We start from the raw sequence: 130,218 nt of genomic DNA, 5'->3' as shown, positions 1-130,218 counted from the left end.
AGGGTTTAAAAAAAATATTATTTTAGTTTTTACAAGTCAGAAACCATATGGCATTTCCACTCTCACGTACCTCGTAAATGATTTTGCCTGGTTGTCTTGAAACTTGACCCTCCAAAGTCCAAACTCAGCAAAGTCTGAAGATGAGTAAGAGTCTAGAACTGATAGTCTAAAGGCTAGCCTGTTACACAGGAGTTGTTCAGGAAGGAAGGGAGACTTATAGACAGGGAGGAATGAGACATCTTTTTCAGCCATCAAATTTTGACCTGATCTTACCTCTTAAAGCCCTAACAACTTTTCTACTTCTGTACTTAAAAAGTACTCCTCTTGTCATTTGCTTTTGACATTTTCTGAGGAAATGAAGACAATTAGTACATGTCCCTAACAGCATCTGTATGCCAATGATCTATATACAGCATCTGCATGCCAATGATCTACATAAAAAGCAGACAAGGTTGACCGAAAACATAGAGGCTCCTTGGCAACCTAATTATTTGATGCCCTGTGGATTAATTTTTCAAGATATCTGTTCAGCATTTATTTAATGGGGGTGTGGTTGTGACTGAGAGGAGTAACTTTTGTTTTTCACTTACAGATATTTTCTACTTTGGCAGAAGCAGGAGCAATATGCATTTCACCATTTACAAAAGAAAGTTGCAGAAACTAGAAGTAATTGGCACACATTTTCAATATATTTCTATAATTTGGGGGTGAATCTTTATGGATGATTGGGCTATGCTGATCCTCAACCTTGTTCTGAATGCAAGATTTCCCTTGCATCAGCAATTGCTGAGTAACAAATCATCCCAAAATACATGGCTTAAAACAACAATTTACTATTGTTAGTCTGTGGGTCTACAGGGCAGGTCTGCTGAACAGGCTTGACTGATGGTGTCTGGGATTCTTCACATGTTTCCTGTTAGCGGGTGTGTTGATTGGGATCTGGCTAGTTTAGGAAGGTCTCTGTTGGCATGAATTATATCTGCACCAAATGGTCTCAACTTCCAGTTGGCTAGACCAAATTGTTTCTTAATTTGGAGGCATAAATCCAAAGTAGGGAAAACTAAAGCACATGAAATCTCTTATGGTCTGGCTTCAAGTTAGCATGTAATCATTTCTGCTTCATTCTGTTAGCCAGAGCAAGTTACAAGGCCAGCCAGATTTAAGATATGAGGAAATCAAAAAGATACATGCACTTCAGTGTTCATAAGAGCATTATTTACAATAACAAAGACATGGAAGAAACCTAAATGTTCATCAACAGACGAATGAATAAAAAAGATGTGATATATATATATATATAAAATCAAATATTACTCAGCCATAAAAAAGAATGAAATAATGCCATTTACAACAACATGGATAGATCTAGAGATTATCATACTAAGTGAAAGTAAGTCAGACAGAGAAAGACAAATATCATACGGTATCACTTATAAGTGAAATCTTAAAAAAAGATACCAATGAATTTATTTCTGCAACAGAAATAGACTCACAGACATAAAAAACAAATTTATGGTTACCGAAGAGGAAAGTAAGGGGATGGATAAATTGGGAATTTGGGATTAACGGATACACACTACTATATAGTAAAAAAGATAAACAACAAGGACATACTGTATAGCACAAGAAACTATATTTAATATCTTGTCATAACCTGTAAAGGAAAATAATCTGAAGAAGTATTTATATATGTAACTGAATCTCTTTGCTGTACACCTGAAACATTGTAAGTCAATTATACTTCAGGTTTAAAAAAATATATGGGGAAATGGACTCTACCAGCTGATAGAAGGAACTGTAAAGTCACACTGCGGTGAGCAATGGGTAAATAAGGGGGAGTGGAGAACTGGAGCCATATTTACAATCAGTCTACCATGGCCTGTAACAATGCAATCATGAAGTGAATGAAGTTTGTCTGTGCTAACTCAATGCTCTGTTTCTTACAGCATATGTTAGTTGAAAGTTTAGTGGCTTCAAAGTCAAAAGACCATGTTCAAATTCTTGTTCTGCTGTTTCTCTTGGAAAATCATTTTGCTCTCTGATCATTAACTTGTTCATCTTTAAAATGGCCTGCCACCTGCTTTCGGAGGTTTTTTTTGCTACATAAACTGTCATCGGTTTAATACATAAGGTTAAAAGACCCTTTCTCTGAGATGTTCAAGGACTTTATGCTGCTTCTTGGCTACTCAGCCCCGCACCTCCCTCAACTACCACCACCCTGTCCCTGCTCTGTTCAAATGTCTTCTGCTCCACTTGGGTTTGTCTTTCAAAACCCCTCCTCACACCCTGGTCTATACTTTCCCCAATTCTCACTTTGTCCCCTCATCAAAAGTTAACTCTTCTAATTTTTTTTTCTTACCTTGAAATTATTTAGCTAATTTGATAAATGATTTCAACCAAAAGTGATGTTGATTCTAGATAAAATTGGCATTTTTTTACCTTTTAAATTTTAGAGAACTTCCTTCTTTTTTTATTTCTCTTAACGAATGTACTTGGGATTGAACTCAGGACCTCATGCACACCAAGAACACGCTCTACCACTGAGCTATACTCTCCACCCCAAACGGCATTTTAACATCAGCCTTCTGAGGGAGTCAGGATTGTATCTACCTCCTGTTAAGCTCCTCTGGGTTCTCAAAGCGCTTGCATGCACCTCTTCAATAATTACAACCATTCCTTGATCACTGATAAGACCTTGACTAGATGTCAAATTCCCCAGCCCTGCCATGGACCAGCTGTGTGATTCTGGGCACGTCCCTTCACTTTGCACTTCATTTTTCTCATCTCCAAACTGAGGAAATTTGATAAATTGACCTTGAGAGGCCCTTCCAACTCTGAGAACTTCCAGTATTCTAGAATACTTGCAAAGGGAAATGTGGAGAATCCAGGATAGTTTTGAATAGTCCTTCACTTCGTGGAGTAGCAGATCAAGTATTTTATGGCTGACAACAACTTAGAAAAGAAGAAATTGTAATCGTAATGAAAATAGCTGATGTTTGTTGACTAGGCTTAGATTCCTGCTTGACAAAAACGTTGTTTATTATGAAAATCATCTCATCTCTAATTTACTGCTTCACTGTCAATTGAAGAGGTATCACACTGTAGCCAATGGTTATTTCTTATGTAGGAAATATTTTCTGTATAGATCAATAGATGATAGAGAAAGAAAAAAACAATAAAGGAGGGAGAGAGGGAAGAAGGGAAGAAACTAACATTTGCTGAACTCTTACGTTGTGTGTGGTCAGAAATGGTCACAGAAACACGATCCCTTGGCGGAGATGTTTCCCAAGTTCTAGGGTCTTTTCTCCTTGGACCCTCAGCCACGTTACATCCCCCAGCCTCTTGCAGATGGATGCATACATGCCTGAGCTCCAGCAGATAGACTGTGAGTGGAAGTAGGGTGTCCCGCTTCCAGATCTGACTTTAAAAAGCCCCCCCAAACTTGCTTTGTCTGAACCTTTTCCATGTCTGGCTGACCTGTATGGAGCTGATGCCCAGGGTGACCTTGAAAGTCACTTGCTGAAGGTCGATCAACTCCTAGCAGCCTGCCACCTTGAAGGAGAGATGTGCTGCCAAAGGGGCATGCCTACCTGGAGCTACAATGAGAATGAGAAGAAAGCTCGTGTACAGTTTGAGCCGTCATCCATTTGGCTATCCATTTGTTGCTACAGTTGAACATACCCTGACTAACATACAACATTAATTTTCACATCATACCTATGCAATAGATGCTCTTTGTTTTTGTTTCTGTTTTTTGTTTTTTGAGGAGAAACTGAGGCTCAAAGTGAGGAGGTAACTAATGATCTCACTTTATCAGGTTATAAGAGTGGCAAAGCAAGGTTTAAACTCAGGTCAGTCCGTCTGCTTACACAGGGACTGAGAACATTCCATTTGTATATGGAGAAGAGCCTGCCACAGTTTTACTGTAGAAATTCTCATCATACTTTTACCTGTCAGATGCAGCACACCTTTTTATGAATTAATGAACTAAGACAGAAATTCCTGCAACGTTCTGAACCCAGTACGAGCACGAGGCAGTGCGCCATAGTGGTGGGAGAGCCTGACGGAATCTAAATCAGCCATTTGTTGGCTTCTGACTTAGGAAATCATTTAACTTCAGTGGGTCTCGGCTTTCCGATCTGAAAAATTAAAACAAAAATTAAAGTAAAAAAACCAGATTTGCCTAAGGATGACTGGTGAATGGATATCTGTCAAAACTTTCTATTCCCACTTTCCTTTTAGCAATAGTCCTTTCAAAAAAAAAAAAAAACCCAGTGAACCTGCACCCAACCAAATCTTATGAAGTTACTCTGTCCTATGTTGTAAAAACCTTCCAAAACACAGTTGTGTATACAAGAAATTATATTTTGAAGATTAAAAGAAATAATAAACCTCAAACACTTAGCACAGTGCCTAGCATATAATAGGTGCTCAATAATATGATTCTTTAACAAGGCAAACTGAACCATTAGTACAGTGTTTGGGTATTGTGTTCAGAGTTGCTCGAGCACTCTGGGTTTCCTTTTCCGGCGTTTATCTTTTGGGATGTGATTTGCCTTTCTATTAGCATAAGTCATAAGCATCCTGCTCTGTCTTTCAGGAAAAGGAGGTAATTTGGGCTGCAGCCATGTTCTCATTAGAGAAAATGAGGGCAACTAATGGTTAGTGTTCAAAAACAACGAAGCTCTTTTAGTTGCTTAGCAACTGAAGCTGGGGGTGGGGGTGGGCAGAGACTGCGTAAGCAGTGGGGAAGAGAAAAGCAAAGAGGAGTGTAAAAGATGAATTTAATGTCCGGGTCATTCCCAGGTGGGTGAAAAGAGATTTACATAGCCCTGGTATTTATAGGATAGTTTTCCTATTTGTTTGTTTGTTATTTGTTACATGACTGGAAAATTTAATGAAATATTTTGAAATTCAGCAGTGGTAGGTCACAGTGGACATTTTATTGCCCTAATGCAATATGTAAACTGTTTACTTAACATGCTGATTGCAAATGAAATATGGGAATGATTTAGAAGTCATCTAGATTTGGAAATCCATCCTTCTGCATGGACACTACTGCCACCATGTGGACAATGCTGGGAGCCTACTGGAGGCTGAAGGATGGGCGTGAGAGGGTCCATCTTCTGAGAGTATGACAGTGATCTGTGCACGGCTTTGCTCATGACCTCCTAGAACAAATTTAGAGTATATTTTTAAGTTTGTAGGTAAAATTTTTAATTATACGTTTAAAATGATTGTAACGAATATAATTTCCTGTGGTTGTGGAGATCGACATTTTAAAATAAAACTGTGTCATCACTCACTCTTTTAAATGTATACAATGGAATCTAAATGCCAAAGGGATTTAATATACATCACCAGCCATTTTAATATTACATGAGCAAGAAATTTTAAATAAGTAATTTTCACATAGTTCCTTTTCATCCTTAAACTTGTATATATTTAAAATATTTATTTATTTATTTATTTATTTATTACTGTATTCTTTAATTATTTTATTTTGGTGAGGGGTTGGGGAGAGAGGTAATAAGGTTTATTTATTTTTAGAGGAGGTACTGGGGGTTGACCCAGCACCTCATAGGTGCACCTCATGCATGCTAAGCTCTACCACTTGAGCTATACCCTCCCCGACCTTAAACTTATATTTGAATTCCACTTTTCCAAAAGATTTATATTGCAATGTTATGTGCATATGTATCTTATATGAGTCTATGTTATACGTATAATGCTATATATATTACATTTTATACATATATATTTCTCTGTAACAAAAATAATTATGTACATTAGAATTTAAATTACAAAATATTTCTGTGACTATAAGCTTTAGTTATCTGTATTTTTTAGCACACAATTGATTAAAACACAAATATATTATAAATGTTGATTAATAATTATTAAAAATTAAAGAGCAAGTGTTTTATTTGGCAATTTGCCTCTTAGTGAGATATATAGGGATTGCTAAAAATTAGTTCAATTACCTATGGTGAATATTCAGTTTTGCTAGAATGAGAGAAGGGTCAGTATCAATATTCTCTGTAGTTATCATTTTTTTCTAGTTTTAAACTTCAAGAAACTTCATTCATAGCAATAAGCAATGGGACTGGAAGAAATTTTATTAGACGATGTAACTCAATTCTTTGAATGATTTCTAAGTTACTTGCTAAATGTGACCTAGGACTCTTTCAAGATATATTTTTTAATCATTTTAATTTTGATCACTGGGTAGCTGGCTTAGTTTTGCTTCAATGCTATTAAGAGAAAAAGAATTGGAAGCTACCTGACCTGCAAAAGGATTAGAAATCCAGTCATTAGAATCATTTACTTTCTCAGCACAGATACCAGTATTTAAAATTTCCCCTGTGATGGATGTCTCATGGATTTCTATATCCCAAGTAGTGTACCTTTGTAACCTTTGGTTGTGTGGAAAGTAAATTCTTTTTTAATGGGAGAAGGTGGAGATAGGAACAGAGTAACATACAATATAATGTACAATATGATACAACACAACAGAGTATGACATAACATCACAGCTATACCAGCACAACAGTTGGCTAGAGATTACTGGGGCTATGGAGTTTATCATTTTTAGAAATTACTGATTATCAGTTTTAGAAGTGAGTATAAATGGAATTTGAAGATACAAGAAAAGTTGATTCCCTTTAAATTATTTGAATACGTACCTATCCCTTGCAAAGTCTTTCCACATCCCAGATTAAAATAACTGGTTTAGCCCTACAGCCAGTCTATGGCGAAGCTCTCCACAAGTCTGATACCAAGTTGGACTGTGGTGGTAGCGGCTGAGGGGGGGCATGGTTAAGTTTTCAAAGTGTTAAATTTACTGAGTTTAAATAACTTCCTTATTTTGCTATAATGTCTTCTGCATTGGGAAAAACAAACAAAAAAAAGACTGTGCTAGGCGATATCAGTAGTGATTTTGAAAACCCATGCTGTGTTAGTCCCTCATTATTTATAGTGCCTTTTAAACTGTGCAAGTTAGGCTAGCCTAAATCAGGCTAAGGTAGTAAACAACCTCAAATCTCAGTGCTTTGAGAACAGAGTTTTATTTCTGCCCGTACTACATGTTCACTGCAGGTTGGCTATGTCTCTGCTGCTTCCTTAAGACAGTGAGAGAGCAGCCCCTCTCCAGGACACCTGGATTTTTGGCAGATGAAAAAGCAGACATAGAAGACCACAAGCATTCTTTTAAAACTTCTGCTCCCAGGGCCACGCATCACTTCCATCTACATTTCTTTGGAAAAAGTAAGTTCATGGCCTTTGCTGAGTTCAATACAGCGAGGAAGTACAAACTTCCTCCAGGAAAAAGCAGCAGATATTCTGACCGATAATACAGCCTCCCACGCCCATAAAACCCCCAAATCTAGGAACTGTTGGAGTCAACAGATGGTAATCATTTTCTAAAATTATTATATTAAAAATAAGTATTTTAATTTAAAAATTATAAAATATTTCCAACATACAGAAAAGTACAGAGATTAATATAACAAAGACATGAGTTCCTATATCCCAGAAATACCAGCTGTTAATATTTGCCATATTAACCTCAGGGCCCTTTGTTAAAAAAGAAAAAAAACAAAATCACAGCTGCAGTTGAAGCACCTCCACCAATCCCATCTCATTCCCCTTTAAACCCATGCCTTTCTAGACGTAACCCTATTCTGGTGCTAGTGTATATTCCCTGTATCTATTCTTTCATACATTTATTACAACGGACTTTAAACGTATACATATGTATATGTTTACACTATGCATATGTAAAATGTATATTTTTTGACAACTTACTTTTCCCACTCAACATTATGTTTTTCAGTTGTATCCATGTTGATGCATTTAGATCTGGTTATAACATTTAAAGTGTTCAATAGTAGCATGGGATATGATTAGATCACACTTTATCCATGTCGTGGAACTTTAGTCCATTAATAGCTTCTTGTTGTTGCAAACAATGGAACTGTAAACACCTTCATATGTGTCTCTGTGAATAAGACAAAGAGTTTCTCCAAGATTTCTGCCCTCTAAAGGATTGAAACACTGTACCAGAGTGGCCTTGCAGGGTTGTAAAGCTAATTATTTTGCACATCAAGTTGAAGCTTTACAAATGGTGGCTTCAAAGGGGCAGACTCAACAAAAAATGACACCATGACCCAGTCTTAGCTGAAACCGTCTTAGCAGAAACTGTCTTAGCAGAGAGACTCAGAGACAGCCGCACAGGCCCCTCCTGGGCCTCTGAGTTGTGCTCAAAGCAGATGAAAGATCACCATCCTAGAAGACTAGCGGTTTTCCTAGGGGCTGTGAGTGGTGTGGTGAATGAACGTGGGCTTGAGAACCAGCAGACTTGGAGACGCCTTGTGGTGGGATGAGGAAGGCCCAGCAGAGAGAGTGCCAGGGGGGATGGACTTGGTGTCCAAGGAAGTCACAGTGGATGCCACAAGGGTAATAGGGACCAAAGAGTGGAAGGAAAAATGTCCATTTGAGCTGATGTCAGTTTGAACAGATCAGGACTGAGAACCAGTTTGTCCTTCCCCATGCCCTGATGCCATGTGTCCCTGCAGGGAGAAGGGGTGGGGCTGTAGTGAAATTGCTTTTGCTAGCTAGCATCTATTTCCTGCTTTTTTCCATTCTAATAGAACCCAAATTTTGTTCAAGTGTCCCTAAGGAGCCCATGTACTTCAGTTTCAAAGACAGGTCTCAGTGGAATGAAGGTAATCCTATATCCCTTGTCAGTAATTGGCCTAGAAATGGACATGTAACACAATTTGAGCCAATAAGAACTGAGGAGAGATCTTCTGGGAAACTCTGAGAAAGTTCTTTCTTACTCCTCTGGAAGAACTTCTGAAGGGTTTCTTTTTTTCTTCCTTTGTACTTGGCTCGAGTGGAACTGTGATTGCTGCAGCCTGTGCATAGAACAGACACACGTTGCAAGAAGTAACGCAGGACCGAAGGAACGGAAGTAAAAATGAGCTGGAATCATGGTCCTACCTCTGTGCCTTTAGTGCTATAAGCAAACAAGGCCCTTTCTTGTTTAAGCCTGTTTGAATTACATTTTTAAATACTTGTCATTAAAAGTACTGCTTCCAGAGAGTGGCAGGAAGTGTATGTTGAGGGAGCGCTGAATTGACTGATATTATTCTGAATTAACTGAGATTAATTTCTGCCAGAGGTTTGAATGAAGGAGTAAATTAGAAATGAGTTTCAATCACAGAATATATGCAAGTAGTTCCTTGGTTTGTATGGTTCTGTTATGCAGGCGTGTCAGTTACCACAGTTTAGTTAAATAACATTAGCCCCTTGGTAACATGGTTCCAGTTTCCGTTACTGTGATATGATATATTCACTGTGAGCAGTTGCATAAAAGTGCAAATTCCCTGTTTCAGTCCATAAATCAGTACATAAACAACAGATCCCGTTGTGACCAATGCCCAATCATGTCATTTCTTTCAAAGTCTCTTGTTCATGTGCCAAGTTTCCTCTGTGTTTCCCCATGATACAAGCACATGATATTCTAATAAAATTAATTACTTAGAGAAAAGCATTGGCCAAGAAAGATGAAAGTGAAGCCAAGAAGGGAAAAAAGCAACAATCCTAGAGGGGAAATTTGAATTGAATATAAATGTAGTTAGGAAGAAATAGTTGAGTGGGGACATTGACCACCGTCTGAGAGACTCTAGATATGCAGTTAGAGAAACTTAATGAAAGTGAATTTATCAATGTAAGTGAGGAGAGTGACTGGGATGAAAAGGATAAAGATGTCCCCAGAGAGAGTGATGCCTGCAAGAACATCATGTTAAATGAACTCGTGGAGATATTTCATGGAATTGAAAGTACAAAGGATAAAATTTGGAAGCTGATCTAAACTTAGAAAGGAGTGTGATAATCCATCAAGACATAGAACAAATGGTCAGTTCTCCTTGTAATTTAAGGATGAGAAGCTAAATGGTGCTCAAACTATTCTTCATAAGTTTTTTATAAAGAAATAAAACACTTTAATTCTCAATGTTTATAATATTTCAAATCACATAGTCAAAATTAGTTTTATTATTTTATTATTTCTCTAGATATTTATAGTCAACAGTAAAAGTTTGTAATATTTTGATAAAAAATTTTAAAGATCACAGAACAATTGTAATAATGTATCTGTGCCTCTGCACCAGACATTCCTTCTGCCTAAAATGCCCTCCTCCCACCTCCATTTCTCAACCTGGAGATCTCATTTGCATTTCCCAAAACCCATGTCAGATGGTAGGATTGCTTTGCACAATTTCAGCTTGCTTTGCAAAGAGAGGGCTGCCTGGGAAATAAAGTCACAACTTTTTGCAAACCCAAGTTTCTGGGTCTAAAAAAAATCCTGAAAATTGGATAGATTTGTATGGACCACTCCTTAAAAGATTTTGTGTTCACTTGATAAGTGGCATTGTGTAGGACAAGGGTGCTGGACTGCGTTACTCGGAATCTAGTGTTCTGGTCCGGCTTTGTGATTAAGTAGCTGTGTGATCCAGGCCAAGTCACTTATGTCCTTTCTATGTCCCCTCTGTTTAATAGAGTGAATATGATCATTTTCAAGGTTCCTTTTGGCACTATATATCTATAATTCTCTGTTATTATTAGAAAAAGAAAAAGGAAGGGAGAGATAAGAAAACTGCACCCCCTCCCCGAGACTACTGCCATTTGCATAATAACAGTAAATGTTTATGGAGTGAATAAATGATTAGCGTGATTTGGGTGGGGTAGGTGGAGCTATGCATAATTTGATTCTGGTGAGAAAATACTGCTTATTGTACTCACTATTTTCATGTTGCCCTTGCATGTTAAGCAACAGCTGTCCTGATAACTTAGGGTGCATTAATATGTATCGGTCAGCTTGGTTGACCATTTATTCATGTACTCACTGGGCACAGTGCTAGGCACTAGATGAGAAAAACTCAGTTCCTGCTTTGGAGGATCTCCCAGCGTGGTGGGGAAAACAACTCATTCTTCCCAAGGGAGGGACATTTAAATTGGATTTTGGAAGATGCATAGAGTTAGTCTGATAGGGTAAGAGAAATGGGTTGGGAGGAGGGCATTATGGGAAGAGAGGATGGTTGGTGCAAAGGCACAGATGCAGAAAAGAACATGAAGAATGTGAGCCCGGAGAGTGGCGTGCTTGACAGAGTGGGTGGAGGAGAAGGAGGGAGGCATGGTGGGGTGAGATTGCTGGGCTTTGTGTTGAAATTAGAGGCATTTCTCATAGGAAGTTTTTTTTTTAAATATATATAATTTTTTTAATTGAAGTATAGTCAGTTTACAATGTTGTGTCAATTTCTGGTGTACAGCATAATGCTTCAGTCATACATGAATATACATATATTCATTTTCATATTCTTTTTTACCTAGAAGATATTGAATATAGTTCCCTGTGCTATATGGTATGACCTTGTTTATCTATTTTATATATATTAGTTAGTATCTACAAATCTCAAACTCCCAGTTTATCCCTTATTACCCTCTTCCCACCCTGGTAACTTTAAGTTTGTTTTCTATGTCTGTGAGTCTGTTTTTGTTTTATAAATAGGTTCATTTGTCTTTTTTTTTTTTTTTTTTTTAGATTCCACATATAAGTAATATCATGTGGTCTTTTTCTTTCTCTTTCTGGCTTACTTCACTTAGAATGACAATCTCCAGGTCCATCCATGTTGCTGCAGACAGCATTATTTTATTTTTTATGGCTGAGTAGTATTCCATTGTGTAAATATGCCATAGCTTCTTTATCAAGTCATTTGTTGATGGACAATTAGGTTGTTTCCTTGTTTGGGCTATTGTAAATATTGCTGCTATGAACATTGGGGTGCATGTATCTTTTTTGAATTAAGGTTCCCTCAGGATATATGCCCAGGAACGGGACTGTGGTTTTAATAGGGAGAATTAAGTGCTTACAAAATTGCTAGAAGGGACGGAAAGCAGAAATAGGGGTTGTTGTGAAGTGCTTAGGTTATGTCACCACGGCTGCTACAGGTTGGAGGGGGATGCCGTTTCTTCCTGATGGTTGGGACCAGTGTGAAACCCACTGCCAATATCACAACTGATACATAGTCTTGGACTAGACAGTAGAATAAAGAATGGCTGCTACAAAAACTCAGTCTGCTGCGATCTGTTCATGAGTTGCTCCAGGGGAAGAGGAAGAAGAGCTTTAGCTTCCTTTCTCTATACCAAATCTCCAATGAGTGCATTTAACTGACGGAAGCTCATCTAGAACCTGATAGCCAGGGGAATTGGAAAAGTGGTTCCCAGGCTTCCACATCCTGTGATGAAGGACTCAGAAGGGGAATGGAAAAGGCTGCTGTCAGTAGACAATATCTAGCACAGCTGGGGAGGCGAGTTGGGACCAGACTGTGAAAGGAACGGGAAGGGATGCTAAGAGTCAGGGAGATGCTGCCTGGAATTTCACTGGAGGTTTAGAAGCAGGATTGTCACAATTCCATCCATTTTTATATGTGTTGATGGCACAGTGGAGGTCATTCGTCTAAACTAAAAACAAAAAACAAGCTATACCACAATGATTTATTAAATAACTGTTATGTACGTAGAATCATGCAGTGAGAAAGTCCTTTAAGGGTTTTTAAAAATATTATGTATGGTTGACCCTTGAACAACACAGGCTTGAACTGTGTGGATTCACTTAGACACACATTATTTTCTTTTTTTAATAATAGACACTACAGTACTGCTACACAATCTGGGATCAATTGAATATGTGGATGCAGAACCAGGATGTGGAGGAACTTCAAATACGGAGCAACTGAGTGTAAGGGGCGGACCCTAAGTTATATGTGAATTTTCAGCTGTGTCGGGGGTCGGCATGCTTGTTGTCCAGCTGATTCACAGGTCCATGGCAGTTGTGTTAACTCATCCATCCAGTGTGCCTCCCCCCAGTTTTTTACTCTGTGCACATTTTGTAGCAGGCATTGTGGTTACAGATATGAAGTATCTATGGTCTCTAAGAAGCTAATATCCTTTTTCTTTTCAGTGAAGACTAAGAAAGTTTTAGAGGGTTATGTGGTAGATTAATTCATTGCTTCTCAAAGTAACTTCTGCTGAACCTTATTCTTGTAAGGTGCTCTAAGGAAAAAAAAAAAGCATCCCTCTCTCAAACCCATTTTAAAGAATTTGTTTATCTACTGTATTTCCTCTCGCAAATTTAAGGCCCTAACAAATCCTGTAGTTAAAAAAAGTTAACCGTTTAATTTTGTTTTACCATAATTGCCCACCTTTATTTGACTCCTAGTATCTATCAATAGTTTAGTTCTTCGGGGCACAGTTGGGGAGAGATTGGCTGCTGGTATAGAAGAGGGTCCCAAATTGAAGACTACCATGGTGCTATTTACCAACAAAGATTTGGATACAGTGCCTTGGGCAGAACAGACACTTTGACAATTATAATTCTTCCATTTCACCAGAATGTGATCTCTGACCATTTGGTGGTGTCTTCTTCAGTGACTCATCAATACGAGAGAATGAAAAGAAGAAAAATATTTGAGCTTTGAACAGGACTTCCTCATTTCAGAAGCATTTTCATGGCAGAAAGGACATTGAACTAATCAAACTGATCTTAATACAAAAAAACAAATTAACAGCTATCCAGAATTAATTTCTGCAGGGTGAGATATTAAGTGCCATAACAGTCATCTAGGAAAATGCAAATCTTGGACAGTGGAAGTTTATAACTAGTTTAACAGGATGTTAAATGGTGAGCTTGGCTGCAGCAGTGGGTTACAGTAAATATTCCAAAAAATGGACAGAGGAGGTTTTTGCAAGCCAGTTACACACTATGGAACTCCTTCACCCACAAGGCCTTGAAAGAGCCTTGAAAGGGTTGAACAAATGGAAATAGAAATGGATTTGGTGAAATTTTTTTTTTAATTGAAGTATAGTCAGTTTATAATGTGTTAATTTCTGGTGTACGGCATAATGATTCAGTTATATAAATACATATATATACCTTTTTCATTATAGACTATTATAAGGTATTGAATATAGTTCCCTGTGCTATACAGTAGGACCTTGTTGCTTGGTAGAGATTCTTTGGACAGTTTTGCTGTGGTTCCTCATCTTTGTCCCCCTAGAGCCACTAAGAGGAGGTGTGGGGTGTTGCCTGCCTCACCTCTCGCCTGCAGTTGGAGACGTGTTCCCATGAATGACTCTGGCTGGCGGATCTGGGTGGGTAGCAGCTGTGGCAGGGAGGGAGAAGGGAGAAGGGAGAAGCTACAGTGAGTTTGGCTGGGCCTTCTCTCCAAGAATCAAGTCAAAGGGCATTGGATGGAGGCTAATGGCAGATAGAGCCAGCCTGGCACCATTCTAAATCCTGCCCCATCAGCTGGCTATGTGGAGTGGATGGCAGGAAAACCAGAGATGGCGGGGGGAAGAGCAGCTGGAGGAAATGTGTTGCTTACATCCAAGGAAGTTCAGGCAAGTGTCCCCAGGCTGAGGCTTCTGAGGATCTGTCCGCACAAAACAACTCCAACATCTGCCAAGTCCCACTGTATGGAAGCCTGCTTACAACAGTGCCAGTTAAACCATTGATGTCCCGCTGTCTTCACCTCTCCCACCGCCCCTGCTTTGACCTTGCTGGGCACAGAAGTCTAGGCCAGCACACTGCGAGAGGAGAGACGCCCAGCAGAGAAGAGACAAAGGGCCATCAGCAGTGACCAGGCTGTAGAAAGCCCTAGCGGAAGAAGTTTTACATGCTTATTCTGCGTAATGAACCAGGACCGTCCTAGTAATTTAAAACGACTATAGATCTTCTATTATTTACAGTAACAGGGAGGTCACAGCACCTGACCTACTGTTTTACAAGGGTGAGTGGGTTACCCTCGTTGACCAGATTTCAAGGGACACTGGGAGACAAAACCAAGTTGCTTTCACAGTTACTCCATGGGTCCTGTTTCCTGTTTGTTCAATGTGCCGCTTACACCGTTAAAAGACAACAAAGACAGGCATGTGTGAGAAGATAATGGTGGATGCCTGCAATACAGCTGGGCCGTTACAACATGCCACTAAATATTTGCTGGTAAAATCCTAATCCTGGTGTATGTGCAGCAGCAAATTTACCTTGGGTTATTTTATATACATCTTAAGATGAAGGCTGAAGACTGGGACAAGAAGTGATGTGATGGGAGAAAGAGGTCACAGAATGAGGAAGGCTTGTGCATCTTTTAGCTGAAACTGGTACCCACGGAAAGCCCGCTGGAGGCTGGCGAAGGGGTAAGCTCTGTTGGCGGGGGTGGGTGTCCTATGGTGCCTCCATGCATCATTTTGGGTTCATTTACTGAGTCTCAAGCTTCGGGCTTGATACCGGGGTTTCAAAGCTGTTATCTTCCCCAGCACTTCACAATTTAGCAGGGGACACTGACAACTGTGCAATATGACTGACTCTGGAGATAACAGCGAGCTAAGGAAAGTCAGACTAAGTTGGCCTGGAGGTTTATTTAAGTGAGGGTTAACAGCAGAATCTGGCTTTGAACTAAACGTGGGCATTTGCTAGACTGAGAAGCATTTAACGTTGCAGATATGATGGGAAGTCAGGGTGGTGGTCTGCATTCACCTGTGATTCTCATGTTGGAATCGCATCAGGATCATTTGGAAGCACCAAACCTCCAGTGATTCTAACTCCAGTAGAAATCTGAAGCTCAATAGCATAAACTCTCAACCCTCCCAAGCTCTCACGTGATTCTGATACAGTAAGTTTTGGCGTTTGGGAACCACCGGAAGTTCTCAGCAAAAAAATTCTGACTTGGATTTATGAAGGCTTGGCTAGCTGTGTTGCAACTATGAATGGTTTTACTGAAATTGGTCCCCACAGAAAGCCGACCAACAAATGCAACCAACATCACTTGTGAAAAGAATTAACTTTTATTGCTATTTTATAAAGCTTAATACTTTTCTAAAAGAAAAACAATTCTTCTAAAAGAAAAATTATGTAGATAATATAGCCATTAGAAGAAATAGCAGAGCTGAGTAATGTGAAAAAAGCAGTAAGCAGCAATAAAATTAATACCTACATAAAACTAGCAGTGCAATAAGATAAAGCAGAAAGCAGCTTTACATTAGGGGAAAAAATTATTTAAATACAGAAATAGCACCTTACAAAAAGGGATTGAGAAATGTAAACTTGGTAGGTAGGTTCAAGTATAAAAGTTACACCCCCAACTCTTGTACCAGAATGAAAGGGTTTCAAAAACCCTGGACGGTGTGGGGCACCCACGCCTCCCTCAGTGCTAACTCAAAGCTGCATTTCCTTAGCACAATCACCAACAATCTTTTTTTTTTTCTTTTTCTTTTACTAAATTGTACAGCAACGGACTGAAGATTGCCACGGCTTCTTCACTACCCCAATATCCAAATCTAGCTTAACTGCTCCAGTACCGTCAGTTGCTCTGTAACAAACAGACTGACTTTCCTGACGGAAACAGCCACTACATTACGATTTTATTTTCACACATCACAGAGCCACATGAAGAAGTAAGGACTGAATACAAAAGGAATTTGTTCTTGGTTTTCTATTGCTCGCAGAATCATAGTCTCGTTTATGGATTTGCCTCTTAACACCCCTCAAGAACTGTGAATTCTCTGAGGTTTATGTGGTCATATTGCGAACCGAGTTAAAAAAAAAAAAAAAAAAAAAAAAAAAAGACAGCAGAGAAGTTAAATCGGTGGGCTTCCCATGACAGTGAGGAGAAAATCAATCTGTTTTCATCTAAATGTAGACCTCTCAAGTGAAAATATTTTGTGGAAGGGCTTAAGCATGATACATTTAAAATGCACATACCCTGTGTAGATTTACATGCTGCATGTCTTATAATCTACTTGAAAAAGGCATGTCTTTGTTTTGATCGGGAACCCATCATATCATTTCGGGGTAATCTTTATCATGCAGTTAGATTAGATTAGCTGATAATAAGAATCACACTTTTTATCTGTTTAACTCTAGAGAAGACTGTGAAAAAGGGAGAAAAAAATACCATCTTGTAAACTTTAAAAGTTTAGTGTTGATAAACATTGTATATAATAGCAAATTTATTTAATCTGGCTACCTACCTCAAGTCTTCAAAAAAACCTTGTGGGGGTAATAAGGCTAATATTATCCTGTAGTTAATATAAAGCTACTTTACTCAGACTCCCGGAGTCTCTTAAATTAATATTTTCATTCTTTCATAGAACATTTTATTGGGTCCCCAAATAAAAATAAAATAAAATCCTGCACTGAGATTCCACATCTAAGAAGTTTAAAAAAGGAGAAAGGCATAAAGAAAGGAAAGCGTGAAGGAAAGAAGGAAACCAGGAAGGGAGAGAGGGAGGGAGGAAGCCATTTGCTCTGAAGAGACAATGAAGAACACAGCAGTACATCTAGGGACACAAAGATCTAATCTGGCAACTTCATGAAACCCTAAAGTCACACAGTTTAACAGAGGGGTATTGCGTAAGTCTGCAGAACTGTATTCATGCTAGAACAATGAACCCCTGCACTCCTGGTTCTTATTTTGTAGAAGTACTCTGAAAAATAACTCTAGTTTGAATACCACTCTTGGATACTGAACATAACATGTCCATCTTCCCTCTTACCCTTCCGAACAGGAAGAAAAAAAGTAAAAGAAAAAAAATTAAAATGTCACCTATCACCCTATAGCATTTTCTACATCGTCACTCTTGACAATCCTACCCAGAAGTCTCGACCAGGTTCCAATTTTCCAGATAATTCCTTTCTACCATCCTGATTAATTCAATAAACAACTGTTAGAAGGCACCCCATACCCGATACTCTACAGTTAACATTTAAATAAAAAACCCACAGGGGCACGTAGTGAAGGAAACTGATCATCGTCGGAGTTTTACAAATGAACAGTAAGACTTCACCACTCACATAGTTAATGAGAAGCAGCTATCTGGCTGCTAGAGTTCGTCGTGGTCTCATGCCCAGAGAGGGTGAGCACAGTTCATTATATTAGAGCAAAGTGTATCCTTCACAGGTATTTTGGTCTTGACATTGGTCATGTGTAGACATTTATCCACATTATTACTAGGTTGTAAAATAAGTGCAGGTCAAATTACAGGAAAAAAGTATCAACATTCATGTCGTCACACCCTGAAACACATGTGTTTTTTTGCTGTAGTTGTAAACTTTTTTGCACTCGATCCCATTTCAGGAACAAAATAAATAATACCATAGGATTCACAACTGAAGTTGGCTTCCTGATGAAGCCAAAGGAAGCAGTAGCTTTCTTAAACTGCAGAGAGGAAGCTCCTCTCACCACACATCTACTCGGTGAGGGGAAATATGTGCCCAGAACGCTCACCCTAGTTAAGTGCTAGACGCACCCTGCCCCTGCCACCTTTACAAAACCCACAAGGGTTCAGGAGGTTGTTCTGATCGACTTCCAGCAATAAGGTGAATCTTGAATCAAAACCACAAAAGTCAGTTGGTGCTTTCACGGTGACACCATGCACAGAGTCTGGACTCGCACTGGTATTAAATGCATGATTAATAACAATGATTTTCAGGAAAACAGATGCTTCATGATGACAGGGAGATAACATTGGAAGCGGTGATGTGGGAGAGAGGAAGGATGCGTGCTGAAGTCCGGGTGGTTTGCATCCTGGTTTCTGTTCTGCATTAGGACGTGACCTGCAACACAGAGGACATTCAGGGGGCTCTGTCCCACCCCCGCCGGGCAAAGCGTCAGGTCAGTCGGCCCCACCGCTGGGTATCTCGAGTCTCCTCTGCGCTGAGCTGGTGTTTCGTGACTGATTCCTTTCTCTTCTCCTAAGGACGGGGTCCCCGAGGCTGCCAGGTGTCTTGAAAAACGTCTCTCGATGTGTGCGTCGCGTGCTCTTGGGGGTCACTGGAACTGGTGACTGAAATTAGAGGGAAAAAAAAAGTAAATAAAAACAGAAGTGAAGTCAAATTGTTCCCAATCTCTGAACTGGAAGCCCCTTCTTAACCTATGTCCTTGTGACCCCTCTGCAGGTGTTCCATCCTCTTTGCTTTTCTGTCACACTCATCTGATTTATCTCCTTCAAAACATTTAGCACAGTTGGAAACTGACTTATTTTGTGTACAGAAAGGCAGCCTCGTGAAGAGGGTACACGTGTGGCACTGGCGCCTGGAGCCAGGGTCTGGGCTTTGCCAAACTAGCTGTGTGACCTCGGGCAAATTACTTAACCAGTCTGTCCCTCAGTTTCTGCATCGTACAATGGGATGATAAAACTTCACAGGGCTGTAAGAATTAAATGAGATATCTATTAAGTGCTTTAGATTATGCTGGGCAAAGTGTAAGTATATGTGTCTTTGCTCTTTTTGTTTACTTGCTAATATTTATCCTCTCATGTTATTACTTTTTTTAATTTTAATTTTTTTCGGGGGAGAGGTAATTAGGTTTATTTATTTATTCTTAATGGAGGAACTGGGGATTAAAGCCAGGACCTCATGCATGCTAGACATGTGCACTACCATTGAGCACCTGCCCCCCTCTTATGTTATATGTTTATTCCCTTAATGTGCCCTAAAAGGGCAGGTATCTTCCTGTTTACTGTTATATTTTTACTGCCTAGATCAGTGCCTGGCTCTTAAGTGGTGATCAAAAAGCTTATGTTATAATTGCCTTGTTTAAAAACTAACATGTTTATTTAAATGTCTAGCAAATCTTTGAGACTTTGAATTATTTGTCAAAAGTAGTTTTGGCTATAACATAACTTTTTCTGGGAGTGAAAGTAATTACTCCTGAACAATGTCTAATACATAATCAGAATTCAACAAAAGCTTATTGACTGAACTACAGATGGAGTTTAGGGAACAAATATAGTGCTGATTAATTTATATTGATTCTATACACTTATATATGTCCATTTGTAAATATTTCATGTGAGTGTGTACACACACACACATACATACACATCAAGGTAAACTGGATATATATCCACGGCCTTTTAAACACTACATTTTAAGAAATGATAGATGCTAAAAATACTTTGAGCTAGTATCAAGACTTTTGTTTCCCATGATTGTTTCTATAGCTGCACAATTAAAATTCAGGGTGGTTTCCTTTACTGACCTAATCAAATGAAAGCCTGAAGAAATCATCTGAATATTCAGCATTCATCCAAAATCCCCCTGAACTGTGCTGTAAGTCCCTTCTGATTGTAAGAAACAGACTGACAACTAAAACTATCTTTGCCTTTAAAGCATACGCTTTCCCGCCTGAGGTCTCAGTGCTTTTAAAACAAGCAGATAACTCTGGGTCTACAATGGAAGCCTGGCAGAATCTGACCTAGAGCCCTTGTCCTATGTTGTTTGACTGAAATCTGATTAAATGCAGGCAAATCTCATCCGGGAGTGATGTGCCTTCTTGTGCTGAACTGAAATGAAACTTCAGGGCTCACCTGTTGTAATTTTACCACAGAGACCGAATGTCCTCCATAAACGGGGGATTCAGGCTGGATGACGCTGTGTGATCTAGACATCACTGGACTCAGGTTAAGTGAGCACGGACCGTGAAGCTGAGGATCTGCGGAGGGGAGTGCCGACGATTTGGGGTTAACCATGGTGGGAGGGCCGATGAGAAGATGAGCTGTTGATCCAAGGCCAGGCAAGCCAAAATTCACAGGTCCCGTGCTTGGGAGAGCGCTGGGAGCGGAGGAAACTGGCCCGGGCATCGTGGGAGAATAGAGAACAGGGAAAGGGCCCAGTGTCGGCGATGGTAAGACCATGCATGGGACACCGAGCGGGGGCAGCTGGCCTGAAGGTGGTCCCACAGCATGGGGGGTCTGAGTGCCAGGTAAGAGCACATTGAAGCCATTTAATCCTGAAACAGAAGCAGAACAAGGTGAAAGTCAACGAGCTTCCATCCTTCAGGGTCCTTTCAACGGGAACCCACAATAAACCAAATCCCCGCCCCGCCCAGGGCAGGCCAGCCCTCTCCGCGCCCTCCCAGCCTTACACCACTCTCTGCAGCACTGGCCATGACTGAAATCCCACATCCACCTGTGTGACAGCTGGGTGGATGCGCGTGTCTCCTGAGGGAGTTTATTAATATGAGCTCCACTGAATCCAAGTTGAGGAAAGTGAATTTGGATGGGGAAAATAATGTTTCTTTTTACAAACTTCTAACTGAAATTTCTATTTCCCTCAGTTAACATCACCAGCCACAAATCACAACAGCATAACAGGACCTTGACTTTATCACAAGTAAAAGGCCTGGGTGTATTCATGTAACATTACAGTGACGGCAGGTTTCTTAAGAGAGTGTTAAGCTCACCACAACTTTGAAGTTATGAGAGGACTGGACATGCTGTCAGATCCTTTTATTACTATAATTTAAAAAATTCATTTTCTAACTGTATTTCAATATAAATGGCTTCCTGTATAATCCTATGTATTTAATTCTGTGCATTTGTAAACATTCTGAGGAGGATTCCACAGGCTTCATCATGGTCCAAGGGTCCATGGCCTGTGCTGGGCTGTCATTTTCATTCTGAAGAAGCCAAGTCTGTTTTTTGTTAATCAATGTATCCGCAACACTGAGTATCATTCTTAGATTGAGCCCTCCCAAAATATTTGCTGAAGGAATAAAGGATGTTTTCTAGATAAATGATGACAAATACCTACCTAACCTATGAAGCAAACAAGGAATTGAAGAAAATCTCCTTGTCTCTTTGCATGGAGAGCCACTCCGTGTACATAGTGCATATTTTAAAAATTAGGTATCTGTTATATTTCAGTTTTATTTCCAACAAGTTTAGCATTTACTGAGTCTTACCAGGTGTCAGGCACTATTATCCTAAGTGCTTCAGATGTATTATCTTATTAAATTTAATGCAATTTTCACAGCACCCCTATGAAGCAGGCGCTATTATTATTCGTTTTACCAATGAGGAGGGCTGAATACTTAAGTTCACGCAGATCATGAGTGGTTTGAAGGTCCAGCCCTCTCACTCCAGACCTGGCACTTGACCACAACGACATGTCACACTTGCGGGTGTTTATGAGATCAGCACGCTACCCGCACATGGCCAGTAGGTTCCTGTCGTTAAATGGCACCAACGCCAGATTCAGCTGAACGATAAAAACAGAATCGCCTTTGGAGTGTGTAGTGCTTTTCCACCAAGTAAAGTTGAACGCATTAAAAATAAATTCCCCGCCCTAGTTACTTTCTCATTGTCCTTGAGATGGGGGAAAGTGAAAACAGCCCCTAACTACATTTCATCAACGGAGAAAGCAACGGGGCCGGGGTGAAATGGCTCAGAAGCAGCTCCTAAGTGCACCAGCTGGGTCAGGTGACGTGAACAAAAATTTAAAAACCCGCTTTATGACCCGACCGCCCCCAGGGACTGGAAGATGTGATGACATCCCTTACCGGCTGGCGACTGCACATAAAGATACTGCAGCAAAGACGGCTCTTTGGCGCTTTCGTTTTCTTTCACAGGCTTTTCGATCTCTGTATTTCTTGAAGTATTTCCCCACTCAGAAGAAATGAGGCAGGGTGCGGTAGCCTTTCCCGAAACCTCCTTTGCAGCAGGAAGTTGGCCATCCACGTGAATGTCTTCGTGGGGTGCGGATCCCCTGTTACCCACAGCCTTGGGAGCGGCCACGTCTGTGGAATCGGAGGGTTTCTATGCACAACCCAACCAGGGGCCAGAAGAAAGGCAAGTCAAAATCCTGGCAGGAAATTGCAGTAACAGCTCTCTCAAAATAGCTCACACACACACAAAAAGGTCAGACACAGCTGTGCGCCACCCTGACTTGTATATGTCACTTGTTCCTGTCACATTATAGGGATGGTCTGAAGGTCAGTGTCATGTCATATGCTTCTGCAGGCTTATGATTCTCAGGCATAGAAATTTTATGGAGATTTTGATGATGGAAAACTGGCCATGGTGTTAAGACTGGGAAATAAATTTCTGAGCTAGACCATATAAAGGGCTTTGATGCTACAGGCTTTTAGGAGTTTTGGTTATCTGAGACACATATATATATATATATATAGGTATACCAGTCAGTCGTTCCCTTCTGTTCTGTGACCCCAGGCTATATACAAAATTAGAAAAATTCATTCTGGCAAGAGAAAAGAACAGAGGAGGAAGGGTCCTAATTAATGGACTGAGTTCCATGTGCCTTGCTGACCCTCTCCAAATGGCTGTAACGACAGTGCTTCTGCTTTCTGAGACTTTTACTGGTCATGTCTCATTAACCTCCGAATGGCTACTAAGCGGAGACACAGAAAAGCCAGATTTTTGTTCTTTTTATTTCGTAGTTGGGGAAATGGGCCCTCTGAGCAGACCCGAGAGCTGTCAAATGGCACCAGCATGCCTGACTCTGGAACCGAGGTGCTCCCTGGATTAGCATGACTATGTCATCAACATGTTAAAAAAAAAAAACAGTATAGCAATAAAGACGGGGGAAGAACATACAAACATGTTAACTGTGATTGCCTCTCTGCTGGGATTATGTTTGTCTGTTTTGTTTGTCTTTATATTTTTTAGCACTTCATGCAAAGTGTGACTTTTATAAAAATCACTTTTATGACAGTACTACTTTATGGTGGGATTTTTGGAGCAAGCAAGTCCTGGACTATAGTCTTTCCCTGCTGTTCTGTGACCCCAGGCTATATACAGAATTAGAAACATTCATTCCGGCAAGAGAAAGGAACAGAGGAGGGAGGGTCCTAATTCATGGACTGGGTTCCATGAAGTGTGCCTTGCCGACCTCTCCAAACGGCTGTAACGACAGTGCTTCTGCTTTCTGAGACGTACTGGTCGACCTGTGTGTGTTTCTTAGGGAGGAAGTCTGGGCTCATGGACATCCGTGAGCACATCCGCCCAAGCTCCCCTACCTTGGACATGACGAGGGAGAAGGGGCCGTCCTCGCAGTCCCTACTTTGTCTCTTCGTGGCCGGTTCCTCCTCCTCCTGGGGCTTCCTCTCCTCGCCGAGGCGCTTCTGAACCGAGGGTGGGGTGGACTGCTCCGCCACTGTGACTTCCGGGCCTCTGCTGTCTCTCTCTGCCCCCGGTCCCGGGGACGGTCCCTCCTGCAGGCTCCCGCACAGCATGAACAGCGAGGGGGAGGGCACGTACACCAAGGGCTGGCCGGACAGCAGGGCCGGCTTCAAGCTGTCCGCATCTGAGGCCGCAGAAGCCAGGGGGAGCCCTCCTTGTCCACTGACACCATTCTGTGCGGAGAAGGCCTGCATGTCCATTGGAGCCACAGAAACTACTTGGTGGCCGAGAGGGTTAACACGGTATGCGGAGTCAACAGAGAGGCCGGGGAAAGGAGCGGAGGTGTCCAGGCAGCTTGATGGAGGCATCACTCTCTGACTGGCAAGAGCTTCTCCCCTGTAATAAAAGATACCACCTTCTACCAACTCTTCTCTGCTTTCCTAGAGATGTACCAAGGCAGGGGTGAGAGCAGACAGCTCAGGCCGACAGTAAAGCACACTCCTGAGCATCTGTTAGCCAATCCCAGAGGGAGGCGACCATGCCATCTGAATGGGTGGTTAGGGATGGGGTAGGGGTATCTCAGATGCGGGCTAATACTGGCTCCTCCTCGGTCCCTTCCACAGCCAACCATTGTCATGTCACCCAGCAGGCACCCCTTCCCAGGCACAGAGATGCTATAATGACTGGCATAATATTGCAGTGATTTTACGTAATTATTATGATAACGCTTGCTCCCCCCAGCTGGGAGGAAAACTGAAGCTCCGAGGCTACTCAACCTACAGAAGGTCACCCAGCCGCCGTGAGAGGCCCTGGCTCATAACAGACTGGACCAAACTTCAGTTTAAAGGACACATATAGTTTGTCTCAACTCCACTGTGAGATAAATGAAGTGGGCAGTGTGTGAGGAAATCAATTTATCCACAAAATTATTTTCTGTCATTCTGTCCCATTCTGCTCCGTATTACTACAGAATTTGTATGTAGCACATGTTCAAAATTAAGTCCCATCAATATACAAGATAAACAATGTCTGGGCCTTTTATATAGAAACATTTCCAAATACTAGAGAACATGTTTCTATTTTTAGTATATTTCTGGAATTGATGAGGAAAATCCTTTAAGAGTCCTTTGAGAATCAGTAAAGAGGTCAGGGATCTCTCTCAACCTTTGTGATGGAATCACTGAGAGCAATTTTACCCACAGTTTCGTCCCCTCACTGTGGGGAGTAAATGGAGTGCACGGGGCTGCAGAGATGAGTAAATCTCTCCAACCACAGGCTCCCTGGATGAGTAGGCGCCGTCACTCAGCTCTGTGAAACCACGTGCCCGCACTGACTGTAGCGCCCACCCCCTGCCCTCTGGCCCCTCACCTTCAACCTCCCCGTCTCCACCAATAAGATCACCATCACCTGAGACCCAGGGGCTCTTGGTGATGCCTCTTTCTACTTCGGTGAGTCTTACGCTGATCCTCATCTCTTTCCATCTTCAGTGGACATGGCTTAGACTGTGAATGTTCTGTGATCTCCTGATCTGGGAGCCCTTCTCGACTTCCAATTCCACCTGCTTAAAGTAGCCACAGTCTCCTCCAGTGAACCTATGATAGCTCTCTACCGTGCGTCTGAAAAATCCAAACTCTTCTTCCTGGCTTTCATGTTTTGCTTTGTTTGTTCATTTGTTTCTTTGTTTTATGAGGGGGAGGTAATTAGGTTTACTTATTTATTTTTATTCAGAGGAAGTACTGGGGATCGAACCCAGGACCTCGTGCATGCTAAGCATGCGCTCTACCACTTGAGCTATACCCTACCCCCTTCCCTGGCTTTCAAAGCCTTTTGCCAGCTTGACCTACTTACCCCCAACACCCCAAGCTCTTCTTATAACTATTTCCTTGCACTATCCTATTTGGACAAATCTTTATGGCTAAACTTGCCAGCCAATTTCCCACATACTCCCTGACCCAACAACCTGCTTCTTCCCACATCTGTCATTATAAACCTCTCCTGTTCTCTTTAGCACTTCCTCTGATAATTTGATTTCCTTCAAAATCAAACCCCAAATGTGACTCAGACAGCCTAGGTTTAAATCTCAGTCTGTCACTGATGAGCATTGTGACCTTGGGCCAGTTACTTAACCTCTCTGGGTTTCAGTTTCCTCTCTGTAAAATGAGGACAAGAGGGCCAACCTCAAAAGGCTGTTATGATTAGATGAGATACATGTAGAACTTTCGGAACAGTGCCTGGTAGTTCATAAACAAAGTTAGCTACGAGGATGACAAAGCGCTTCGTGGGACTATGATGCACCATTTCTCAGCGTCACATCAGTGAACTGCCTTTCCTCAGTGTATTTGTCTTTTTATTTTTTCTTTGTAAGCTTTCATTGCCTAGGGGATACATTTTTCATACTTTTGTGTCCCTGATGCCAAATTCTGCACAGTGTGGAGCATAAGGGGGGAACTTACAAAATTCTTTATAAACAAACGGCCGACTTGGGCAAGACCACTACATTTTACTTTTTGATGGGTGGCATTTCAGTTTAGTCAAAGTTAAGACTAGGAAATAGAAAAAAGCACACTTGGTGTTTTAAAAAGACTACTTACTGTGACTTATCTCCTATTTTCTGCCTGTAGACAGCTGCCAGACTTCCAATCTCTAAGGAGTAGCCCCCTGGTCCTAAAAAGGCAAATGAAAGTCTGACAAATACAGCAAGGGACTTAACCACACCAGTTATACACAGCGGGGTTCATTATTCACAGCTGAGGGATTATAAGACTACCTCAGCTCCATTCTGGTTTTGATTCAAAGAGAGACACGCCCAGAAGTTAGCTCTTCATGGTGAATTCAGGTCTCATCAAGAATGAGTAAGAAAACAAAACAAAACAAGTATTGCTTTGTATGTCTGATGAATTTCTGAGATGCATCAGACAGGCCAACGATGGCAAACCAATTGATCTTCAACCCTCAAGGCCGACTATGATCAATTTCAGGCATGGGGCCATGTTTACACCCCGTGAAGTCACCAACTCTTTTACCCGTCCCAAATCATTTCACTTTAGGTAAGTGAAAAAAAAACCCAAAAAACAATAACAAAACAGGCAGAGTCTAGAGTCAGCTCATTTCAAAATGCCAGTGCATGGAGAGGGCTGCAGTTACATAGTGACTGATGGGTTCCATGGATTGAGTAGAGGCAGGTACCTTGTTTTTCTCTGTAAGGGCTGCTGGGCTCTGAGTTCACTTTCCTCTGGATCTTCTCAGAAGCCTGAACTGAGTTAAAAGAACCATGCCGAGCGAGCTTCTGTTTTGCACAGAACTGAATGTGGCCATATGTTTCTCTTTTCAATTCTGGTAGGACGGACGCAGAAACATCCACTAGTTCTTCATCTAAATAAATAAGAGAACTGGTAGTGTTGTTATATACCTATAATTCAGGGTAATTTTAGCCTTTTTCAGATATGGCTTTGAGAACCTATAATTGTAGGGGATCTACCGTATACATTAAAAACTAAGACAAATCAAAGGAATTTTATAAGCCTTGTCTCAAACCCCAATTTCTTTTGAGGTACTAATTTTTTTTTTAAAGTGGAATGGGTGACTTTAAAGTAAATTGCATCCGTACATATTCTAAAATTATCTAAACTTCGACAGAAGTAGAACAAGATGTTCTTCAACCCAAATTAGAATGGACCTGACATTTCAGATGCTTTCATTGGGCAGAGATATCAAAGGAAAAACCCAGCCATACTCAGCCCAACGTGCATATGTAGAGATTTTCACATTAATTGAGATCAGCCTCTTACACTGCAGCTCTAGGGCGATGAGAGTAAGAATCTCTATTTTCTATTATTATGGTTTAATATTTCTTTGTTATGCAGTAGGAGGCTGAGCTAAGTGACCAAAGGAATAAAGTCAGCAGAAACCTCATGTGAAACAATGAGGATAATAGGAGGCTGGGCCTTGGAGGCCCATTTTATGCCTAAACGAGCCTGTGTGAAATCAGGACAGAAATTCGTATATAGAACCAGGTCTATATTTCTAATAGAGAAATAGTCCCCATTGCTCAGATAGTTATTCCTACCCTGCTCATCTGTGCTATTTTTTTCCCTAAGTTCAAAGCATGAAAGGCCTAGCTAGCTAGACTTACACTTTCTAAAATACAGAAAAATTGAAAAAGAAAATCATCTTTATGGTTTTCTTTTCCTTATAACAAAAAAACCTAACAACTGCTCTGTTTGGAAAATTGGAACGTATAGAATCAAAAAGAAGAAGATGGGTCAAGACAGTGATAGGGATCGTATTTAGCCTCTTTCCTGAAACAAATAAAATACTGGACAAAATATATAAAGCAATGGCTCTCAGGACACTGGACACCAAGACCTGAAGGACAGGGATCCCTCAGAGACAGGAATCAAACGAGGAGAGCTCTGTGATTGCCCCGGCTTCCTGCCTAGAAAATGTTTTCAGGTTAGGGGACAGAGAGGGAGACCTAGGCAGAGCCTAGAAGTCTTCATAAGTTGAGGCAGGAGCTGGGAGTCCAGGAAAGCCAAGGCAGCTAGAGTTTGAAGGGCGCAATACCAAAGAGCAGTCACACAGAAAGCACGCTGGACGTCTGCAGAGGGTCTCCCCCCTTGAGTACAGTTGTCCCTTGATACACAGCAGATTGGTTTCAGGTCCCCCCATGGGTACCAAAATCTGCAGATGCTCAAGATCCTTATATAAAATGGCACAGTATTTTCATGTAATCTATGTACATCCTCTAAAACATCTCTAGATTATTTACAATAACTAATACAATGTAAATGTTATGTAAATAGTTGCTGGTGTGCAGCAAATTTAACTTATGCTTTTTGGAACTATCTGAAATTTTCTGAACTGAATATTTTTGATCCATGGTGGGCTGAGTCCCCATATGTGGAACCCACAGATGTGGAGGGCTGACTGTATTCAGTGGAGTACTCATGCATGTGAGGACACTGCCCAAGGCCAGGGAAGGAGCCCTCACAAGGAGGAGGAGGAAAGTGTCTGCAGCTCAGACAGGGCTGAGAATAGTGCCTACTGCCGACAGTCAGAGTGGAAAAATGTCATAACTCACGGGTCACTGGTTAGAAGGCTGAAAAGGGTGTTGCCTCAGTAGGGGAGACAATGTACTCAAGGCTAAGTATGATAGCATCCTGCCTGCAAAAGCTTAAAAGCAAGACCTGTTTCCAAGGAACTTTGTTGCATCCCAGAACAAAGCTCAAGAACATTTTTAGGAAAAGAGAATTATCTAGCACCTAACAATTTATAATTCGCAGTGTCCGGCATACAATTAAAGATTACCTTACACACAAAGAAGCAGGGAAATATAACCATGACGAGGAGTAAAAAAATCAACTGAAGTGGACCCAAAAGTAACACACAGATGACAGAATTAGTAGACAAGCACACATTCAAATAGATGTTATAAGTACCTTCTATAAATTCAACAAACTGAACATGTTAGGTCAAGACATCATAACTAAAGACTCAAGTCAAACTTCTAGCAATAAAAACTACAATGTTGGAGATGGAAAAACACAGTGGATGAAATTCATGGCAGATTAGGGAAAAAATTCATGGCTGCAAAAAAAAAAATTGTGAACTTGAAGAAAGAGCAATAAACCCTATCCAGAAGGATACATTAAGAGAAAAAGAGACAAATGAACAAAACGTCAGTGAGCTGTGCGACCACGTCAAGCAGCCAAGCAACCAGGGTCTCCAAAGGACAGGAGGGGACAGAAGAAATAATGACTGAAGATTTGCCAAATCTGATGAAAATTTTAAATCCATAGATCCAAGAAGCTCAACAAAACCAAGTAAATGAGATTAAGAAAACTGTAACAAGGCTAACATAATCAAATTGCTTTTTAAAAATCAGTCTTAAAGAAAATATTGAAAGTAACCAGAGAAAAAAGACACATTACATATAGAAGAACAGGATAACAACAGATTCTTTGTCAGAAAGAATGCAAGATTTAAGACAGTGGAACAACGTCTTCTTCCAAAGACTGGTTATGGCTCCTCAACGCCAGCTCATTCCTCTGATTATCTTATTCTCCTTGACGATACCACCACCTTTGAATTCCTCCTCTTTTTCAGTCTTTTTATCTAAAGACCCCTCGTCGCTTGTGCCTGTTACATCTGCTACAAATTCCTGGGCTTAATTTTTGAGGACTTCCAAAATGTGGTCCCAAGTGATCACATTTTATTTCTCATTATTCCTATCCTATGCCCTCCACTTAAATCAGGGTGGCTGTTTTCTCCAACACAAACCAGATATGTTCTCAGGTATCTGTTCCTTCCACCAAAAACCTCCCCATTCCTCCAAAACGTAATAGTCCATCAGCACTTAACCCATTTCTTCTCTGAACTTCTACAGAGTCAGTACTACCATGTGCAGTGTTCAGTAGTTCTCTGATTTTCAAATGTGTGCCATCTTTGAATCTCTCACGGCATGAGAATAGGCAGACCTCAGAGAGATTGCAGGTTTGGTTCCAGACCACTGCAATGAAGCGAGTTGCACGAATTTTTTGGTTTCCCAGTACATATAAACGTTATGTTTACACTGTATTGTAGTGTGCAATAGCATTGTATCTAAACAAACAATGCACATACCTTAAAAACACTTTATTGCTTAAAAAAAAACGCTAAGCGTAATCTGACAACACAGGGTTGCCAAAATGTTCAGTTTGTAAAAAACTCATTATCTGCAAAGTGCAATAAAACCAAGTATGTCTGCATAGTAATCACACATAGTCCATGCAGTAAGTACCTGCTGGGTTGAATTAATTACACTTGGTTATTAGTGGTTTCATCTAGATCCTAAGTGAATAATGTGTTACAAGCGAGGTGGAGAACTGTATCTTTTATAAGCCTGGGTTAAGTGGCAGGAATTTATACTACTAAGACTAAAATTGGAAGGGTAATTTAAAAATCACTTTAATGGCTTTTTTTCCAGGCAGCATAGCTATATGTAAAGCAGTCGGCAGCAGAAGGATTCAGTCCCAACTGCTCACATATTACCTGTGAAAGAAGCAGGAGATAATACCCTGTTTGCTCTGGCTTTGTGAAATTATGACATTTGCAACCTTTTAAATAAATCGCAAAAAGGTGCTCTTTACGGCCACACTATATTTAGACGCCCTCTTACCACATGTTAGTTTTGTGATGCTAACTGGTATAATTTTTACATTACCTGGAATTTCAAGGAAAAACAATGTTTTATTCTGCTAATGCAGAAACAACCAGAGTTCATCCGAAGTGTCATGTTTAATCCTCAGTCCCAAACTTCCAGGAACTTTGGAATAAAATAAAAAATGCGAAAGAGCTATGATTTAGTAGTTACAGAAACTGCCAGGTTCTAAGCTCTCAGGATTTCCCTTCCTACTGTATGTGACTGGACCAGCGTAAGCATTTGCAGACTAAGTCTCGTTGTTCCAAGAGTGATGTCATGAGTCTAATGTTGGATGTGACGTGGGTGATGGGAAGTGAAGGGGAAGATCAGACTCACTGTGTAGTATAGATGTGTGACGTGGAAAAGGACCTGGGGATTATAAACAAAATGGTCCCAAGCAAAGCCATGCCTTACCGCTGGAGCTGAAGTCCACAGGTCCGATCCACTTGAAGGCGGGTTTACGGCCTCGCTCTTCTGTTACGTGCACTTTCTTTATCAGAGCCAAGCTGGTCAGAACGTTGGCTATGTCATAGAGGCGTCGTACCTTTGCTTGAAGACACAAAAACAATTGTGGTCACACTATACATCGATTGGTCCGCGACACCATTACGTTTTAGTTTCTGTGACGGGTCACTTTTCTCAGCCACCACATAAACCTCCAGCAGGAAGCAGGGGTGTCGGATGAGGAAACCAATGGATCTGGCGTGAAATCACCAGGGATTTATGTGTCTGATGACACTACTCAGGGAAGGTCAGTGTGTCCTTCCATTTCCACAACTTCACACTTCTTGCAAGAGGCACCTGGTGACACGCAGGGAAGGCTGTGATTGCAAAAACACCGAGGGAGGGAAATGGGCTGTAATTAAAGGCTTAGGAAATATCTTTCTGATCTGTGGCACGTCAGAAGCTGCTCTGAGTTTCTCCCAGCAGGAGGAGATGGCACCAGCTTCTCCAGGCAGCTGGGCTGTGAAAATGACAGGGATTCCCCAGAGCTTCCTGCAAGGCTGCACTGCTGGGCACACAGTCTGTCTAGGGCTCAAGGTTACAAGGTAGGACTGTGCTAAAGACAGACAGCGCCTTCCCCTTAATCCTGGTGTTCGGACCATCCAGTGGGGAAGGGATGGGATGGGCACTCCCTGAGCCTGAAATGTTTGGGGAGAGACATTTGAACATGCATGTATTGGAGGAGAAATCCAGAGGTTTGGTCACACATTAAATGGGCATGATGGTACCCACAGAGTAATTTCTATTCAAGAAATCAATTTACAGGTAGGATACCAACTTGAACTCAGGGCTAAGATCAAGCAAAAGGCTTTGAGTCTCATCCAGAAACATGAAGCATTCACCCCACATGCAATATTTTTTCCAATCCTGATACAGCTGGATTTTACCCAGTCATTTCTCCCACAGAGCAGCTACACTGCTAGCTGGAAACTAACAAAAAAAAGGCTAGAGAATGTTGAGCTGATGGTTTCCCAGGGCTTGAAAGAGCTACCAGCAGCCAAGGGCCCCTGGCTCAGGACCCAGGCTTGATGGAAAAGGAAGATGCACTGGGTGTGAATGAAACTTGCAGTCTCCTTGTCCGGCAACCGCGACCCACCACCCCTACCCTACCCTGCGCATTCCTCTGGTTCTTACCTGTAGACAACTTTCATGTCCACCCATCAGAAGAGTATGCAGGGGGCAGGGAAAAAAGGGAAAGAAAACTCAGACATTCCGTCTTGGATGCAGTGACACTAACGAGAAATGCAAAGCCTCGCACACCCTCCCTGACCTGCGTGCGTGGGACGCTGTTCTGCATCCACCATCCACTCTGCCAAGGAAATGGCGTCGCACAAAACTTTCACAGGAATCCTAGTATGTGACTGCCTTACCTGTCACAGCTCCAGGAACCCTTGTGAAGGTAGGAAGGAGTGCACTTCTCAAAAAAAAGTGATTTTTTCAATCTCAGAGGCAGAAAATAGCGAACTGGGAAATTCCACCCTTGCTGTGCGGATAAATGGATTTAGGTGAAGATGCTTACTTTTAAATTTACTGTGGTCCGGCGTATCTTGGCTTTCCTCTATCAGTATTTTGGCAGCCACATCAAGAGTAACAATCTTCGTTTTGGAGACTAGGAAGAGCATGACAAACTTCTGGCTCATGATTCTAAGAGATTTGTCCTTTCTACTGTTTGCAGATGCTACAAAGGGAATGAAATCAAAGCATCAAACATGTAATTTACCCCAAGAAAGACTGTTCTTAACATTTGCCAGAACCACCTAACTCTACCAGCAGGCAGAAAGGTGACTCTTGTTTCAGGGATCAGCAGAAGCCTACTGGACAAACATCCCAAAAGGATGGTTCAGAAAGAAAGAAGACGGATTTTCTTGTGGGTCATAAAATTACTCGATAGTAGGTATATGTCCTGAAATGCCTTATACTCATACTTCTTAGACTTGAATCGATGAGATAGTTTTCCTGAAGCAACTTTTGGAAAAGATTAAAGTTGAAGGATAAAAGGGTAGGGTAGGGATCAGGAACTTTTTCCAGAACATCAACTGTTCCCTCCAAGGCAAGGACCCCAATTTGGTTTCTCTGAGCCCACAAAAGCTAGAATGCACCCGAGTCTATCTACCTAGTAGTGCCCACCTCTTCCACTGCTTTTCAGAAATAAGCGAAGAAATAAACAATAAGGAAATAGGAGACACGGACGAGATGTGTGTTGCCACAGATGGCAAACCATCCCTGGTAGATGACTGTCTCCTCTGGTTATTAGGAGAGCTGGTTCACGGGGTGGAATTAAAAGGCCGTCAATGGAGTGGAAACCAAGCCAGTTATTCCACTCCTGTTTCTTAACATTTGCACGTGAAATGTGGGGGATACTTGCTCTTTATCATCTTAGCAATGAGGAGCAGGGGGAGAATGAAGATCAGAGGTTGAAGGAGAAACAGCATGACTGAGCTGAGAGGGGAAGAGCAATGTGATATAAACGAAAAACAAAAATCTGCTCCAGTGAAAGCAGGTTGGCTATCTTTCTAATCAGCATTTTGTGCTAATGGGGTTCTTCTCTAAGTCATCTACTCCAATATGTAATTTAAAAAATAGAACCCTTGGAAAAGACACACTCTTTCCAAGTAAATTTTCCCGAAAGGCCCACAAGTAGGCATCAGCACGGGGCTGTCAATCTGACCTGGGAACTCTGTTGGTGACTGACAGTCCACACACACCCAGTACCAAGTGAACTGCCACTAGACGGGCTTTGAGTGAGGTCGTGTGGGCAGCCCAGGCGTGAAGCCGTCTGCCTCCCTGTCCTCAGCAGACAGAATGAGAGGACCCCTCCCTCCGGGGTTGTCGGTCTGGCCCTTCCCCCCTCACCAGGGAATCTCTCGGAAGAGACCATCACCCCCTCTGCCGTTACTCTGGTGGCTACAGTGGACTTACAGGAGGGATAGTCCGGTTCAGAGAAGTCCAGTAACTGATGGTCTTGGGAGTCTGGACAGCCGTCTTTCTTCTGTTCTCCAAATTTATAATCCATCAGGTCTAGCTCTTTCTGCTGGAGGTGGGCCATCTGCTCTTCATACTTCTGCTCCTCTCCTAGTCTTTGGAGGTCCCGCAGGGTGCGTGGCAGGCTGTGCCGGCCGTGCCAGCCATACTGGTTCTTGGCCACCCGGCTGACCAGACGCAGAGACTCCAGCACGTTGACAATGTCATAAATGCGCCTCCTTTCAACGCCTGTTTGAGAAACAGAAGCCAGCCATCATCATGCCAATGAACATGTCTGAGTCCACGTTTCTCGAGGGCCTAAGCCTTGTCTGTGAACGATTTTGTAGGATCCTTTGCCCAGCACATCTGAATGCTCAACAAATTCACCCTGTAAGAATGCAAGCCAACAAAAATTGTGTTTCTTTTTCCTTCTTGGGATTCAACTCTCGATAGGATTGGGATAAACATCCACCCTGAGATGAGTGATAGGTCCATCTCTATTACATAAATAGTAGGGCAACTCTTCTTTGGATCCGTTGGGCAAACCACATAAACATTTCAGCGTGCTAAAGCTGACTGGACTGAGCAACACACATCACAGGAATGAGTGCCTCATGAATGCTGGACGGTTGATTCTGACGTGTATTCCTAATTACACAGGAATTATATCTAAAACTGTGCCCAGTAACTGTTATCTTGTTATTGGACAATCCTAGCCTTTCCTGGAGTTTGAATGATGTGAAAAAAATTACCTTGTTAATTCTCTTAATGGCAGTGAGGAAAACAGATAGTAAATACTGTTTCTGATTTTGCCCTGGAAACTCAGGAGTCAAGAGCTTGGGCACCCGCTTCTCAAGTTGCTGGAGGAAGCTATTTCCAGGGCTGGAGCCACAGACGAGTCTCCCCCTGCTCATCACAGCTACTGACAAGTCACCTTGGGCTCCTGTCCACCACATCCCACCAAACAGCCCACCGGTAAAGCGCGGAGAAACTAGCACAGGCCGACCGTCAAGTTCATCAATTCCCTATCCACTTTCCCAACGTTCCCCAAATAGCTAGGATTGTGAGCAGTCCATTTAATTTACTAAAAATATTTACAGTGGTTAAGTGTAGGGGCTTCAGGGTCAGACTGCCTGGATTTGAATTCCTGCATTATCCCTGAGCAGTTGGGTGAGCCTGCGAAGTTCTTTAATCATTTGGTGCCTTAGTATTTATCTCATAAAGTGATGAGGATTACATGTGACCGTACACTTATAAGGGTTCACGATAGGTGTTAATTTATCTACTGTTTGTGTATTATTTTTAGATACTTCCTGCGTGGTATTGGACACCTAAAATCCCTACTAACAGAAGAGGTGACGGTAGAAGCAGATTTTTAAGGTCTCCCATCTGTGTCTCATCCTGTTATGCAACAGGCTGGCCTGTAGGCTTTTGGAACCCACTGGCTCCTTTTGCTCTTGTCTAAGTATCTGTAACAGAAGCCTCCAGGCATCTCCCAGAAAACTGGCCCAGCTACAAAAATGCCTCCTTTCTCTTCATTTGCCAGGAGCTGTTATATAATCAGGGCAGCTCTTGGCCCTTCAAAGATTTAACATGAGAAATAGACCAAATTACAGTGAAAACTGTGGAGCTGAGAGGAGGTTCTGTCACATGCATGAAGGGGCATTTTGCAGTCCATCAGGACATTTCGGCTCATGACCGTGAAAGGCTCTTCACCCTCAAAAGCTCAGGCTTTTGCGGTGCCAGATGCCGGCTGGAAGGTGCTGGCAGGAGCAGTCAGCGGCCCCTTGTCCAGATCCGCCTGGTTCCTTATTCCAGTCTGTTTTCATATATTAACACGTCTTGTTTAGAGCGTAACATTCTATAAAACTTCCCATTAGAAATGTCATGTGAATGCAACTGAGACACCCCAGGGCCAGCCATCTGCCTGGCTGTTGTGCTATTTTGTATTTGATACAAGCTGTTGAGTCTCCATCTAGTGGCTGGACACCCCAAGAAAGGAAGAAATAACAGATAAGCAATAAAGGAAGATTCAGACCACTTGGAGAGTAAGATGATGCCTGATATGCACAATGGGTGTTTAGTAGGCGGCGCTGGCAGCAGCCACTGTGTAGCTATTGGCCTGAATAGTCACTCACTCACCTTTGCAACCCGGACTGAGTATAACCATCCACCTGCTGGGTGCACTAAAAAGTTCCATTTCACAGGTCTCGTGACCTGTAGGTTACTCTGGGGCTTGCCTGCTCAGGAAGGTTTTCCCTGGCATTCAGCCTTCTTTTTCTTTTGTATTCAGCACAATCCTGTTAGTCCTAGTTATGGCGTTAGTTATACCTACGAGCCTTTGTTACCATGCTTCCCTTGTGCCCCGACTGAACTTACCAAGAACATCTCAGCCCAATAAGTTTCCTAGGTTGTGTAATTTTCCACTTACTAAAGTCACTCCCAGTTCTTTGAACTTCTTACCTACAATATCAGTATCAAATCTACATGAGACCAGAAGCTGGAAAACGTGCAATTTGAATGCTCTGCACAGCCATGGTTAAAATGTGGCTTATAGCTTGTGACCTGAAATGTAGCAGGGAGTTCAGACTTAATCCTGAGATAGTCACCCCTGAAATAGCTTGTTTTTTGATCTTACATGAAGAGAGATGGCAGGTTCACCTGGCATTTCTGGGTAATCATGAGATAGGAAGCTGCTGCAAAAATCCTTGGAGTTCTGCCCTGGGCGGTTATAATGCGGGGATCTACAGCCCATATGAGAATAGGCTCCTGCCCTCCCAGGGACCTGTAATGTAGCCTTCCCGCATCTCATCTTCTGTCTTCTGCACTGACATCAGTGCAAGGCCTCTTGATGAAGGCTGCGTATATGCAGGAAGTTGGCTTCATAAACCCCAATGAGAAAGATTATATGATCTGACGTTTCACCTTCATCCTCTTAAGGCTAGTTTCCAGGACGCTGTGCCTCCACTGTGTCTATACCAAGCCTCTGTCCAGCTGGCTCGCTTCCCCTTCTTGTTTCATTGCCACCGATGACAAAATGCTGTATTCTACTTCTGGGTTCCAAAACGGCTCCCCCGTCCAATTCCTCTGCTCCCTCTTCCTAGCTGTAGAGGTTGACAGGATGGGGATGGGGGAGGGTGCCTCTAATAAAAGCTGAGCAGAAACCATGCCACATAGCAGAAGAGTTACCCATGACAGGCCTTGAGTCGGGCACGTTACGGACATTGTCCCCAGTTTTGCTAAGTTTCTGTACGGTAGGTGCTATAGTCCCTATGCTCTGGATGAGAAAAGATTAATAACTTTTTAAAGCTTATAAGTTAGATAGCTGGGCTTCAAATCCAGCTCTCTCTGACCCGAAGTCCAGCCTGTGGTCTTCCTATCATAATACATTAGATCCTCATTATTTCAATTTCCAGCAAATAAAATCTTTTTAGCCATCAGTTTGAATAATTCAGGTTGACAGTCATCTACTGAGTCACATTCTCTGGGCTATGGGAAGATACAGAACTAATAAACAAACTAAAAACGTAATCTATCACAAAGCCTATTGGGCTGATTTCTTCGAGACTTTTTTTCCCCTTTATGTAAACCCTCCTTGTTTCTTAAGGGGACACTGTCACCTTGAAATCATCATGATTTCTCCTTATTTACTGATTGTCAACAGTATGTTCATCCTGAAACCAATTGCAGTCCGTGTCCACCAGGGGTCTCTGTTCTGAATCAGCTGTCTACATATTTATAGCCTGGACACCCTTGCTCATTCCACCCACCCACGCCATGTGAATCCATGTGAATCCACGTATTCCTCTTTGTTAAAAGGCTTAGTTGTCTGAGTTATATCCAGATGTGCTCTTTCTAGTTTGGCAGACTTGCTGTGAATATCACAGTGGAGGGCTTCAAATATAATGCCCTTGCTTTATAACAGAAATAACACCAGTTCTGAACTCTATCTTGCTTTTAAAAAATGCAGGATATTTCTAAATGTCCTTTTAGTCTATTTAAATAGGGTGGAATTAAGATACTAGATATTCAATTGTAATGTGAGTCTTTTGTAAAAAAAAATTTCAAGGTTAGGAAAACCAAACTTTTGTCTGACCTCCAGGTGTAGAAGGCTCCCTGGAATTCTGTGCATAATGATGAGAAACATTATGATAACAGAAGAAAGCTCTACCTGCTCCTCTGTCCTGACTCTTTTAGGGGGGCCCCTCTTTACTTAATAGAGGAGGCGATCTGGAGACTTTGGCCTGCCAGAGGAAATCGGTTTCCCGCTGTAACTGGAGACAGGCCTCCAGGGGATCTGGTGATACATACCGAGACTGACAGCAACTTCATCTAAGGAGATGGTAGTTTTCTCAGTTGACAGTGGATAACTTGGATAGCGAGCTAGAAACTTCTGGCACAGGAGTCCTAAGCTTTTCTGTTTCCTGCTTGGCCTTTGCTTTTCAAATTCGTCCACAGCACTGTCCCCAAGGACATCAAGCTACAGAAAGCAGACAGAAGGGAGGGGGGAGATGTCACTGTTAACATCCCAGTGGAGAAACTGCGGTGGGTGGTACTGGCGAGTTGAGGGCAGTATCCCCATCTGTACTGTCCTAGATCCCGGTAAAAATACATTTCCTAATCCAATTTTCTTAACATTTTACCTACTGCTTTCTCTGAACTGAACCTTTCCTCTTTGGCAATCTGAGGCCGAGTCTAGGGGTTAAATGAAAAAATGAATGAACAATGCGGTCATTTGTAGGCTGTTACACCTGTGCTCCTAGTGTGTTCATTACACTGGAGATCAGCACCACTGGGAGCACGTTAAGAGATGTAAAACCTCAGGCTTCATCTCAGACCAGGTGTATCAGAGCCTATCTTTTCCTAAGATCCTGCGTTAAGTCCTCTTAACATGGAAGTCTGAGATGTACCAGCCTGCAGTGTCACCAAAATCTTATTTTTCACAATGGACCAAGGGTGGATGGAACTGAACAAGGGCGGCTAAATCTTATTATTCCTTTTTCTTTCTTATTCTAAGTACATTAAACTAGTACCCTTGTCTTACTAGCCCACTTTTAAAAAAAGCTCAATTCAAGCCCCAGGAAAGTAAAAGATTTTTCCATGAACATATTCAAGGAGAAAAGCAACATGATTATCTCAACAGCTTCAACACAACTGTAGTTCTTCTTAGCCCAAACTGGAAACAACCCAAATGGCTACAAACTGGAAAATGGATAAAAAAGTCGTGGTATATTCATGTAATAGAATATCATACAGCAATGAAAATGAGAAAACTATAGCTACATGCAAGAACACAGATGCATCTTAAAGGTGTGTGTTGATTGAAAAGGCAAGTCCCAGAAGAGTACATACTATGGTCATCCCTTAGTATCCACAAGAAATTGGTTCCAGGACCACCCCTGCCATTGACATCACAATCTGTGGATGCTTAAGTCTCTTATACAAAATGGAAATTGTAGTAGGCAATGAAATAATAAATACACATTGTGGAGAGGTTACCTTGTGGGAGAAGTAAATATAAATTGAGTATTACTCTGGTTTTTGGGTTGGGGGGCAAATTCAAGAGTATTAAAGATATTACATACATAAGTAGATTTTATATGACCAGTCTAGCAAAAGGTAATGAAGAATTCATTTAAAAAAGATATTAAAACATTGTTTTAAAGCCACTCAAATTTTAGGCATTTACTTCCCAGTCCCAGGGAACAATTCTAATGACTGATCAGTTAAAAATCTCCCAATAAATCTAGGGTAGAAAAACAACAATTTACTTGTTTTAGGGGCAAATAAACAACTAGTTCTATTAAAGTAAGATACCAACAGTGTTCTCTCGTGAAAGAAGTCACTAACAATTCCTATTGCGTGATATTCACTTTGTTATTTTGTCAAGAAAGTGAAAAAAACAACTAATATTTATATACCTTTGATGCAAAAAGCATACTTAATGTTATGTAATTCTTATTGCCCTCATGGAACTAGGGCAGGTACCACGACCCCTTTTTCCAGATAAGTAAACTGAGGTGCAGAGACCTTCAGTGATTCCCCCCACTCACCTGGGTAGTGATTTAAACCCAGGGCCTCTGAAACAAAGCCCCCTTATGCATTCCACATCAAATATAAAATGGACAAAAAGCCAAAGAACAGTCCAGACTTAAAAGACAAACTGAAATATTTTTGGCTTTAAGCACATAGGAACTACTCTTAAAACTATGATTTGTATTTAGTTACATGAAAGAGTCTGTTGGTTCTATCACCACAATGAAGTGTGTAGAAGATTCAGTTCATTTTGTTCTATTGATTTCAAGTTGTAATTTGGGACTTTTTAAATCTTCCTTCCCAATTCCTTCATTTTGGTCATTTTTATAGCTTAAAAAATCTGCCAAGAGGAGAAAAAAATGGGAGACAACACTCTGATCTGTGAGTGACTTTCGTTAGCAAGTCTGGGAAAGAGTTCGATGGGGGAGTGAAAATTATTGACCACTGATTTTTTAAACAAAAAAGTATAGATATGCTACTTATTCAGTAGGCCTGGTTCCCTACAGGACAGCTAATTTAAAGATGACTTAACCATAAAGCCCCAAACCAATGAACTGAACATACTTGAGAATCACAAAATTTCCCAACTCAAAAATCTGTAGGTTACTATTACCCTTAAAATTGGAGCAAGAATTATAATTCATGGCAGAGTTAAAAAAATCCAAATTTTTCGTTACATCAAAATTATTAAATATCATTGCTTAAAAAAATGTATCATTTAAAAATGTATGCTGGTCAAGAGAGTATCAACATGGAAGAAAAGAGAGCATTCATTATGAAAAATGAAACAGAGGATGAGAATTCCATTTCACTTGTAAATAAATAAAAAGATTAAGTCGAGTACTGCTTTTGACTCAATAGTAACCAAAAAGTTGAGAATTGTATGAGTTTTTAATAGTCAACTAAAAATGTTAAAATTCTATGAACAGCCTTAGGAGCACAGCCTCTTTACCTGCAGGGAGTCTGTAAACACATCGTCCTTGTTCTCAATGGGCCTGAACAGCCCCTTTTTCTTCTCTCGGTCTCTGATGTCCGGGCTGGCAGCACTGATGAGTATCTTCAGGTTAGCTGTGGGCGTCCACGGTTCCGCCTGCTGTCGGTCCACGAGCTTAACTGGGGTAATGGGATTTCTTTCTGGAGTGAAGATCTTTTGCTTCGATAAGTCAATTGGTTCATTTTTTATTGGCGTCTTGGGGGCCATCCTTGAGCGATCCACAAATATGTTTTCCTATTTAAATAAAAAGACCTTTTAGCAAAAACGAGGAAGGGCAGGTATCAGCTAAGAGTACACTTTGTTCCCATCATTCACTAAGACGTGAAAATACAAACAGACCATATGTTCAGGGCTGAAAAAATATCAGGATAGGACTCATGTAAATAGAAGGATTCGTGGGAATCAAAGCGTGGCTCCAATGAGAAAACAATTATGATGTGCTACTCCTTTGAAACATATTTTTCATGGCATCTCTGTGAAAGAAGTCACGAGGATATCTGTCCCTGGTGCATGCTTGTACTAGTCGGGGATGACAATAAGGGCAAATGTGGATTGAGTCCATATTGCTTCTGAGTGACGTATTTTTTAAAGCGCTATTTACAGGTTTGCACTAACTAGTGAAGAGCAATTAAGCTTTTGTTCAAGGTTCACCAGTGCTAATATAGGAATTAGCAGGACCAATGAATGGAAGAGTATCCAACAAAAAGCCAGATTTCAAACCAACTAGCTGTTGGATGTCACTCCCCCAGAGCAGTGCTGCTCAAACTATCCATGGTGAAGGACCAGGGTTTTTTATTTCTAAACTCCCACAGACTGATACATGATCTTACTTCCTAGGGCTCATGCAACTCCAATCACATGTGACTTTCAACTTGAGTTTGCCATTCACCCTGACCTACAGCTTGTTCGACAAGAAGAGACCACTGATCGCAGGCTTAGATGTCACAGGGGGAAGGTCAAATTTCTGTAGAGGTTTCTAAGTGCTAAACTCTCAAATTCTGTTCTTAATTTTTTGCTGCTTGGTAATAGTTCGTGGACTAGCACCTGCCCCTGACCACCCTTTGAGTAGACTGTCTCAGATAATTGTAAGGAAAAGTTAACGATGGGTCCATTAATCCATTAAGCCAAAAGGACTGAGTATACAGACCTTACATTTGGAATGACTAAATTACTAAAACAAATTTCTTTCCCCTTAAATGAGTTTTTGCCATTTAAAACCAGAAAGCTTCTGCTCTTCCCAAAGTTAAGTTCACCTCCAGGCAATAGTGCCTTACATAATTATGAAGGTGGATGAGTTAAATATTTGTCACTCCCTTTCCTGCACACATAGTATCACTCTACAGCTTATGCATGCTTGGATTTTGGCTGAGCAGTGGTTTAAAACAAGTACTTTCCTACAAATGAGCAAGATGTGAAGAGGGAAAAAGAACTGTTTGGGAGAAACTGGAGTTTGTGTTAGCAGGCTGACTCTTGTTTTGTGGATCCAAAGCTGCCAGCCAGCCACGGTGAGGTTCTGTCCTGGCGTAATAGGGAGGGAGTGGAGATTTGGGGGGTGACAATTTCTCATGCCACTGCAGCTGTAGGCATCTCGCCTGGGGCAGTGCAGCTGCTCACGTCTCTTAAGTCCCTGCGAGTGTGCAACTCTGATGAAGTCTTCTACAAGAGGAAGTACTGAGTGTTGACCATGTGCTACACATAGTACCTGTTCTGTGTATTTTACACCTATTAACTCTTCATCCAATTATTTTTCTAGCCTACAGATGAAGAAACTGAGGTACAGGAGGATTAGCTCAAGTGATAGAGCGCATGCTTAGCATGCATGAGGTCCTAGGTTCAATCCCCAGTACTTCCTCTAAAAATAAATAAATGAATAAACCTAATTACCTCCTCCCACCAAAAAAAAAAAAAAAAAAAAAAAAGAAACTGAGGCCCAAGGAGGGTGCCTTGCCTCAGGTCACATGCAACCTCATTAAGTATAAAAGTCATTGGTAGAAAAATACTATATGATATCACTCATATGTGGAATCTAAAAAAAAAAAAATTAAAAAAAGACACAGATGAACTAATTTACAAAACAGAAACAGACTCACAGGCATAGAAAAGAAACTCATAGTCACCAAGGGGGAAAGAGGGTGGGAAGGGATAAATCAGGAGTTCGAGATTTGCAGATGCTAACTAACACATATAATACATAAACAACAAGTTCATACTGTATAGCACAGGGAACTATATTCGGTATCTTGTAATAACCTATAATGAAAAAGAATATGAAAAGGAATATATGTTTGTATATGTATGCCTGAAACATTATGTTGTACACCAGAAATTGACACAACATTGTAAACGGACTCTATGCGTCAGTAAGAAATGACATTGAAACTTAAAAAAAAAATAGCAATTGGTATGCAAGAAACAGCTGATAGCAGAAGTTTCTGAAATTCTGCATCTAGCAAGAAGCTTGTCCTGGGTGTGAATTGGCAAGTTAGCTTTCTCGCAGTTCCAACAAAAGGTACCCAGCGGGCCGAGGCGGCTCTGCACGAAGGCCATGAGGGCCAGCTCACCTGCCTCCGCTTCTTAGCCGCAGGGCGAGCGCGGGCAATTTCTTCCTCCGCACTGTGCTTTAATTCTCTCCACTGAAAATGAAATTCATAAAAACACCAGCCTCAAGAGTTATGAGAAGAGTTCCTGGCATACAGTGCGCACTCAATAAAACTGAGCTGTTCTCTTCCCCTTCCCCTTCTTTATTACCATCCATCCTGGCACTCGGAGCTAACATAACACAGCACATCATATCACTATTTCACTTCCTGGGCGTGTGTCTTGTCTTGTTAAGAGACTGTGCACTTCTGGAGGTCAGGGAGTGAGTTCCACAGCTCTCATCCCTCACAAATTTTGGCACAATGCCTTGTCCCTCACAGGGTCTTAAGGAATACTGTGCCTTGATTATCTATTCCAAACGATATTCCCATGGTAGAGTGTGTGGCCCAGGTTTGAGAAGATGCAGAGATTCACCCTTCTCTACTGCCTCCGTGGTACCTGTCCTCCCAGGAACAATGAGCTCCCACTTTTTCCCCCTAGAGGAGCAATTCAGATGGATTATTTCCTCTAGCACTTTGATAAATAAATAAATATACATATTTAAAATTTTTAATGGAAGTACTGGGGATTGATCCTAGGACCTCATGCATGCTAGGCATGTGCTCTACCACTGAGCTATACCCTCCCCCACCACTTTGATATATTTTCACTACAATCTAAGTAACACTTAAAGTAGGAGGGGAATTAGGTCATGTGGTAGGTTTATGACTGTATCACACCTCTACATCAAAAGAAAAAAAGTGCCAAGCAAATTGTTTTCTGAGATCTCAGGTGGGCAGAAAGTCAGCTGTAATCTAATCACACCCTGCTCCATCTATCTGTCTATCCTGCTATCCTGACACTGTAGAAGGCAGTGGAAAGGGGATTCAAATGAGCATTCGGAAACCTGGTTTTGGTCTCAGCTCTGTATCTTTTTGGTACTGGGCAAATTGTTCATTCTGTCTGGGCTGACGTTTCTGGATCTATAAACTAAGGGGTTCAGGTTGGAAGTATCTATAAGGCTTTCCCGCAAGGCTGCCCAGCCGTGTGGTGGACACTGGAATGCACCTGGCTCTCTTCAGGAATGATTGACTCATTCCCCCAGCTGCCAGAAGGAAGGCCAACAGTACACGTCTTCATGCTTTGGCCGAAGAGGGCTGACTCAGCCGGATGATGCCCCTTCCCGAGAGGCTGATACTGTCCCCAACTGCTAGGGGAAGCAGCACAGACGTGTAAAAAGCCCAGCCCCCTCGCCCAGACTCAGACTCAGGACTATTCCGAGGGGTCATCCCAGATCTCCCCACAAGGTAAATGCAGACTTCCACTGAGACTTCTGCAGCTCTGACTCTCCCTCCAATTCTGCTGCCTTCCCTTCCCTTCAACGGGCAGGGATCCCCAGGGTACTCCTAACTAAACCTCCCACATGCCAAACTCCCCATCAGATCTGCCTGCGAGGAAATCCAGTGCAACACCCTGGAAATCACCCCTTCAGTTAGAGAGGGCCTGGAGAGGTGCCCAGGAAACAGTTTCTCTGGTTCCTGTATACAAATGGAAGTAACACACCGTGGCAGGTAACCTGTGCATCAGCTCAGATAATGAGAGAGGAAGCGGTTTGTAATCTGTGAGTGCTATACAAATGACCATTATTATTACTATTAATTATATCAGCATTAGGACTATGCTGTAAGCTGCCAGCAGCCACAGAAAGGGCTTCGTGGTTAAAAGCTCTTGGTTCTAGTCTTGCTTCTGTCTTAGATACAGCTTTGATCTTGTCACCTCAGATACTACATAGCCGTCAGTCTATTCAAGGCCCTTGGTGATACTGTGCTGACCTCTTTTCCAGTTCCGTCTCCTGCAGGTCCCACATTTTGCCCAAACAGTCCACTCGCTTTTCTTCAGCCTTGCCCCGCAGTGGATCACACCTGAACAGGCAGGTCAGGAAGCGTCTCCTTCTAGCTACTGACTAACCACTCTCCTTCTCCCCAGAGCACACTTTCTAGAAATGAGTAGTCCACCCTGAGGGCTTTCCCCTGCCCGTCCTCCAGGGGTCCCTCACACCACCACAGCCTGCTCTGACACAAGTCACCTCTCGGTTGACAAATCAATGGCAGAATGTCCCACTTGACCTCACTGCAGGGGTTAAGACTGTTGACTGCTCTTTGCTCCATAAAACTCTCAGTCCTTCTGAGCTCACTCTCTTTCTCTCTCGGTTCTCTTCCTACTTCTGACTGTTCCTCCTCAGCCTCCTTCACTGGTTCCTCTTTTCCAATCTTACAGACCTCAGCCCTCCATGCCTCTCTGTTGCTCTCTGGGGCAGCTCACCCACTCATATACAAGGCTTTAGAGCCACCCTGTATGTTGATAATTCCCAAGTCTGTTGCTAGCCAGGATCTTCCATGAATCCCCAAATCTGGCCACCACCAACGGCCTCTTTCACATATTTATTTACCTCTGATCACACAGGTACAACTATATGCTTCAAGTCTGAACTTAACCATCTTTCTTCACCACTCCACAAAGATGAATGGCCTTTAAAGAAAACCCATGCCCACCATGTCTAGACGTTGTCCCAACCTCATTTCTACTTCTTTACTAGTTCCCTTCCTCTCCACTTGCCCAAGTCCCAGCAGTCATTCCTTTAAGCCCTAGCTCAGGCGTTATCTCCTTCACAAGCCCTTCCCGACAGCTCAGGCTTATTGTTCACCTCTTCATCCCCAACCACCCTTTTCCTACTTATATCATTCTTAAATGCGCTATAGACATCTTAAGAGGAGAGTCTTGCTTATAATCTGACAACTGGGTGCGGTAAGATTGGGTAATGAAGTTGAAAACTCCTTTGTTTTAAAGAGAAGTTTCTCTGCAAGTGGCAGGAAGCTGCATGCTTAATATAGTACCTACAGAACTTGACCAATGTGTAGACAGTCCAGAAAGATAAGTTCTCTAAACACCAGCTAACTCACAGGACATGGTTCCAGGCACCCCCCACCCCCCCAGAGGGTTTCCAGAAGCACCACAGACTTCTGGCCACTCTGGAAACTTTGAACATGTCTTGAACGTCCACACTTCATGTTGATTCCTCTGCCTCCAATGTCCATTTTGCTCTCTCCTGTTTCCTTGTAGGTTGAACATCTTGAGTCCAGATATTACCATCTCTGTGAAGCTTGCCAACTCTCTCTAGACTCCCCATGCATTTCCTCCTTACTTCTCTGTTCTGCCGGGACACTGTTCTATTCCTACTGCAGTACTTACTAAATCATAGTCTAGTTGGTAAGCTTTACATGTGACTCCCCGAAAGTCTATCAGGTAACCAAGGGCCAGGCCTGCATCATATTCATCTTTGGGCTGTCAGTTCAACTGAGTAAGCTGTGAGCAGTATGTGTTGCTGGGTGCTTTGCAGACACCCAAGCAGGAGGAGCTATTTATGACTTCCAATTTATGGAAGGAAAAAAATAGGCTTAGAGAGGCTAGGAGACTTATTAGACCAGTGTACACTCCCAGCACCTGGAACATAAATATTTGTTGAAAGACTGAATAAATATTATTTATTCGAGGTTACATAGCTAATAAATGGTAGAATAGGAGATTAAACCTAGATCTCTCTGACTCCAAATTCCACACTCTCACCATCCCTAGATAGCCCCCTTCCTTTACTTCACAACAACGTGGAAAGAGAGGCAAAAGCCCCTCCTAGTGAGGAACACTGTTCTCTTCCCTGGCTACCTCTGAAATAATCCCTGCTTAAGTATTCTATTTCAGGCATTTTAACCATTTTCCCAGTCTCTATGAGAGCCGTTTTCTCTGTACCCACTAAAATACAAAAACTCAACTGCGCACAGCACTCACTGGGCTAACCTGAGCAGGAGAAGTACCCTTGTTGAAGGCACCTGCTAAAAAGTCATTGACCTGGAAAAAAAGAGGTGGACACCAACTTGCCCTATATATAAAAGTATACCCATTCTTTCAAGGCTGTCCCACCCAAATTATAAAGGAAAACAAAAAGTTCTGCTCTGAAATTCCCAAAGACAAAATACTCTGAATATATAAAGTCTGGACATTGCCACCCTCATGTGGCATAGGGAAGTCTTTAAAAGTCCTCTTTAAAATGATAATGTTTTGGTATACTTCTTTTCCTAAAAAAATAAAAAATTGAATGCTAGGGGGAAAAAAAACCCTACATGAAAAAGCATACAATTTCACACCTATCCAAAATTAATGGTTGCCAAGTAATCTTCAAAGGCCCATATAACAGGTGCCTCGCAACCAGGCAGTTGGATGGTAAGCCCAGAATTAAGCCCAGGAACCTAGAGAAATTCAGTGCCTAAGGAAGCTGCTATGCTCAGACAGACAGTCAGTTTCTCAATCCAGGTTTGTCATATCTACTTGCCTCTGCCTAGAAATGCTTAGATGTTCTCTACTAACAAGCTCTTGGACCTTTTCAGCAGGGCGCTGGCTGGCGCGAGCATTGTGCCCATGTGGGTATGGTGGTGACGCTTACGTATCACTATGGCTGGTTGACTCTGTAATGTTTCTTCAAGACACCACCACTGTCTTACTAATCACAAGGCGTGTAAAACCTCAAGGGAGCGCTCAGTGCAAAACCAGCAGTAGCACTGTACAATATTCAAAGTGTCTGTTGGTGGGCTCAGCCGCTTTCTCTCCCTATATGGAAGGCAGTGGTCATGCTCTTGGGAGAATGGAGCAGCCTCTAAGAGCTGGTTCATTGGTACAAAGAACATTTCACTGCACTTTAATAATCCCGCTTTTATAGTAAAAGAGTCTGTTTTCTTGGGAACTGAGGCTTAACATTTCTGCCCAGCATTAGCTAGCTCTACTCCTGACAACTATGAGTGGCTGTATTACAAACTACAAACACTACGAGTATTACAAACTTTTGATTGCAGTGTCCAGCATATTTTTGATTCATATAAATTGGTTTCAACATTACATCCAATGTAGCCTCTTTCCACTGCACAATGACTGAGAAATTCAACAACAGTTGGATGCCTCTTCCTTTAGAAAAAAAAGTATAGTTTCATAAGGTTCACCAAAATTAATTATTAATACAAATACAAGTGGCACATTGGAAAACTTAATTGAAATAGATATCACCATCCTGAATATGACAGGACTTAAGGTATTTAAGTCCACTTACCTTTTGTGCATTTTCCCCATCTTCAATTGCAAAATCTAGTCTGGACTGCCTGGGGTTGATCAGATCGTGTAGTGTTAAACAATTCACCTCCATCTGTAATGCATAATTATATGGGAAAATGATTTTACAATTGGATATTTTCTCTTTCAACAGAAATATCTACTACTCGCTCATGAACATGAACTTCCCCTCCCTAACTCATCCTGGGAATTTCCAGGCTTGTATCTGCCCTAGCTCTCTAAAACGCACATGAACAAACACAAACACTTAAAGTGTGCTTATTAATTACTGAAAACTTGGGAAGAAAAAAAGCTTCGACAAAAATAGTAATTTTTTAATGAAAAGCAGTAGGACAAAATTAAGTTCCAAGTCAAGAAGGTGTGGGACAAATCTGCCAGAAAGTACAGGGTCTCCTAGGTCAGTTAATTTTGGCGCAAAGAACTAGGAGGAATTCGGCTTTGAGGGGGTTTTGAATCAGGGGGAAAGGAAATCTGATCGCTAGACCAAACCCACCCAGCGCTTAGCGCAGCCCCTTCCCAGGCCTCCCAGCAGACCCCAAGGATAAACTCTTGCAGTGAAACCCCCAAATCCCGAAGAACGGCAAGTTCTCTCTACTGCCCGGCTGGAGGGAGAGCTGGAGCCAAGACACCCCACGCGCGCCGGGTCTCGAGGCAGAAAAGCCTCGATTCCCCGCCAGTCGGGGAGGGGACGGGTGGCAGGCTGGCAGCCGGGGCGGGAGGGTGCCCTTTCCCCCCAATTCCCGCCTCCTCGCCGGTGCTGGGGCCGCACGCTACTTACTCCCGCTTTGCGAAGGAGGCTTCCTGCCTCCACCGGGACCTCCACGATCCCACACCGGCGCGGGATCAGCTGGGAGAGGTGATCAGCAGCCGGGCGGAGACATCTGGCGGGGAAAGCGAGGCGCTCAGTTCCCCGCTCCGAGTGCCCTGCGCTGGCGGGGACCCCGCGGCGTCCGGGAAGCGCCAGCGCTCCGACCCGCCGAGCGCGACTGCAGTCCCGGATCGCAGTCCCCGCTAAAACACCTCCTCTGGCGCCTTGAGACCGAATTTGAGAATCCACCAATCAGCGGCGGCCGGTGGTGCGGCCCCGGCCAATCGCGCGGCGGCACGGCCCGGGCTCACCGCCCCTCGGAGTCTTGGCGCTCCTGGGCGCGCGTTTCGCCCTCACCCGCCCAATTGTTGCCGCCTCGGCCCCCTCCCCCTTCCGGGTACCTGGAAACCTCGGGCCCGGGAGCCTATTCCTGCCGGGGACGCGGGCCCGGGCGGCCGCGGGAAGCCAAGGTGGGGGCGGTGCGGGGCGGCGTGGGGCGGCGGGAGGAGGAGGAGGAGGAGGAGGACGAGAAGGAGGGCCCTTTTGTTATGCGAAAAAGACCCGCTCCCGTCCCCTCGGCTTGCCGCGCGGGGAGACCGCGGGCACAGTCAGGGGAGGGCAAAGCAGATGGAGTTTGGAAAAACGATATACACAGCCTGGATGCTGCTGCCGCCACCCCCTCCGCCCAGCAACCTGCGCGGAAGCGGAGTTGTCCGGGCTTGTTGGGGCAGACTTCCTCACACGAACGCTGGTGTGACACGTGAACCATGGTTACCACTCCATGCCGCGAGCAGATGGCACGCCAGTTAGCCCTGGTAACTAGTTTGCAGGCAGGACCAGCTGTTTTTTCTTTCTTTGCAAGTCCAGGAAAGTTTATTTGTGGTGTCCCCTTTTCAGAACGTCGTCGGTAATTAGTCTTATTAAGTAACTGCAATGTGGACTAGCGTTCTGGGAAACAGTCGAGAAAATTTCCTCAACATTGCTGATTTGTATTAAATGTTTCACTTCCTTCAACCTTAGTTTTTTACTTAGAATATGAAATGTTGATAGAGACAGCCCTGTGTGTGTGTGTTTAACAAATGTTAAGAATAGTTTTAAAGTTACAGAAAAATTGAAGAGAGAGGACAGAATCCATGTATCTGGCACGCAGTTTCCACCTGTTCATTAACATCTTTATATTTGCACAGTACGTTGGTTAAAGTTAGTGAACTAATATCGATATATTATTCTGAATTAAAGTCATTACTTGATTCAGATTTCCGAGATTATTGTACACTGTCCTTTTTTCTGTTCCAGGATAACAGCATTACATTGAGTCCTTGTGTCTCCTTAGGCTCCTCTTGGCTGTGACAATTTCTCAGACTTTCCTCATTTTTGATGACCTCGACAGTGTGGAGGAGTCCTGGTAAGTTATTTTGTAGGATGTCTCGTTATTGGAATTTGCCAACTTTCTTTAAAGCACGTCTACAGACATTCCCCTACAAACAGTATACTTGATTCCAAGGCTATCATTCTTCTTCTTCTTATTTCTGTACCATGTGCTCCATGCTCACCTCCCAAATATATTTAACATTTAATATTTAAACAAACTGCAAAAATGAGAACACTTAGTCAAGTGCTTCATCTGTGCTCTATTAAGATTGATGATAGATACAGCCTAAAAATCACTGCTAGGTCATACATTAAAAAGACAAAAAAAAAAAAAAAGCGCGGGAAACATTAAACATAAAGAAAAATAGTAATAAAAATTTGACACGTTAATAATCCAGATATTTTGAACTGAAATCTCTCTTGTAGGTAGAAGCATAAGGAGATAAGTATAAAAAGTAAAATTGTGATTTGTTAAATTTTACACTTATGTGAAAGTAGAAAATTAGATGAAGAAAAAATTTTCTTCAACTCTATTAATTTCCTGTGACTATTGTAACTGTTTAACACGAACTGGTGGGTAAAGCAGAGGTTTATTCTCTCACAATTCTGGAGGCTGAAAGTCTAAAAGCTGGCTGTTGGCAGGGCCTCACTCCCTCTGGTGCTCTGGGGAGTCTTTTCCTTGCCTCTTCCAGCTTCTGAGGTTGGTGGTCGTAAGCAATCCTTGACGTATCTGTGGGTTCCTCACTCACATCTCTGCCTGGCTGGTCACATTGCCTCTTCTTCTTCTGTCTATTTAATCTCCCCTGTTTGCTATACTTCTGCTATACTTTCCAAAATGAAGCAGTCAAAGATCCACTCATATTCAAGAGGTGAGGACATACACCCTACTTCTCAGTGGGAGACGTGTTAAAGAACTTGGGGCCATATTTAAAAATTGCCACACCAGGTTTCATGCTACTTGAAGTATTTTACATTTCAATCTGAAAGGTCATGGATTTTGGAATGGTATAATATTACCTAGGGGGCAACAGCCCTCAGGGTTCTGTATTTTGCTAAGCCCGTGGTCCTCAACTCTGTCTATGCTTTAAAGTCACCTGGAGAGAATTTTTTTTTTTTTTAGATACCAATACCTGAACTGCACACTCAGAGATTTCTGGCTTGCTTGATCTGGAATTGAACTTGGATATTAAGTATTTTTTCGATGCCTAGTGTCTTGTTCCTTAGCATCAGGCTAATGGTATGGTTTTTCATTGATTCCTTTGAATGCTTCTTACTCAGTGGTTTCAGAAACAGACCCACAGTTCCCATCAATGAGGATAGGAAGAGTTGGGGGGGTATGTTACCCTCTGGAATATGTGCAGAGGTTTCAAAGGACTGGCTCTTGCTGGCTTGTGGCTATGTCATTGGTTTTTGGAAGGAGCTGAGGTTGTAAATGAGAAATCTGATGGGCAGGGTGGAGGTATATCAGAGGAACATGCAGCAAGGGTTGTGATATGATAATGTACACAGATGATGTCTGACGTTGCTCTGTACACACAAGACTTATTACTCTCCAGCTTGTCAAATTTGCAAATAGTCTTTTGCCCTTTCGGGGTTCCACATCTCAAGATTTGTCACCCTTTACAGAAAGAATATACTGTAGTGAAATACAATTCATGTCTTTGGTATGAGTTGTCCACTTCATGTATCAGCTTCCTCTGATATTTTCCTTTTCTTCCACTGCTGCAAGCACAGTCATCTCAGTATAGCATCTGTTTGCAAAAGTACAGTCACAGAAGGGAATTAGAAACTGATTTTTCACCACCTGGATAACAGAGGGACCTTGGCTTCACATCCTAGCGATTCTCAGATCTCTTTGAGTGGATCAGTTTAACGGTTCTTCTTAAACTGAGGGTCTGCCATGTAAAATGGCCCTTGTCTTCAGCTGTTCCAGACCTGGGAATGTGATACATTTGCTTCTCTAACTGCTTGCAAGTTCAGAGGAGGCAGAACATTTATTCTTGGCTGACCACAAACAATGTCAGAAGGAGAATAAGTCCGTGATTGGTTCCTATGCATGGCCTTAGCCACAACAACAAAAAAGATCATATTAATACCAAAGGGCAGCTACAGCTGCCATCTCAAATGACACCCAGATGTCTAGCTATTCAAAGGGAGGTGCCTAAGCTGTGACTGAGTGTCCCATAGTGAGCAGAGGGAGTTCATTTTTTATCTTCACAGACTCCTTGTCATTCTTGGCACTGTGGGGCAAGGTCGGTTCCCTGAAGGGTTGTGTAATTGGCATTCTCACTCAATGAAAAGACAGCGTATGTTTTGTGCATGTGTGTATGTGTGTGTGCGTGCACTTGTGTGGGCATGCTTTAGGCAAGGATGCAGGGAGTGTTTGTAACAAACATTTAAGACCATAGCAGATAGGATGGATTTTGAGCGGGGTTAGGTGTTTCTGGGAATAATATGATAATGGAGAATATATAATGGGACACCCCTTTACATGATGCCACATTTATGCTGCAGGTTTGGGCATGGTTGTTTGGAGGGACCACAATATATAAAGAGTAAAAATGGAGATTGACTGCTGCCCTGTAACTGAGATTCTGGAGAAAATGGGGAACAAGCTTCCACTTAATCTCCAGACCCTTACCCAGAAGGGAAGGCATTCACTTTGAGTGGTGGAGAGACACAGGTTCTAGATCAGGCTTGGCCAGGAACTTGCTGGGTGGCCTGGAAGAAAAGGTATTGCTTACCTTGCCCTCAGTTTTCTCTTTAAAATGGTAGGTCTGATTTGGACGACCTCTGAAGAACCTTCCAATTAAGTATTTATTGGACACTTAGGTTTGCCTCTTAAAACTGTTTGCTACTGAGGCCTAGTCACTTAGTGTGGATATGTAAGGATGTCACGGAAATCACTTTTTTATTTCCATGTTTGGTGAAACTGAACAGATCTCTGCTCATCATATTATATTACGTAGGTACGTACATTAATAATGAGAATGTTACAAAAATATCAGGCCGAAGAGTGACCTTTCATTTTTCTGAGCTTAGAATTAAATGGCTGAATGTCACTTTTTATACCTCCCTAATAGCATTATTTTAATAGCATTTATTTATTATAGTACTTTGTAAGACCAAATGAAAATGTTTTCATAGTGAAGTGGAAAGATGAGTTTGGGATTAGGGGCTCAGGGACTGGAAACTTAACTTTAAATACTTCAGATATTACCTTCTAATCCAGAGCCACCTCATCACATGCAGTGGCCTCCTGCCTTGGGAGAACTGGACAAGCAGAGTATTGAGCTCAGGTGGAGGTACATTAGCCCATGACTTCACTAAACAGTCAGGGGAAGTGTTGATTTACAAAGGGTAGGGTATTGTCTACAAAAAGCCCCTTTTAAAATGCAAACATTTCCTGGAAAGAGTAATCACTTAACCAACATCACCCGTGGAGCACTTTGAGACAGCTGTCCTCAGACCACACCTGGCGGTGAAAATGGGTTAACCTTAAAGTACAAAACATTGTTTCTGTGTAATACCTTCTGTAAAACACTGGATCTTCTGGCCTCATTCAACGACTCACTTCTGCCTCCCCAGTGAATTCTGGGTGTCCCCAGTCACACATACTCTCAAACAAGTCCTTTCAGCTTTCTCTGACACCCCTCCAAGGCCTCCGCTGCCATATGATGGTTTCTTTCTGCCCCACTGGGGATGCAAGACATCAGGTATCTCCACGCAGCCTGGCTGCCTCCTGCCGATGAAGCTGTCGGCACTCAGGAGATCAGGGATGCTCTGTGATGCTGTCATGTCCTCCATCAAGGGCACCATCTCATGAAGCGAGATCTGGATTTTGCTGGTGTTGCTGCCAGAAGTATGGGAGATGGACTTGGCCCCCATCTTGCGCCCTTCTCCCAACCTTCCAGTGATGTCATATCAGGCCAGTGCCTTTCTGTGCTGAAATAGTCAGAGAAAAATCTCTGGTTCTCTGTTGGTGGTTAATTTTTACTTCTTATCCTTACTGCTAAGCATTCAGTCATGAGGCCTGGGCTGGGGGCCAAGTCTGGGCAGTAGACAGTGTGCTATACTCATGATTCGTCCCCGCCTCCAGTGGCTGAGCCATTGTAAATGGACCACATTTTGGTCTCTTTGGATGAATTATTTTCCAAAATGCTCCTCTCCCCTCTGGTTGCAAAGTGAGACGCCACTTCTTGGGCATGTACTGAGGGCCTCACTACCCTTGGAGAAGTTTATCATTGTGGCCGTAGATAACTGGGCCTGGAAGGTACCAGGCCCCGAGGAGAGAGAGCTCAGGGCAGGTGTAGTTGAATGGGGCAGACTTGAGTGGAACCAGGTAAGACTGAGGGCAGGAGTTGTTCCAGTAGGAAAGCTTGAATGGAGATGACTCCACATTCCTAGGTGGGTAGGAAGAGAAAGAATCTCCTGATAAAGGGAGACAGATTCAGAAAGGAGTGTGAGAAAATGGAGGCTTGCAAGACCAACTTGATAGAATTATTTGGGATCCCTGAATTATTTAAAAGATATGAATAAAATCTGCAGTGGATAAAATGTCTAGGCTTTATCCAACTGCCATTTCCATGATGGTAGAGCAGACTTGTTTTGTTCTTGTATTTGGCTGCACCCGTGGTAAAGAACGGTACCGTCTAGCAGACGGACCCACAAGGCCCTCCAAATGAGGATGTGTTCTTTGGTCTGCATTTTTTTTTAACATTTTTTATTGATTTATAATCATTTTACAATGTTGTGTCAAATTCCAGTGTTCAGCACAATTTTCCAGTTATTCATGGACATATATACACTCATTGTCACATTTTTTTCTCTGTGAGTTATCATAACATTTTGTGTATATTTCCCTGTGCTATACAGTGTAGTCTATTCTACAGTTTTGAAATCCCAGTCTATCCCTTCCCACCCTCCACCACCCTGGTAACCACAAGTCTGTATTCTCTGTCTGTGAGTCTATTTCTGTCCTTTATTTATGCTTTGTTTTTGTTTGTTTGTTTGTTTTTGTTTTTGTTTTTTAGATTCCACATATGAGCGATCTCATATGGTATTTTTCTTTCTCTTTCTGGCTTACTTCACTTAGAATGACATTCTCCAGGAGCATCCATGTTGCTGCAAATGGCATTATGTTGTCGGTTTTTATGGCTGAGTAGTATTCCATTGTATAAATATACCACCTCTTCTTTACCCAGTCACCTGTTGATGGACATTTAGGCTGTTTCCATGTTTTGGCTATGGTAAATAGTGCGGCTATGAACATTGGGGTGCAGGTGTCATCCTGAAGTAGATTTCCTTCTGGATACAAGCCCAGGAGTGGGATTCCTGGGTCATATGGTAAGTCTATTCCTAGTCTTTTGAGGAATCTCCACACTGTTTTCCATAGTGGCTGCACCAAACTGCATTCCCACCAGCAGTGTAGGAGGGTTCCCCTTTCTCCACAGCCTCTCCAGCATTTGTCATTTGTGCATTTTTGAATGACGGCCATTCTGACTGGTGTGAGGTGATAACCTCATTGTAGTTTTGATTTGCATTTCTCTGATAATTAGTGATATTGAGCATTTTTTCATGTGCTTTTTGATCATTTGTATGTCTTCCTTGGAGAATTGCTTGTTTAGGTCTTCTGCCCATTTTTGGATTGGGTTGTTTATTTTCTTCTTATTGAGTCATATGAGCTGCTTATATATTCTGGAGATCAAGCCTTTGTCGGTTTCACTTGCAAAAATTTTCTCCCATTCCGTAGGTTTTCTTCTTGTTTTATTTCTGGTTTCCTTTGCTGTGCAGAAGCTTGTAAGTTTCATTAGGTCCCATTTGTTTATTCTTGCTTTTATTTCTTCTAGGAGAAAATTTTTGAGATGTATGTCAGATAATGTTTTGCCTATGTTTTCCTCTAGGAGGTTTATTGTATCTTGTCTTATGTTTAAGTCTTTAATCCATTTTGAGTTGATTTTTGTATATGGTGTAAGGGAGTGTTCTAGCTTCATTGTTTTACATGCTGCTGTCCAGTTTTCCCAACACCATTTGCTGAAGAGACTGTCTTTATTCCAATGTATATTCTTGCCTCCTTTGTCAAAGATGAGTTGACCAAAAGTTTGTGGGTTCATTTCTGGGCTCTCTATTCTGTTCCATTGGTCTATATGTCTGTTTTGGTACCAATACCATGCTGTCTTGATGACTGTAGCTCTATAGTATTGTCTGAAGTCTGGGAGAGTTATTCCTCCAGCCTCTTTCTTTCTCTTCAGTAACGCTTTGGCAATTCTAGGTCTTTGATGGTTCCATATGAATTTTATTATGATTTTTTCTAGTTCTGTGAAATATGTCCTGGGTAATTGGATAGGGATTGCATTAAATCTGTAGATTGCCTTGGGCAGTGTGACCATTTTAACAATATTGATTCTTCCAATCCAAGAGCATGGAATATCTTTCCATTTTTTAAAGTCTTCTTTAATTTCCTTCATCAATGGTTTATGGTTTTCTGTGTATAATTCTTTCACCTCCTTGGTTAGATTTATTCCCAGATATTTTATTACTTTGGGTGCTATTTTAAAGGGGATTGTTTCTTTACTTTCTTCTTCTGTTGATTTATCATTAGTGTAAAGAAATGCAACTGATTTTTGAACGTTAATTTTGTAACCTGCTACCTTGCTGAATTCTTCACTCAGCTCTAGTAGCTTTTGTGTGGACCTTTTAGGGTTTTCTATATATAGTAATATGTCATCAGCATATAATAACACTTTTACCTCTTCTTTTCCAATTTGGATCCCTTTTATTTCTTTCTCTTGCCTGACTGCTGTGGCTAGGACTTCCAGGACTATGTTGAATAGGAGTGGTGATAGTGGGCATCCTTGTCTTGTCCCAGATTTTAGTGGGAAGCTTTTGAGTTTTTCACCGTCGAGTACTATGCTGGCTGTAGGTTTGTCATATATAGCTTTTATTATGTTGAGATATGTTCCCTCTATACCCACTTTGGCGAGAGTTTTTATCATAAATGGGTGTTGAATTTTATCACATGCTTTTTCTGCATCGATTGAGGTGATCATGTGGTTTTTGTCCTTTCTCTTGTTGATGTGATGTATTACACTGATTTATTTTCATATGTTGAACCAGCCTTGTGTCCCTGGGATGAACCCCACTTGGTCATGATGTATAATCTTTTTTATGTGTTGTTGGATTCTATTTGCTAAAATTTTGGTGAGGATTTTGGCGTCTATGTTCATCAGTGATATTGGCCTATAATTCTCTTTTTTTGTAGTGTCTTTGCCTGGTTTTGGTATCAGGGTGATGGTGGCTTCATAGAATGAGTTTGGGAGTATTCCCTCCTTTTCAATCGTCTGGAAGAGTTTGAGAAGGACTGGTATGAGTTCTTCTTTGTATGTTTGGTAGAATTCCCCGGTGAAGCCTTCCGGTCCTGGACTTTTATTTGTAGGGAGGTTTTTAATTGCTATTTCTATTTCCTTTCTAGTGATCGGATTGTTCAAGCGTTCAGATTCTTCTTGATTCAGTTTTGGTGGACAGTATGTTTCCAGAAACTTGTCCATCTCCTCTAGGTTATCCAGTTTGGTTCCGTATTGTTTTTCATAATATTCTCGTATGATATTCTGTATTTCTATTTTGTTTGTTGTAATTTCTCCATTTTCCTTTCTTATTTTGCTAATTTGTGCTCTCTCTTTTTTCTTCTTTGTGACTTTGGCCAGAGGTTTGTCGATTTTATTTACTTTTTCAAAAAACCAGCTTTTGGTTTGGTTGATTTTTTCTATGGTCTTGTTAATCTCCATTGTATTTAATTCCTCTCTGATCTTTATTATTTCCTTCCTTCTGCTGTTTTTTGGGGCTTTTTTGTTCTTCTTTTTCTAATTCATTCAGGTGGTGGGTTAAATTGTTTCTTTGAGATTGTTCTTCTTTTTTGAGGAAGGCCTGTATCACTATAAACTTCCCTCTTAGCACTGCCTTTGCTGTGTCCCATAGGTTTTGAGTGGTTGTGCTTTCATTATCATTTGTCTCAAGGTATTTTTTAATTTCAGCTTTGATTTCCTCATTGATCCATTGTTTTTTCAATAACATATTGTTTAATCTCCATGCTTTCCTTTTTTTCTCCTTTGTTTCTCCGTTGTTGATTTCCAGTTTCATGGCATTGTGGTCAGTAAAGATGCTTGAGATAATTTCTATCTTCTTAAAATTGTTGAGGTTTCTTTTGTGCCCAAGTACATGATCGATCCTGGAAAATGTTCCATGTGCACTTGAAAAGAATGTATATCCTATTTTTGGGGGGTGTAATGCTCTGAAAATATCCACCAAATCTAGTTTTTCTATTGTAGTATTTAATTTCTCTGTTGCCTTGTTTATTTTCTGTCTGGAAGATCTGTCTAGTGATGTTAATGCAGTGTTAAAATCTCCAACTATGATTGTATTCCCATCAATATCCCCCTTTATCTCTGTTAGTAATTCTTGTATGTACTTAGGTGCTCCTATATTGGGTGCATATATATTAACGAGTGTAATATCCTCATCTTGTATCACTCCTTTAATCATTATAAAATGTCCTTCTTTATCTTTCTTTATGGCCTTTGTTTTAAAGTCTATTTTGTCTGAAATCAGTACTGCAACACCTGCTTTTTTGGCTTTTCCATTTGCATGGAATATCCTTTTCCATCCTTTCACTCTCAATCTATATGTGTCCTTCTCCCTAAAGTGGGTCTCTTGTATGCAGCATATTGAAGGCTCTTGCTTTATTATCCAGTCTGCCACTCTGTGTCTTTTGACTGGAGCATTTAGTCCATTAACATTTACAGTAATTAATGATAGATGTGTGTTTATTGCCATTTTGAACTTATCTTTGCAGTTGAATTGGTATATCCTCTTTGTTCCTTTCTTCTTCCTTTTGTGGTTTGGTAATTTTCCTTTGTATTACCATGGATTTTATTTAATTTTTGTGACTCCTTTGTAAATTTTTGGCTTGTGGTTACCCTTTTTTTGTAAATCTATCAACCCATTACTATAACTGTTTTTATTAAACTGATAGTAACATGATCTCAAACCCATCCTACTGTTAAAAAAATTTAAAAAAGAAAGAAAAAAATATTCTATATTTCCCTGCCTCCCTCTCCCACTCTCAGTGATTTGAATGTCTTCTTTTATAATTTCATGTTTACTTTATTTGTAATTCATGAGTTATCACCTTTCCAGTTGTGTGTTTCTCATTTCTGTAGCATCCTGCTGCTTTTCTATTTAGAATAGCCCTTTCAATATTTCTTTTAGCTTGGGTTTAGTGTTGCTAAACTCCTGCAGCTTTTTTTGTCTGTGAAACTCTTAATTTCTCCTTCTATCCTCAAGGATAGCCTTGCTGGATAAAGGATCCTAGGCTGCATCTTTTTTTCATTCAGGGCTTTGAATATATCTTGCCACTCCCTTCTGGCCTGTAGTGTTTGTGTAGAGAAATCAGCTGAGAGCCTTATGGGGGTTCCTTTGTAACTTACTCTTTGCTTTTCTCTTGCTGCCTTTAGAATCATTTCTTTATCCTTGACTCTGGCCATCTTGATTATGATATGTCTTGGTGTGGGTCTATTTGGGTTCTTCCTGTTTGGGACCCTCTGAGCTTCCTGTACTTGGATATCTGATTCCTTCTTTAAGTTTGGGAAGTTTTCAGTCATGATTTCTTCAAAAACCTTTTTAATCCCCTTTGATCTTTCTTCTCCTTCTGGGACCCCTATTATGCGAAGATTGGGACGCTTTATATGATCCCATAGGTCCCTTATGCTATTTTCATTATTTTTTATTTGCTTCTCTTGTAGTTCTTCTGAATGGGTGCTTTCTATTGCCTTGTCTTCTAGATCACTAATTCGTTCCTCTGCATTATCTAGTCGGCTTTGCACAGCTATTAGATCATTCCTCATGTCTGTCAATGAGTTTACCCATTCTACTTGGCTCTTCTTTATAGCTTCAATTTCATTTTTGACATATTTTATATCTCTAAACACTATCTCTTTTAATTCCTTCAGCAATTCGATCACTCCTTTTTTGAAATCTTGATCTAGTAGGCTATCGATGTCTATTTCGTTGATCTTTCTTTCAGGGGATTTCTCTTGTTCTTTTAATTGGGAAAGGTTTTTCTGCTTCTTCATCTTGCTCATACCTCTTTGGCACTGTGGTTTATGGAGTATCAGTTGTTTATTTTGGTCCTTAAGGATTTTATCTACCTGATGCCTATTTAGGAATAGAACTTAGGAAAAAAAGAAAGAAAAATAAGAGAGAGAGAGAAAGAATTTTAAAAGAAGGGAGAAAGAGGGTTTGAAAACAGTGTATAACGAATAATAGAAGAGTGAGTTGAAGCAGAGTATTAATCGGGTTGAGACGTCCTTTTGAAACCTTTACAAAAAAAGGGGTGGGGGGGAGATGAATAGATGTATTTGAAACCTGTGTCTAATCAATAGGAGGATATCAAAACCCAAGAGAAATAGAAATGAATTAAGAAGTAAAGATTAAGAGAGTAATAGAAAATAGAACAGGTAAAAACAGATTAAAAAAAAAGGGGGGGGGTTGTCGGTGTTCTCCTGGAGTCTGTGTGCTTTTAATGTGAAGTCTTTCTGTCTTCCTCCTGTTTTGGAAGCTCAGCTTGCTGTTTTCAGAGGCCCTCCGTCGGCGCCCTCTTCTGTGATGCTCTCAGCACCTGTCGGCAAGCAGATCGCGCCTCCTAACACTGGGTCAGGTGCAGCTCTCTGCTGTGGGCGGGCGGGTCGCTGCCCCTCCGGATGCCGCAGTCAGATGTTGCAGACTGGCCGGGTAGGAGGGCAGGTCGTGCCCCCTCCCAGCACCTCGGTCAGGGGCTGTGTTCCTGCCCGAAAGGCGGGGGGCCGCTCTCCCTCTACCTGCGCTGCCGCGGGTAGCTCCGCTGCTCTGTGCGGCTGCGCGCTCCGCCCTGGTCGGCGCTCCGCGGGTGGGCTCGGGGAAGACCGAGGGACAGCCCTGTCCCTGCTCCGAGCCAAAACCCAGCTCCTTGTTTGTCTTTGTGGAGCAAGTCCTCTGAGGGACCAGGATGGAAGGATCCTATCTGCCCCGGGCTGCAGGGCCAGTCTCAGTCTGGCCTTTGAGGCTGCTAAGCCCTTCGGTGCGGATGCAGGTTTCGCCCTCGCCCCCGCCTGGGTGCTCAGCGAGGAGGATATGGCGGCTGTGCCTGAGCCCCGCCTCTCTTCCCCCAAAAACTTTCCGCGGGTTTTCAGAGATGGGGGTGTGCACCCTTCCCCCGAGAGCACATCAACCTTGCTGTTTTATGGAGGGCCCAGGTTGTTCTGCCCTGTGCACCCACAGCCACGGCGCAGCCCCTTGCGTTCCCCCGGGGCTGCCTCCGTGCAGCCACTTCCGTCCTCCGCCCGGCTTGTGCAGCCTGGCCCTGCCCGCCGCTGCCTGCCCGCGTCTCAGGCTGGGTGTCGGGGGGACGCTCTGTGCCGGTTTAACTTAGTTCTGTTAGTCAAGGGCTGCTCTATACAGATCCGAGCCTCGGAGGCTCCCCCTCCGTCCCGCTGGCCTCTCAGTTGGAGAGGGGAGACCCAGCCAGCGAGCGCCAGTCCTCCTTTGCCGCTCCCTCCCCGCAGGACCCGTCCTGCGCTGCTTTGCCTTTTGTTCTTTCTTTTTACTTTTCTCCTACCAGATTTTTGGCAGTCTTTATCTTTTGAAGAGGGCGATGTTCTGTCGGAGTTCCACAGGTGCTCTGGTTGGCTGAGTGGGTCTGTAGATGTGGGTCTTGGTGTATTTGTGGGAGAGGGTGACCTGCGAGCGTCCTTCTACTCCGCCATCTTCTCCGTCTGCCTGGTCTGCATTTTTAATGACATACTTTAGTTACATTTTCTTTCTCTCCTCTCCAGATGTTGTCTGTTATAAAAGTCCCATCAAGAGTGATTGTGTTTTGGGCAAAGGTGTGCCCCCCAAAATGGTTTCTTTTGTTTCATGTTGTTTTTAAAAGTTGCAGGTCCTTATTCGTAAGAGAGCATAGTTTTCTTTATTTTATCTTGTACTTTATGTAGTTTAAGTGAGAATATTTTCTTATTCCTCTTTTTGTTTTTGCAAATAATGTCTAATATTTTGTTGCATTTATTTCTCCCCTCTTGGGCCTTATATGTATTTAGTAAACTTGATATCCTTTGTGTGTGTGTTTCTGTCTCTAATTCCTCTTTGGTTCACTCAGTCAACATTTTTTTAGCTGATGAAGTTAAATTCTGCTTATCTTTTTGACTCAGGGAGAATTTCTTCCTGTGTCCAACACCACAGTTTTACTGGACTTCTTATTGTTTGATTATATTCCCATGTGGTCACTTCTACTATTTTCTTATGTTTGCTGAAATTTAATCGAATTTGTATTCCCATTTTACAGATTTCTTTACTTGCTTCATGGTTAAATACTATATTGATGTTTGCAATTACAGTGACATGATCCTGAGTACCCACTTAGGGTGGTTTGTATTTGCTTTCTTCCTGAACTTTTTGGAACCTTGTGATTTCTTTTAATGACTAAAAATTTAAAAAAAAAGATTGCACCTCAGTCAGTGTCACCCTAAACCAGGCAAAGTTGCTAGTTGAAGAGCAATACAATTTAAATGGATTATCTTTTCTCCAGTGACTCTTCTAAAGGAGTAAAAATGTACAAACTCAACTGACGCATAACTGAGAATCTCTTATAACAAGAGGGAAGCAGACAATATTGCCAGTGAGAAGCGTCACATGTTGTAACTATAGGACTAAACTTCAAAAAGGAAAAGCAAGAGTTGAATTAAAATTTGCACCATAGTAAGAAATTAATTTTACTCTCACCATTATCTAATGATTCCCTTGTTAAATCTGCAGTTAGAAGTAAGAGAGGGTAACCCTCCACGCAGTCACTCAATTTCATGGCTATGAAACTGACATCTTGATAGTTTTCCTATTGAAAGTGGTAGCCTGCCATTTTTGTTTGTTTTGGAACCATGACAGTTGGCTGTTTGAAAGAACCCGAAGCAATCTTGTCTCTCAGGCCAATGGCAGTCTCATGGTTAATATTAATGAATGCATTGAGGGTGAATGTATTTTAATAGCATTAAATCTCAATGAAAAGTATTTAGCTGCTGAGTAGCTCAGAAAGCATTCATAAGCCCTTCAGTTAGTTTTGTTTACTTTTTACACATCAATTATTAATACATATAAGGAAACAATAATGCCGTTATGCATTGGCAGCACCCTTTCCGCTGCAGAAGACACCGAGTACTTTATGAGCAGCTGGGAGCCAACTTCTGTTCTCAATGCACATAGAGTTCTCTGACATGAGCCAGCCAGAGCATAAATATCAGTTATGCCTGAATTTCAGACAAGGAGCCTTTGGCACTGCCTTAAAGATCTATCCAGAATCCAAACACTGCTTCCCACCTCCACCACCACCTGACTCCAAGCCACCTTGTGTCTCCCCTGGATTGTTTTCATAAGCCTCTCTATATGTTGTCCCTCTGTAATTTGCTCCTAAGCACCAGGAACAGTGACCCAAACTAAAATGTCAGGTCACTGTCTTCCCTGTTCTCCAAACACTCTAGTGGCTCCCCAGCTCATTCAAAGTACACGCCAAGGTCGTTACAATGGCCAACAAGGTCTTACAGATCTGGCCTCCTTTTACAGCTCTGATCTTATCACCTTCAACTTTTCCCTCTGTTTGCTGGGCTTCAGCCACACTCTACTCTTTGTTAATCCCTGGAAACACTTGTTATTCTACTGCCTGAGGGCTGTGCCTTTACTGTTCCCTCTGCTTGTGAATAGCTCAAACTAAGCTTACAAATCGCATGTTTAAAAGCAAAAATAAAGTTATTTGTGTCTGTTTATATTGCTTCCTTTTAAAATAATTCAGAGGGGACACAAGGTGACTTGGAATCAGGTGGTGGTGGTGGAGGTGGGAAGCAGTGTTTGGATTCTGGATAGATCTTTAAGGTAGTGCCAAAGGCTCCTTGTCTTTTTACCTAGAGAGCTGGGTACCTCTCTCTCCTTCACTTCTTTCAGGAGCATGCTAATTAGGGTGCTGCTAGCTTCCATAGCAAAGAAACTTTAAATTTACAGTGCCTTTAACAAAGCGGAAGTTTACCTCTTGCTCCTGTAATGGCTGATAATGGTGGTCCAGGACGGCAGGTGGCTTTCCTGTAAGTGGCATCTCTGGGATGCAAGCTCCTTCCCTTTGTGGCTTTGCAGTCTCTTTAGCCGAGCTCCCGAGGCCTCTGTTTCTAGATAGTGGAAGGGAAATCAGACTGTGGACAGGGCATACATTACTTGTACTCACATTCTCTTGAAAGAATAGCTAGTCATACGGCCACACTGGACTCAAAGGCAGCTGTGATCATAATCGCTGGTTCTGTAGCATGTCCTGGTGAGAAGCTAACACTGTGGACAGGGAGGAAGGACTCCTGGGACAGCTAGCCGTTTCTGCCACTGACTGCCTTCTGGCCACCAAATATCTGCGTGACCTCCTGCCTAAAGGAAACAACCCAAAGTTCCACCTAGGCGCCTCATCTGTGATAAAGTCCAAGCACTGTAAATAATGTGTTCCTTTGGTCCAGAGACCTATGAATTAAAAAACAAATTGTCCGCCCACCACCTCCTTCCCCTTGACAAACCTCAGATAAAAAATATCAACCAGGTATAGGATAACTACAGTAGAAACTTGTATTTGGAAAAGGGCAGACCGGGAGATCCGTCGCAGTCATTGGTTCATAGCAATGAGAAATCCAGCTGGGCAGCCGCTGTGCAGGCTCCCTGCTCTGGAGGTGGTGGAGATTCCTTCCCACGCTATGTATATACAATCTCACTCCTAGATATATACCCAAATTAGTTGAAAGCAGGGACTTGAGCAGATATTTGCACACCCATTTTCATTACACAGTTCTTTAGAGTAGCCAAAAGGTGCAAACAACCCAAATATTCATCAACAGATGACTGGATAAGCAAATTGTGGTATATACATACAATGGAATATTATTCAACCACAAAAAGGTTGAGGTTCTGATACATGCTACAACATGGATGAATCTTGACAATTTTATGCTACCTAAAATAAGCTAAAGACAAAAGGACAAAAATTATATGAGTGTACTTATGTGAAATATCAAGAATAGGTAAATTCATAGTGACAGAAATAGATTAAGGTTACCGGGGCTGGGGGAAGGGAGGAATGAGGGAATTATTGCTTGATTGTTATAGAGTTTCTGTTTGAGATGATGAAAAACTTTTGGAAATAGATAATGGTGATGGTTGTACAACATTGTAAATGTAACTGATGCAACTGAATTGTACACTTAAAAATGGTTAAAATCTAGTACAACATTCATAAATCAGCTATGTCTCAATAAGAAGAAAAGGTTAAAATGTCAAACTTATGTTTTATATATATGTTTTACTATAAAATTTTTTTTAAAGATGACAGCAAACCAATAGTTTGCTCAAAGAAAGGGTAAAGAAACATTAAAAATGTACAATAAAGGGAAGAAGCACAAGCAAGATGGTAGGAACAAGTCCAGGTATCAATATCTGTAAATCAGCTGAACTTACCAGCTAAAAGACAGAGATGGTTAGATATGAAAATGCAAAATCCATTTGCATGTTTATAAGATACACACCTGAAACACAAGGACTAAGAAAGGTGAAGGAAAAGAATTTTAAAAGATATACTAGGAAAAAACTAGCCAAAAAAAGTTCAGCTTTCTGTAGTAATATTCGTTAAAGTAGACTTTAAGACAAAAATTTGTTAGGGATAAGGGAGTCATAACATAATAATAAAAGGTTTATTTCACCAAGAAGTTATACAGATTCTAAATTTATAGAACTCAATAAAATGTATAAAATACAATATATACTTTGTAAAGCCTCAAAATATATAGAACAAAATTATTAAAAGTATATGAGAAGTGAATCATTTGGTAAGTCCATTTTTAGTTTTTTGAAGAATCTCCATTGACATATGACTGGATAAGGAAGATGTGGTACACACACACACACAATGGAATACTACTCAGCCATAAGAAAGAATGAAATGATGCCATTTGCAGGCAACATGGATGGACCTAGAGATTATAATACTAAGTGAGATAAATCAGACAGAGGAAGACAAATACATGATATCACTTATATGTGGAATCTAAAAGTATGACACAAATGAACTTATTTACAAAAGCAGAAAGAGACTCACAGACATAGAAAACAGACTTATGGTTACCAAAGGGGAAAGGTGGGGAGGGATAAATTAGGAATTTGGGATTAGCAGATACAAGCTACAATATATAAAATAGATAAACAACAAGGTCCTACTGTATAGCACAAGGAACTATATTCAATAACCTATAATAACCTGTGATGGAAAAGAATATATATATGTCTGTAAATGAATCAATATACTGTACACCAGAAACTAATACATTGTAAATCAACTATAGTTCAATAAAAACAAGGTTAAAAAAAAGTGTATGAGAAGTGGACAAATGGAATATTTCCACAGGACTCTCAATTATTGATGGTCATATAGATCAAATATTTAATGAATATATGGAAGGCAAATCATATATTTAACAACCTTGAGTTAATAGATATGTATTGAACTCTGTTTCTAGAACCAATGATTAAAGGATGTATATTCTACTGGAGAATATAAGGAACATTAAAACAAACAAACAAATAAACAAACAAACCTGACTATGTGCTGGACCATGAAACAAGCCTCAACAGATTTTGAAGTTTAAATATCATATAGCTCAACTTTCCTGTCAAGAGTGCAATATGGTATACAATCAAAATAACAAAAATATAAAAAAAAAATGCAAAACCTCATACTTTTGAACATTTAAAAGTATGTTTCTAAATAAGTCAAAGGAATATTAATGAACACTAAAATATATTTAGAACTCAATGATAATGTAAAATACTAAAAGTTCAGCGATGGGCAGGAAAGGTATTTAGAAGGAAATTTATAGTAATAAATGCTTTTTTTAAAGAAAAGGAATGTAGATTGAAAATCAAGAAGCAAAGTGTACAGTTAGGGAGAAAAATGGAATAAGCCAAAAGAAAAAGAAAACAAAATATAAAAATAAGAACAGAGATTAGCGTAACAGAAAATTAAGATACAACGGAGAGGATAAATAAAGCCCCAAATTTCACATTTAAGTATATGTGCTACAGAAAGTTTTACATGTTTACATTGGGATAAAATAGACATAACTGACAGAAATACATTACTAAAATTGAGATAAATGAAAATGGACATAAATAAAAGTCATAAGTAATCAAATGGATGCAAAAATACATAAAATCTGAATAGCATTATATCTTTTGAATAATTTGAATTTATAATTAACAGTCTTTCCACAAAGAAAACTCTAGTCTCAGATGGACTTACTAGTGACTTCTACCAAAAATTTAAGAAAGAATAATATGAATCATACATAAAAGCTTGCAGAAAATAAAAGAGAGAGGAACCCTTCCCAAGTCATTTTATGAGGCCAGAATTTCCCTGATAACAAAGGTATTAAAAGATAAGACCATTATTCCTTAGGATTACAGACAGAAAAATTCTTAACAAAGTATTTGCAAATCAAATTCAGCAATATATAAATAGGATAACACCTCATGACCAAATTAAATTTATCCCAGACATGCAAGTTTGGCTTAGCATTCAACAATCAATCGATGTAATTCAAATTAATTAAATGAATAAAAGGGAAAAAAAAACTCCAGATTATTATCTCCATAAGTACAATAAAAGTACTTTTAAAAACTCAACATTAATTAATGATTTAAAAAATCTTTGGAAAATTAGAAATAGAACATTTCTTCAACCTAATAAAGGGAGTCTGAAGAGCCCGCAACTAATAATCGTATTTAATAGTGGAAAACTGCATGCCTTCCCTCTAAGACTGAGAACAGACAAGAGTATGTGCTTTCACTACTTTTATTCAACATATTCCCGGAGATCATAGGTGTTGCAACAGGCAAGAAAAACAATGAACAAGCATATGGGGAAAGAAAGAAGTAAAACTTTCTATTTGTAGAAGATAAGACAGTATATGTAAAAAAAACTCAATGAATCAGCAAAAAAACTACTAAAACTAAGTGAATTTTGCCAAATGACAATGTACAAGTTCAACATACAACTCTAGTGAATTTTTTATGCTAGCAACAAACAACTGGAGAATCAAAGTAAAAGAATCATACACTATTCACATAGCATAAAAATAAAATACCTAAAAATAAGTTTAAAAATATTTTCAGTATCTGCACATAGAACATTACCATATATTGCTGAGGGAAATTGAAGAAGATCTGCGCAAAGAGGGGTATATATTAGGTTCATGGATTAGAAGAATCAGCGCTATTAAAATTTCACAACTCCCCCAGCTGTTCTATTGATTCAACATAATCCCAATCAAAATTCCTATAGCCTTCCCGTTGTAGTATTGGCAAATTTATACAGAAATGCAAAAGATCTAGAATATACAACACAATTTGAAAAGTAAGAATCAAGTTGGAAAATTTACACTATATAAATTTAAGATGTCATAAAATTGTAGGAGTTAAGATTATGAATCAGAATAGACATACAGGTAAATGGAATGGAGTCCAGTCCAGAAAAAAATACAAATTCACTGAGTTTTGACAAGATTTCACGGTAAGTCAGTGGCTCTAGTGGTAATATTTTCAGTGAAGGGTGTCGGGGTAAGTTGATGTCTACATGGAGTAAAATGAATCTCAGCATGTATTTCACCCTCTACACAAAGATTATCTTGAAATGAATCATAGACCTAAATGTAAGAGCCAAAACTACAGAACTTTAGAAGAAACTATAAGGGACAATCTATGTAACTTTGGAGTAGGCAATAATTTTTTAGATAGCACAAACTGTAAAATTTTTAAAAAGGAAAAATTAGACTTCATCAAACTTAAAACCTTTTGTTCTTTGAAAGAAACCATTAAGGAAATGAAAGGCATGAAGGCATACCACAGACTTGGAGAAATTATACTCAATACTTACATATGAAAAAGTTACTTGTATCCTTTTTCTGTTTTGTTTTGGTTTTTTTGGCATCCAGAATACATAAAGAACTCTCACAACTGAAAAATCAGGAAACAAACAACCCAGTAGTAAGTGAGCAAACGATTTGAACAGATACTTGGCAAAAAATGATATGCATATGGCCAACAAACACATAAAAAGATGCTCAGAATTATTAGTCATCAGAATAATGCAAAGTAAAACTGCAGTGATATACCACTACTCACTCCCTATAATGCCCTAAAAAATGAAAAAAAGTAACAACATCAAGTGTTGGCAAAGATATGGAGCATCTGTAACTCATAAATTGCTGGAAGGAATATAAAATGATACACACACTTAGGAAAACAGTTTTGTAATTTATGTTAAACAAGCAGTTATATTATCTAGCATTCTCATGCGTGAGTATTTACCTAAGATAAATGAAAATGTATGTAAGCACAAAGCCTTATTCATGAACTTCATCACAGTTTTATTCATAGTAGCACCAAACTGGACACAGTGCAAAAGTCCATCAAGAAGTGAGGGAATAAACAAATTGTGGTATAGGGAAACAGAGGAATATTGCTCAGTGGTAAAGAGAAAGGAACCCAACAACATGGAAGAATATCAAAACTATTACACACAGCAAAGAAGTCAAAGAAGAGTACATTCTGTGTGATTCTGTTTACAGTGAAATTCTACAAAATGCAAAATGTAACCCATTGGGACAGAAGGCAGATAAGTGGTTCCCTAGGGCTGGGAGTGAGATGGGGTGACCACAAAGAGCCACAGTGAACATTTTTGGGTGAGGAAATATTCTGTATCTGGATTATGGCAGGTGGTTACAAATTGTGGTAGTTATAAATTGTCAAAACTCTTCGAACAGCATACTTAAAATAAATGCAGTTTGTCATTTGTAAGTTGTACTTCAATAAAGTGAATTAAAGAGATGGGTGGCAGAGAAATCAATGTCAGGTCTCCTCAGCTTAGTTTAACAGGGCTGTTCTGCTCTTCCAGAGTGCGTTCCTGGAAACGTGGCTTCTGATTTGTGTGCGACAGTCAGGAAGGCTATGAAATTACTGGTGGAGCTACTCCATTCCAGAAATGTCTCTGATTGCTCTTTTTATTGACATCTGTTCTTGTTTCAGTGAATGTAATAGCTCCCAAATTATCTGCCGATACTAATTGGAATTTTATAATAGTTTTCTCCAGTCTCTGATTTATCTCTATTCCCTCTGTGGTCATAAAGATAAGTGAAAGGTAGCATTTTTGTTTTCCCTTTTCTCCATTCTCTGGCTATTTAAGACCTTGCCCTGAGGTTAATGATATAGAAGGATCCCCATGTAGTCTTAGATAATATACTGACTTGGAATATAGTAATTGTTTCTAAGGTCAAATTATAAACCAGATATAAAGTTCTAGAAATAACAGAGGATACTAAAAAGCTGAAAAAGCAACTGAGCTATCACTGCATTATTAATTATTTTTTAGAATTCATCACAATTGTTACATGTTTATTTGAGCTGTTCTGGTTCTGATTTTTTCTTTTATTCACCACTATTTCAAAATCATGTCTTTCTAAAAAGGTCTTGCCAAAACGAATCATGAGAATATTTTCTTCCATTTAGGTTTTTTCACAATTTGTTTAACAGATCACATTTTTAGTTTTGACATTTAATTTCAGTTCTGCCAAGAATTACCAAGTGTCTGCTATTTGCTGCACGCTGATACTGGACCTGGAAGAGTCAAGGTGATAACTGGACCTGTCCTCACAGTGAGAGACACATACAGGAGGATTTTAATAAAATGCAGTTATAGAAGTACATTTAAAAGGCTGTGAAGGAACAATTGATTCTGCCTTTTGAGAGAGTATTAGAGAGAGCAAGTGACTATCAAAGGCTGACTTACTAAAAGTGAAAGAGAAGGAAGGGCCGCTTACTAGAGGCGAATTGTGTAAACCAAGAATCAGGGTATTTTTTTCTCCCATTGTTGGGGAAAGTTGAATCAAGGTATAAGTTATTCCAACAAACTTCCCATGGTATTTTCAAATTGCTTTTTAGATTTCCACCAATATTTCATGAATGTTTCACAAAATCAACACCTTCGAACTGGCTGCACTAAGGGAGATTTGCAGCAGCCAGGATGGACCTGGAGATTGTCATACTAAGTGAAGTAAGTCAGACAGAGAAAGACAAATATCATATGACAGCACTTGTATGTATAATCCAAAAAAATGAGACAAATGAACTTATTTACAAAACAGAAAAAGAACCACAGACATAGAAAACAAATTTGTGGTTATCAGGGGGAAAGGGAAGGTGGAGGAATATACTGGGAGTTCAGGATTTGCAGATATTAACTACTATCTATGAAATCGATAAACAGCAAGGCCCTACTGTATAGCTGAGGGAACTGTACTCAATACCTTGTAATAGCCTATAATGAAAAAGAATATGAAAAGGAATCCATTTTTTATATATGTATAACTGAATCACCATGTTGTACACCAGAAATTAATACAACATTGTAAACTGACTATACTTCAATAAAAAAAAGAAGTAGAAAAAAGCTAAAGAACGGAGGCAAGAGGATTATACAGCTAGTGAGGTGGCCTTTCAGAGCCCCTGAAATTACCCCTCGTGAATGTGTCATTCATGCAAGTGTCAGTCATCTTGTACATCTTAATGGGAAAAATGTAGAGCCTTGGATTTAGAACATCTAGACAGTAATGCAAAGCACTGTTGAAATCATAATAAAAGGAAGCATTGTATCGTGTGGGACAAAAGAAAGCACACACAAGGTGAATGTTAATAGGCACAGTATAAGTAACAACACTGGTGTTGGATTGACTTTTTCCTTCAATTCCCACGGACCTCTGGACTTCTGCTTCTCAGAGAAGAATAAATTCATGGCCCTTTGTAAAGGATGGTTTAGATTCAGAATGCTGACCGCTCCACTGCTCACATTAAGGACAGCACAAGACCGGGCAAGCAGTTCCAGACCTGACCTAATAGGACCAGCCATGCCCTAATGTAATGGCTTCAAACCACAACAGTTTATTATTTCTCAGTGTTGGTTTGAATTCAGGCTGGGCTCAGATGTACTTTTCCTCTGCTTCCTGTGATTTTGTCTAGGGTCACTTGTGGCTGAATTCCACTGGGACATGTAAGGCCCTCTGTCTCTCAGGGCCTCTTTCCACATCGTCCAGTGTTTGGCTTGGACCTCCTTACATCACAGTTTCTGGACAATAGTTTGGTTCATCTCTTCAACCAACCTTTGTTCTATCCCTTCATCCATTTCCTGAACGGTAAAGCAGTGTGTTTCACGTGACATGCTTATTCATGAGGTTCTCTCTTGCCCCTCTGCTTACCTTCTGCCCTTTGAAGCCCCTCCCATCCTACAGTGCCCACCCCGACTCCCACCCCCACGATGAAATCCATCTGATGTTTTCCATTTCACCTGCTGTACCCACACCCGCTGCCAGCAGCACACTGGCTTTTCCTGAGCTTTCACAGAATGCTTCTGTCGTCCTGTCTTATGTTTTGTTCAGCTGCTCAGTTGCTCTGAGAAAAGCCTGGCCCTTTTCCACAAGCACTTATTCCGTGGACCTACCTTTATGTGGTCCTGAAGAGTCTTCTCTTCAGACGTGTGTTCTGTTTAGATGTCTCAACTTTCTCAGGAGAGTGTCAACTCTATTCATTTTTACTGACCAATGGAACATGCAATTGAACGTTGTAAAATAATTTGTACTCCCAGGTCTTGTCAGAGGTTATAACCTAGAAATCTGTGCTGCCCAGTACCTAGCAAAAGCTCCATTGTGAAAGGTAATGTATTTGGAGAATTCTCTGAAGGATATGCAGTCCATCCATTCTCTAGACACACTCAATTTTGTCTTTGGATTAACCAAACAAAGAGAGAGCTGCAGCCTGAAATACTTTTGATTTAGTTCCCCAGAGGATTGCTTTTATGACATTGCCTTTGGCATTGTGCCATTGGCTTTCCTTCTGATGGACATTACGTGGAAAAACCTGTTCAATTTTTGCCAACACATTTGAAAATCTGATGAAATAAGTAATTTTTCTAATAAAAATATAAATTATCAAAATTTACTCAAGTGGAGTTAGGAAAACCCAAATGGACCAATGACCATGGAGGGAATTGAAAAAGGTCGCCAAAGATTAATTCCTCTCTAGATCTGAGCCCATTTTGGAGGGGAGTGAATACCTACTGTGTTTTGTTTGTTTGTTTGTTTGTTTGCTTTGCCTAATAATTATGTTTGTCCCTCTATCTTTCTCTCTCATTTTTCTTTTATCAGTCAGTACCACTCCCTCCTTTGGAGGTGGCTCCTCCCCCACATCAGTTATATGATAATTATGATAGTGGGATATTACAGTACACTGATTCCTGGTCACAGGTAAACCAATCCTGTTAAACCATATGTAATATATTCTTGTATATAATGATCCAGGATGGGGCATGTGACCCAAGTAGAGTTCATCAGAGTGCTCTCCTGTAATTTTGTATTCACATCTGTGGGAAAAGTTCTGTTCTTCTTGGTTGCTAAATGGGGGTGATGTAAGCCTATAACTGGGGGTGGTCACAACTATTCCCTCCTATATGAATTACATCTCATCTGTAATGAAAAAGAAGAAAGAGAAATTAAGGAAAAATCCCATTTACTATCGCATCAAAAAGAATAAAATACTTAGGAATAAACCTACCTAAGGAGGCAAAAGACCTGTACTTCAAAAACTCTAAGACGCTGATGAAAGAAATGAAAGATGATACAAACATATGGAACAATATACTATGTTCTTGGATTGGAAGAATAAATATTGTTAAAATGACCATACTACCAAAGGCAATCAACAGATCAGTGTAATCTCTATCCAATTACCAGTGGTATTTTTCACAGAACTGGAACAAAATGTTTTAAAATTTGTATGGAAACAAAAAAGACCCTGAAAAGCCAAAACAATCTTGAGAAAGAAGAACAGAGCTGAATGAGTCATGATCCCTAACTTCAGGCTATACTACAAAGCTACAGTACTCAAAACAGTATGGTACTGGCACAGAAACAGACAAATAGATCAATGGAACAGGATAGAAAGCCCAGAAATAAACCCACACACTTATGGTCAAGTAATCTATGACAAAGGAGGTAAGAATGTACAATGGAGAAAAGACAGTCTCTTCAATAAGTGTTGCTGGGAAAACTGGATAGATACATGTAAAAGAATGAAATTAGAACATTCTCTAACACCAGTATACAAAAATAAACTCAAAATAGATTAAAGACCTAAATGTAAGACCACATACTGCAAAACTCCTAGAGGAAAACATAGGCAGAACACTCTTTGGCATAAATTGCAGCGATGTTTTTTTTGGATTTGACTCCTAGAGTAACATAAATAAAAACAAAAATAGACAAATGAGACCTAATTAAACTTAAAAGCTTTTGCATGGCAAAGGAAACCATAAATAAAATGAAAAGACAACCTACAGAATGGGAGAAAATATTTGCAAATGATAGACTGACAAGGGATTGATTAATTTCCAAAATATACAAACAACTCATACAGTTCAATATCAAAAACCAGAGAACCCATTAAAAAAAGGGGCAGAAGAGTTAAAGAGACATTTCTCCATAGAAAATACACAGATGGCTAACAAGCACATGAAAAGATGCTCAATATCGCTCATTATTAGAGAAACGCAAATCAACACTACAACGAGGTATCAACTCATCCTGGTCAGAATGGCCATCATCAAAAAATATACAAATAGTAAATGCTGGAGAGGGTGTGGAGGAAAGGAATGTTGTTGGGAATGTTAAATTGGTGCAGCCACTACGGAGGACAGTATAGAGATTCCTTAAAAAAACTAAAAGTAGGCTTACCATATAATGGAGCAATCCATTCCTGGGCACATATCTAGAGGAAACTAAAATTTGAAAAGAGACATGCTCTCCGGTGTTCATAGCAGCTCTATTTATGTAGCCAAGACATGGAGGCAACCTAAGTGTTCATAGACAGATGAATGGATAAAGAAGATGAGGTATATATGTATATTACTGCCACTCACATTTATTGGTCAGTGCAAACCACAGCCAATTTTAGGAGGTTAAGAAAATTAAATCCCACCACACATCTGGAAGGACAAAGAAACAGAATATCTGTGAACACATCCAATAAATATAACACTCCCCCAACACCAACAACGTTAGTGATCTTTGTAGACGTCGCTGAAAATTTGAGGGGACCAAAGGAAGAATTGTATCACGTGATATTTAGAATTTTGCAGAAAAATCTCTGAAATTTCTCTTCTTCCCAGTTCCTTTTTCTATGGTATCCCTTACGTCATACGTCTCTCCTTCTCTTGCAGATGCAGTGCTCAGACTCACAGGCTCCACTCTGTCCCTGTCAGTTTTCCTGTGTAGGACATAAAATTCTGTACTCCTTCATTACGGAGGGCAAATTCCACTACCCTTATTATTTGCACATTTCCTCTACGTCTTATATACCACCCCAAGAGATTTGTGAAGCATTTCTTCTGAGCAAACATAGTGCTTTCTCTAAGGATCCGGTGAAAGCAATTTTCTCCATCTTACTACATTAATAATATATTAGCAAGTCAAATTTAGTGTTATGAAGTGGATCTTGTTTCAGCAATGAAAGATGGTTCAACATTACTGTGTCTGTTATTTCAATGTCTTATATTATTAGATTAAAAGAGAATGTCTATATGATCATCTGGATCTCCTCTGCCCAACATGGCAGACCTTAGCCACATGCAGCTATTCTAATGGGAATTTGAATAATTGAAGTTAAATTATTAATATTTTTGGTTCCTTATTCCCACTAGCCATATTTCAAGTGCTCAGTACCCACATGTGGCTTGTGGCTATGGAGTTAGCACAGATATGAACATTTCCATCGTTGTGGGAAGTTCTATTGGACAGTGCTGATCCAAAGAATCGTTTGATAAAATTAACAGTCATTTCTGATTTAAAATTTCTTATAAATTAGAGTTAGAAGGGAGCTCCTAAGTTGAGAAACAGTATATATAAGAAGCCAATGACCAGTATCATACCAAGTGGTATTCCCATTATGTTCAGGAAAAAGGGTGATTTTCACTATCCTGAAACTGTCTCTGTTAGGATTAGGTTTGATTTTTATTTCTCTCTCTTCTTTTAAGAAAACTGGAGAAAGGCAATTAAGGGTGGTAAAGAGGGCCTATTCCATGGCCTCTTCAGGTACCAAGACTCATTCTGTTACTCCTGGTGTGGTCTTTGTTCTCATTTTAAGGTGACAACTCCCGTTCCAGATATCATATCTGTATTTAAGGCAGAAGGATGGAGAAAAGGACAACGGGTAAAGAAGAAAGGAGACTACTGTGGTGTCTGCTATTTTTAAAAAATGCTCATGGATGTTGCCACGTTATACTCTGCTAACATTGTCCAGTAATCGGCCACATGGCCTCACCTTGTTGCAAGGGATGCTGGAAACTGTAGCCTTTATTCTGAATAGCTGTGTGCTCATCTGAAAACTGGAGTTTCCCATGGGTGAAGAAAAGAATAGATACTGGGGGATAACCAATACTTTCTGTCTTAACACCTTATTTAATATTGTTCTAGAGGTTTTCATCAAAGAAATAAAATGGGAAAACAAAGGACTACAAATATTGGAAAGAATTGGATGCAATTATTTTTCTTTTCAGAAGATATAATTAAATGTCTCAAAATCCACTTGAATCCACTGAAAATCTTTCTAGAAAGGAATAAGAGAATTCAGTAAATGTGGGAAATATGCAAAAAAATCCAGAGCTTTCTGATTGATATCTTAACCTGTGAGAGACTGGAAATGTAATGAAAAAAATAGGAAAAAATATAATGCCTGTGGATAAATTTAGCAAGAAATGTGTGAAATTTATGTGAAGAAAACCATAACGTTGGCTGAGAAGCACAAAAGGAAGATCCAGGTAAATGAGGAATCTTGGCATGTTCCTGGATGGGATAACTCAGTGTTATAAAGGTAGACATTCTCTCCAAATCTGTCAGTTTCATACAATTCTGTTGAAAATATGTGTATTTTTAATGTGTCAAGTGAATGATGAAATTTACATTAAAGATTGAAAATAGCAAGAAAACAAAGGGGCGTGTTCACCAGGAGATGTCAAAATGTGCTGTAAAGCTATGGTGATTAGAAGTATGATCCCAGCTGAGGGATTGTTAATGGGACAGAGTAGAGTTTAGGATAAAAATATATGCGCAGATGAGAGCATGGTAATGTGTGACCTTGGACAAAGTTGTAAACCTTCTGTATTTCAAATAGCTCATCTGTAAAATTAAGATAAAGTGGTTCATACTGCATAGGATTTCTGTAACGGCAATGTATGTATAATATTAAAGCAAAGCCTGGTTTGCTGTAAGCACTGTGAAAGCATGAACTACTATGAATGCAAGAATTTAATATATGATAAAGGTGCCATTAGGATAAATGGGGAAAGAATCTATTATTTAATACATGGTGTAGGAGTAATTGACTTACATTTGGAAAGAGAGAAAGAAGAAAGGAAAAATGAAGAAAAGGAAGGAAGGAAGGAAACTCATGAAGTCTAGTTCACATTCATTGTAAATTAAATAGTATAGATGAAATATTTAATTATAAAAATCCCCATAAAAGTAGTAGAAAAATCAGGAAGAATTTCAAAAGTATTCTTGGAGTATGGATTTTTTTTTTAATGCATTACTCTTATTTTTAGCATGATACCAATGCAATCAGCCAAACGAGAAAACACTGTCAGATTTTACTGCCAATCTAAAAGGAAATTGAGATAAAGCAGTGGGCGGGATGGTGGTGGTGGTATGAGAAACAGCGGTTGAGCAGGCAAGAGATGGTGGATCAGAAAAAGTTTATTTAAATACAATCAAAACTTTTATGTCTCATTTCTTTTGTAAACTGTGCTACATTGATGGTTCAGATTTCTCTTTTGAGGTGCTGCACTTTGATGGCAGAAAATGTCAATGAGCATTTACTTTTTAATTTCCAGGAATATTTACTTTAAGCAAGTCTGTTTTAAGTTATTGCTTTTACTTTGAACCATGTATTTGATAGGTGCTTATAGTTTTTAAAATTAGATGATAATGATGGGGAAAACATATCGATTGTTAATCAAATGTATAAGATAGCAATATTCGAGCAGCTTGGCTGTTCCAATTAGAAGTGGGTTGTTTTGGTGAAAAGGAAGCCAGCAACTTTTTTTTATATCATAATTGTTTTTATAATGCACATTTAATCTGATGGAAATAACCATTGCAACAGTCCTTTTTTTAGCTTTATAGAAAATTATACACTTAGAAAGTTACATAAATGTAAAAAAGCAAAAAGGGCAGAGCGTGATATTGCACTAAATACACATTATTTATTATGAGGAAGTGAGTTATAAAATGTAGAATTCTAGAAGGTATAGTTTCCATGCAAAAACTGATGTAGCAGATTGAAAATTTAGCAGGCAAATAGCTACTGACTTTTTAATTTAGAGACATTAGGACTTATTGTATCAATCTGGCTGCTACCCAGACTGTGCAATATTCAGAGCTCAGAGTTAAAACTCTTTAAGATGTGTGATAATATACAATACAAAATAATCTTTACAGAAAAATCCAATTACTTGGATCCCCCACCCCCTGCCCAAATGCCCAAGAGTTTGAATCCTATGTGATACATTAATGGGCTTCTATATTTCACTTAAAAATGCTCTCTGAGAATTATTAGAACATCAAAGTGACTGTAGCTACTAATAGGTATTTTCTTTTGCTGCACAACATGAAAGAAACTAAGTTTTAAAAAGTTATAAGCAAGACAGTCATGTAAATTTGATATCCTTTGATTTATGAAAGGACACCGACAAGCCCAGGTTTTCTCCCTCCAGGATGTTAATAGAGCTCTTTACCTAATCCACTCCCCATGAGTTCTAAAGGGAAAGCACTGGGTGCCCCGCATCCCGTATTAGAACTGTTTATTTATTGATGCCTTAAAAGCATTGTGTCCTCCACCCCCGCCATGACAGATTAGACACTCACTGGCGCTGTGGTCATCTTACTCCCCCTTCTGTCTCCCTCCTCTTCCAAATAAATAGAAGTTTCATAGCATGGGTTGCATCATGGTAAACACTGTGGCGGCTGCTACTGCCTATGTGTTGGGAGAAGTTTCTATTTCTTTGGCATTTCAGATTTGCTTTTCAGGTGCAACATCCTTAAACTGACATCTACATATTTGGAGGCTTGTGTGTGTTATGGTCATCTCTTTTTCAAGGAAATAGGAGACGGATGGATATGAACTTTTCTCCTCGAGCCCCCATCTCTAACCTTTCTCCAAACAAACAGCACCTTCTTGCCCCAACTGAAGTTCAGCTTTCCTCCAGCTGGGTCCCTCCTCCTTGCCTCCCTGCAGAAGTCTCACACAGAGATTCCTTAAAATGTTGCCTCTGAGCAGAGACATATCCCGTAGGCTCTGAGGCAGCACTGAACTGTCCCCAAATTGCCATTATTCCCGGCAAACCATCTCCTTTCCACCTTTAAGCAAAATCTCCTTCCATTTTGGACTTTGCCTTGTGACCATACCACAGTCTAACCTTGTTCTGGCTGTCATCCAGTTGAAGGTCACTCCTCCTCATTTGTTGAGGGTTTTGGTATCTGGATCGTGGTCATCATGCCACAGGTCCAGGGTGACTTTGCCATCTACATGGATGATAAATTCAATACTTTAGTCTTGAAGCTTCTTGACTTTCTCATATTGCAGCTACCTGCCTGGCTACCTGCTGGACCCAATCAGCACTGCCTCTGAAATCCTTAATTCAATCTTTGCCCTGAGCCTTCAATCACCAAAACCTGACCCACTGCTTCCTATTGCTCTTCCTGTGCTTTTATTCTGCTTTCTCAAATCTGAAGTTTTAACATGCCCAGATCTCTTCAGTATGAAATGCAGCTTCCTCCCTGATCACAAGTCAGCCTCTAGCTATCTCTGATATCTCCTATTTCCCTCAAATGCTTTACAAGAATTATCTTTATTTTCTGCTTTGACTCATTTCTTGGAAATCAGGCAATGGATTCCATGGGGTTAATGCAATTGCTGTTTCTGGTCATCATCGCCCAATTATCCAATCCAGTGGGCTATTTGCAGACTTTATTGTAGTTAATCTCTCTGCAACATTTGATCTACAGTCAATGTCCCTTTCTTGACTTCCATGACGCAGGTCTGTCAGAAAGAGAACTGTCTCATGAGTTCTTTCCAGTCTCCTTTGCCAGTTCCTCCTATAATGTTTCCACCCTAAAATGTGAGTGATCCATTTTTCTCATCTTTCTGTGTGTGCTCTCTGAACATCTGTAGGTTGAGGGTTCATGAACTGTAAAGGGACGTAAATGAATGAATGAACAGTTACTTTCTAAACAATATACCTTGTCTCAGGAATGATTTAAAACTAGTAAGAGTGCAAGAAAATCCAACTCAGTAATGTAAAATAAGTATGAGGCAAAGGAAATGAAGAAAAATAAGGGAGAAAACAAAATATCACCAGGGATGGGTGAGGCTAAGTACGCTCTAAGTCTCAAATTTGGTCCTATGCTTTTGAGAAACCAATGAGAACAGTGTGAAATCTCATCATGGTTACATAATCTAAAAAATGCCTATAAGATACACAAACCAATTGTTTAGAATACACCCAGTGATGCTACTGAAAGAAACAAGAATGTCTCTCAGAGTTGGGTGAGGAAGCCTCCAGAGGATAAGGATCAAATCCTCATAGAGAGTCCAGAAATAAACCCATACACTTAAGGTCAATTAATGTATAACAAAGGAGGCAAGAACATACAATGGAGAAAAGACAGTCTCTTCAATAAGTGGTGCTGGGAAAACCGGTCAGCTACATGTAAAAGAATGAAATGAGAACATTCTCTAACACCATATCCAAAAATAAACTCAACATGGATTAAAAGCCTAAATGTAAAACTGGATACTGTAAAACTCCTAGAGGAAAACATAGGCAGAACACTCTTTGACACAAATTGCAGCAATATTTTTTTGGAACTCGTTCCTAGAGTAATGGAAATAAAAGGAAAAATAAAAATAAAATAAAAAATTAACAAATGGGGCCTAATTAAGCTTAAGAAAAGCTTTTCCACAGCAAAGGAGACCATAAACAAAATGAAAAGACAACCAAGAATGGGAGAAAATATTTGCAAGCAATGAGACTGATGAGGGATTAATTTCCAAAATATACAAACAGCTCATACAGCCTAATATTTAAAAAAAAAAAAAAAAAAAGAACCCAACCAAAAAAATAGGCAGAAGACTTAAAGAGACATTTCTCCAAAGAAGATATACAGATGGCCAACAGGCACATGAAAAGATGCTCAACATCATTAATTATTAGAGAAATGCAAGTCATAACTGCAATGAGGTATCACCTCACACCAGTCAGAATGGTCATCATCCAAAAGTATGCAAATAATAAATGCTGGAGAGGGTGTGGAGAAAAGGGGACCCTCCTATACTGTGGGTGGGAATGTAAATTGGAAAACAGTGTAGAGTTTCCCTAAAAATGAAAAACAGGGTTATTATATGATTGAGCAATCCCACTCCTGGGCATATATCTGGAGAAAACTCTAATTTGAAAAGAGACATGCACCCTAGTTTTCATAGCAACACTATTCACAATAGCCAAGACATAGAAGCAACCTAAGTGGCCATGGACAGATGACTGGATAAAGATGATATGGTTTATACATGCAATGGAATATTACTTGGCCATAAAAAAGAAACGAAATAATGCCATTTGCAGCAACATGGATGGACCTACAGATTATCATATTAAGTGAATTAGGTCAGACAGAGAAAGACAAATATGGTATGATATCATTTATTTGCAGAATCTTAAAAATGATATAAGTGAACTTTTTTACAAACCAGAAATAGGCTCACAGACATAGAAAACAAACTATGGTTACCAAAGGGGAAAGGGGTGGTAGGGAGGGATAAATTAGGAGCTTGGGATTAACAGTTACACACAACTATATATAAAATAGATAAACAAGAATCTACTGTATAGCATGGGACTATATTCAATATCTTGTAATAACCTATAGTGGAAAAGAATCTGAAAAAGCATATATATGTGTATATATATACATATATTTATGTATACATATATATATGTATATGTATATATATAACTGAATCACTTTGCTGTACACCTGAAACTAACACACTGTAAATCAACTATACTTCAATGAAAAAAAAAAGAATCAAATCCTCAAAGTTATTCCAGAAGATGCACCCATGAATTTTAGGTCTGTATTTTGTAAATACTTTCCATTTAGACACTGGCATCAGAACAAGAGTCAATTTCGTTAAAGCAATTCTGTGACAATATGAAGCCAGTACAATATGGTTCGTGTTCCTAAGGAAATGTTTTAGAATATGTTGAAGTGAAGTTAATTTTTGTCTTGCAAGCAATTCTCCCTAAATATTCTTTCAAAACAGTGTTTGATTTCTGTTGAGGGCATCGAGCATGAGATTCTATTTTGTGGGAAGTATTCAGTCTCACAAATTTGTATTTCCAGCTTTAGTCTAAATACTTAGTAGTTATCTGTACCTTGATAGCCCACAGGTATCTCAGTTTCCCAAACTAGACTCATTGTTTCCCTCCAAACCTATTTCTCCTAGCCCTCCAACAGGGAATGATAGCATCATTAACCCCGACTCATCAAGAAATCTTGGAGTCATCCTGGACTTTCATCTCTTTTCCCCTCATTCCTCACACACAATAAATACCCACATTATTCTGATATACCCTCCTTATATCTCGTGTCTCTGTCCCGGCTTTCTAGCCCCACTGTCACTCTATGGGTTCATTCAAGACCTTATCACTTCTTGCCTGACCTACTGTCATATTGTCTTAACTGACTTCCTGGGTCCTAGTCTGGCCCTTCCTCCTCCAATCCAGTTTCCACCTGATTAATCTTTGTATCGCTGGCATTTACCAAAGTGATGAGAACATGGCAGGCACATAAGGTATTTTTTATTGGATGGATTCATCTGTAGATGAATGAATGTCCACACGTGGGTTGTATTAGGGCATGACTGTGATGTTGCTTTGTCATAGCAGGAGAATTACACCTATACTCACTCATGTGCTGTCAGGACTCAGGCAAACAGTTGTGCAGGGTGGTAAGTCACAAAATACTGGTTCCCAGATCTTGAGCCTTCTTGTTATCTTTCCTGTGGGCACACACTTGAGGAGGAGACCAAAGGACTCCCTTCCCACATTATTGTTAGAAGAAACTCCGAGAGAGTTCTAGAGAGTGGGAGATGAGAGCCCTTCCAGCAACTGTGCATCCGCCAAATGCCTGGAGGTGGGAGATAAGGATTGACTTAGAAAAGCAGTCAAGATTGAACTAGAGACCCAGTCACGTGAGGAGAAAAAAAGGAAAGAAAACGCACCTGTAACTGGGTGGTTATTTGTTGGGAAATAATGAAGGGAAGGAATTTATATGACGATTAAGAATATGTGAGAATGTGCGAGGGAGCCCAGAGGGAAAACTGTATGGTAACTGCATTAAACAGTGATTGGTTGAGGGCATAAAGCAGCGTTTTGAGAGGCTGTTGATGGGAATAACTGCATTAAAGCAGGTGTTAGCTACAGTCTGTCATCTACTCAAAGTAGGATGGCTGTTGTGCTCACATCCAAGTAAGACAGTGCCAGGACTTGCTAAACAGAATGTTAGGAATCCATGCAAACCCCACTTTGGGCACATCACTACTCAGCCCGTATCTGAGACGAGGGAATGAGCAAGAATAAATCGTTTCAACAAGCATTATTTTATTGATGATACTGGTCCTGAAACTCGCAGGAAGCAGTATGAGTCCTTTGGTACTGGTCTTACTGAAGGACAAAGTTAGATGGGAAAATAGGTTTCAGACTGGGTGCCAACTCGTTAAATATCCAGGTTGTGACTTGGAGAACAGAACAGTCTGTCCTATAGGAACTGTGCGCTGGTCAGCAGAGAAGATCTGGAGAGAGGGCATTTACTTATAAAATGTCTTACATCATGGAGCCACCCCTTTCTACTTGCAGGCATATTGTATCTCTTACTTCCTTTTGGCCATGAAAGAAGAGAAAATGAAAAGAAGAGGAAGGTAAGGTCACTAGCTTTTTACATATCTAATGACTGTAGTAACCACGTTAAGAGCTAATATGTATAAAATATTCACTATATTTAGGGCACTGGCCTCAGTGGTATTCTTCTCTTTTCTTTTTTTTTTTTTCTTTATTTAATCCTTGCAACAACTTAGGGGTAGTTATAACTTTCTGTTACTAGGACACACCTCCTTATAAGGCAGTGGAAAGATCATGATTATGAGAAGATGGGGTTCCAGCTGGTCACACTGCTTCTGTTGCTCCTCCAGTGATCTAGGGAAGACTGTGTTGTTTAAACCTCTGGGGTGCTCTCCTGTAAATTGCAGATATAATAGGGATCTTGAAGAGGTATACTGAGGACTAGAGATCCCATTATACAAAGGGTCTAACATGGTGGCTAGCACAAAGAAAGTGCACAATAAAAAGGAATTAATTTCAGATCCTTGCTGATGAAACTCTTATGCTGTCATATTTTAAAGTCAGAATAAAATTATCACTCTTTTCCTCCTCCAAGCCCTGATTTTTTTCTTTTAAGTCTCAGAAATGGGAGTGTTGAAGTAGGAGAAAAACAAACCAGCTCATAATGAGAGTGAGATATTCTTGGCTCTGGCTAATGCTTTTTTGACACTTCTGTTCTATAGTAGACACATTTGGAGCCCAAAGAGTTAACCAGGTATTCTGAATTTTTCACTAGTCCATGCCTGAATGTCCACTAGAAAAGGCCAAATCAGCAGGAAAGTTCCAGGCATCCAGGATTGATCCAGGCTGGATTATTTTAAGTTAATTATTTGGTCCTCCAAAGAGCAAGGCAAAGCACAAAGAGAGAGATCAGGCCACAGGCAGCCCTGATTACATATTTCCCCAAAGTAGGCTCAGCCAATCTTAGTAAAATGAAGTGGTGTGGATTGGTTTTTGATAACTTCAGGTGGTCAAGGGGGATTTAAAGTGTTTTCAGGAAAACAGAAAGCAGAAGAGGTAAATAGTGCCATGTTGAGAATGGTTCCTGAAGAAACTAATGATGCTGCCAATGTGTATTATTAGCATCCTGGGGAAGCTGCAGAATTATTCAGGGGCTTGGTCTTAATTATCTTCTAATGAAGATTTGATTTCATTTGCTCTTGGTAATCTCAATCTTATTTTTCTTTCCATACAGTTCCTTTGTTTTTAATTTCATGGTGTTAAAATGTCCCACGCTTAATATTCTCAGTACAGCCGCCGAGCTCTTTGGAGGAAAGACTTTGTCAGTCTCACAAGTAACATAACCAGTTATGAGGGGACTTGGCTTTAACTGCTGCTAATCATATTTTCATGTTACCTCTACTTAACGAGAGGAGGGAGGGAGGGGTTCAGGGAGAAGCAACGTCTTATCCACTCCTTTAAATCTGTTCAATCACAGCTCTCCCAATTTGTTTTAGCTATCTTTTAAGCTTTTTCATATTTTTAAAATTAAAATATTCTTTGTATCCAAATACTACGTTCACATTGCTTAGGGAATCAGTTCTATAAGGCTCTTTATGAAAAATACCAGCCCCTCCAACTCAGCTCTCCCACCGTCCACATTTCCATTGCTGAGAGGCAAACACTTTCATCTGGTGTTAGGTATTTTGTGGTAGATGTTTTACAAATGGACACATGGTCCACTCCAATCACATACACTCTCCCCATCCAGCCAGTCTCCCATCCTCTCCATAAAGTTTTATAGTATTCAAAAATTTAGTTGGATTCATATTCAATATTTAAATAACTGTAACCATACAAATTGAGTAATGTAGGATGCTATAATTATTGTTATTTACTTGTACATTTTGTTTTTCCTGGAATTAACAAGTATCTTCTTTGTTAATGATAATTCTTTTAATGTATTTATCACAGATTTAACCCCAAATTCTCCCCCAGTTGTCTAAATCTCGTATTAACACTTCAGCTATTCTATCAACTTCATCTTTCAGAGATAACTTTCTTTCCTAGGGACTCCTAACCTGCTAAAATTTAGACAGTGGCTTTCAAGACCTGCCACCCAGCTGTCCTTCTGGGATCTCTTCTTGGTGTTTCCTTCATCTCTGTCTTGTGTTGGAGCCTCTGTTTCTTCAGTTCTGACTGTCTTCATCTCCTCCCCTGTGTTAGTGAATCACATCTTTCAGTAGCTTTCTGAGAAAGAAAGGGTGGGCGCTAAGTGTTTTGAGACTTGCATATTCTGAAATGTATTTATTCCACCTTCACCCTTAATTGACAGTTTGGATTGATAGTTTGCTGGATACAAAATTCTAGATGGCAAATCAGTTTCCCTTACAGTTTAAAGGCATTGTTCTGTTGTCTCAGCTCTGACTTTGGCCCTTAGGAAAGACCTCCCTCCCTGACCCTTAGTGAACCACCCATTCTTCCCTGGTTCTGGATTGCAAGTGGGGGAACTGGATGTTCTACAAGCATGAAGGACTTTGGAGATTGTTGGGCTCACTAGTTCTCAACCTTTATTTCTATCAACAGTTACAAAGGATTTAACTTTCACAGAAACAACATACTCCCGTGAGTGCAGCTGGATTTTGGACAATTCCTACCATACTAGTAATATCCTTACTCTTTTCTCTCTCCCTCAAGAATGCAACTAGAAATGTTAGTGAGAATTACATTATTAATGAGATACCTTTAAATCCACTGTAACTTATGGAAAATTTATAAATGCGTTATGTTATGAGGCACAACAAATTACTTAAGTTTCACTTCATAATTGATCAAGACGCTTCAGTGAATTTTAAAGCTTTTTCTTCTTTTTAAAAAAATTTCTCAAGAGTGGTATTCTTTTTAGTGGAGACCTAAATCAGAGAAGCCCCACATGTGACACAAATTAAGAGGGAATTTCACTGACTGGATTAGGTTAAGGGCCCAGAACTCAATCCCTTCAGTAGTCTTTGAATCCTAAGCCCCTCTATAAAATTCTTAGGGCTTTGCATAGTAGACCCAATGCCCTTGAGTACATTTTAAGGTACAGACAATGATTCCGTGAAGTTGAACCACAATGAGAAATCGTTCAGGATGAGGCATCTACGAAAATATGTTTTTAGAAGGACACTGTTGACTTGGGACAGCAATGTACCATATGGAGGCTTGGACCTCAACTCTTAATGCATCGTTCCACTCCATCGCTCCCCATGTCCCTCCAGGAAATTTGGTAATTTTCTGACTGTTCTCCTTATGACTCATGAGTATCACCCAGAAAGCAAGGATGCCTGGCCTGTTGTCCTCTCCCAAACTCTCACTGCTGTTTGTCTCTGTCCATCTCAACCTCAGCCCACCTGGCTCTTGTGTCTCTGATGATGATCTGCCCACTTCACTGTGCCCTCTGGATCCCCTCCTCTGTTGTCAGTACACTCCCCTGGGCTCCCCACACCAAGCTCTGCTGTTTCTCCTGTGCTCCTTCATCTTGGTTAATGACTCTGCTGGCCTCTTCTTGCTGAGTTATCCTCTGATTTCTCCCTCTCACATACCCTCTGCTTCATATTAGTCACCGATCCTACTGAATCTAAGTTGAAAAATATCTTTTGAATCTGAAATCATCATAGCCTCTAGGCTATTAAAATAACTTCTTGCACAGAGCTTTGAATGTAGTCTATGCTCAAAAGTGTTTGCAGAGTGCAGTATGTTAGTTTTAATCTTTTCCAAATGTCTCTACATCTAATCTTTCCTGCTTTCCTCCTGTTTGTTTATATGCTTCCTGGCTTCAATCTCATATTTGGATGAAGATGTTTAAGGTTTTTTTTTTTCTATTCAGGATTTATGGTGGGCTGTCTTTTGAAAGACTAGTAGTTGTAACCTTAAGGTAGGGTATTTATAGGGTATATAGCAAACTTCGGCAATTTTAGTATATAAAGCAGCAGTTTCCAACCTTGACTGTCTTGATAAGGTATTCCAGAGATCACCGGGAGAAAAAGAAGTAAGATAACAGGATGCCCAGAATTGCACATGACTCAAAGCCATTTTTACATTGCAGTCAGACAAAAATCTGTATGTGCCCATGGGAGTGTGACGCGTTTGATGTTGCTATCTGATGTGTGCAACTTAAACTCCAAGTGCCTCAGTTTCTTTGTCTGAGAAGTGGGTGTCTATGTTACTCAGATCAATAATGCTCAGATCATAGGAATCCACATATACTCATGTAATTAACACAAAATTCTTAGCACAGGGTTTGCTCAAAGTAAGCCCTTAATAACTAGGAAGAATAACAATCAATCCAGAGGGGAGAATTTAAAAAAACTGACAATTTATAGGCCTCATTTGACCCACAAATGTGTTTAGTCTGGCCTGTACAATGTTTTTGACTCTTTTTAAATGAGTTGGTTTCCAACATTTAAAAGCTTGAGAGATACGGTGTACAAATACACGTTTGGTGCTTCTTTTGAAAAATTGGAAGATTTGGCAGCAATGGTTGACAGTGGCCAAAAACTCTATCAAGTTTCTCCTAGTTACTATTATTCTCTATTATTTTACACCAAGGGGTGTCATTCTTTCATTACCTGCCAACTTCTAACTCCTGAACTAGGGAGTTTGGGTGGCTCCATCTTATTTTAATGATTTAAAAATTAGATTTAGATAGTGCAAACTTTTGTGAATGACAGTGTTTTCTCTTCAAAGTATAATCTTGAGTCCCGCTTCTGATGGCCTTTCTGATGTAGTTTAAAAAGTTACAAAACTGCTAATACTCACTGAACACCTGCTATGTGAGAAACTGTGGTAGGCACAAGCCCCTCCTTGGAAAAATCCCATTCTTACCTTTAAGGAGCTGACTGTCTTGCAGGAAGGAAAAGACAAGTACACACATAACCACACATCAGGGAATAATGTGGTCGGGTTCGTCCAATCAGAGAGGTACAGTGGGCTGTGGGGCTGCAGGGGGAAAAAAGATTTATTTGAATAGGATCTGGGGGAGAACGGTGCAGGCTACACGGAGGGGTTTAATCTTTCAGCAAATACATTTACAGACACTAAGTGGAAGAACTGGTGGTATGTTCTGGGCATACAGTGCCTTCCCTTGAGGGACCCGGAGTCTGATGGGGGAGATGTGATAAGTGAGACAGAGACAGACTACCGTGGGAATACATAGCAGATCATGTGGTGCAGTGATCGGTTCTCCCTGAGGTTAGGGAGGTAGGGGTTCAGTTTTAGGGGGCTCCAAGGAGGGTGTAGCATTTGGAATTTAAATGGTGAGTAGGTGTTCAGGTGATAAAGGTGAGGTAAGAGGGAGTTTCAGGTACGTTAAGCAAAGAAAGTAAGAAAAGTTAATTGTATTTTACAGAAAGGGTAAGTTTAATAGTTATAAATGGAAAGTGGGCATATCAGGTGGAGACAACAGCGGTCATCATGGCGTGTAGTTTAGGGTGTGTTCAAAACTGATGGATAACTCTCTCTGACCTCGTGACAGGGTGTGCAGAGAGAAGAGAGGAGAAGGCGGAGGGTTTCAGGCTGTGGCAGGTCGTGGCAGGTCGTGGCAGTCGAGGTAAGGTGTTTAGGGAGTGGGGAGTGCCAGAAAGTTCTCGAGTGCAAGATGAGACTTACGGTGCTGTGTGTGAGGACTGGGCTGAAGTGAGGAGAGACTGACTGCTGGGGGGCCTTTGACCAGACCCACGAGTCTCTGAATGATTATTGAAGATTTTGGTGGACAGTCCCCAGATGTTGCCATAACCGTACTTTCTGTTTTAGAATGAAAGGATGATGAGAAGAGAGAGGTAAACTACACAAATGCATGTGTAGGACACCCCATAGTTTGATTTTTTGAGGAGACTGCAATTGCTGATGAACTTTGCTTATAGTGAGGAGGTGGAACAGGAACAGGGGAGAAATTGGTGTGGGGAATGTTGCTACCTAATACAGTCACTACCTGATCAACGGAAAGATGTATATAACTTCTTCCCCTCACCAAGTCCCCTTCCAGCAACCGATACCTGTAACCAAAAGGAAGCGATTATGGAAGAAAATTTAATGAAAATATTAGCTAAGCATCAGTTCACACTAGCAGTACTTGACATTTTACAGATTTTAACTCCCCATAACAATGCTATGTGGTAGATTAAAAAAATTTTTTTTAGTTGAATTTGGGTACAAATGAACAAAGGGACACGGAGTCATCAGAACGAATATTCGTGGTATTTGAGGTCAAAGTTGCTCATATTAACTCCTCTTTAGAACATTCATTATTTTGGGTTTAACAGTAAAGTAAGGCATCATATTGATGTTATGCATCAGTGAAAAATACATTGAAGTGGCAACTATTCTCTGGATCTTTTGCTGTTTGAAAATAGCTGTGAATAATTACTGATTAAGAGTTAATAGTCATATTCAGAATAATTGAGTTTATAGTAGTGAAGGTATGTGGTTCACAGTAGTCATGGAATGCAGCAGCTTTGGAATTAGGGTTTGGATTCTGAAAGTCTTTAGTTTTTATAGTTCTGTGTATTACAAGAAAAACAAGGCTTTATACTCCTTTAGGAAAAGTGTGATACAACAGTGGTTCAAGTGCTAGATGAAAACAGAAGGAATTATGGTCCTCCTTCTGGCTTAGAAAATTATTTAACTCCTACCTTGAACAGATATTGTATATTTTGAGCCTTGATTTCTTCATTTGTTCTTTCATTTGTTTAACAGTTTTTTTTACGAGGGCCTACATAGTGTGACAGGCATAGTTATAAAGAGATCAAATCTGAGACACTCTCTGCCTTATTAGAATTTATATAATGAGAGAGAAAGAGGCAGACAAAAAGAAAAATGTAATTTTAGATTGTGAAGGATTTTTGGAGGAAAATAACAGGATGCTATGATGGAGAACCAGGGGCCTGGTGGCAAACCAATTTTAGGTTTGCTGGTTAGAAAAGTCACTCTGGGGAAGTGACATTTGAGCAGAGACTTGAAGGTTGAATAGGAGATGGCCAGTTTTAAGAGACGAAAGGGGGACCACTATGGCAGGACAAGGAACAGTCACCTGTAAAGGCTCTGGTGAGAAAGGATGCGGCAAGTTTGAGGAACCTGGAGGAAACTGATGTGGCTGTAGCTTAAGGAACAAGAGGAGAGTGGTTATAGGCTGGGCTGAGGTTTGAGAAGCGTAGCTCAGTTCAGGGCCTTTCAAACCTCAGGCATGTTCAGGGGATTGGGTTTTATTGTCAGTGATATGGGAAGCCACTGAGTTTTAGATGAGGAGGGACCCGAGCCTTCCAGCTGCCATGTGGAGAATGGATTGAAGGGAGACAAGAGGAAACAGGGAGACTAGGTAAGCTACTTCAGACCTTGTCCAGTTGACAGTGATGGTGGTGGACTTTCCTTTCCAACTGACAATGTAAATGGAGAGAAGGGGAGAGACCCAGGATGCATTATAAAGGCAGAATGGACAAAATTCATTAATAAGTTGAATGTGGGGATGAAGGGAAAAGAAATGTGAAGAATGAGTCCCAGGTTCTGTTTTAAGTGACTGGTTGACTGAAGTGCCATTACTGGGATGGGGAAGGCTGGGAGGGACGACAGCATTTCCTCCCCTGTGTTGTTTGAGCCTGCCTCTGGAAGGTCTGTATATTTCCTGGGGTTGGCTGGTTTAGAAATGAGAGCTAGTTATGGAAATTGTATTCTGGTTTAGCATAATATATATCCAGGGCATTGCTACTAATACTTATAAAGGTAATGGGAATCTTCTTTAAAAATTCAGATGATAAGTTCACTTTTTTTTTTCGCTAGGAAGTGACATCTTGGAAAAATTTAAATATTAAATAATACATACTACTAAATTGTGAGGGAAACAGTACATTTAAAGAAAAACCTTTAATTTGTATGCTGCAGACACTGAAAGAATGTGATACATAAATTGAAATTTCATACAAACAAATTCCTTTGGAAATAGGGCATCAGTATAGGTTATTAGAGAGAATTTGGGGAAGAGTAAACAGCTGATTATTCTGAGACAGCAAGGACTTGGTCATACACTAAATGCTAAGAACATCAGTTTATCTTAAAATTCATGTGGTGTCTCAGAGGGCCCTGAATAGCCAAAACAATCTTGAAAAAGAGGAACAAAGTTGGAGGTCTCACACTTCCTGTTTCTAAAACTTACTGCATAACTAAGATAATCAAAATAGTATGGTACTTAGCATAGTGTGGACATATAGACCAATGTAATAGAATAGAGAACCAGAAGTAAGCCCTTGCTTGATATGGTCAAATAATTTTGGACAAGTGTACCAAGACCATTGAGTGAAGAAAGGACAGTCTTTTCAGCAAATGGTACTGAGAAAAGTGGACATCTACGTGCAAAAGAATAAAGTTGGACCTTATGCCATTATACCATCAACATTAACACAAAATGGATCAAAGACTTAACATAAGACCACAATCTCTAAAACTTTTAGAAGAAGGCATAGAAGAAAAGCGTTGTGACATTGGGTTTGGTAATAATTTCTTGGATATGACACAGAAAAGCACAGGCAACAAAAGAAAAAATAGATAAGATAGACTTCATAAAAATGAAAGGCTTTTACACATCGAAGGACTGTATCAACAGAGAGAAAATATTTGCAAATCAATCTAAGGCATTATTATCCGGAATGTGTGAAAAACTACTACAACTCAACAGTAGAAGCCAAACAGCCCAATTAAGAAATAAACAAATGACTTGAGTAGGTATTTCTCCAAATAAGGTATTCAAATAACCTATACACACACACACACACACACACACACACACACGGAAGATGCTTGACATCACTAATAATTAGAGACATGCAAATCAAAATCACAGTCAGATTCCACTTCACACCCATTAGGATGGTCATTAGCGAAAACCCTGAAAATAACGAGTGCTGGTGGGGACGTGGTGAAATCAGAACCATTGTGTATTGCTGGTGGGAATGTGGAATGCTGCAGCCACTGTGGAAAACAGTGTGGCAGTCCCTCAAAATATTAAAAATAGAATTACCATATGATCCAGCAATACCACTTCTTGGTATTTACTGGAGAGAACTGAAAGCAGAGACTTGAACAGCTATTCGTATATGCATGTAGCTCTACTATGTAGTTCATAGTAGCTTTATTCATAGTAGCCAAAAAAGGTGGAAGCAATCCAAGTATCCATTGACAGGTGAATACATTAACACATGTGGCATGTACATAAAACTGTGGAATGTTGTTCAGCCTTACAAAGGGAAAAAATTCTGACACATGCTATAACACGAATGAATCTTGAAGACATACGCTGAGTGAAATAAGCAGGTCACAAAAGGACAACCATTGTATGATCTCACTTCTGTGAACTACCACAGGTAGTCAAATTCATAGGGATAGAAAAGAAAATGTTGGTTGCCTGGGCCTGGGAGGATAGGAGAATGGGGAGTTATTGTTTCATGGGTGTGAAATTTCAGGTTGGGAAGTATCTGGAGACGGATAGTGGTGATGGTGGCCAACAACGTGAATGTACCTAATGCCACTGAGCTGTATACTTAAAAATGGTTAAAATGGTCAGTTTTATGTTATATACATTTTACCACAATTTAAAAAAAAACAGGCAGTGGGTGAGATTGGCCTACAGGTCATGATTTGTAGACTCCTGATCTATGTGAGTTTTGAGTTCACTAACAGTATGTCTGTGTACAGATTAGTTAACCTCAGTTATGGTTTTCCTTTAGGAATATTACCTGCCTTATAGAGTTATGGTAAGATTAAGTAAGCTAATGCAGTTATTTACCAAGTTCCCTGATGATAAGAATCCTAAGAGGGCTTGTTGAAGATGTAACATTTCCAGCTCCAGCCCAGGTCCAGTGATTCAGAATCTTCAAGGGTAAGAGTCACTGAGAAGCTAAACAAACACTAGGAAAAACTGGGAAGTACTGAAAAAAATGCACATTAAAACACTTAGTATGCCCCCTTTCCATATTAAGTGGTCAGTAAATAAACGTAGCTTGTTTTTCTCCTTAAATTCCTTAAATTTCCTTAATTCCTTTGACCCAATTTCCATATTAGAGCCTTTTTTTTTAAATTCCTAAAGCCTAGGGTATACTTTAAATTTTCACAAAGGATAAGAAAGTGAATTCTGCTAACTGTTAGACAGCAAGCCTGATGCCCCAGGAAAGATTCCCTAAGACGCGTTATTGAAGGTGTCATTTGTAAAGAATAAGGACGCTTTCCTCTCTGAGTCAAAGGTTGTGAACTGGAATGCCCGCTGGGCCAGGCAGCAGCTTGCACAGGTGAAGCAGGCCCTGCTGGAATTGTGGAGAGCTGTAGCGTGCCTGGCTTTCTGAAAGGGAGCGTCATATGTCCGTCGTATTCCCTTGTATGGGATACACTGTATGTATCCCACTCAGCGCCTGCCCTCTGTATAGCTTTCCAAGAGAAGACAGAAATCTGAACTTTTAAAGTATTATTAGCACATTTTGATTATTTTTCTTAGCCTACTGGCCTCTGGATTCCTACCACGGGCCAATTCATTCAATGATGGTTAAACTCCCATTTCTCTGTCTGAGCCTGAAGGGTAAATGATCAATAAAAGAGAAGTCCTTGCTTCCAGGAACTGAAAAGGAGAGAAGGACCAGGGAAGATCAGGGCCAGCTCTGGTGGACAGGAATTCGAGCTGGGATGGTGATGGTGGTGGGTGAGGGCAGTGGCAACATTACGGAAAGACTGCTCCTCGGTTAGATGGCAAGGCTGCTCTATTTGGCACAGTCTTCTTGGTGGAGAGACTGCCCTAATACCTAATGCAGCCCCACGGGCTTTCCCTGGACAGGGCTTGGCAGGAATTCAATGCTAGCACATCATAGTCTGGGGGAGCTCAGTCACTTTTCATCCCCTGGTGGGGGGAATGCCTCCATTGTGAGGCCACCTGGGGGCCAGCTGGAGGTGCGGGTCTGGAATGAAGAGGTGGGTAATATAACTTTCTTCATTGTTCACGGTACTAAAAATTAGGTTTCCTAAACATCCCAGTGTTGGTTAATCAATTTACCCATACCTGTGGCTGAGTTAAAGAATTTTAAATAGCCTGTGTTTAATTCTTCTGGCCAGTTTAGAAGGCATTTTTCAACAACTGAAAGTCAGTATATTTCACAAATCAATTAATGGAGGTATCTTGTTTCCTTGTTTCCTTGTTTCCTTCCTTCCTTCCTTCCTTTTTTTCTCTTTTCTTTCTCTCCTCTTTCTTTCCCTTTCTTTTCTTTCTTTCTTTTCTTTCTTACCTTCCTTCCTTCCTTCATTCCTTCCTTCCAATATCTTTGTTGAATGTATGAAATGATCTATAACTTGGCAAAAAAATAAAACAAAGAAAGAGACAGACACCCAATTGCATAATTATAGGAAAAAGAGAATATGGCTTAGAAGTAGTATAAATTGTCATTTTATAAGTAGTGACTGGATGTCAGGGAGATGCATGTAAACTTGTCTGCATTAGTAAGAAGCACTGTGTTTAGAATGAGGGAAGAGAATAAGCTTGCCTTGTTCTAGGCAGAGCCCACCTAAAAAGTCACTTTATAGTCATCGCTGGCCACTGGGCCTTAAAAGAGATGTGGACCAACTGGGGTGTGTTCAGAAGCTTGGAGAAAAAGATGACTTGGGCAACTTGATAGCAGATTTCAAATTTTTGAGTAATATTGTGAGAAAAGGGAGTAGACTTACACTCTACAATCAAGGGAAAGGCTGGGACCAGCTGGTATATATTTCAGGGAAGTAGACTGTGGCTCCCAAGATTGGCAGTCGTGACTTCACTGTGGTACCACTCTCCCGATTATCCAGTCTGAGTATCCAGATTACTCAGTGGCTGGCTGGGGTGAACAAAGAGGATTTAATGATGCATTCATGATTAATACATTTAGTTGTAAATCATACTACTTTTAAAGATTACGATTTTTGCATTTTTAAGTGGATATTTTATACAACATCTTTTGAAAGTGGAAAGGAACTGGGATGGCTTTTGGAGGTGTTGGTGAGAGTGATCAGGTTTTGCTTGAGGTTTCAAGGGACAAAAGAAAAGTAAAACAAGATTTAGGGTTTGTAGCAACAAAAAATTGGTTACCCCCTTGTTGTGATAGGAAGTGAAACACAAACTCCACCATTTAAGTTCTTAAATTCGTTGTAAATAACTGCTGTTTTGTACCGTGAAGGAGATTTCTCTGTGACCAAGGCTGCTCTGATTTAGTGCTGGGGAAGGCTCTGGCTGGAGGAACGTGGCCGACCTGCTGTACATTGAATGTGGGGCTTGGGCAAGTTCCTCGACATCATTCAATCTGTCTTCATTTGTAAAATAGGGACCTTACTACCTACCATAGGCATATCTTTAAAGGTCATATAATATTTTCTTTGCTGAAATGCCTAGTGTTATGCCTAGAGCTCAGTAAATATTTTTGAATCAGAGTCATGGGATTGCTGCTTTAAGAATAGCAGATACTGTAAGTCTACAGACAATGAAATCATTACTTTTAGATTTAGATTTTACATTAAGTTGACATGTTATACAACATCTTATGAAAGTTCTTAGGTGTGCTTTCGTTTTATAAATTTTTTATTCTGAAATAATTTAAAAAATTTGTTTTGGTAATTTTTTTTATGGTGGGAGGTAATTAGGTTTATCTGTTTATTTGTTACTTCTGGTGGAGGTACTGGGGATTGAAACCAGGGCCTTCTGCATGCTAGGCATGCACTCTACCACTGAGCTATACCCTCCCCTGAAATAATTTTTGATTCACATATAGTTGTAAAAAATAGTTCAGAGAGATCCTCTATACATTTGACCCAGTTTCTCCTAATGGTAATAACTTATATAACTGTAATGCAATGTCATAGCTGGGAGACTGGCGTTAATAAAATGAATTAGTCTTATCTATGTTTTGCTGCCAGCTTTACATACACTCATTTGTATGTGTGTGTCTTTTTAGTTCTGTTGCATTTTTGTCACATGCATAGATTCGTGTGAAACCACCACAGCCAAGGTACAGAGCAGTTCCATTTCAAGGATTCCTTGGGCTACTGCCCTGTTACAGCTACTTGCATTTACTTCTTACCACAGCCTCTGGCCACCACTCATCAGTTCTCCATCTCTATCATTTTGTCATTTCAAGAATGTTACATAAATGGAATCACATATTATGTACTCTTTTGATATTGACTGTTTTTCACTTAGCACCATTCTCTTGAGAGTTATCCAAGTTGTTGCATGTATCAATAATTCTATTTTATTGCTGAGTAGTATTTAATAATTGGATATACCACAGTTTGTTTACCTTTTCACTCATTGAAAGATGTTTTGGTTGTTGCTAGTTTTTGGCTATTGAGGATAAAGCTTCTCTGAATATTTGTGTACAGATTGTGTGTGTGTGTGTGTGTGTGTATGAATCTAAGTTTTCATTTGTATTTTATTTTTATTTTGTTAATTAGTTGAGGTACTTAGTATTTTGGGCTAATGAATAGGGAAAATACACAAGTTAGCAGTGACTAGAGATTCTGTCTTATTTGGAGGTATTTCTCTTGCTCAAAATAGGAATATTTTTCACATATATATCAGTGGAATAATTAATAATATAGCCTGCCACACAGGAACGTGTATATATAGCTAATGTATTAACATCATATAACTATGCCAGCTGCTGGTCAGAGTGCATGGCTGGATTTTCATAGGAAGGATGTCTACATGCCAATAAACCACATTTGCTTGTAGACTATCTCCCAAGCAACATCCTCTTCCTACTGTGACATGTACTAGAACTTAATGCCTTATTACAAATAAGTACAAACATTTGAACAGTTTCCTCTCTGCATCCCCTTCCCCAATTCAGAATGCATAGAAGTGTTAGTTAAATAAAATCCTTGGCACATGTCCGGACCACATCAGTTCTTACTCATCTAGTATCACTAAATGAGAAGCTCTTTGCACGGGTGATGGCTGGTAAGGTTCTAACAGCTAAGCAATTGTTAAATACTGCTATCAAATCACATATAGTACTTTCTGTATGGCTTACTTTATACCAATGACCATTCTCTGCCAATGTGGCTTGCTCATGTGACCTAATCTCCACTGACGCTCTATGATGTGTGCATCAGTAGTCTCACCTTATAGCTAGGAACGCTGAGGCACAGATGGTGATTTAGAAACTTTTCTAAGGTCTTACCGCTGGTAATTGGTGGACCAGAGATGAACTTAAGTCTTGTTGCAAAGTTCATCCCTTAAATACTATCCTCTGCAAGATTAGAATCAATAAATCCAAATAAGCTAACACATCAAAATAAGATGTTTTAATTAAAATTGGGCTTCTGGATTCTTCATGTGTCAGAACGAAATAAGAACTTCCATCTTTCCTTCAACTAAACTAGATTTTTACAGAGCTGTAGTGTAGTGGGCATTCTTAGCTAAAGCTTAAGCGCTGCCCGCCTTAGAATTGGACACATCAGGGCAGGCTCTCTCGGGGTCTGTTCGAAAGAAGGTTGAGAAAATTCTTTTTCTTTCCTTCTCTCTTCAGTCACCTTTATTTTAAAACATTTTTAGAATTTGCAACTCTCTTACATTTTTGAGGTATATGAAACAACTAAAATTGTCTAGTATCTGTCTAATATCTGTGTGTGTGTTTGGCATTAAAAGGATACGTTTTTATTTTGACTGCATATATTTAGAAATGTTAAATGACAAACACTATCTTAAACAAAACAAGGAAGATGAAGAAGAAATTACAAATCAGGAAATAGTGGTTGCAAAATCTCAAAATTATCTAACCTATGCATTTGGTACTGAACTACTCTTATGAATTTAGGACAAACTATAGATTAAGACTAAGCTAATATAAATAAGATGTAGTTTGAATGGGGTTGTCTTGCTTAAGTTTTTCTTTTTGTTCAGTTTCTTTTCCCCCCCCTTTTTTTTGGTTTTTGTTTTGTTTTGCTTAGGTTTTCAAACCAACCAAAACTTTATGAGGTCAATATCCAGCAGTTACTTCTACATTGTAAATAGTAGCCTAATGTACAGAGAATTCTCATTGTCTCAAACATGTCTACGAGGACAAACTTAGAGGATGCTTTGTATCATAGTGGGCACTTAATTTCAACCAAAATACAACACCATACACTATATTCCTAAGGGTTTCAATGGGGAAGTTAGGTAATTACGAGAATACATTAACGAATCCACATTTAAATACTGCTACCGTCGAGTTACAATGCTGTACTAACAGGAGTCACTGTGGCATCAATGGGGAACCAGGACAAACCAGGTAGAGGTGGATGGACGTGTCCTCCCCAGACACACGTGCCTGTGGATGTGGTGCAGTGGTTTTGTGGGGGTCAGACCTGGGCACTGCGAGCTGAGTCATCCCTACAGGTGACCCCGGAACCCTGAGCCCTTATGGGGAGACCCTCCTCCTTGCTAGGGTCCCAGTGTCTAGGGTCTTCTACCTCTGGGCTCCTGGGAGTGGCAGGTGGGGCAGTGGGAGCATCAGGACCCGGCGGGTAGGGCCGGGGGTCGCCCTGAACCTGCAGTGCCTGCCTGTGGTGCTGTTTGTCATCCCTGAGCTCCTTGAGTTTTCTCCACATCCCCACAGCTGCCGTCCAGCTCCCCTGGGCTCTGTACTCAACGAAGAGGATCTTCTTCCAATGGTAGGGAGGATTCTCCTCCAGGTGCTGGCGCAGGGCCTTGGCCATCTGCTTGTAGACGCTGCGGATCTGCTGCGTGGAGGTCACCTGTCCACTTGAAGTGGCCAGCTTCCTCTCCAGCTCTGAGCAGCACGCTTCCTTCTCACGCCACTTCTCCTGAAGCTGCGTCAAGTAATCCACACAGACTCCGGGCAGCATCCGGAGCCTCTGGCGCAGCTGCCAGATCTCGCTGTCAAGCTCGGCGTTCTCCTGCCACAGACCTGCCTCCTCTGCCTGCAGACTCGCTATTTGTCCCGCCAGCTCTTTAATCATCTGCTTTTCTTCTCCCACTTGTCTGGCTCTTCCTTGAGGGCCCCACCCAGGACCTGGATGGGGCACTCTGATGTCACCCTGGACCCACTTCAGGTCACCTTCTGGCCAAGGGACAGCTGGGGGGCCCTGTGCTGCCCCTGCACCCTACTGACCTCTGGCATTGCCATTCCCTCCACCGTCTCCCAGGGGCCTGGGCCAGTGGGTGGCCCTCAGTAGGCACTCAGCCAGGGACTCCAGCTGGCCAACCTTGTCCTGCAGGGCCCTCTCCCTTTGGGCGTTCGCCTCCACCAGCCCGTCTTTCTCCTCCTCCTTCTCCTGGGCTTGCTGCTTCCATCTTGTGATTTCCTGGGCTAGCAGCTCTGGATTTCCTGGAGAAAGAGGGGTTTCCTTCAGGTCGTCCCTTCCTCTCTGCCAAAGCTGCCCCCCAGTGCTCTCTGGTGCTTGGAGGCTGGGTATCTCATCCGTCACTTTGGAGAGTTGAGGAGGTGGGCTCCTCCGAGCCTTTTCTAGAAAGTCCAAGATGCCCTGAAAGGATGACCTGCTCAGACTTGTGTTCAGAGCCGACAAACACAAAGTTTCTAAGAGTGGAGGACTGGCCTCCCCGCCAGGCTGCCTGCTGGCTCCATCGGCCTGGGTTGTGGGTCCAGCTATCTCAGTCTCTTGTCTACAGACTTCGTTGGGGAAAGAACATCCCTCACCTGGAATCTTCCCACTTCAGGAAATGTGCCATCTTTTTACCGTCAAGATCAGCCCTACCTCACACACCAGGGTGCCCCAGGGAAACAGAAGGGTCAGGCTTTCCGAAACCAGCAGCAGAATGCCCCACAGGCTCTGCAGCATCAGGGGGAATGCAGGCCTAGGGGCAGGAGGCAGACCCTCTGTGGCTGCCAGGGCCCCACAGCTCTGCCTCTGAGGCCAGGGTCCTCTGGGCCACAACTGACCAACTGACGGCCCAGAACCCTGTGGGGTGTTCTGCCTCCAGGTGAACAGGTCCCTGATGACCGGGGCTGACCATCAGTTGGGCCGGGGGAGGGGAGGCCAGCCAGGTTCCAGGAAATGGTTCCCCCAGCTTTGCTCTGGAGTTAGAGCGATACCACTTCTCTAGGCACCGGGGGAGGTGGGAAGGGCTGATCCCGGCCTGGAGCTGGGCCACTCTGGCGAGAAAATTCTTGAGAATGAACTTACTCCAAGAGAAGAGAGAGTTAACGAGCAAGCTTGGTAATTAGAAGTGAGGACCAATTTTGTGTACAGCATGCTGTTAGCTATTGAGATTTGCTTTTCAGTGAGATGCTCATGAACTCATTTCTAGGAGACTAAGGACTGAAGATAAAAACAGAAAAATCTGTTTTCTAAAGTGTAGTCATACATTAAGAGCAATAAGCAGCATTGCATTGGTGTCCATTAAAAAAGAGCATGGTTCAAAAAAATGGAGAGCTGAATAAAGTGGGTACAGGGAATATGGAACTTCGATATATTTAGAGCACTGACATTAATACCACTTGTAGCTTCAGCCAAACCCTGTCCCCAACACCATGGATACACTTAAGACCTTTTTATAGCAAGCGGTACCTGGCAAAATCCAACGTCTGAGTCTCTGGCTCTGATGTCTGGGGTCAATGGATTCATCAGTGACACGAGGCAGTGCTGTGTGTCATTAGGGTACAGTGCCCTTGGCAAGAAAGTTAGCACCATGGACAGCAGATGCTGGCGGTGTACTGAGGCACCACTTTCATGGGCTTCACTCAGTAGTTCAATTCTAGATACTCGAAAGGTGCTGAAGAAGTGTGGGGAACAATTGGTGGGCACCTGGTCAAGCAGAGAGATTGTGTTTATTCTCAGAAGAATTGGGAGATGAGGAAGGGGAACTTTTAGAGAATGGAGGATCTCTTAAAGCAGGTAGGGCTACAGGTAGAGAGACACGTTTGTTGCTATTAATTATTATTATTATTATTATTATTAATGTGACTCTGGCACATTGATATTATCAGGGTAAAATCCAGGTTACAAATGTGGTTGCTTCCTCTAAGAATAAGTTAGGAAGCTTTTTGTCGTGTTTATTTTTAACATAGTCTTAACTAAAGATAAAGAAATGTGCCTTTTGGATTTCAAGCTCAGTGATATAAAGAATGAAAATGTGTTTGGATTCAGGAACAGTATTCTACTTTTCTTCTAATTTTGCATGAAGCATGAGAAGGATGCAAAGTACATACTCACAATCAGTGTTTTCCCCTAATTTAGAGGATTCTTTACGAGGCAGCTAAGTAATAGGAAATGTTCTGGTTACCTATTGCTGTATACCAGAAATTCAATCTAATAGTATAAAAAAGGAACCATTTTATTATGCTTTGGGTTCAGTGGGTAAGAAGTCAGACAGGGCATGGCCAGACGATTTGTGTAACAGTCAGGGTTCCACAAGAGAAACAGAAGCAGTAGGATATATGTGTATTTAGGAGACTTTTTGCAAGGAATTGACTTACCTGATTGTGGGGGCTGGCTAAACAAGCTGAAATCTGCAGGACAGGCTGTCAGGAAGGGCAGGCTGGAAACTCTTGGGCAGGAGCTGATGCTGCAGCCCACAGATGGAATTTCTTCTTCCTCAGGGAAACTTCAGTTCCATTCTAAAGCTTTTTATACTGATTGGATTAGGCTAATCTGGATTATCCAAGATAATCTTTTTTACATAAAGTCAACTGTAGATGTTAATCCTGTCTTACCTTCATAGCCACATCTAGATGAGTGCTTGATTGAAGAACTGGGTACTGTAACCTAGCCAAGTTCAGCATTTGAAACTGACCATCACACCACCTGTTCACCAACTCATCTCAGACATTAAAAAATGGCAGAATTTAATAGCATTAGAAATTGATCTCTGTAAACATATTGTTCTTTCCTCACATTGAAAAGCCTATCAAGTTAGAGGCTTGTTATTAAAACTGTACCACACTACCTGTGTGTGAGGGAGCATAGTGGTCAGATACGGGACTTGAACTCTGTAACTACAGGTAGAGGCAACAGATGGAGCCAGAGGGTGGATGCCTAACCCTTTATCTTCTTAACTCATGTCCCTTCCTCTATTCCTGTTGGTCCACGAGCTGAACCTGGCTCATCTGGACACCATTTTTACCATCTAAATGCACTAATCTAATGTTGATAGTTAATTTGGCCCTAATTTTTAAAGACAGAGGTCTTTCAATATAAATGTTTTTCCTGACCCCCCAAGACTAGAAAAACACCTGGAAGCTGTCGAAATATTTTCTGGCGCTTTGATAGACACAGAACTGTCTATGCAGGCCCACTCTGTGTTGGGACACAAAGACCTATCTAGAAGGTCTTCTAGATACTCATATACAGCGAAAAGTAGTTACCTGTTTCAGAGTCCAGGAAAAGCCTTCTAGCAGCCTCTGTCCAAAACATTCACCAGATTCTAAAACAAATGAAGCTGAATAGCGACTCCCAGGAGATGTCAGCTGGAAAAAAATGACTGAGAACCATTTTTGATTTCAGCTTTCTTTGAAAAGTAAAGCATATTTTATGGACAGAGAAGCTTTCTGATTGTGTCTAAATAAAATTTCTGCATGAGTTCTCTGTGACGGTAAATAATATGTGTGTACTGGACATTTACCTGTGGTTGGTAGGTCTCCAGTAATTTAGTGGTAATAGCTTTTAAAGCATGTATGTGCTGAGATACCCAGTTCCAAACCTGTTTATTTCATAGCTTTATATTTATATCACTTTTCAATTGTACATAATACTATCTTCTATTTAGATATAAATGTCCTGTTTTCCTTTTTAAAACGAATTTAATTTTATTGAAGTATAGCATATATACCAAAATTTGCACAAGCTCTAAATGTACAGCTGGACAAATCATAAAGTGAATACCTCCAGGTAAACATTATGTAGGACAAGAATTAGAATATTATCAGCATCCAATGGTTTTATTCTCCTTTCTCTACAAAGAAAACTACTCTCTGGACTTTTAACATCATGCGTTTGTTTTGTGTTTTTGTACTTTATGTAAATTGAGTCTTAGGGACTCCTTTTTTTATCTGGCATTTTTCATACTGTTTGTTTAGAAAATTAATCTGTGTTGCTGTGTATAGCAGTAGTTCACTCATTTTCACCTCTGTAGAGTATTTCATTGTATAAGCATAATATGAATTATGCATCTGATCATCATTTGATGGAAATACCAGTTGTCTCCAGTTTGGGGCTATTGTGACTTACGCTGCTATGCACATTCTTCTACGTGGCTTTTGATAACACATTTCTGTGGGGTGTATGCCTAGGAGTAGAATTGCCCATTACAGGGCACAGGTAGTTCTCCTTTAGTAGATACTCCCAAACCGTTTTCTAAAGGGGTTGTACTAACTTATGCTCCCACCAGAAAATTCTCTGAGGGGAAAATGGGGCTCACCTCTCCATACTTTCCTTCTCTCACGGGTTTTTGTTACCTCAGTCCTCACTGCTTTGGGACCTCTCATGTGTCTTCAATCAAATCTTTTAAAAATATTTTGTCTAGCTTTTTTGGATCTCCCCTGCCCCAGCGGGAGGTTGTTCTGCAGCTGTCTGACCCACTGTTACTAAAAACAGAAATCCTTTGTGGATGTCCTTTGAACCTAGAAACAGTAAAAGCTAACTTTTATTCTCCTTAAAAGAGAAACGAATGAGTGAAAATTAGACAAGCGAATGAGTATGAACGAAGAGAAAGATAAGAGGGGATAGCATACGTCAAGAAAAGAGCATAAGGCTTGCAAGGAGTCATAAGTAGTTTAGTGTTGTTGGATCGTAAATTATGAGATGGTTGTAGAAAATTATAGAAGCCATTGTTATGAAAGACCTTAATGTCATGCTAAAGAGCTTGGATTTTTGTCTGAAAGCTGTGGGGAATCACTGATTATCTAAGTGCAGGAAATAATGGGATCAGATTTTAACTTTCCAAAATTTATGTTGGAAAGAGTGTGGGGTTGTATTTGAGAGGCTGAGACTCTAGAAAATTAGTCTCATAAAAGGTACAAAGGAAAGGTTAGGGCCTAAATTGCAAAAAGGGAACAGATTCAAGATATGTTTGGATGGTTAAGTCTGTACAGAAAATGAAGAAAAGGCAAAAGTAAAAAAAAATGACTGCTCAGTTTCTTGCTTGGGTGATGAAGTGGGTGATGTCGTCAATAGCTGGCCCATGGAATACGGCAGAAGGAGATCTCTGGGCTTGGGAAAAGGGGGAGGCAGTGATGATTTCACTCTGGCCAGTATTGATTTCAAGGTGCCTTTGGGAAATACAGGTACACGAATGAGTACGGAGCCTGAAGATACTGTTAAAGGCTGGAGATGAGTAAGATTCGGGAGTTAGCTGTAATGAGTGGTTATAAAAACCTTGAGATCAATTAGATAACTCAGGTGAGACAACTCATGTAGAGTGAGAAAGAAAATGGACCAAGGACAAAACAGCAATATAAGAAGGACGAGCAGAGGAAGAGAGAACAATAAAGGAGATTAAGAAAGCATTCTCAGAGAAGTGGGAAGAGAATCAGGACAGAGAAATGTAATCAAAGCAGTAGGATATGTATTTTAAAGAGGGAGAGATCAGCAGAGTGGGTTTCTGAGACTACAAATGTGCTCATTATGTTTGGACATTAGAACTTCATGGCTTCAGTTGAATAGAAGGGAAAGAAATGAAATCACAGTGATCCGAGGAATGAGTGAAACTCACTCTTGAGATGTTTAGATGTGAAGGAAAAGAGAAAAATTGTAAAGCTGCGAGACTGGAGGGTCAGAGGGCATTTTTTTAAATTACAGGGGATGTTTAACACTACATGGACTGGAAAGGTAGAGCTGTAACATGGAAGAAACAACTGGGCTGATCTCGGCACGTCAGAAGCGGGTTAATAGATTGAGAAAATTTGAAGCCGTAGTTACTGATTTTTAGGAGTAGCAATTCTGGGTAATTGCAGGATTCTGTGCTTTCTATGTAATGCTTTTCTGAAATACTTGAATTTTTATGGTAGCGTGCATTATTATTCTTATAATCAGAAAAAGCAGTAGAGATGAAAATAAAATGTGATGAAGCATTGGATTTTATGTAAAGATGAAAGAAAGTCAGAGTGAGAAAAGCCCTCAAATTGTGAAATTAGATCATTGACTATTATTCTCCCCGTACATTTGTTATTTAAATGAAAACACTCTTTGAAAACCAAGAATTTGTACTATTTGTGTGACCATCATTCTACTTTTTTTTCCCCTAAGTCAATAAAGGAGCATTCCTCTGAGGGGAAAATAGTGTCCTTAATTTCTACATCATATAATTCATTAGAAAACACTATCCAGGAAAACTGCAATGAGACATTTAATCATCCATTGTTTTCTTTGTCTGAATAGTGTTTGAGATGCTATTTGTAGCATAATTTGTGTGATTCAGTACTATGTTTTATTATTCCAAAAATAACCGATTGATTCTGGCAAAAATTTGACAAGGGAAAGCATTTGGCAGAGACAAGTGTTACACTTCATGAATTAGTGCCTTGTACCACTCAGTCATTTTTTTCCCCTTTGCTAGATTGTCCCTTTTGGTCTAGCTGAGAAGCTAGAAAATGAAAAATGACAAACTATCCATTGTAACTGAGTGATGGAAAAAGCAAGATGCTTAAGTAAAATCACAGAATATTATAAATTCATGCAAAATTCTGAGGACTCCTTTGCTTTTCTCTTCTTTTTCCTCCTTCTTGCACTGGGTGGTATTGGGGCAGAATGCCCAGTGTCTTGTGGAGAAGTGTGCTAAGAAAACTGTAGTAAGTCAGTGGTCATCAGGTACCGTGAAATCTGACTCAGTCTTTGCTTTCTGAGATGGACAATGTAATTCCTCCATGTTTCCTGTCTCCAGGGAGGCAGTTAGTCTTCATTTTGACTGCAGCTCTGATCAGTTGGTCCTCACTGGTTGGGGCATTTCGGTGAATGGGCTGGAGGCAGAAAGAGTGCTGTGACTGTGGTAATGTCTGCCACAGACAGGTTGGGTAATGGTGACCTGGAAACTGAAAAGTGAAAATGACAGAGCCTCTGCCCTTGGGGGTGGCACACAGTGGAGATCCTGCTCATTGGACCAGTGCAAACTCATCACAGCACAGCCTGAGAGTTTGGGGGTCAGGGGTTCAGATAGGAAGGGTAAGAAGAGCTAGGAGGTGGTAGAGCATTTGGTGGATAATTCCCTGGATCTGGGTTCAAGCCTTGGTACTGCTACATAAGGTAATTAAAAAAATTGATTGTTAATGCTGTACTTATGACATGTTCACAATAGCATTTATTGCATTTTGCATGAAATTACAGCATTGTGAAATATCAGAAAGAAAAATTAAAGAAGCAGTCCCACTTACTATCACAGTAACATACTTAGGAATAAACCTACCTAAGGAAGCAAAAGTCCTGTACTCTGAAGACTATAAGATGCTGATGAAGGAAATTGAAGACAACACAAACAGATGGAAAGATACATACAATGTTCTCGGATTGGAAAAATCAATATTGTTAAAATGACCGTGCTACCAAAGGCAATCTATAGATTCAGTGCAATCCCTATCAAATTACCAATGGCATTTTTCACAGAACTGGAACAAAAAATTTTTAAACTTTGCATGGAAACACAAAAGACCCCGAATAGCCAAAACAATCTTGAGAAGGAAGAACAGAGAATAGATTCTGCACATAAGTGATGTCATATGATTTTTGTCTTTCTCTGTCTGACTTACTAAGTATGATAATCTACAGATCTGTGTTGCTGCAAATGGCATTTTATTCATTTTTATGGCTGAGTAGTATTCCATTGTGTGTGTGTGTATAATACATGTTTATATACATAAATATATATATATTTACCACAACTTCTCTATCCAGGCATCTGTCGATGGACATTTGGGTTGCTTCCATGTCGTGGAGGTTGTAAATAGTGCTACTGTGAACACTGGGGTCCATGTATCTTTTAAATTCTTGCTCCATGACTGCATTTACCTTACCTTTGTCTTCATTTCCTATATTGGCATTTGTGCTTGCTTCTTGTGACAAATTTAACTTCTCATATTTTTTCTTTATTTCTTTTCCTTGCACACGTTTTAGCACATGTTCCTGTCCATCTTGACTTGCTGCTATATCTGACTTTCAGCCCTCTGACCCTAAGCTGGCATGGGCCAATATGGCTGGCCTGCGTCCTCCAGCTTTTCTTAGGAGAAAGAGTCAGAAATGGCTAGATTATAAATTGCTGAAGGCAGGCACTATGTCAGCCTTGTATTCCACAGAATAAGTACAACGTCTTAGACATAGGAACTCAGTAATATTTTCTTGAATAAAAGGATAAGCAAATCAAAGGTGCTACATCAGCTTAGTTGTCCTTGACGGCCCATTGTGCCTTCTCTGATGACTTTTACTCTTAACCTGCTTCTCACACTAGCCTTCAGGTTGAATCAGGTTCAGCCTCAGCTCTCCAAATCTTTTGGCTCCCGCTGTGACACAGTTGAGTTAAAACAGCAGGTGCTTATTGAGGGCCATTATAGGCAGGGCATCGTGGGGATACAATGTAAAATGCAGATACTGATTTAAAATAATTTTGTTATTATTGTCTAATTAAGACTCTAATCTATAAAAGGTTGTTACATTAAAAATGCTCGGTCAGTAGTTTCAGACAAAAGTAGTTGTTACAAGGAAGCACAAGATTAAGCAACAAGTAAAAAGGCAGTAACTTTGGGGAAGAGGGCAAGGTCATTTTAGACAAGGATGGCTAAACAAAACATTTCAGAAGAATATAGAACTTTTTAACATTTGTTTTTTAATCGTAAAAAAATGACAAAATTTATCATCTTAATTATTTTTAGGTGTACAGCCAGTAGCGTTAAGTGTATTCACATTGTTTTGCACCAGATCTCTAGGGCTTTTTTGTCTTGCTAAACAGGAACTCTACCTTCTGGACAACAGCTCGCCATCTCCCCCTCCTCCCAGCCCCTGGTAACCACCATTCTGCTTTCTGTTCCTGTGAATTTGACTATTTTAGATCCCTCAGATAAGTGGGACCATACAGTATCTGTCTTTTAAAGAATATGTTGATTTTGAGCTATGTCTTCAAAGATGGTAGTGCTACATAGGCAGAAATAAAAGGGGCTACCTAAGGCAGGTGGGTCAATACGGTGTGAAAGCATGTGTTTTCCTAACATGTACTGAGATCGTTAGAAGCCGAGACATCATGTTCCTTATTAATTTTCCTTGGGGCAGTTCCCTCGTAGGTTATGGATATTCTGGTTGCTGTTCACTGTGATTGTCTATATGTGATTATATCTGCAGCTCCCAACTCACGAGGATCTTTGGGCATCAGCTGTATATGACTCATCACTGTAAACTGTGGCCCAGAAGACAAAGAACCACCTACCTAGGGTCCAAGAGCATGGACACTGGGTTCATTTGTTTTTACTTTAACTGTGATGGAATAGAGTGTTCTGATTTGGCTTTGAAACAAAGGTTTTTGTTTTTTGTTTTTTTTCTTTGATGCTCCAAAGCCTTACAATGGGAAATTTACACATAGGTTTATGTAATAATGAACGCAGGCAGGTATATAACAAGTTTCAGCAAGTGTTTTATTGTTGTGTTACTCTTTTAATTAACAATTCCATGTCATTAGGAATTGGTAAATATTTTTCATCTATGGTTTGCAAGAGACAAGGCTCTGACACAGTTCTGGTTCTTTTAGGTGCAGTGTCTGCTTGGGTTTTGTGCTTAGTCTTAACTGGACAGGGTATGTGACCTTCATTCACATTTGGGCAGGAACAGACCTCTTATGAGGGAGCATGAAAAGTCCATATGGCACCTTAGAGTGAATTAGGAAGAGCGGCTTCTTTCTTAAGACACATAACTTCTGTCTGACATGATATTTTCTTGGTAGAGCAAAGCGCTTTGCTGCCATGTGCTAGAACATTGTAAGAACTTGGTCAGCTAGCTGAGCAATGGCCTGTAGGGTTGTGCAGTACACAGCCTGTGCAACTGTATGCAGAGGTCCTTCAAAAGCACGATGGCAGTGAACAGAAATGGAGCAGCCTGCCTGTGTCACTCTCTGTAAAGGCATAAATGTTAGCAGGAGTAGATGTGTGTCCTGTAGATGTGTCACAGGACAAAAACAAGATAGAAACTAGGAACTTGGGTCTCAATATTATGAGACAGGCAGAAAATGAGAGCTAAGTTGGATACCAAAATGGGTAACTGGGAGGTGAGGTTGCCAAGAATCTGGACTTAAGTAGACAAATAAAGTGCATGTATGCCAGAATTTCAGATAGGGAATGCTGGTATTTGAAGCAGCTTTTTTTTTTTTTTTTTAATAACAGAATCACAATGCTGGTTTGCATAGGCGTGTGTAGTTATTTTAAAGGAGCAAGAATGGGACAGATACCAGTTGTGTTCTCAGTAGTAATAATAAGAGCTGATGTGTATGCAGTGCTTCAGAGTTTGACATTTTTTATAAGATGTTTTTAATCCAGAATCTCTCATTTTGATATTTTCACGTACATTTTAAGGCAGGAGAACTGTTATTGGTCCCAGTTTTCTAAATAAGGATTAATAAGTTTATGAGTCCATGTTATTTTTTTTATTATACTTTGATTTTTTTTTTATTTCCTGATAAGGTTCCACCAAAGTATACTGGTTAAACTGTTCCCCAGGCTTTCACGGCAAGTAATCAAGTTTTTTCCCCTTAATTTCTGGGCACAAAATACAGATCCCATTCCCAGCCAGATTACTCAGTGGGAGAAACTCATGTTGGCCACTCCCTGGCCTGGCCCATAATGCAGTGCTCTCTCCCTCTCTCTTACCCCCTTGATGTCAACACCCCTGGAAGCCTTAGAAACCACATACTGAAGATGGGAGAGCCTCCATCAATCCGAGTCTTTGAAGAACTACACGGAGAAGAGCCTTTCCTCTTCCAAGAGATAAATTTCTGTCGAGTTGACTGAGCAAGAAATAAACATCTATTAAGTTAAGCCACTGAGCTTTGGGGTTTTATCCATGTCTTATGGCAGCTAGTATTACCTTAATAATGCACTCTCTTTATATTATTTACACTTAGCTTCTACTGTGTAAGCGTTTCTCTCTTAGTTGCTTGTCTGTGGCTAAAGTCATTTAGGGTTGGTGCCCACCTTTTTCCTGCTTTTGTACCCTTACTTCCACTCTCCATCCCCTCGGGTCCTTTGAAGCACATGGAATTAGGCTATACCACTTTGCTCCACCCCCCCACTTTTTTTATTAGCAGTAATCTGCTTTCTTCTCCATCACTTCCCCCATGTATTAAGGATTTTAGTCATTAGTTTACTAAATTTCTCACCGTCCCTATTTCTGTCTATTCTTTGGCCTCCTCTTCTTGTCTCTCCAGCTCACTTCCTCTAGTGCAAGTGAGGAACTTAAGAATGATTCCACTCCTGTAATTCTTGGACGCCACCAGAAACCCCTAGTCCACTGATCTTCCTACTGTCTCACCGGTGAACGTCCATCTTTACATGGCTAAGGTTTCTCAGTCTGTTGTTAAGTAGTTTTCATGTACGCGCGTTCAGCATCCTTGCCTCACTGCTCCTGCAGTGAAATTCCACCCCTCGATAAATTCAGCTTTCTTCCTCTTCCACCCCTGCATCAGCACAGCTGAATGTAGCTGGAAAAAAATGCAACAAGTCTTCCTGGTCTAATTTTAAATTTATGCCCGCAAAACCTCAACTGGATTTAGTGTCTGGCCCTTTTCTACTTTCCACATGCACTTTTTCCCAGTGAGTCCATCCAGTTCTGTGGTTTTAAATGTGTCATATGTGATTGATTCCCAAATATATATACCCAGCTCTAGCTCTTCCTGCACAGTCCACTCCTGGGTACCCTACTGCCTATGTGCCTGTTTAACAGCCATCTCAAACAGCCCAAAAGCCATGAAGACTGGACACAATGCCCAGTGTAGTTCTTGCCCCCATCTCCCGATCGCTCCTGCAATATTTCATGAAGGAATTAATGATAATACTAGCAACTAATATTTGTTCAGTGCTTACTTTGTGTTTGGTACTTTGCACATAAAAACTATTCAAATCTGTTTTAAATAATTAATAAATAAATAAACTCTAGATTATTTAAATCATCATTATTGCCATCTTTGCTTTACAGAAGAGGAGACTGAAGTTCAGAGCCCAAATGGCAGAGTCGCTATTTAAGTCGACCACAAAGAGTTTGGCAAACTTTTTCTGTAAAAGGGCCCAATAGCATATATTTTCAGCCTTGTGGTCCATACGATCTCTGTTCCACCAACCCACCTCTGCTGCTGTAGTGTGAAAGCAGGCGCAGACAGTACATAAATAAACAGGCACAGCTGTGTCCCAGTAAAACTTTAGGTACAAAACAGATGGTGGGTCACATTTGACTTAACAGGCTGCAGACTGCCAGCCCCTGATTTAGACCCTGATTTAAGATTGTATTGCCCGGATTAAATGAGTGACTGAACAAATGAATGGAGCAATGAATGATTGAAAGACACCCTCGTTGGCACCAGCCCTCCCCTGCTTTTGTCCGCTCAGTTTTCTCATGAATATTCATGAGACTGCGAGAGAATCACATCACTGCCTGGGGCGGGGGAAACACCACAGTCACTCTTGATGGCTGAGTGAGGAGCACGTGGGGGCAAGCATTATAGGTGCAGTGTTTTGCTCCCGAGATGGGTCGGGTGAGCAATGTTCTTAGCTTCCCGAGTCTCTACTTGGATGGCTAAGGGATCCAGTTCTGTCTGTTTAGGGAACCTGTTACCTCTAGGATGAAATCCTAGCATTTCACACCAGGGCCTTCACGCTTTGTTCTGTTTTTAATTATCCAGTGTCATTATTTTCTTTCCTTTACCCCGTTAGCAACACGGAGAGCTTGCAGGTTTGGGGACATGCAGGCTGTCTCTTTTAGATCTGTGTACATCCTGTCCTTTTTGCCTGGAAAACTCCTAACTGCCTCCCTTCAGTGGCCAGGCTTACTATAATTTGTTCTTTAGGACTCTGCCCGAATGCTATTTTTCGCTTGGAAGTTGTTCTAAACACTCCATGACAAGTGGTTGTCCTTGCTCTGTGCCCAGTAATCTCGTTTGTTCCAATAGTAGCTTTTATCGCTCTGCATAAGAATTGCTCTTTTGCTGGTCTTTCTCCTTCATACTGTGAGAGTTTTGAGGGCGAGTGCTATCTTACACTCATTATTTTAAGTCCAACATTCTATACAGTGCCTGGCACAGAAAAGTCCCTCTGTGAATGTTTGTTGAATGAATGAATGAATGATGGACATCAGCTTTTTCTTAGGAGTGGCCGAGAGAAGCTTTTTTTTTTTTTCTTTCTTTCTTCCTTCCTTCCTTCCTTCCTACCAAAGCTTTATTTCTGGTGTGATGTGTAAACCTTGTTCCTAACCTCTTGGTATCTCAGGTCGGGATGCCCTCTGGTCCTAGCTCAGCAGAGTGGGTAAATGATCACGTCCACTTCCAGCTGGGAAGCCATAAGTATAGTACTTGTCTCTCAAGAGTATTAACCACCCAGAAGAACAAAGTTTCTTAGAAAATCAGATTGGGTGGCTGGCTGTCGTCCGAGAGGTATACAAAGTCAGTGGTTATGCCTATGTGGGAAAATTTGACCACGGAGTCAGAACCTATTTTATTTTAGGTTCACACATCATTTTTTTCCACTTTTTAAGTTCTCTGAGGCCCACTTTCCTGGTCTGTAAAACTGAGGTGAGAATATGTGTCCTGCAAGATTTCAGCAGTATGGGAAAGGGGTTAGAGATAGTATGCCTAGGCCAGTGTCATCCAGTAGGTCTCAGTTACAAATGCATCTCTCCAGCCATTGAGTCTTATCATAACCCTTTGATAGTCGTGTTAGGGAACCCCAGGGTCAGGACTGCTTATAAAAAACAAAGAGGCTCTCTTGAGTCAATTTCATGACGACACCAACTTGCATCTAATAGTAACAACTTTAGATGGACATTGCACTGTTGAATTTTCCATCCCTGGTAAGGTTGAGGCAAACATGTAAGGCTCTAAAGTTCCCATAATTATGTTTTACTATGTAGGTCTTGGCTGCTTGAAGACAAAACATGTGAACTCACGCATGTGCTCGTATGTGTGTACACACCACCTTCACCCCCAGGGAATTTCTCCATTTAATTTGTTTTTAATTTGTTTGCCAGTGTTCAGGAATGCATGAGACATGAGAGGCTTATTACTAAGTCATGTGAGACTCTTCTTCAACACAGTAGCTCTGGGATAAGTGCTGGTGTTACTTCTCCTTCTTGATATTAAATTTACCCAGAACATAACTGATTGACTGAAGAGCTCACCATTTGAGAGGAGAGTGTTAGAACAAGGGTATTTCTTTTCTGGTGGCTAGCTGTGAGGCTGGGGAGGAAAGCCTTTCAGGTGCCTTCCATGGTTGCCAATTTCCCTAATGTCTTGGGTGCCACAAACTGATTTTCCTCTGCCAGCACATTTAGTTTACAAGATGATCCTCACTCAAAAAACTGCGGTTACATTTATGAGAACATATGCAAAATTAAACCGCTGACCCAGGAGTCAAATAAAACTTCTCATAAATTATTGAGCTTGTTCTTTGCTTTTATTAAAGCAAACAAGCCCTTTGTCCCTTGATTTTCCAAATAAATGCTCTTGCAACAAACACGAGCTTTCTGGGCCCAGAAGGGGGTGCAAGGAACAGAAATGTGGCTGCCCAGTAAGAGCAAAGACTTCCCTCTGCTTCTTGGACACAGGTTAGGGCTCTTGTGCCTGGCATCTGTGGCAGCACCTTGTGACCTTCTTTGGTAAATCAGAGCCCTAGATAAATTGGACATAAGGTCTCAGGATGACTTGGACTTCACCCAGGCAGGCCTCAGGTAGAACCTGCTCCATATGGTGACTTATGTTAGGCGGATAAAATGCCTTATTTGGCACCAACAGGAGCCTCCCTATTTCTATATAAGCAGCACAAGTAAAGAACACATATGTCACCCTACCTCTCTTATTTACTGTACCGTAGGGAAGAGAGAATGGAAATACAAAATGCGTAGAATGTATTTAATAGACTATCCTGTCCACCAACCACACTAGTCACAGAACTTCTAACACATGGCAAAATCTCATCTTTGGCGAGGTTCTGTGTTTGTTATTATCAGCATTGTGTATCAGTTGTGTAATGAGCTACTTGCGAGTCCCCGTGGCAGGGGCTATGGAGGACACCAAGAAAGAAGTATGAGACATAATCCTTGCTAGGGATGACATGTCACCATGACAGTGATCATAGCTGACTGGGGGTGGCCTTCAGGGAGGCAGGAATGAGAGCGGGAGCTCATTGGCCCCTTGAACTCGGATAATTTGGGACTTTGAAACATACCTCCAGGAATCGTTTTTATATAGAACGTGCAACTCTTTTTAGAGAACTGGCTGAGGAAAGTGGCAGGGCTTTGGCCCTGGCGAGTCAGAGTCTCAAGCTCTTGATTATTCCTAAGACTGGGGAATGAAAACCAAATGAACAAATATCGACAGTGTAAGGCAGCTTATCACTGTGAGTATGGGGTGCCCATGTGCGGGTCCCAGTAGGAACTTACATTCTGGTATTTGCTGTCGGCTTCTGAAAGTTTATGCCTATTGATAAGGGGTAGCCTGTTGCAAACCCTGCTTTGATTATGAGTCCTTCTCAAGATGTCTCAGGCCTTCTTTCCCTGCATTTAATTTTCCTTAGCATCTCCTACAGCTCTCATGGGAAGATGGGGACATTCAGATGCCTGTGGCAGCAGGGAACTGATGTGCTCAGCTATGGAGGGAGAGCTTTTTTCCAGTTTTTCTCCCCCTAGACCTAACTCTGAACTGACTACTTCCTCGTTTGTGATTTCATTCTTTCTGTATCAGCACTTAGTTTTCTACTTTGTTGCACTGATGAGTTTAAACTTATGTCTAGATTATCAGCTTCTTGAGGTCAGGAACCACATCTCTTTTCATGTCTGTATACCTAATGCCTAGCATAGTGTCAGATGCAGGGACCTCCCCCTCAGCCCTGACCCAACATTCAATATCTGTGAATGAGAAATTCAGGAAGCCTTCCTAGATTATGTGAAAGGACTCATCGGAACCTCATCTGCCCTGATTACTCTTGACAAGTGATTATTTCTACATTATGACATGCAGTTCAATATCAGCACAAACGGAGGGAATAAGGAATTCAGTGACTCTAAAATCATTATACGGTCTCAGAGTACACAGGGGTTAGCCCTGCTTTACTTTCATAGTAAGCTAGATTAATGGTAATTAATGTCTATCTCCAGAATGCATTTCAGTTAATGGAAGAGGAAGCAAGTCTCAGGTGTGTTGGATAAGGGACTGACTGGACTGTTGTGAACATTTCAATTGGAGATTTACACATGGTTAGAATTCTAGACTGTGTACACCTTGACAGAATACATGTTTATTATTTTCAGTGTTTACTGACTGCCTAATGTGTGCCAAATACTCTCTTGGCAGAATGTTTCCTGAATGAGCTCATAATTTATTTCAGGGATTTAACTATGGATGTAATTTATTTTATTTTATTTTATTTTATTTTATTTTATTTTATTTTTTATTGAGGTATAGTCAGTGTACAATGTTGTGTCAATTTCTGGTGTACAGCATAATGTTTCAGTCATACATACACATACATACATTCCTTTTCATATTCTTTTTCATTATATGTTACTACAAGATAATAAATGTAGTTCCCCGTGCTACACAGAAGAAATTTGTTTATTTTATATATAGTAGTTAATATTTGCAAATCTTGAACTCCTAATTTATCCTTTCCAACCCCTTTCCCCCCTCCCCCATAACCACAAGTTTGTTTTCTGTGTCTGTGAGTCTATTGATGTAATTTAATGTGATTGGACAGAAAAATGACTCCATGAATCAAACTGATAGATTTGTAAATTAAAATATATGAATCAGGATTTATGTTCCTATAGTACATTTATTATAATAAATATTAGAAGCCTAGTGCTCGCTTCGGCAGCCCATATACTAAAGTTGAAATGATACGTTGAAGATTAGCATGGCCCTGGAGCAAAGATGACATGTAAATTTGTGAAGTGTTCCATACTTTAAAAAAATATATTAGAAGTCTACATCAAGGCTACATTAGATTAATGAATATTTTAGTGAAGAAAAGGTCATTTAAAAAATTCACTTTCAAGTTATTTAGCCTATAGAATTTATCCTAAGTCTACCCGTAACTTGAGAACATATTTAATGTGTAGGCTGAGTTATCTTTGGAATTTGACTGCTTTGTAAAATGATTATCTAGTAATTGAAATAGTGCAGAACTTCCTTTACATTTCTGCTAAGGTAGTACAGAGTGATCCTTTTCTTTGCTTTTCTTCTATTAATACTGCAAGATCTTTTTTAACAAGAGAAGTTGGTTGCGTTTCCCGCTGTAAAACAGGTAAAGAACTTTCAGTGAAAAACAAAATTCTCTTCTCTTTAATTGACCAGAAGGAGGCTCCCTTCCACCTCACTGTATAAAGCTGGACTAAAAGCTTCTAAACGTACTTCTTTGCAAGTGGTTCTAATATTCCCGAAGTCATTGGTGGTGGCAGGGGCAGCACTCTGAAATTTTCCCTGGAGGAACAGAGTTGAAATTTGCATCATGGATAATAAATAAGTATAAAGTGTCCTTTCCTCCCAGCAGCTCAGTCATAGATTTCTTTACTAGCTGAATAACAATTAATAAAAATGTTAGGATAAAATTGTCTTCACTAACTTGGGCTATCTCAGCATTTCTTAGCTTAATTCTTATGGCTTTGTTTTATCAAGATTGTCCTTAACTATCCAGTACAGTATTTTAAAAATTAATTATTTGAGATGAATCAGTAAGGCATTTGGATTTTTAAAAATATAGCGGAACCTCTACCTACATATCCCTCTTACTTTCTGTGTATCTGTAAGTAAGAGACTTTTCTCATGTTAATAACATAGGATAATCACATTCACCCCAAATGCTCGAATTGCATTGCTTTTATCAATGAAGAAGCCACTAATAGATTCAGAATACTGAACAAAATGTCCAATATCTTTGGAGGATTCAGAGGGGTGTGAAGATGCAGCCACCACTGTAGGTACACAGTTCGCCATATGATGTCAAGAGATCATTTTGAATCGATTGATTTTTGAGTTATTATTCTCCACTGTTAAGGGAAGAGAGTTTATTTGGTTATTTCAAAAAATAGTATTGTTGCTCTTTTGAGAAGCCTTGCCCTTTAATGATGGAGCAGAGCTGGTTATGAAATACCCAACTGTGACTAATTTTGGAGGAGTAACATCTCACATAAATTGTCTCCTGGAGATGCTGTTGGAGCCAGTGAATAGCGGATGATGATGAGTTTATCTGTGCTAATTGTGCCTTTGAGGGCTCGTTCCTAGACAGGGCACAGAGGAGATCAATGCTGCACTTCTGACCTCTCTTCAGCATAAAGATTCTGGTTGTGGAAAACTGTGGTAAGCAGAATAATGGCCCTGAAGATGTCCATGCCCTGATCTCTGGAGTTTGGTGATATATTTTGTTATATGGCAAAAGGAGCTTTGCAGAGGTAATTCAGGTTATAGGAATTAAGATAAGGAGATTCTGGTGGGTGGGTCCAGTTGAATCACACAATATCTTAAAAACAGAGAACTTTCTCCAGCTAGAAGAAGATGCAGTGGAAGGAAAAGTCAGAGAATCCCAAGTGTGAGAAGGATCCAATGCACTGTTGGTCATTCTGAGATCTAAGGGATCACATGTGAGGACTGAAGAGAAACTTTCAGGACCATTCCTCGTCAACAACCTACAGAGAAATAGGGACCATAGTCTTACAACCCCGAGGAACTGAACTCAGCCAACAACATGAATGAGCTTGGAAACTGGATTCTTCTCTGAGTGAGGAGTCCAGCCCTGCCAATACTGATTTTAGTTTAGTAAAACCCATGTCAGACTTCTGCCCCACAGTGACTGAGATCATAAATTTGTGTTGTTGTAAGTCACTGAGTTGGTGGTAATTTGTTACAGTGGCAACAGAAAACTAAATCACAGAAAATATTTTGAAGGAAATGGTATGTGTATTGGATTGTTACTTTGGTGGTGAACTGTCACAATGAATCATGCCTTCATGAATTTAGTCCAATGACCCTGGCCTTTAGCCATGGGATATTAACAAATGGAATAAAAACAGAGGCTTGACAAATGTATTTGTTTTCTATTGCCATTTTAACAAATTACACAAATTTATTGACTTAAAACAAAATGAACTTATTATCTTTTAATTCTTTAGGTCAGAAGTCTCACTGGGCTAAAAATCAAGGTGTTAACAGGACCACGTTCCTTCCAGAGACTCTAGGGGAGAGTCTTATCTCCTTGCCTTGTCCAGTGTTAGAGGCCACCTGCATTCCTTGGCCCACGGCCCCTTCCTTCATTTTCGAAGCCATCAGTATAATATTTTCAAATTTCTCTTACTCTGATGTCCTTCTTATGAGAACTCTTGTCATTACATTAGGGCCTTTTGAATAATCCAAGCTAATCTTCCCATTTCACTAATTTAATCACATCTGCACAGTCCCTTTTGATAACATATGCACAGGTTTAAGGATTAGAGCATGGGTATCTTTCTGGGGGTCTTTATACTACCTACCTCAAGGATGTTTGCATGGTGGGTTTATATTCCTGAAATGTTTGCTCTTTGAATTCCCCTTCTTGAAACCCAGTTGCTTTACTGTGAGGAAGTCCAGGCAACCCTGTAGAGAGGTCTCCATGGAGAAGAATCAATGCCTCTGGCCAACACTCCCATCTGAGCTCCCAGCAAGCAGCCAACACCATCTTCCTGCCATGTGAGTTAGGTCACTGTAGCCCTTCCAGCTAACCCAGTGCCCCAGCCATCACCACGGAGGCAGAACTGCCTGGTCAGCCCACAGAATCATGAACGATAATCAATGGGGGCTGTTATTTTAAGCCCCTAGAGTTTTGAGGGTGGTGTGCTGTACAGTGGTGGATAATTGCGATAATGTTACAGTCTCTTTTATAACTACCTAACTACCTGAGATTGAAGGATTCTGACTAGAAGAAGATGGGTTCTTCTGTCCAGTATTCAAACGAAATACATGACATTGGTCAAAGTACATGAAGTCCTTAGTGCAGTTCCTGGCACATAGTAGGTGTTGTAAAGGTATTGGTTAGCTTTACCCAAGCAATCTTTCTGCTGCCGACATTTCCATTTGCCTCCCTGTTGCAAAAGTAGATTGCTCTCTGTTAGAGATGTATTTAATTTACCATATAGCAAAATATAATATGTTATCTGATGATTTTGCTTGATGGTCCGTGACTTAAAATCATAAAGTCTTAACCTGAATGATGTCTATATTTCCAAAAATACCATTTCTCAGAAATTACATCAGAACTAAATTTTTGAATATGAAGCAAGAGTCTTACAGTTCATATTGTTTAATTGCACTGTCACACAAGAACCTTAGAATTCTTCTTAGTTTGTTCAATTGCTGTAAATGACTCTGAAAGTAATATAATTATAACTCGTAATGGTAAATGCATTCATAGAATTCATGGAGCAAGCTGAATATGTAACTGTTCATTTGAAGCTGAGCTGATTAGCATCTGAAAACAGTTAATGGAGTAGCTGATTAGAATACATTGTAAAGAGTCGTGATTTAATTTTACATCACCTAGAAAAATCTGATGCCATGCATGTTAAAGGCAGTTTTGAGGGGTGTAAGGATTGACGTGTTTTCCTGAGCTAAGTGGGATGGCCGTGCTGACTCAGTGAAAAACTCACATTTCAAAAGAGCATGAAGAAAGTAATACAATGCAACCTTATGCGATTAAATTCACCACCTGAGTATTAAAAATGTGAGTGAAGTTTATAGGTAAAACTTAAGCTCATTTAAAGCACTGCACTGTGAGATTTGGGCAGAAATCCAGCTCAGCAGAGGCTTTCAAATTTTCCTAGCAAACTACTTGAATGAGTTATGTTCACTTTGTGTTCAACCTGCTTTTCTTCCTCCCCACCTTAGAATCTCCGCTCTGAAGCTAGAGAGTTTTTTTTTTTTTTAAACTCAGAAGTCTGTCATGTCATTCCCCTGCTTAAAGCTCTTTAATGGTTCCCTGTTGCCTCTACATAAAGCCTTAGCTCAGCATATAGGGGTCTGTTTGATCCACCACTGCTGATCCTGGAGTCTTATCTCCTAACAGTTTTTTTTTTTTTTTCACTTTCTATGGCTCCATCCCTGGAGAAGAACATGTAATTCCTTAACCTCTTTTTTCTCTAGGCACGTGGTCTAGCTATTTCTGGCACGTCTGTAAAATCTTAAGTGTCACTTCGTCTGGGAAGACTTTCCTGACCCTCTTCCCCAGGTAGCCTGAGAGCAACTCCATGTGCACCTGTAGTGCCCGTTGGACTCATGTGATGGCACTGATCAAGCTGTGTCACAATTTCTTTTTCAATTGTCACCTTCCCTCAATCGAGCATAAGTGCCCTGCAGGGAGTCCTGTGTCAGGTTCATAATGAAATCAAATGCCAGGTCCAGTGCCTGGCACATAGAGGGACTCGATACAGATTCGCTGAACTAACAATGGATGTATTTGTTCAAAGTAAGCAAAATATAAAACAATCGTGATCAGTGCCCAGTGTTTAGTAGGCACTGGGTATGTGTTTACTCACTCACCCCTCACCGTGGATAAACACTGCAGGATTCATCATTAGTCTTTTGCCATTTCCCACTGGTTTACCATGTGTTATTTACAAAGGAGTAAGCTGTTTGACTGTATGGTAACATCTTATAGAGCAAATTTCTTGGAATGTAACAGGCTGGATCTTTAAAACTGAAACCATAGCTTCTCATTTCTGGACCTTGGCATCTTGCGACCTTTAACATGCTCCCTTTCAGGTCTGGCTGGTTCCTTCCCATTTAGTTCTCAGCTCAAGTGGTTTCTCCTTAGAGAGCCTTTCTTGACCACTTACTCCACAGTCCTCCCCGTCGCCTGTCTCTGGTTGGCGATCTCTGCTAACACATCGAGTGGATGTAGTGTTTTCCGTTATACTCATCACTGCACCAACTTATCCCGCTTATGTGTTCCTTTTGCTTATTGTCTATAACCACCTTCCAGAATGGAAGTCTCTGAGAGCAGGGCCTTGCCTGTTGCCCCAGTGCTTTGAACACTGCCTGCCATGTGGCGGGTGACTCCATGCAGGAAGGAACCTTGTTGGAGCTTCCTCCAGTGTTACCGTGTGGGCCGGTATCGCTCAGAATCATCTCAGCTGCCACTGAGCAAACAAAGGTTCTCACCAGACAAATATTCAAGCGCACATCCTAAGTGATGCACTTGGTACAATTTGCACATCCTGTGATGACTTTCTATCAAGTCAGTAGAGCAGATGGCTGATGTTTTCATAATAGTTAGTGACTTTCACTGGTGGGGAGAGAGAGAAAATGGCCAAACGATCTTGTGTAATCTATTAATTTTGGAAGGTATTGTGGCAAAATAAGAGGACTTCTTTATTTTTTTTTAAAGAACATGAGTAATATGAAAGCATTGTAATCAAATTCCACAAAATTAGCTTCAAGGGAAATACTTAGTCAAGTTTTCTTTGATTTTCTTGAGAGGCCTGCACCCTAAACTCTGAAAGGAAGGCAGTATTGAAAGGAAAAATATCTTGATTTTTCTCTCTGTTACTCCCAGGTTTCTTTCTGTATGACATACTGATTAGTGAGACGGGGTCAGGAATCACTCCTTGGCTCGTGGTAATCAGTGGGTGAAGTCACCAGGCACACCTGTCCCTGGTGTTACCACAGGGGATTACAGTCCATGATGCTCCACACAGGTGTTTGGCTAGGAGAGCTCTGGAGCTTCAGCCTTCCCCCAAGACAGAGCCCAAAGTCTAAATTTGGGGAAAGAGTTGGGTGAATACTAGGGAGCTTTATTACGACTCTAATGTAGCCAGTCCCAGAGAGTGTTACATCCATTCAATGGTTTATTTTGATCCCCATCTAGGCTCCTTTATCTGTTTTTCAAGTTGCTCAGAACCCATAGGGAAAAGGATGAGAGAATAGGTTTTCTACGGCCTCCAACAGCAATAATTCCACTTCCTTGAGGAGTGGGAATGTTTCTTTGGTTTCTTAGCAGAAGAAAAATTTAGAGGCTATGAGAATTACATGTTACTACCATCAAAAAAACACATTGGATTGATAATTTCTCTCGGTAAATGAAATGTGTGCAATTTAGAACTGGCTTTTTATTTGGAACCTTAAATTGTGACATTTAAAGGATACCTGTAGTTCTCTGGTGTTCATACCATGTGAAATCGGTACTAGGCTCAGTAAAAGGCTGTATTTGGCAAAAATCAGCAAAGGGTTAATGAACAAGCATTGCTGGCTGTGAACTATTAAGAAATGTACTGTTTTTCCTTATTTTTACTAATTCAATACATTTTTGCAATGTGACAGTGGAAAGTGCTTGTGATTATTGCTGCATTTCTATATTTGTTTTAGAAATGGACACTTTAGAAATATCAAAGTGCTGTTTCATAGGTGCTGTGTCTAGAAGCTTAATAATCATCACTGTCATCATTTGATTATCTTTATAGAGAGATGGAAAATATAATAGGACTGTCTCATCATTTTCACCTTAATTTGACCCCACTCCTAGGACCTTTTACAACCTCATTTGACTGTAATTTAAATTTAGACAAAGGACCAAAATACTTTGATATCTAAGAATATAACGTAAGAACCTGTTGTAAGTTGACTAAACTCTTCTTGTTTATGAAGATGCTCAATAAAAAGTACTGCTTAACCAGTGAAGGGCTGCTCTCAGGCGCGATGACAAAGGAATAGAAAGTGGCAGATACTACCTGTAGTCTGAGCAAAAAGTTACTCATCTTTCAAATTTCAAAAATGAGATAAACCAAAAGTTATCTAAAATTTTGGCAAGTGAAAAATTTTAACCCACATCACGGTATTGATTATTTTAGTTCAGCCTTCGGCATTTCATATAACCTTCCATTCTCACCTTCTTTTGACGATGATGTACAAGTAGACTGATAAATAAGGGTGCAGATCTTTGTTTTTCATTTTTCTTGGCTTACAGAACCAGAAGTTAAACCCACCTATTTTGTGATCTAATCAATTTTCTTTGGTTTAACACCAAGAATAATGCACCCTCTTCTTAGGCTCTTCCAGCTTGTCTGAATTCAAGTTTTAGTCATTCATGTAAAGCCTTTCATGCCAGTTTTATATTTGAAAATGGGTCTCAGCTGCTCTGGTTTTCTTAATCCCTCCCAGAAAGGCGTTTGTGACAGCGTCTCCCCCAGGGAAGTGGCAGCTCCAAAGCTTTCTCTCCTAGGTAGGGAACGTGCTAAGCCACACACTGTTATCCTGCCTACTTCCCCAGCTGGCTATAATTAGATCAATGCATGTTTTATATTTTTTATATAAATAGACACAGGAATATAATTACAGTGTATGTATATGTATGTGTGTACTTTATGATTGGAAAATATCATTCGATTAGTAATTTTTAAATTTCTATAAGGTCCTAGCCTGTAGTAAGGGTTCAATAAATGTTGAATGAATGAATGAATATGTGAAGAGATAAAAGTATTAAGTAGCTAACCCAGGGAATTCTCTGAGAAGTTTAAATGTTTCACCGTATTTTAGTTTTTAAATAAGGATGAAAGTTGTCAAGTATTTGACTTATATATTTATTAATCCAACCAAAGAACTAAACACTTACGGGTTTGTTCTCTCTCTTATTGCATAACCCTACTTTTGAACCCCCTCCCTAAGAATTTTTAAATTCTTATCTCTAGTTTACATTTCATATTGTTAAGTCACCCAATTTCACATTTAGAAATTTCTTATTGTATTTTGTTTTTTTATTGGAGTATAGCCAGTTACAATGTGTCAATTTCTGGTGCACAGCATAATGTCCCAGTCATGCAGATATATACATATATTCATTTTCATATTCTTTTTCATTAAAGGCTATCACAAGATATTGAATATAGTTCCCTATGCTACACAGGAGAAATTTGTTTTTTTTAATCTATTTTTATATATAGTGGTTAACATTTGCAAATATCAAACTCCCAAATTTATCTCTTTCCCCCGGTAACCATAAGAGTTTTTACTATGCCTACGAGTCTGTTTCTGTTTTGTAGATGAGTTCATTAGTGTCCTTTTTATCCTTTTTCCTTCTTTTAGATTCCACATTTAAGTGCTATCATATTTCTAAATCAGAGAATTCATAGGACAAATTTTTAATTTGAACACGTATGTCTATACATGCCATATAGTAATTTATTCCAGAATAACATTATAATAATGGACTCAATTCCTATATTCTAGATTACATCAGCAATATATACTTTATTTGTACTCAGAGTAGATACTTATATTCTTCCATTAAGTGTAAAAAAGGTTAAAATAATCCATTTGGAATAAAGGAATTCAAATTCTATTCTTAAAGTTTAAAAACAGTGTGGAACTGGCCAAAAATGATAGAAGATATGATTGTGAAAAGAATTTATCAAAATGTAGATAAAGGAGGCATCCTGAAACATTACATCTGTGTCTGAAGCAATGACAAGTAGGCATTTCACCCGTGCTAATTTGTCTTATGCTATTGATTCAAGCTTTATTGGACATTCTGCGTCTCTTCGAGGGAGGGCATAAGAGGAATACAGAGTAGTGAAGCCTGCTGGATAATGTTATGCTCATGAATCACATCATATACTAACTGCAGTGCTTAGACAATGCAGAAGCTCAAACATCTTTCCCAAATGTCTTGGTGAAAGGTCTCTCTCCTTAAATATGGAAGTTGAGACCTGTTTGGTACAATTACTCCTTGGTATAATTACATTTGAAAACTTTCATATGTACTTTTACTGTTTAAAATACATTCTTTCATAGCTGAAAAAAATTTTCGAGTCAACATGATCTTGAAACTTAGTCATCTTTTCTATAACATTTTGCATGAATAAAAGATCATTTTCTCTATTACTACTTATTGCTGCTTGTCTGTCTCTAATTGCATACTGTTTAAGCACATGGTTGAGTCAGGATAAAAAGGAGTGCATTATATTTGTGCAGTAAAAGCATCAGGATATTATAGATTCAAGAGAGAAAAAGAATTTTTTGAAGACAAATGGAGTGGTGATCTCATTTTTCATCCTTATTACAGGCTAACCTTAACAGTCACAGTGTTTCCATGACCGTTGGAGCAACTGATTTACATTTCTGCCTTCCTACCCTTCTTGCCTTGGTTGACATAAATGACATAAAGGTCCATATTTGTCCAATTCATTGCTCTCAGGGGTGTTAGCTTCCTATTTTCTCTGCATGAGAAACACCAAATCTTGCTTTTTTATGTTAGTATCATCTACTAGGTGTCAATACAAAGCCGTTATATATAGTGCCTTGCAGAAGAGGAGTTTAGATACACAGTTTCTAGAGTTAAGAAGAGGGTAGCCCTATGTACCCCTGTACCAAAATTTACAATTGTTACTTAATAGAGCTATTGACCGTGGCTTCATTTTATTTTAGGAAACCTTAGATGAGAAGGGAAAATAAGCTGAAATCCTGATGTCTGACCTCTTTGTGTGTCTTTCAAATGGATTAAATGAGGGAGGACTGTTAGTGCCACAGAGTGAATAGAACAGCAGGAGGGCACAAGAGCTGAAAAATGTGTTCTTAGAATATCTCAATAGGATTGAAAATAGGTAATACTCCATCGAAAAATAGGCAGTCATAAAGAAAAGTTCATAGTGTCCAGCTGAGGTCTCCACTATTAATCCAGTAAAAAATTATTATTACATTTATCTTGACATATAAATAGTTACATTTTTGTTTTGAATGGATCATCACACAGGTGAAAAACATTTTTTAAAGCTCTTCCTCTTTCCTTCGGTATTAAGAGAAAGGGACCAGTCACGACTCCTCTTCTTGCTGGTTGAGTCATTTCCATAGACAGCAGCTTTGTTTGGCTCTTACCCAGTTTATTAGGGTTTCACTGTCCTAATGGAAGGCACTCTCTTGTAGAAAACAAGGAAAACTGTAGGTTTATCCAATCCATGTGGAGGCTGAATAGAACAACTCTGACTATTCTGTTTTCATCAGCTAGTATACATGTAGGCTAAAACTAAGGACAGGCAGTATTGTGGCTAAATACTCAGGAGGGATGGACAAGAAGGGAAGAACAATCTGCAATTTCACTAATTTACTGCATTATTATAAAAGACAGGCTTTTAGACTTATGCAATGTTAGAACAGGATCACTTGGTTCAATCCATTGGTTGTGAAGAAGTAAGCCCTGCTCCCAGAGAGATTAAGTAAGGGGCACTCACTCAAATGTGAGTGAAGCTGGCTTTGGAGACTGCGTGATGGAGGGCAGTGCCCTTTTCTCAGCTCTAGCTCGTTGATAGGCAGGAAAATGGGACCACATCATCACTGGAAGCCAGACATCCAGATTTCATTGTGAAATTGCTGAAATTTTAAATACTGATGTCTACATAATTCAAAATTTCTGAAACATTAAACCACACAGTTACATTCCTCTGGGTCTCCAGTTTGCAACCTGTAGGTTAAGACACATGATATAGTCCACAAAATTATTCTTTATCTAACGACTATGAAAATGCAACAGATGTTTTGAACAATTTTGATTCAGTGAACTCTTGTTTAATACCTGCTGAGTGCCTTGAATTTTATTTGGTTCTATGGTGGATGTGGAATAAATAATTTTAGCAGATTATAATTTAGTTGGGGGGAAGCAACCAGGTAGCCATGGAACAACCAGAGGACATAAATAAGTATTTGCTTCATGACTTTGAGATGAGTAGTCATCTTGCCTATACTGTAGGAAAAGCCAGGGTAATTCATCAAAATGCCCAGTGATCTTAGGTCTGCCATCTTTGCTGGTAATAAACTGTGAAGGTCTAGTTCACTGCACCTCCTACAGTGTATTTACTCACCACATGTAGTCTGCCAGGGTTGATACCATGGGTAGGTCTGGTCTTGCTTATACACTCCAGACCCTCTTATTGAGAGGTCTGGCCTCACATACCCAGCTCTCTTATAAAACGGGACTCAAATTTTTTTGACACCTAAACCTGTTTCCCTCCTCTGTTATTTAGGATGCCTTCTTACTCAAGTAGCAAAAAAAGTCCAACTCAAGCTGACTTAAACTGTAAGGAGATGTATTATCTAACATCATGTTTGAGGGTGGGGAAATGGTGGTTGTTTGATTCAGCAGCTCAGTGAAGTTGTCAAGGTCCTACTTCTATCACTGTTTTCTTCTTTCATCCTCATTAGCTTTAGACTGGCCTCCATCTTATTTATAAGGTGTTTGCAGAAGTACCAAGCATCACAATCTAAACAATGTTGAGGGGGAAAAGGGACCATTTCTTCCTATGTCTTCCTGCGTCTCTCTCCTATGGGTAAGGAATCTTTCATGGATGTT

The 130,218-nt window shown here is 40.5% G+C and overlaps 2 protein-coding genes and 1 non-coding gene across 3 annotated transcripts; 2 read left to right on the top strand and 1 right to left on the bottom strand.

Moving 5' to 3' along the window:
* Nucleotides 1-15,920: 15,920 nt before the first annotated feature.
* On the bottom strand, nucleotides 15,921-50,446 carry E2F7 (E2F transcription factor 7). Its single transcript, XM_032493718.1, has 13 exons — nucleotides 50,185-50,446; nucleotides 49,387-49,479; nucleotides 41,616-41,891; nucleotides 38,939-39,107; nucleotides 34,586-34,876; nucleotides 33,186-33,344; nucleotides 31,577-31,711; nucleotides 27,169-27,354; nucleotides 26,574-26,646; nucleotides 23,880-24,378; nucleotides 22,404-22,659; nucleotides 20,431-20,852; nucleotides 15,921-18,906 (listed from the first exon to the last, which is right to left on the bottom strand). The coding sequence occupies exons 2-13, from the start codon at nucleotides 49,477-49,479 to the stop codon at nucleotides 18,736-18,738; spliced, it is 2,730 nt and encodes a 909-aa protein (XP_032349609.1). The 5' UTR covers nucleotides 50,185-50,446; the 3' UTR covers nucleotides 15,921-18,735.
* On the top strand, nucleotides 49,559-72,397 carry LOC116667786 (translation initiation factor IF-2-like). Its single transcript, XM_032493817.1, has 4 exons — nucleotides 49,559-49,603; nucleotides 49,983-50,684; nucleotides 51,511-51,619; nucleotides 72,294-72,397. Exons 1-3 carry the CDS (start codon nucleotides 49,559-49,561, stop codon nucleotides 51,562-51,564), a joined length of 801 nt encoding a protein of 266 aa, XP_032349708.1. The 3' UTR covers nucleotides 51,565-51,619; nucleotides 72,294-72,397.
* A 46,324-nt stretch (nucleotides 72,398-118,721) lies between these two features.
* Nucleotides 118,722-118,828, top strand: LOC116667868. The gene has a single exon (XR_004324921.1). It is a non-coding gene; the product is annotated as a U6 spliceosomal RNA (small nuclear RNA).
* The last annotated feature ends 11,390 nt before the right edge of the window (nucleotides 118,829-130,218 follow it).

Source organism: Camelus ferus, chromosome 12 (assembly GCF_009834535.1).
Source record: "Camelus ferus isolate YT-003-E chromosome 12, BCGSAC_Cfer_1.0, whole genome shotgun sequence".
Classification (NCBI taxonomy): domain Eukaryota; kingdom Metazoa; phylum Chordata; class Mammalia; order Artiodactyla; family Camelidae; genus Camelus; species Camelus ferus.
The sequence above is the reverse complement of the archived record's forward strand: the minus strand, read 5'-3'. Positions and strand labels throughout refer to the sequence as shown.

Excerpts from the sequence above, each read along its gene's own strand:
- E2F7 (XM_032493718.1), bottom strand. The coding sequence starts at position 49,479 with ATGGAGGTGAATTGTTTAACACTACACGATCTGATCAACCCCAGGCAG. Across the intron at positions 26,647-27,168 it reads CCCTTACAGAGAAAAACAAG|GACCAGGGGGCTACTCCTTA; the intron begins GTACCTGCCTCT and ends TTGCCTTTTTAG. Across the intron at positions 24,379-26,573 it reads AAAATAGGAGATAAGTCACA|GGGAGAAGCTCTTGCCAGTC; the intron begins GTAAGTAGTCTT and ends CTTTTATTACAG.
- LOC116667786 (XM_032493817.1), top strand. The coding sequence starts at position 49,559 with ATGAACATGAACTTCCCCTCCCTAACTCATCCTGGGAATTTCCAG. Across the intron at positions 49,604-49,982 it reads CTCATCCTGGGAATTTCCAG|AACGGCAAGTTCTCTCTACT; the intron begins GCTTGTATCTGC and ends CAAATCCCGAAG. Across the intron at positions 50,685-51,510 it reads GGCGGCCGCGGGAAGCCAAG|GATAACAGCATTACATTGAG; the intron begins GTGGGGGCGGTG and ends TTTCTGTTCCAG.